Genomic DNA, 136407 nt, shown 5'->3' with positions numbered 1-136407 from the left:
TAATTTTAATTTTTATCATCTACAATACTGTCTTATTTATTTTATAGTACAGTACATTGTTTATTGCTTTCATTTTATGGATTCATGGTCTTGTTAGATAGTAAAATTCATGTTAAATTGATGTTTTAGGGGTTGTTTTTAAAAGTCTGGCACGGATTAATCCGTTTTGCATTACTTTCTATGGGAAAGCGTGCCTTGGCTTTGGGGACGCTTTGGTTTTCTAACAGACTTCCGGAACGGATTAAGTTTGAGAACCGAGGTACCACTGTAATGGGAAGCTTGATTTATTCATAAACAAAAGCAGAAGCTTTCAGTGGCCTCCTCTCACTCTCAGGAGGAAGAAGCGGCAAAAGGCACATCCAAGTCAAAGCTTTGTGCCCGTAACTTAAACTGAGGATCCAATCAATGCCAGTGCATACCAGGTCAATCACTTGCCAATACAGTAATGCCAACTGCAGTGCCGGATTTAGGGCAGCATGAACAATATCCCTGCACAGGGCACTGAGCCGAGGCGGTGCAAAATCATCATCATCATCGTCATCATCATAATGGAATACTGTGTCCAGTTCTGGGCACCACAGTTCAAGAAGGATACTGACAAGCTGGAACGTGTCCAGAAGAGGGCAACCAAAATGGTCAAAGGCCTGGAAACGATGCCTTATGAGGAATGGCTTAGGGAGCTGGGTATGTTTAGCCTGGAGAAGAGAAGGTTAAGGGGTGATATGATAGCCATGTTCAAATATATAAAAGGATGTCATATAGAGGAGGGAGAAGGGTTGTTTTCTGCTGCTCCAGAGAAGCGGACACGGGGCAATGGATTCAAACTACAAGAAAGAAGATTCCACCTAAACATTAGGAAGAACTTCCTGACAGTAAGAGCTGTTCAACAGTGGAATTTGCTGCCAAGGAGTGTGGTGGAGTCTCCTTCTTTGGAGGTCTTTAAGCGGAGGCTTGACAGCCATCTGTCAGGAATGCTTTGATGGTGTTTCCTGCTTGGCAGGGGGTTGGACTGGATGGCCCTTGTGGTCTTTTCCAACTCTATAATTCTATGATTCTATGATCATCATCATCATCATCAAACAAACCTATATAGGTTGTGTTTGTTTGTTTGTTTATCTTGACTGCGTTGCTATCTCTCAATACAGTATTGAGCGGAGATGGTATTGTCACACTTAGATTTAGACATGGAGACTCCTCTGCAACAAATAAATTGGAACAGCCCAATGATTGTCTGTTCTGTCTCACGAGCTCCATTATCTGTTGTATACCAAAGGGATAGGCTTACCTTGCTCCCCACCCCCAATATTTTGTTCCAGTTGGCATCCCCGCCCCCTTGGTCACCCTAACATGAGATCCAAATGTCGCCTCCCCTCTCCTTCCTGCCCTCACACATTAGACTGGTCCTGTTTGTCGGTAGCCCAGTGTTGCCAAGGTGAGAGAACTTTTGTTTGTCATGTGGAAGACTCTATGGCAGGTATTAGCAAGAGCGTCCGTGGGCCAGACATGCAAAGCATGATGCTGGAAATCCAAGTCCAAGCTACTACGCATGCCCAGATGCCGAAAATCGCACCTGCGCAGAAGCGATTTTCGGCGTCCGGACATGCGCAGACACGATTTTCGGCATCTGGACACGCGCAGATGTGATTTCTAGTATCTGTGCATGTGCAGACAAAATTTCCAGCATGGGGGGCTTGCCGAGCGGGCGGCTCGGTTGGCGGGCGGCTCATGGGCTGGTAAAACGGCGTTCGTGGGCCGCATCCGGCCCACGGGCCGGAGGTTGCTGACCTCTGCTCTATGGCATCAAGCTGGAATAGAGGATAAGTTACTTAGCAACCAAGGAAGCATTAGGACAATCTGATTTAACTAGGGTTAAATCACCCCACATGCTTGACATGAGTGCCCCCCACCAAAATTGTAATGATTTAGACCAGTGTTTCCCAAACTTGGGTCTCCAGCTGTTTTTGGACTACAACTCCCATCAATCCCTGACCACTGGTCCTGCTAGCTAGGGATGATGGGTGTTGTAGAGGCTTGCTGGTTTAGAGGTTTGTTGTGCGCTATACATAGCCACATGCCTACTATCCTCCAGAAATTTGTGGGGGTCTGGTTATCTTGCTTGGGCTGGATATGACTGCAGAATGAAGTACTGGAAGTGATCTGGACAAACATTTGTTCCAGGAAAGATGCCACCAAGGGGTTCTGCAACCTCCCATCTACAATAAACTAAAAAGCCCCCAGTGTTGTAACCTTTTCTCAAAGGGAAGTCGCTCCAATTCCTTGCTCATTTCTGATTCCCTCCCCACCCCCCAGCTCTGCAGTATGCTTTATACTGAGATTCCTGAAGGGGGTTGGACTAGATGGCTCTTGGGGTCCCTTCCAACTCTATGAGGTGAGGCAACCAGTACTGTACACGGTATTCGAAGTGTGCTTGTTGCAACACAAATTTGTATAACAATATTATGATATTGGCATTTATTTTTCATGCCCTTTCCTTAACGATCCACAACATGGAATTCTCCTGTTTCGCGGTTGTATCTAAGTATTCCAGAATGTCTTTGTTTTTTAAAAGACAAACACAAAAATCCCTTCCTGCAAACCGTAAGATTCTATTGTTCAGAGAAAAATAATAGGCCACCCCAATCTCCGAGTCTAGGGATCTTGGCATGCTTTACACGGGGTCTGTGCTCCCTTTTGGACACTTATTTATTTACGCATATGTGCAACCTGAGTCTACATTGGAGGGATTGCCAGCATTCACATATACACAATATCTACGTGTTGTTGATCTCTTTTGCTTTCGACATGGGTATTATTTCTTGTTTCTTCTTTTTTGCGTGTCTTAATCTGTGCACTTGTAATTAAAAACAAAAACAGTTTTCCTTCAGCCTATGTCACCCAAGCTGAAACCCTAAACCTTTTCTTTCCTTGCCAACTAACACACATATATTGAGGAGGAGCCTCACCCCCCCCCCCCCGTTTCACACAGGCTTAGCCCTTTGGACGACTTCCCTGATGAGTTGATCGCTGGACTTGACAGCTTTGTTGTTGTTGTTTAGTCCTTTATGTGGGATATGTCAGTCAAATACAACATTCTAAGAGAGGACTAACTGCCTCTATGTGACAGTCAGTTTGGTCCGTTGGTCGGTTAGGCTGCTGCTGATAGAAGTGTTAAGTAGTAAATGCTCTGATGGAGTCTTTTTAGGACTCACTAATATCTAATATATAGTTTATATCTTTTGTAACCTAAGTATGTACTCAATGAATCAGACAGTAAACTAGTTTATTTTGTTATCATTCAGATTCATGTGTATTTTACTTTTAAGAGGGACAAAAGGGATTAACAACCAAGAAGGCAGGAAGGTAGAAGACCTTTTACGCTCCATAAGCCGCACCTTTTCCCTCCTAAAGGGGAAATCCCTGTGCGCCTTATGGGGTGAAGGCCTTTTAACTGGTTTATTGTTATTAGCTTTCCATTGCTTACTGGTTTTTACTGGTTTTCTCTGCTGACTTACTGGTTTGTACTGGTTTCTGCTGATGCTTACTGGTTTTTACTGGTTTGTGCGGGTGCTTACTGGTTTATACTGGTTTCTAGTTTCTTGCTTTACATAGTTTTCTTTTTTTATATTGGTCACTGGTTTGTACTTGTTTGTACTGGTTTGCACTGGTATCTGCTGGTTTTTAATGGTTTGCTCTCCTAACTTACTGGTTTATACTGGTTTCTCGTTTTTTGCTTTACATTGCTTTACATACTTTTCTTTCTTTATATTGCTTACTGGTGTGTACTGGTTTGTGCTGTTGCTTACTGGTTTTTACTGGTTTGCTCTCCTAACTTACTAGTTTTAGTGGTTTCTTGTTTCTTGTTTTATATTGCTTACTGGTTTCTTGTTTTTTGCTTTACATTGCTTACTGGTTTTTACTGGTTTGCTCTCCTGACTTACTGGTTTGTGCTGGTGCTTACTGGTTTATACTGGTTTCTAGTTTCCTGCTTTATATTTCTCCTGGTATTTACTAGTTTGCTCTCCTGACTTACTGGTTTGTACTGGTTTGTGCTGGTGCTTACTGGTTTATACTGGTTTCTAGTTTCTTGCTTTACATTGCTTACTGGTTTCTGCTGGTGCTTACTGGTTTGTACTGGTTTGTGTTGGTGCTTACTGGTTTATACTGGTTTCTAGTTTTTTGCTTTACATTGCTTACTGGTTTTTACTGGTTTTCTCTCCTGACTTACTGGTTTGTACTGGGTTCTGCTGATGCTTACTGGTTTGTACTGGTTTGTGCGGGTGCTTACTGGTTTATACTGGTTTCTAGTTTTTTGCTTTACATTGCTTACTGGTTTTTACTGGTTTGCTCTCCTGACTTACTGGTTTGTGCTGGTGCTTACTGGTTTATACTGGTTTCTAGTTTCCTGCTTTATATTTCTCCTGGTATTTACTGGTTTGCTCTCCTGACTTATTCGTTTTTACTGGTTTCTAGTTTCTTGCTTTACATTGCTTACTGGTTTGTACTGGTGCTTACTGGTTTGTACTGGTTTCTGCTGGTGCTTACTGGTTTGTCCTTTTTTGTTCTGGTGCTTACTGGTTTTAACTGGTTTCTTGTTTTTTGCTTTACATTGCTTACTGGTTTTTACTGGTTTGCTCTCCTGACTTACTGGTTTGTACTGGTTTCTGCTGATGCTTACTGATTTGTACTGGTTTGTGCTGGTGCTTACTGGTTTATACTGGTTTCTAGTTTCCTGCTTTACATTTCTCCTGCTTTTTACTGGTTTGCTCTCCTGACTTATTCGCTTTTACTGGTTCCTTGTTTTTTGCTTTACATTGCTTACTGGTTTCTGCTGGTGCTTACTGGTTTGTACTGGTTTGTGCTGGTGCTTACTGGTTTATACTGGTTTCGAGTTTCCTGCTTTACATTTCTCCAGGTTTTTACTGGTTTGCTCTCCTGACTTACTGGTTTCTACTGGTTTCTAGTTTCTTGCTTTACATTGCTTTCTGGCTTGTACTGGTGCTTACTGGTTTCTACTGGTTTCTGCTGATGCTTACTGGTTTGTACTTGTTTGTGCTGGTGCTTACTGGTTTATACTGGTTTCTAGTTTTTTGCTTTACATTGCTTACTGGTTTTTACTGGTTTTCTCTGCTGACTTACTGTTTTGTACTGGTTTCTGCTGATGCTTACTTGTTTGTACTGGTTTGTGCTGGTGCTTACTGGTTTATACTGGTTTCTAGTTTTTTGCTTTACATTGCTTACTGGTTTTTACTGGTTTCTCTGCTGACTTACTGGTTTGTACTGGTTTCTGCTGATGCTTACTGGTTTTTAACTGTTTGTGCGGGTGCTTACTGGTTATACTGGTTTCTAGTTTCTTTACATTGCTTACTGGTTTGTACTGGTGCCTACTGGTTTGTACTGGTTTCTGCTGGTGCTTACTGGTTTGTACTTGTTTGTTCTGGTGCTTACTGGTTTGAACTGGTTTCTTGTTTTTTGCTTTACATTGCTTACTGGTTTTTACTGGTTTTCTCTCCTGACTTACTGGTTTGTACTGGTTTCTAGTTTCTTGATTTAGATTGCTTACTGGTTTTTACTGGTGCTTACTGGTTTGTACTGGTTTCTGCTGGTGCTAACTGGTTTGTACTGGTTTGTGCGGGTGCTTACTGGTTTATACTGGTTTCTAGTTTCTTGCTTTAGATTGCTTACTGGTTTTTACTGGTTTGCTCTCCTGACTTACTAGTTTTTACTGGTTTCTAGTTTCTTGCTAGAAACCTAGTCCATATAGTTAAAGCTATGGTTTTCCCAGTAGTAATGTACGGAAGTGAGAGCTGGACCATCAAGAAGGCTGATCGCCGAAGAATTGATGCTTTTGAATTCTGGTGCTGGAGGAGACTCTTGAGAGTCCCATGGACTGCAAGAACATCAAACCTATCCATTCTAAAAGAAATCGGCCCTGAGTGCTCACTAGAAGGACAGATCCTGAAGTTGAGGCTCCTGTACTTTGGCCACCTCATGAGAAGAGAAGACTCCCTAGAAAAGACCCTGATGTTGGGAAAGATGGAGGGCACAAGGAGAAGGGGACGACAGAGGATGAGATGGTTGGACAGTGTTCTCGAAGCGACTGGCATGAGTTTGGCCAAACTGCGAGAGACAGTGAAGGATAGGCGTGCCTGGCGTGCTCTGGTCCATGGGGTCACGAAGAGTCGGACACGACTGAACGACTGGTTTGTACTGGTTTGTAGTGGTTTGTGCTGGTGCTTACTGCTTTATACTGGTTTCTATTTTCTTGCTTTACATTGCTTACTGGTTTGTGCTTGTGATTACTGGATTATACTGGTTTGCTCTCCTACTCTCCTGGTTTATACTGGTTTGCAGTTTCTTGCTTTATATTACTTACTGGTTTGTTCTGTTTTGCTCTTCTGGTCTACTGGTTTATACTGGTTTATACATTGCTTACTGGTTTGTACTGGTGCTTACTGGTTTCATATGGAGTGGGTTGCACTGCGATGGGGAGGGGGCACCTTGCCGGCACTGTGTCTCGGCTTTTGCGGAGGGGCCGCAGCCACTCCACCGGGAAGGGCCCTTACCCGGGAGTGTCCATGACCGTGCTGCTAATGTGCCACCACCAAGCAGCTCAGAAGAGTCCTCCTCCTCTTCCTCCTCCTGGGAGATGTAGTCCAGGGGGGAAATTGCAAAAAAATGGCACTAAAAAAAGGGGTAATCACTATCCTGCTGATCCAAGCGGCAATTGCAGAACCGTTTGTAGGCCGGATCCAGCCCTCGGGCCGTAGTTTGCCGACCCCTGTTCCACCCCATCGTAAATTGATAATAATGCTACCTCTGGACTTTTGGTCAGCTTTAATCCAGTGATTTATGTTATCTTCTTAAACACCCTTTGCCAGGAAAATTGTACATATTTACACCCCCACCACATGTGAACATAATTCCCGGTTTCCTGTGTTATAGGAGTTCTAAGGACTTATTGTTGTTGTTCAGTCGTTCAGTCGTGTCCGACTCTTCGTGACCCCATGGACCAGAGCACGCCAGGCACGCCTATCCTCCACTGCCTCCCGCAGTCTGGCCAAACTCATGCCAGTAGCTTCGAGAATACTGTCCAACCATCTCATCCTTTGTCGTCCCCTTCTCCTTGTGCCCTCCATCTTTCCCAACATCAGGGTCTTTTCCAGGGAGTCTTCTCTTCTCATGAGGTGGCCGAAGTACTGGAGCCTCAACTTCAGGATCTGTCCTTCTAGTGAGCACTCAGGGCCGATTTCCTTGAGAATGGATAGGTTTGATCTTCTTGCAGTCCATGGGACTCTCAAGAGTCTCCTCCAGCACCATAATTCAAAAGCATCAATTCTTCGGCGAGCCTTCTTGATGGTCCAGCTCTCACTTCCGTACATTACTACTGGGAAAACCATAGCTTTAACTATACGGACCTTTGTTGGCAAGGTGATGTCTTTGCTTTTTAAGATGCTGTCTAGGTTTGTCATTGCTTTTCTCCCAAGAAGCAGGCGTCTTCTAATTTCGTGACTGCTGTCACCATCTGCAGTGATCATGGAACCCAAGAAAGTGAAATCTCTCACTGCCTCCATTTCTTCCCCTTCTATTTGCCAGGAGGTGATGGGACCAGTGGCCATGATCTTAGTTTTTTTGATGTTGAGCTTCAGACCATATTTTGCGCTTTCCTCTTTCACCCTCATTAAAAGGTTCTTCAATTCCTCCTCACTTTCTGCCATCAAGGTTGTATCATCAGCATATCTGAGGTTGTTGATATTTTTTCCGGCAATCTTAATTCCGGTTTTGGATTCATCCAGCTCAGCCTTTCGCATGATGAATTCTGCATATAAGTTAAATAAGCAGGGAGACAATATACAGCCTTGTCGTACTCCTTTCCCAATTTTGAACCAATCAGTTATTCCATATCCAGTTCTAACTGTAGCTTCTTGTCCCACATACAGATTTCTCAGGAGACGGATGAGGTGATCAGGCACTCCCATTTCTTTAAGAGCTTTCCATAGTTTGCTGTGGTCGACACAGTCAAATGCTTTTGCGTAGTCAATGAAGCAGAAGTAGATGTTTTTCTGGAACTCTCTAGCTTTCTCCATAATCCAGCGCATGTTTGCAATTGGTCTCTGGTTCCTCTGCCCCTTCGAAATCCAGCTTGCACTTCTGGGAGTTCTCGGTCCACGTACTGCTTAAGCCTGCCTTGTAGAATTTTAAGCATAACCTTGCTAGCGTGTGAAATGAGTGCAATTGTGCGGTAGTTAGAGCATTCTTTGGCACTGCCCTTCTTTGGGATTGGGATGTAAACTGATCTTCTCCAATCCTGTGGCCACTGCTGAGTTTTCCAAACTTGTTGGCATATTGAGTGTAGCACCTTAACAGCATCATCTTTTAGGATTTTAAATAGTTCAGCTGGAATATCATCACTTCCACTGGCCTTGTTGTTAGCAAGGCTTTCTAAGGCCCATTTGACTTCACTCTCCAGGATGTCTGGCTCAAGGTCAGCAACCACACTACCTGGGGTGTATGAGACCTCTATATCTTTCTGGTATAGTTCCTCTGTGTATTCTTGCCACCTCTTCTTGATGTCTTCTGCTTCTGTTAGGTCCTTTCCACTTTTGTCCTTAATTGTGGTAATCTTTGTACGAAATGTTCCTTTCATATCTCCAATTTTCTTGAACAGATCTCTGGTTTTTCCCATTCTGTTATTTTCCTCTATTTCTTGGCATTGCTAGTTTAGAAAGGCCCTCTTGTCTCTCCTTGCTATTCTTTGGAAATCTGCATTCAATTTCCTGTATCTTTCACTATCTCCCTCGCATTTTGCTTGCCTTCTCTCCCCCGCTATTTTTAAGGCCTCATTGGACAGCCACTTTGCTTTCTTGCATTTCTTTTTCATTGGGATGGTTTTCGTTGCTGCCTCCTGTATAATGTTACAAGCCTCCATCCACAGTTCTTCAGGCACTCTATCCACCAAATCTAAGTCCTTAAACCTGTTTTTCACTTCAACTGTGTATTCATAAGGAATTTGATTTAGATTGTATCTTACTGGCCCAGTGGTTTTTCCTACTTTCTTCAGTTTAAGCTGGAATTTTGCTATAAGAAGCTGATGATCATATATAAGGACTTATATATATATATAATTAATGTTCATAAATGTACAGGACAAACACATTCATGAGTATATAAACCATGTGTCTGAAATAGTACAGGACAACAATCCTGAAGCCATTTTGACTCTCCCAAATTGACCTCAAATATTTCTCCGCAAGGAGGAAGGCAATAAGGAAAAGCTTTCCAGTTGTCTTTGGACTGTAGGGGGCTTATACCTCCCTTTTCGAAAATAGTCTGGCAAGTATCTGTTAAGCTGGTCAACCTATCAATATGTGTAAGAAATTCAGGAACTGAAGCATTCTCAAAGGAATAGCCAGGCTACCCGGAAAATGCAACCAACTAAGGCATTATCAGGTACCCTGGCAGGCAGGAAAGAAGCAACACTCTCAAATTTCTGCCAGAGACTGCCTCCTTCTGTGATGTATGTATGATGTTTTGGGGGGTAGTCTTGGGCTACAGGGTGAGCAATTTCAAGTCTTTATATGGACTTGCACACCATGGTTCAGAGTTCTCCCTCCTGCGTGTGGTGAGTGGGGACCCTGTTGCAACAGTTTATTTCCTTTAATAAAGATCAGGTTTACATGCCGCTTTGCTTCTCATTATACTCTGGTTGGCCTATGTTATTTTCTCCTACCGATAGGGAACCTGCTTAAGGACTATACAGGCTCTAGAATACCCTATAAGGGAAAGGGAGCAGTTTTTTGTTTTTTTTTTGCTTATAACACAAGCATCTGTCAGAAGAGAAAGAGTGCACTTTACTGGAGCCTGAAGATGCAAGGATTCCCAGCCCAGACTGCTAACTCATTACCATGAGGTGTGAAAGCGATGCTAAATTGTAGCTCATATAGATGTATGTAGGTGCCTACTGTCCAGCTCTCGTGAGATGTGCTGTTCTGCAGAATGGAGAGAGATTGTGCAGTTACTGTATTTTTCGCTCCATAAGACACACTTTTTCCCTCCTAAAAAGTAAGGGGAAATATCTGTGCGTCTTATGGAGCGAATGGTGGTACCTGGAGCTGAATTGCCCAGGGGCCAAAAGAGGATCATGCCTTTTATTTTACAAAGAGAAAAGGGGATGTTGAAAGGACCCCACTCAGCAGCTGATCAGCAAGAGATCGGGAGAGAGATAAGAGTCCCGGCTCCCTTTCACCCGCACCCTTGCAAAGGCCTCCATTGTTGAATGTGCAGCAGAGGGAGGTTGTTTGTTTTCCCAGCTGATTAGATTATCTGTCTGGAAACTGCTCCCTTTCCTTTAGAAGCTGCAGAAATGTGAGTTGAACCCCATAAAAACGGGGCTTTTCCTCTTTGCTTTTCCCCCTTTGCAAAAGGAGCTTTGCTTTTCCCCCTTTGCAAAAAAAGCTGCAAAACTTTTAGCTGATCCTCAAAAAAACAGGGTTTTTCCCTTTGCAAAAAAGCTGCAAAACCTTTAGTTGATCCTCAAAAAAATCAGGGCTTTTCCCTTTGCAAAAAAAGCTGCAAAACTTTTAGCTGATCCTCAAAAAAACAGGGCTTTTCCCTTTGGAAAAAAAGCTACAAAACTTTTAGCTGATCCTCAAAAAAAACCCAGGGCTTTTAGAGGAGGAAAACCAGAAAAATATTTTTTTTTTCTTGTTTCCTCCTCTAAAAACGAGGTGCGCCCTATGGTCCGGTGCGCCCTATGGAGCAAAAAATACGGTAAATGAGGACCTGAAGCTTGAGATACAGAGAGATTTGTTCTTGCCTATGAGACAAGCTTTCTCAAGAACAACCAACCCCAGAGTCCCTAGTGCATAAAAGGCTGAATGGAGGAACCATCAGTGAAAGGCTGGTGAAATTGATCCCAGGGTCACAGTAGAAGACAGGGCTACCACATTACAGGCCCAAAATATATGTTAGAGGTCTACTTCACACCCACGCTGCCATGGCATGCTGTCAATGCAGTTCACAGCCGTTTCTGATGAGCTTTCTCAGCATTTTCCTCCCAAAAGGTTCATTTGGGTTCTTATTAACACAAATCAGCAACGTGTGTTATGGGTTTTTTTGGGCAACACCAATAACTGGCAGAAGCCAAAAGAAGTTTCAGTAAGTGAAAATGTTGGAGACTGACGGTTTCATTATATCCGTGACCTGGAACATATTCCCACCCGGAGTCTATTTTGGGCTGGCCTCAGGGTATACGAGAAACCTGGCAAGTGGCTCTTTTATATATTAAGAGCTAATAAAACACTTCCCAGATTGTTATCATCGTAATCACAGCTTTATTTTAGACACTACTTTTCTCCCACTTAGCGGCCCGCAAAGCAACTTACAATAAAGAAACACAAACAATACTAAAAAAAAAAAAACCAACAAGATATAAATATATAAATAAATCAGTTTAATAAAAATCGTAATAAAACAAAAGACATAGATTATATGAATTAAATAGGGAACAACAGGGTTTTTCTTACACAGGCATTTAAGTTTCCGGCCAAAATTATAAGACAAGTGAAAAGGGCATTCAGTCAAAAAAATCAAGTCTGTTCTTGGGATACCCAACATAGCTCCATGGGCGCTACAAGGTCATCAGGACCCCCCTGCCCCTACCAATTTTTAACGATGAACTAGGCTCTTTTGGCTTAGGGGAGGGTTGGCTGATATGTGCTGCCTGATTTCTAATGTTTTTTATTTGTTTTGTGGGGTGTAGGTGTTTTAGGGTTTGGGAGAGGTTCTGGGCATTCCCAGTTTTTCTTCTGTGAAGGGGTTCAGTGAATCCCACTTTGCTGGAGCATGACAAAATTTAGGACTTGTATAACGATACTTTAGTTACTTTTTCTGACTGCTATCCCCTGGTTTAGGATTCACCTTTTCAACCTTATCTCATCCTTCAAAGAGAACAGGGGATGGTTGTGTTAACGTGTTTATGGTGATTCATGTATAAATAATGCTGCGCTGTGTGTTGAAAACAGACAGTGTATGTGTGTGTGCATATATATTTAAATATATGAAAAAGCAACGGAAGATGGCAAATAAGTCTTTTGCATAACTGGCAACAACCCAAAGAGGCATGTCCTATGTGGAGTATGGCTTCCTACTGTGAAGGAAACTTCTACTGATCTGTTTTAAATTACTCTAAAGATGACCAGGCTGCATTTCAATCTAATGGAACAGGTGAACTCTCCATTGCCCTAGTGTAGGGTTTTGCAGACACAAAAATTGTTGAGTTTGTTTTTTTTGGTTGCCATATTTCAAGAGGTAAACATACAGAACTGCTTGCACAAAAAATGTACCGGGTATATATATATATATATATATAAAAACCAAATCCAGATTGCTTTAAAATGTAAAATCCCCCCTGGATGGGTATGTAGGACCCCCCCAAAAGAGGATATTTCCGGGGATTCCTGGACGTATGGCAACCCTGCGCCTAGTGCCACACCTGCGTGGCCGGAGGGTTGCTCTCTTCCAGTAGGTGAGGAGGTGGTTGTGATGATCTCAAAACTGAAGTTGTCAATTTGGCATATTAGTAGCACAGTGGTCAGTTCAGAGCAGGGCAAACAAGTTGCTATGGGCAGCTGCAGAGATTCTGTGGGGAGGAGAGCAGTGTGAATGGCAACGGACCCACACTGCACGATGAGCATGCTATGTGGGGCCAGCTCGCTTCTGAGGGCATAAATACAGATCTCGACAAGTACACATTCTCCCTTCTTCTCTGAGCCATCCTTCCCTTCCTCATCTCAATTTGTTGGCATGGATTTGTCCATTGTACAGGAACATGCCTGCATGTTGCCAGTCCTCTATGCCAACTTCTCCACAAGAGGCTGTGTGTCTGTTCACCTCCCTCCCTTTTAACTCTTGCAAGTCTGGTTCTGGTCCTGAAAGCCAGGCCAAATCTGCAGCAGCTCCTCTGGCCCGTAGTGATGCACCACCACCACCTTGGAGAACTGGCACTTGTCATACTTGACTTTGTACACGTTGAAGAGACCCCAGGGGCTGTCTGTCACGTTGATGCCCAGCTCATGCAGGCAGATTCCCATGAATGCATCTTCCATGTTAATGACCTTGATGGTCTTTGCTACCTGGTAGATCTTCTTGGCCAGATCCCCAGAGAACACATATCCTGGGCCTGCGCAGTAGGGCGGGTAGGTCTCATTGGGGTACACCTCCCGTGGCACATACCACTTGTAGACCTTGTCACGCAGTGGCTTTGTTTTCCAGTAGATGTACCCTGTCATGTAGTTCTTCTTGGGCGGCAGGTGAGGCTGCAGCAGCTGGGACACCATGTAGTTCACATTGAGAAAGATGTCACTGTCTGCCTTCACCACGTAGGTGACATTGGGGCAGAATTTGCTTATCCACTCCATGCCCATCAGAGTCTTCAGGGTAAGGTTGTTGTAGGTATCCAGGAAGTCCTGCTGAATAATGTCTCTGTGGATGGAACTCTCCTCTTCCAAAAGGGCCTGCAGCAGGTATCCAAATGTTGGGTGAACACCCGTCAGAAAGAGACGAAGAATGGAAACCCCAGGGACCGAGCTCTCGTTGCCCCATGTCTGCCGGATGGCCTGCCTTGTGGCAAAATGCTGGGGCTCAGTTATCACTAGCAGGATCAAGAAAGGGCTCCTCTGCCGGCATTTGTTTGGCTCATTGAGAAGGAACTTATAATCAGTGGAATAGACAACCTCCAAGGGATGCCGCATGGCCACTGGTGGTGGTGGTGGTGGTGGTGGGTAAATTAGAATAGAGGGCTTGGTCTTTGTCCTCTCCAGTGCAGATTCCCATTCAAATACCATGACACTTTTACGATCACCTGCCGAATTTGGGCCGCCCTTGAGCTTGATGTCGGGCGGAGAGGAAAGTATCTCGAGAGACTCCCATTCGTTCTTTGCAACAAGTAGGAAAAGGAAAGCAGAGCAGGAAACGAAGAGAACCATGGTGGGCAAATTATGCAGCTGGGTCATGAGCATCTTCCTTGTACCTTCCATACTTTTGCTGGGCAGGAGGAGGGCACTTGCAGGCTGTATGCGGGCGGGGGAGAGATCCTGGCCAGCTCTGTCCTGTTTCCAAAGACAACCTGCAAAAGAGAAGCTCAGTGAAAAGGGAGGTGAATTCTGTTCTCTCTCTCTCTCTCTCTCTCTCTCTCTCTCTCTCTCTCTCTCTCTCTGTGTGTGTGTGTGTGTGTGTAGGCACACGAGGGGAACTTTTGAGATAAGGCTGATCTATTTACAGATCCATTGGAATCCGAATAAAGTGTTATATGAGAATGACAAAGTCAAAGTTTTGGGGGCTGTGGTGTGAACTAGAGGAAAAGCTGCAGGCTGGGAAGGCACAGAGGCAGAGCATGATGTTTGATTTCTGCTGGGATCCACAGCTGTGGCTACGGGAGAAACAATAACTTCTTGCGGTGATTATGCTCCAGCCCTCTCCATCATAGGCTCCAGTTGTATATATGTGTGTGTAAATTAACCATATAAAGACCACACAGTCTCTACTATGCCTCACTTCCAAAAGGAAACACAAACTCTGGGTAAAGTGCCCAGATGGGTGTGTGCCAGGGTGTCTGGTAAGCTGAAAAGCTTGCACTGATGGAACAATTGCCATCGTGCTACATGGAATTCCTCCCTGAATTTCCAAATTAGGCCATGAAAAGGTTAGAATGCACCAAAAGAGCAGCAGCACAAACAAAAATTCAGCAGGTGCAGGAGGCAAATTGAGCAATACAGGTAGACTAAATCTCAACATGTTTAGAGCGCTAAGTTATTTATCCAAAACAGGAATAGCTTACATGTTGTACTTGTGTTGCTAAAATGGCAGGCTTTAAACAAGTTTTGTGGAAATGTTTAATTATTGCTAAATTCTATCTCGGAATCTTATGACAGCTATAGTCATTTTTGTGTCTCTCTCAGATGATGGGTTGGACCCAACCTTGGTAATACTCAGAGTAGACTCATTTAAATTAATGGACGTGACTAACTTAGGCCCATTCATTTCAGTGGGTATACTCTATGTTGAACTTGGTTGAACACAACCCTAATGTTGTTGAAACTTACAGGGAGAATAATAATAATAATAATAATTTTTTATTTCTACCCCGCCCTTCCCGATCCAAAAACTGGGCTCAGGGCGGCTAACAACAAATGTAAGACAATGATTAAAACAACTTAAAAAACAGCTAAAAAACAGCATAAAAAACAAACAACAATGGGATCCCCAGGTTAGTCATGCTAGGCCAGTAGGGAGACCAGGGAGGAATTTTAATGTGGGGACCCAGAAGGGTTTCTTCAGAAAAAAGGGAAGGCGAAAAGGAATAGGGGATCTCTGTTTTGGGTATGTTGTTGTTGGTTAAACTATAAACCGCGGCATGTTGCCCTTATGGAAAATTTGACTCACAAATGAAGGCTGGCAAGAATAAAGAACAAAGATACCTTTGTGGGAGACTAGTGGTGCTTTCATTTAAAAGTTTTCCAGAAAACCAAAGATCAGTTCCAAAGGTTTATACTAACGTAATAAGATCAAATAATAATAATAATAATAATAATAATAATAATAATAATAATAATAATAATAATGTTTTACAGATGTGTGTAAGTGGGATGTGTGGGTTGTTAGGGGAGGGGTAGTACCACGTCATGCGCCTTCTGGGATAGTTTGTCCACCTTTGGTCCCCACCCTGCATTCAGGGTGGGTTCCTAGAAGCTATCAGCATGTGACAGCAGCCACACCCTGGGAAAAGACGTTAACTGCTGGAAAAACCAGTGGTTAAGAGCGGTAGACTTGTTATCTGGGGAACCGGGTTCGTGTCTCCACTCCTCCACATGCAGCTGCTGGGTGACCTTGGGCTAGTCACACTTCTCTGAAGTCTCTCAGCCCCACTCACCTCACAGAGTGTTTGTTGTGGGGGAGGAAGGGAAAGGAGAATGTTAGCCGCTTTGAGACTCCTTCAGGTAGTGATAAAGCGGAATATCAAATCCAAACTCTTCTTCTTCTTCTTCTTCTTCTTCTTCTTCTTCTTCTTCTTCTTCTTCTTCTTCTTCAAACTCTCTGTTTCCTTGCATGTGAAGACAGGCAACCCATCTAGGAGAAGGAAAACTCTGATCTTAAACCTCCACTGCATTGTGGGATATCTTCAGTAGAAGAAAAGGCTAAGGAGTAAACCCTACACAAATCCCAAGTGGAGTCCCTAAGGTGGTTGGATGGTGCCTTGTATGTCTCCTTCTGGCAACTCCTGCCGCCAAGCTGGTGCCAAAGGTCTTGCTCTGCTTTCCTTTGGGCCACATCAGCGAGGCTGAGAGGAGGGTCTTGTTGTCTGGGCAGCTCAGGACCTCCATACACCATGCCCAGGGAGGTCATTTTGGTGCTGCTAACGCAGTGGTTTGACTTCACCCCCAGAGGTGCACTCCATTGTCTCTTGAGACAGACGGATGCCAACAACTGCTAGAAGTTGTGGTGTATGTATGTAGGGGAATACAGTGGTACCTCGGGTTACAGACGCTTCAGGTTACAGACTCCGCTAACCTGGAAGTAGTACCTCAGGTAAAGAACTTCACCTCAGGATGAGAACAGAAATCGCACGGCGGCAGCAGGAGGTCCCATTAGCTAAAGTGGTGCTTCAGGTTAAGAACGGTTTCAGGTTAAGAACGGACCTCCAGAACGAATTAAGTTCTTAACCCGAGGTACCACTGTACAGGTTTCCATAATGAATTTTTTTTTGGGGGGGGTTCTCTGGGGAATTTTTTTTAAAAGCAGAGGGGAACTATTAACTACAAAGCCCTGATAACAAAAGAATATGTCCTTTTACCCTTCAGTGGCTAATTAAAATATAGAGTATTTGCAAGCATAAGTAAATTAATTTACATGACAAAATTTACTGAAGGGCTCAACTAGTACAAATCTCAGATTTAACCTGGGCCTAGGTGGCTCTGGAATGCGAAAAGGAGTGTGTGTGTGCCAATATTAATATTTGTTCTCTTTGTTCTTTTATCATGTCCAGTACCTTTATCTCAGTAGTATAAGATAAATATAAAATGCCTGTTGCACTGCTAACATCACCTTTTCGCTAAACAGTACCATTAAGTGCAAATGTGCATAGTACAATGGCTGACTCAGCAACCACAGGATCCTGGAGTTCTGAGCCAGGATCCTGGAACACCAAAGATAGCTAAGGAAGCTGAAGCAGCTGCAGAATCTCTGACCTCTCCTGTCCTGCAGTTACAGGAAACAAAGAGTCCAACAGAAGGTCAGGTGGGGGACAGATCCTTTTCTTCTTCTTTTTGGTCACTTACTCAGTCTCCATTAAAAAGCACTTTGCCCGCCCATGGCAAGCTGCAATCACAATAGCAGCGGTCTGGTATTTGCTTGAGGAAAATTAATGACCCTCGAGGAAAGTGACCAGCCCAAGATAACATTGTCATAACTTCTGGGAAAAGATTTATAATGAGATGAAAAAGTGTTGAAAGACACTTTTATTTAAAAAAACCAGAAGCCTTTTTACTTGGAATAGTAGGGGGAGAAATCCGCAAGAAGGACATTACATTATTTCTGTATGCCACAACTGCAGCGAGGCTACTACTTGCCAAGAACTGGAAAACTCAAGATATACCAACTATAGACGATTGGCAGATCAAGATGATTGACTTGATGGAACTTGCCGAAGTGACTGGGAGGATCCGCGAACAGTCAGAAGAGACGATGGAAGAAGATTGCAAGAAATTTAAATTGTATTCGAAGAACTATCACAATATTTAATGCACCTTGGGGAAGTTAATATAGGCTTTCGGTGTAGACTTAGAATTTAGGTTAAGTTTTATAGAATGTATAAGTAAAATTATGTTAATTTTTTTAAAAAAAATCCTTTTAGAAACTGTCTAGGATGATTAGTAATGAAATTCAGGGGGGTGGGAGCAGGGGAAGTCACCCAACAATGTTAAGGAAGGTTATTATTATATAAGGAATATTTGTGTTTTACTTGTTTTTATGTTTTATGTTTCTTTTTTTCTTCTTATAAAAATGAATAAAAATTATTTTTTTAAAAAGGTAACATAGGTATTTACCCAAGGAGGAGAAAGACACCTGTGGAGTAAAGGTTTCGAATTTGGTGATGAAGAACTTAAGAATGAATGAAAGCCACAAATCAGTCATGGTTACGTAGAAATTGTGTACAGTGGATCATTGCCAATGTCACTTACAGGAGCCATATAAAAGTTCTACGTATGGCAGGCAGGGCAGGAGGAAAGGAAGCTCAGAGGATATTTTAAGCAAACTGGAACCGGTGCCTGTGGCGTTTGCCCATTCTCTGGGAACATGTAGAGATGGAGATAAAAAGGTTAATAAACTGACCAATAGGAAGGCCCAGGGGCGGAGCCTGTGTTTAAGGCTCAGCACATGGGTTTTGGCAGTTAGTTGAGTTGGTGGTTCAGTTAAGAGTAGCAGTTGGAGTTGGTGGTTGGTGGTGTGAGGGTTGGTGTGTGGAACTTGGTGGTGGGGAGGTAGAGGAGTTAGAGTGAGCTAAAGGCAGAAATGAGACTGACAGGATAAAGTGTAACAGTGTATTTAATATTGAAAGCTTGTTGGTGTGTGAAAATAAACTCTTGATATTCTTTGTTTAACTTAAATCTGACTGAGACTCAGTGTCTACCAGGGAGAACCTGGTTGGTGGCAGCGGTATAGTTGTGGCACAGGGTCAATAGTCCGTGGAATGACCGGGGCCCCTGTGTGATCGCCACAGTGCCTATCCGGATCTGTCCCGCTGCACAAACATGGAATGCCCTCCAAGCACAATTCAATGTGTTGGTGCTGACCTTTGGAGCCCTAAACAGCCTCAGCCCAGTATCCCTGAAGGAGTGTCTCCACCCCCCATTGATCGGCTCCAAGGGCCTTCTGGTGGTTCCCTCCCTGCGATAAGTGAAGCTACAGGGAACCAGGCAGAGGGCCTTCTTGGTAATGCCCCTTCCGCCCATAGGAAGGAGGGGGGGGGGGTTGCAGGCAACACGAGCTCTGCACGTGCGCAGGGGATGGGGTCGTCCCCTGGCACTAATTGACCGAGCCCTGGGTGCGGTGTCCAGCCGACCGGCCAACTGGCGTGGTCGGCTTGGGCGTGCCTGCTGCATTTAAGCAGGGCGCATCCAGGGCTCGGTCTCTCACCTTTTCCTGCTCCCTTTGGTCGCGATCTGACATTTAGAAGACATCTGAAGGCAGCCCTGTTTTTAGGGAAGTTTCTAATGTTTGCTGTTTTATCATGTTTTTAATATGCACGAGGTATAAATATATTATTATTATTATTATTATTATTATTATTATTATTATTATTATTATTATTATTATTATTATTATTATTATTGCCCCTGCTGGATGAAAGAGCCATCTGCAGATGGAGGGACACAACCCAAGATCTCTTCTTGTACAATCGTTATCTTGACATACACCTTCTGAGTGGGAACAGGACCATTCTTAATTCCACTTTCGCTGGCAGAGCCTGAAAATGTATTAGCGCAGTGGTTCTACCATCATTGTGCTGGTGGAACCCCTATGTCGGTGGCTCAAAGGGGTGGAGGTGGAGACATGGTGGAGTTGGCGCAGAGCTCAGACATGGAGTTACGCTTGCTCAGAGCTTGCTGCCTCCCCCTGCCTTGTTGGCGTAAAGCTACAAAAGGTCTGGTACCTGTCAGAACATTCCCTTTGAAATCAATGGACTGCTCTCCTCTCCATCCCCATTGGAGGACAGGAGTCTAACTAACGCGAGCACCAATTATGGCATAGCGCCAGGAATGTAGAAGACCAACCAAGGGACACAGGAATTGATGGCCTCGGGAGAGGGGAAGCTATGCCATTTTGCCGCAGAGCCCATGGGAACTCAAGTGGATGGGCACCTTGAAGAAGAGCCAAGGCAACAACAAAATAGGCAGGGGGGGGGGGATAACACTTGGCCTCTTCTTCTTTTTGGCTTCTCCAAACCACTGCAGCTCTGTTTAAGTATGTCGCAGGCAGAGATTCCCGCTAAGAACCTTGACCCCACTGCTGCAAATGAGGATTCCCACACATTTGTGACTCCTCCTAGAACTGCACCCAGGGAAGCACCATTGGAACCAAGCGACTGCTCTTCCCAGATTGGCTGATCACCAGAAGCACCAAGTGGGACTGTGCTGCACTGCCTGCCTGCCTGTGCAGCGGGGAGCCCAGCTAGTTGATGCAGCCCTTGATGGGCGAATTCCCCAGATGCCCGTGGAGAGGAGTGCCAGACCAGGCCACTCTGGGGTCACCCCTTGCCTGCCTCCCTATGTCCATGCCTGTGCCAGCTCACTGTCCAAGCGAGGAGTGAGCGAGCACTGACCAGGCAGCCATTCAGCGAGGGGGCCAGGGATGTGACAGCGAGACCAGGCTGGGATCAGGAGCCAAGAGACCCCCAGCAGCAGACAGGGCGAGACAGGGATCCCTGAATGGGGATGCCATGCCCCCCTCCCAGCCTCCCCCCACACTATACCCCTTTTTAGCTGACCAGGCTCTTAAAAGCTATGAGCATCGCCAGTTGCTACTGCTTTTTTTTATGCCCGAATCCTACACACCACCTGACCCTTCTTACTGCTTCCATTGTGTGGCATCACCACACCATAAGACACCTTCCTTTTGGGTCCTGCAGTTTGCACTGTTGTGCTTTACACATGAGAAGGAGAAGGAAGACACAACATTTAGCACTTCAGGGAATGAAAAAGGCTAGCTTGGTCCCCAGCTATTTTCAGCTTTCCCCTGTGCATACTTTTACACTGTGAGCTCCTTGAGGCAGATACCTTTGCATTTGCTTCTTATGCACCATGCATTAGTTAAGAGCCCCCCAAAAGTTACTAGGCCACATAATAAACACATAAATAAATTGCTAGGCTGGCTTTTTACTTGGAGGGGAGCGGGGCAGATGAAACATTTCATCCCATCTGTACCAAAACCCAAGTAAAAATGTGGTTAGCAACCAGAAGAGGGTTGCCATACATCCAGAATTTCTTAGGCATACCCAGAATACTGGAGTTGGAAGCAGTGTCCGGGCAGAAATTTAAAATTCAGATGTATGACAAGCCATGTCGGCAGTGTCGTTTTTGGCGATTTTGCTTTAAAAAAGCTCACAAACGTCATTTATTTATTTATTTATTGCAATTTTGCCAAAAAAAGCTCAACAAACAACTTCCCCTCAACAAAAACTTAACAACTTTGCCCTCCCCCAAAAATTCAACAACTGCCCCCCCCCCCAAAACCACTTCAGCAACTTTTGTGTCCTGAATTTCACTGTTTAAAAGATGGCAACCGTAGCCTAGGTCTCCTCCACAGTCAGTATAAAAACACAAGGGGCTGCCACATGAGAGGCAGAGTGCTCTGCCCCAAGCAGCCCCCAGCCCGCCCACCGTTGGTGACCAAGCAAATGGTTAAATAAATACAAGCCTGCTCTATGAAACACCTTTGCCATCATCTATTTCAAGGAAATCTCATTCAGTGCTCCAGGTATTTGCTCTCTCCCTCCTTGAGGGACCTCTTAGTGATGCCTTTCTACCCCTCTCCCATTCTCTTCTCTGAGGTGCCTCTTGCAGCATCTCAGGTGAGCACTTACCTGCCTGAGGTGCTGTTCACTCACGGTCGCCACCTGCCTTTGACAGAATACTCCAGCTGCATGTCAGCTGCAATTTACCTTTCCCCGGGGAGGGTGTGGCATAAGAGGAAGGGACAACGCCTACGTCATCCAGCTAAAACAGAGGGGAGGGAGCAGGGACTCTGCTTCCAGGAGAGTCTTTTTTCCAGGACCATTGAAGCACCTGGAAGGACTCACCACCTGCATGCCAATCCCATGCTGAAACACACACACACACACACACACGCAACATGCCCCTGAGAACCCAAAACCAAACACAAGAACAAGATGAAAGGGTTAAATGCTGGCCACATGACCCGGAAGCTGTCTGCGGACAAACGCCGGCTCCCTCGGCCTATAGAACGAGATGAGTGCGCAACCCCAGAGTCGTCCGTGACTGGACCTAATGGTCAGGAGTACCTTTATCTTTTTATTTTATATAAAGGGACGCGGGTAGCACTGTGCTCTAAACCACAGAGCCTAGGGCTTGCCGATCAGAAGGTCGGCGGTTCAAATCCCCGTGACGGGGTGAGCTCCCGTTGCTCGGTCCCAGCTCCTGCCCACCTAGCAGTTCGAAAGCACATCAAAGTGCAAGTAGATAAATAGGTACCGCTCCGGTGGGAAGGTAAATGGTGTTTGCACACCTTTCTCAATTTTTTTTTGAATCCGTACTTGTCTGCAAAACACTGCAGCATTCTTAGAGACCTTTGGAGAGTATTCCTCTAAGTCAGGCGTCACCAACCTAAGGCCCATGGGCCAGAAGCGGCCTGTGGAGGTCGTTTGTCTGGTCCAAAAGCTGCCCCCGAACCGAGCTGCCCGCTTGCACTCTGCGCTAAACCATTGCATTGCAGTGTGGGGACTTGCTTCCATGGCACCGAAAATCGTGTCTGCGCAGACCCAGTGCCGGAAATCGTGGACGCGCACACAATTGGCCCACGGAGGGATCGCCGAGGGACCGATCCAGCCCAGTCAAGATAAACCTTGCCAACCCCTGCTCTAAGTGCTCTGGCACCTCAGAGGTCGCTTGGTAAAAAAAAAGGGTTGGATGAGGGTTCAGCTGGAACCAACCCTACCTTGAAGCACACTAAAAATCAGTTTACCACCACTTTCCATAACAAACAGCTGTCCAACTTTTAAATATTGAGGATGAGAGACTGCATCAAGTGGAGAAACTGGAGGATCACCTGAGTTTCTCAGACCCTCCAAGTGTCCCTATTTTCGAGGGACGTCCCTGATTTAGAGAAGCCATCCCAGTTTCTGATTTCATCCTGGAATGTCCCACTTCTCCTCAGGATGTCCCTAGTTGGAGGGTATGGACTATGGAGTTATCCAACCCCCGAGCCATTTGAAGGCAATCCTGTATAGGGAAGGTTTTTTTTTTTTAAAAAAAAATGTTTACTGTATTATTATGTTTTTATATACATTGGAAGCTGTCCATAGTGGCTGGGGCAACCCAGTAAGATGTGTGGGGTATAAATAGTAAAATTATCGTTATGGAATGGGACGTCCCTATTTTCATCAGATAAATGTTGGAGGGTATGGTTTCTGCCAGTTTTCAATCTCTAGTCACCCCCACAAGAGTTAGGGTACACTTTCTCTGTGGCTTGGCTGAAAGAGTGAAGACACTACAGTGGTATCTTGGGTTAAGAACTTAATTCGTTCTGGAGGTCCGTTCTTAACCTGAAGCACCACTTTAGCTAATGGGACTTCCCGCTGCCGCTGCGCCGCCAGAGCACAATTTCTGTTCTTATCCTGAAGCAAAGTTCTTAACCTGAAGCGTTATTTCTGGGTTAGCGGAGTATGTAACCTGAAGCGTATGTAACCTGAGGTACCACTGTAATGTGAAATGAAGTAAGATGTGATTAGTTTAAACATAATCCTTTCAGACCAGGACACCAACGTGAGGTTTATTATGCAGTCACCACATTCAAGGTAATAAAAATGTAATAAAATATTTGTTCTTGCTTCCTGTACTTGCCCTAATTAGCAGGTTACATAGGCTATATTTGGCCACAGAATACCTTTAACACAAAAGGAAGCAATGATGACCTGCATCATAACGGGGTGAGAGTTCCATAGTTTGAAGTGAAGAAGTACAAACTTTATTTTATCTGTCCTAAACATTCAGCTTCATTGAACGTCTGAAAGAATAAAGACACTAACTAATGTGAAATGAAGTAAGATGTGATTAATTTAAACACATAACCCTTCCGGACCAGAACACATCGGTTTATTATGCAGATTCCACATTCAAGGCAATAATAAAGCATTTGTTCTTGCTTCCCGTTGTTGTTCAGTCATTCAGTTGTGTCTGACTCTTCATGACCCCATGGACCAGAGCACGCCAGGCACACCTATCTAACACTGCCTCCCACAGTTTGGACAAACTCATGCTAGTCACTTCGAGAACACTGTCCAACCATCTCATCCTCTGTCATCCCCTTCTCCTTGTGCCCTCCATCTTTCCCAACATCAGGGTCTTTTCTAGGGAGTCTTCTCTTCTCATGAGGTGGCCAAAGTACTGGAGCCTCAACTTCAGGATCTGTCCTTCCAGTGAGCACTCAGGGCTGATTTCTTTAAGGATGGAGAAGTTTGATCTTCTTGCAGTCCATGGGACTCTCAAGAGTCTCCTCCAGCACCATAATTCAAAAGCATCAATTCTTCGGCGATCAGTCTTCTTTATGGTCCAGCTCTCACTTCCATACATTACTACTGGGAAAACCATAGCTTTAACTATACGGACCTTTGTCGGCAAGGTGATGTCTCTGCTTTTTAAGATGCTGTCTAGGTTTGTCATTGCTTTCCTCCCAAGAAGCAGGCGTCTTTTAATTTTGTGACTGCTGTCACCATCTGCAGTGATCATGGAGCCCAAGAAAGTAAAATCTCTCACTGCCTCCATTTCTTCCCCTTCTCTTTGCCAGGAGGTGATGGGATCAGTGGCCATGATCTTAGTTTTTTTGATGTTGAGTTTCAGACCCTATTTTGCGCTCTCCTCTTTCACCCTCATTTACAGGTTCTTTAATTCCTCCTCACTTTCTGCCATCATGGTAGTATCATCAGCATATCTGAGGTTGTTGATATTTCTTCCAGCAATCTTAATTTTTTTTCCTTTTAGAAACTGTCTAGGATGATTAGTAATGAAATTCAGGTGGGTGGGAAGAAGAAGAAGAGTTTGGATTTGATACCCCGCTTTTCACTACCCGAAGGAGTCTCAAAGCGGCTAACATTCTCCTTTCCCTTCCTCCCCCACAACAAACACTCTGTGAGGTGAGTGGGGCTGAGAGACTTCGGAGAAGTGTGACTAGCCCAAGGTCACCCAGCAGCTGCATATGGAGGAGCGGAGACGCGAACCCGGTTCACCAGATTACGAATCTACCACTCTTAACCACTACACCACACTGGCTCCCACTGGGTGGGAGTGGGGGAAGTCACCCAACAATGTTAAGGAATGTTATTATTATATAAGAAATATTTGTGTTTTGTTTGTTTTTATGTTTTATGTTTCTTTTTTCTTCTTATAAAAATGAATATAAATTATTATTATTATTTTTTAAAAAGATAACATAGGTATTTACCCAAGGAGGAGAAAGACACCTGTGGGGTAAAGGTTTGGAATTTGGTGATGAATAACTTAAGAATGAATGAAAGCCACAAATCAGTCATGGTTACGCAGAAATTGTGTACAGTGGATCATTGCCAATGTCACTTACAGGAGCCATGTAAAAGTTCTACGTATGGAAGGCAGGGCAGGAGGAAAGGAAGCTCAGAGGAGATTTTAAGCAAACTGGAACCGGTGCCTGTGGCGTTTGCCCACTCTTTGGGAACATGTAGAGATGGAGATAAAAAGGTTAATAAACTGACCAATAGGAAGGCCCGGGGGCGGAGCCTGTGTTTAAGGCTCAGCACAGGGGTTTTGGCAGTTAGTTGAGTTGGTAGTTCAGTTAAGAGTAGCAGTTGGAGTTGGTGGTTGTGAGGGTTGGTGTGTGGAACTTGGTGGTGGGGAGGTAGAGGAGTTAGAGTGAGCTAAAGGCAGAAATGAGACTGAGAGGATAACGTGTAACAGTGTATTTAATATTGAAAGCTTGTTGGTGTGTGAAAATAAACTCTTGATATTCTTTGTTTAACTTAAATCTGACTGAGACTCAGTGTTTCACTTTCTGCCATCTTAATTCCGGCTTGGGATTCATCCAGTCCAGCCTTTCGCATGATGAATTCTGCATATAAGTTAAATAACCAGGAAGACAATATACAGCCTTGTCGTACTCCTTTCCCAATTTTGAACCAATCAGTTGTTCCATATCCAGTTCTAACTGTAGCTTCTTGTCCCACATAGAGATTTCTCAGGAGACAAATGAGGTGATCAGGCACTCCCATTTCTTTAAGAACTTGCCATAGTTTGCTGTGGTTGACACAGTCAAATGCTTTTGCGTAGTCAATGAAGCAGAAGTAGATGTTTTTCTGGAACTCTCTAGCTTTCTCCATAATCCAGCTCATGTTCGCAATTTGGTCTCTGGTTCCTCTGCTCCTTCTGGGAGTTTTTGGTCCACATACTGCTTAAGCCTGCCTTGTAGAATTTTAAGCATAACCTTGCTAGCGTGTGAAATGAGTGCAATTGTGCGGTAGTTGGAGCATTCTTTGGCATTGCCCTTCTTTGGGATTGGGATGTAGACTGATCTTCTCCAGTCCTGGCTCCCGGGGGCGAGGGGTCTGCAAATGGGCATGCAAAGCGGTGAGCTAGAGAGAGAGAGTGAGAGCAATGTTTGATTTCTGTTTGAATCCAAGGTTGCTGCCATGGGAGAAACAAGACCTTTTGGGGGTATTAATACTGTGAACCCGTCGATCGCATGCTCAGGTTGTATGTATGTGTAAATAAATAATATATCCCAAAGAAACCAGTCTCCTCTGTGCCTCTTTTCCACAAGGAAAGATGAACCCTAGGTAAGCACACCTGGAATCCCTGGACTCTCGCACTGCTCAGAGACTGGGGTGGCATGCAACAATATAGAATTGTAGAGTTGAAAGGGACCCCAAGAGTCTTCTTGTCCAACCCCCTGCAATGCAGGAATCTCAACTGACTTCAACACATGGGACACCCAACCTCTGCTTAAAAACCTCCAACGAAAGAGAGTCCACAACCTTTCCACTGTCGAACAGCTCTCACTGACAGGAAGTTATTTCGGATGTTCCATTGTAATCCCCTTTCTTGTAACTTGAAGCCATGGATTCGGGTCCTGCCCTCCAGAGGAGAAGAAAACAAGCTTGCTCCACCCTCCATGTGACATCCTTTTAAATATTTGAAGGTGACTATCAGCTGTCCTCTCAGTCTCCTGTTTTTCAGGCTAAACATACCCAGATCCTTCAACCGTTCCTCATAAGGCTTGGTTTCCAGACCCTTGATCATCTTGGTTGCCCTCCTCTGCACACGTTCCAGCTTGTCAACATCCTTCTTAAATTGTAGTGCTCAGAATTGAGCACAGTATTCCAGACGCAGAATAGAGTGCTATTATTACTTGATTTGATTGGGACCCTATACATCTGTTGATGCAGATTTTTATTTGTTTGTTTGTTTGTTTGCTGTTGCATCACACTATTGACTCATGTTAAGCCATAGCTGTCAACTTTCCCCCCTTTTTAAGGGAAATTCCCTTATTCTGAATAGGATTCCTCGCAAGAAAAGGGAAAAGTTGACCGCTATGTGTTAAGCTTGTAGCCCACTAAGACCCCTAGATACTTTTCCTATGTACTGCTAGTAAGCCAGGTGTCCCCCATCTTATATTTGTGCATCTGGTTCCTCCTGCCTAAGTGCAGAACTTTACTTGAACTGTAGTAATTGAAGTGCTGCTGAACAAAAGTATTTTATATGAGTACTGCGGCATTCCAAATGTTTGCCCAGTAGTAGCAGTGCTACGTCACCTGAGAACGTGATTTTGTAGACTTTACCCCATTATCTCAAAACCATTGACATTCTTCAATGATATGAATAAGCAAACAGCACAGGGTGTAAGAGTTGGGAAAGTGATTGACGTTCCGTGTTTGATTTAAAATAAACCTGAACCTATGCCAGGTTATTTCAGAGAAGAAGCCAGCCCAAAATGACTGCTTAACCAAGGAACAGCTTTCTTGTAAAAAATAAGTTTGGTACAGCAGCATGACTCACTGCCTCAGTTGGTGACACTGCCACAGTAGAACAGTTAACTTTACATCAAATCTCTCCCCCCCCCCTTACTTTCAGTCCTTACTATAGTGCTACCGGTTGTGGGGGGGGGGGAGTGGGCTATATGCCAAGACCCTTCTAACTCTTGGGTCCAGCAAGGGTGAAAATTTAAGGAAGGATTCAAATTCCTGGAATAACCAAACTAGGTTCCTGGTGTGATAATGGTTATCTAAAGATGGGCTATTAAGGTAAATAAAGGAAGTGGCTTGGCACCAGAAGGCAGATGGGTGCCCCCCACCTCAATTTGTTGGTAGTGAGAAAGACAAGAGACAGAGTTGAGAGTTGTGTGTCTGTGAGCAAGAAGTTGGAAGCAAAGCTGCAGTCTGGGGAGCCAGATTCAGGTAGGTGGCAGTGTTGGTCTGACGCAGTCGAAATAAGTAAAAAAATTAAAAAATTGTCCAGTAGCACCTTAAAAGGTAAAGGTAAAGGGACCACTGACCATTAGGTCCAGTCGTGACCGACTCTGGGGTTGCGGCGCTCATCTCGCGTTACTGGCCGAGGGAGCCGGGGTACAGCTTCCGGGTCATGTGGCCAGCATGACTAAGCCGCTTCTGGCAAACCAGAGCAGCGCATGGAAACGCCATTTACCTTCCCACTGGAGTGGTACCTATTTATCTACTTGCACTTTGACGTGCTTTTGAACTGCTAGGTGGGCAGGAGCTGGGACCGAGCAACAGGAGCTCACCCCATCGCGGGGATTTTGTGTGCATGCACACTTCTTCAGAAGCCAGAGAGAGAGAGAGAGAGAGCTAGGCCCAATTTCTGTTGGAATCCAAGGCTGCAATTTCCCATTATGTTGCTGAAGTTACCGGAACTGATGAATATGGGGACTTCATTGTAAAATTTCTAAAACATGTTCTGTCCAAAGTGAATGACCAGCCCAAGTTCACTCCCTCTTCTGAACCAGAAGCTTTGATTCCTTTTGAGGATATAGTAAAATTGTTGCCTAAACCACTCTGCTTCGGAGGAACTGCCCATGCTTCTAAGATGGTAACATTTCCATGTTTACTTAATGAGTACAAGTTGAAGTGATGCTGACTTTTAAAAACTTTGAGATATTTTTGAAACTCTTTTGGAAGTTTATACTGCGTAGTAAAAATGCCTTCTTCGCTCTTAAATTGGAATGGCTCAATGTGCCCCAAATGAAGGATCAATGTGCCCCACTACTGGGGCACATTGATCCATTATTTTGAAAAACTTAAATGTTATTTTTTTTTGTCATTTTATTCCATCAAATGTGAAACATTAACCCTTTGATTTTGTTTGGAATAGTACCTAATAAATATTAAATGCAAAAGTTTTCTGTTATGTGCATTATTTTGAGGTGTGTAGAGCTTAAAGTAAAAAATGGCTCAACGTGCCCCACTTTCCCCTATTCTTTGCAGTTCTTGGTTCACCTTAACCACTTCTTTGTCCATTGCTCCAGTTGTATACAGTTAAACAGACGCAGCGGCTCAGTGCTCTCCGTTTCTTTTTCTTTTAACGTTTTGTATGGCTTTTATTGTTGTTATTGTTGTTACTTGTGTGAGTACATTAGGCTGGTGAGCAAATGTTTAAATGAAAAATGAATAGATTTGTCACTTTAAGAGGGTAATAGCTCATTCCTGAAGGAATAGTGGCAGTTATTAAGATCTAAGATGGCGGCGCGTAAGATCATCTACAGCCAGCAGGAACTCCCAAGGGTTGGGTTACAGTGCGAACAAGCTGTTAAGAGCCAATTATTTTTGCCCAGACAACATTACGGTGGAAGTAGGTAAAATATCAAGCTCTCCATGGATTACTATTCCCTTAGGGAGGAGTGGAAGGTGACGCAGAGAGAGGAAGCAAAGGCAGGGCTGTCGGGCTCTATCAGCAGCCAGCAAGACTACTGTGAACATCATTGCTGGAGATTTCAACCATGCTGAACTTAAAACTGTGCTCTGAACTAGACCGACCATGGGTCTCTTTTCCTTGTACCAACATACACCCCCTCAGGAAACGGGCTCTCACTTAAAATCTGGCATGAATGTGCTACTCACCAGCTGAAGGACTGTTTCAAGAGATATTTTTGACATCTACTGGTATGCTATATCAATCGCTGCACAAGTACTGTTTTTTTTTTTTAACGGGAAAGCATCCAATTTCATTGTATTTGTACAATGACAATAAAGAAATCTTATCTTAAACCAAGTTATTTTACTTCCTGTTAGAGCTTCCCTTATTTGTTCTTGGCTTCTCATTCTCTCCACCCAATCCTTTAAGTATTTTCTTCTCTTTCGCTTCTTTTTCAATTTCCTTTTTTCAATTTACTGGGAAATCTTCTATCATCACCATTAGTGGGGAATTTGCTGGTCCACCTGTTTTCTGGGGTTTATACCATCTTCTTTTATTAATTGTAGGTTTCTTGTTGTTTTGGTTTTTAAGGTTGCACAAGAAGACTCTTTTATGTTGAAATAAAGTTACTATTATTTGACAAGGTGCCCCATGATATTCTTGTAAAGAAGCTGGTAAAATGTGGGCTAGACAATGCTACCATTCAGTGGATTTGTAACTGGCTGACTGACCGAACCCAAAGGGTGCTCATCAATGGCTCCTCTTCATCCTGGAGAGAAGTGACTAGTGGGGTGCCACAGGGTTCTGTCTTGGGCCCAGTCTTCTTCAACATCTTTATCAATGACTTAGATGATGGGCTTGAGGGAATCCTGATCAAGTTTGCAGATGACACCAAATTGGGAGGGATGGCTAATACCCCAGAGGACGGGATCACACTTCAAAATGACATTAACGGATTAGAGAACTGGGCCAAAGCAAACAAGATTAATTTTAACAGGGAGAAATGTAAAGTACTACACTTGGGCAAAAAAAATGAAAGGCACAGATACAGGATGGGTGACACCTGGCCTGAGAGCAGTACATGTGAAAAGGATCTAGGAGTCTTGGTAGACCACAAACTTGACATGAGTCAACAGTGTGATGCAGCAGCTAAAAAAGCCAATGCAATTCTGGGCTGCATCAATAGGAGTATAGCGTCTAGATCAAGGGAAGTAATAGTACCACTATATTCTGCTCTGGTCAGACTTCCCCTGGAATACTGTGTCCAGTTCTGGGCACCACAGTTCAAGGATACTGACAAGCTGGAACGTGTCCAGAAGAGGGCAACCAAAATGGACAAAGGCCTGGAAACAATGCCTTATGAGGAACGGCTTAGGGAACTGGGTATGTTCAGCCTGGAGAAGAGGTTAAGGGGTGATATGATAGACATGTTCAAATATATAAAAGGATGTCATATAGAGGAGGGTGAAAGGTTGTTTTCTGCTGCTCCAGAGAAGCGGACACGGAGCAACGGATTCAAACTACAAGAAAGAAGATTCTACCTAAACATTAGGAAGAACTTCCTGGCAGTGAGAGCTGTTCGGCAGTGGAATTTGCTACCAAGGAGTGTGGTGGAGTCTACTTCTTTGGAGGTCTTTAAGCAGAGGCTTGACAGCCATCTGTCAGGAATGCTTTGTTGGTCTTTCCTGCTTGGCAGGGGGTTGGACTGGATGGCCCTTGTGGTCTCTTCCAACTCTATGATTCTATGATTAAATGTTTATAGGATTATAATTACCCAAGCTTGGTTTCCTTTCACATCTCCCCATCCTATTATAAATAAACCCATTTTTTTTTTTAAAAAAAAAACTAGCTTCAGATTATATCTTTTTGTTATGGACCCAAACCCACCACTAACCGTTAAGGTACCTCCTATCTAGAATTTGTTGCAGAGGTCATAGCCACCCTCGGCTTCAATGAACACACAATTCAGCATCTACTGACCTCTGCTGGCATGCAAAGGAAGGCATCTGCCAAGGCCAGTGACCATGGCATCATCTCCATTGCAATTTGGACATTCCCATTCACCTAACGTTTAGGGTCCAGAAAAAAATGCCCAGCAGAACTCCCAAGAATGAACTCTGTCAGTTCCCCTGGGATCTTCTCCACACTCACTTATAAGCCAAGCAATGGAGCTGCTCCAAAAGGTAGCTTGGCTGGATGTCCCGGGAGTACCGTTATTTGGTGGCTAAGCAGGAAATGCAAATGGTGTTTTACTTCCCACCCATGTGGTAAGCCAATACTCCCCCCTTGCCAATAATTAGCTATTTGCTATCCTAGAACAGCACGCCAAAAATATACTGTCCAATGCAGGCTGTCTCACCATGCAGGCTGACAAGGGACTGCATCAACCTCCTGGTATAGACAAAATGTTAATCACTACAATTAAATGGGGGATAACCTGATTGTTAAGGTCTCATTTGTACATAAGTCACCCTGCTGTTATATTTGTGGCAAGTAACATTCAAGATTTGAGGTTGCTGCCCCAAAACTGAGAAGAACGTTCATTAAAGATAATTTGGTGGACTGTAAAGAGGTGGTTGGCGATGAAATAAGGAAACTGATGTGTTTCCGTTTGTATTTTAAGATATATATGTATAAATTGGTTAACACTGTTTTTTAAAGGTGTATCTATGCACTTTCTGTATAGTATGGATAGGTCTATATATATAGTTATGGTCGAAATGACGATTGTCACAACAATAACAAAAAATGAGTTTAATTAACACAAATCATCCAGCTGCCTTCAGTTTTCAAAACAGGGAGACCCGGATTTTGGGGTTGTACAAAAACGGGGAAGGGACAAACGAAGAATGATCAAGCTTCTGGCACAATTAAGGCCCCAAAGCACAGCTGATGGCAGAGAATGTCCCCAGGTAAAGCAGTTTTAAATAATAGCATGGCCTAAATCACCTGTGATTAGAATTTGACTTGAGAGATGAAACACTGGGGGCAGGGTATCAATACCGCCACACTTGGCCTTTCAGAAGTTCCTGCACAAGCAAGGCTAGCCAATCTTGTCAAGTTCCAGCTCCATCAGTCCAGGAAGAGGAGATAATACCTGAAACTGAGGAACTTATGAGAAATCCCAGCCCTGATGACTTGATTGTGACTGGCCCAAGGTAACCCAGTGAGCATCATGGCTGAGTGAGGATATAAACCCTGGTGTCCCAGGCCCAGCCTGACTTTCTAACCACTACACCACACTAGACTTATTTATGCTCCTCCCCTTTTGCCCCACGCATCCTTTCCTCTGATTCTGTACTGTTCCTTGTCAAACAAGCAAGCAAGCACCTACAGAGAATAAAAACTTTAAGGATGCACACAGTTTTCAGCTGAAGACTTTTATTTGGGCACAGAACAGGAACTGCTTCTCCAAGAATCTGCATAACATGGACAGCTCTGCTCAATCTGACAGCTCCACAAACATACCGGTATTTTCTCAATTCAGAGGAATCATGTAAAAATGCAAATAAAAAAATAGGATTTTTCACATACTAAAAATATAAAAATAAGGAACTTTCAAGGTAGCTCCAGTTTAACCATGAAGACTCTGCATTGAAGAATGACCATTGCAATAAAAACCGTCAGCTCCTCCGATTCTTCCCATGCACTCCTTGAATAGAAAGAGGTATTCAGTGCTGCAAACACCTAGACCACTGTTCTGGAAAGAAAACTGGCACAGCTATGAAAGTAAGGCAACCAATCATTGAGAGACCTGGATCCAGGGGATACATGCTGGTTCACAGGTGCTGGGCTCCAAGTTGGATTTTGCTTGCTCGGTGATGCTGGCAGCACAATTGTACCCCTCTCACTCCAGGGTAATTCCAACAGAGGACAGGGCATCTATGGCCCACTGTGGGTAGCTGCTGAAGTTGCCATACATGGTCTTCATGAAGTCCTGAACAAACTGTGGGAACCTCTGTTCAATGATACTCTCCCGGATTGAATGCATCAGGTTCAGCTGAGAAGGGGGAAGGGGAGAGAGAGAGAGAGCCACCATCTCTTTAGCAGATGTGCTTCAAACACCATGCATGTAAACGTGGGCACAACTAGTCCCATGGAAGGCCCAACCACAATAAACAGGGGAAAACATACAACAACAACAACAACAACGATGACATCTTAAACTCAGAGACTGAAGACTGAAGAGCTACCCCACACAAAGCTGTCAAACTTCCTTTTTCTTGCATTGGGAAACGGCGCTCGAATAAGGGAATTTCCCGCAAAAAAAGGAAAAGTTGACAGCTATGACCCCACAGCCCAATTCATCAGTTTTCCCAGCATCTTAGAGAATCTTTCCTACCACCTACAAATGGTGCCAGGCTTTACTGCCTAATAGAAGAGAGCCTTGAGGCTACAAAAGGTTCAAAAGGTGGACCAACCTGGTATGCAATATTATGCACAGTAACATGGTGCATGGCAGCTGTGTCACTCCTGAAGAGAGCATTCAAGTACGCTCGGCTGTACCTGTCAAGAGACAAAATAAGGAACAAGAAAATGCTCGTGTGAGCCAAGGTCTAAGGAAGGTAATCTGCACACCAATGGTAGGAAGAATAAGAGGAAATCACCATGTCTTTCCTACCAAAGTAAAAGCTAAGGTGTCACTAGCTAACAGCTACACACTTTGCCACAGGACAACAAAAGCAGCACTGGGAATTTCTCTCTGAACACCAATTTTTTGGAAATAGCTGCCAGAATTGTTCTGCTAGGGAGATACGTTTTCCTAGGTCCCACAACCCCCTGTTCCAGAAAAGCCTTGATGTCTACAAGGGAGATTGTTGAGCAGTACAGTGGTACCTCTGGTTACGTACTTAATTCGTTCCAGAGGTCCGTTCTTAACCTGAAATTGTTCTTAACCTGAAGCTCCACTTTAGCTAATGGGACCTCCCGCTGCCGCTGCGCCGCCAGAGCACGATTTCTGTTCTTATCCTGAAGCAAAGTTCTTAACCTGAAGTGTTATTTCTGGGTTAGCAGAGTATGTAACCTGAAGCGTATGTAACCTGAAGCATATGTAACCCGAGGTACCACTGTACTTCTGGATTCAGCAACTCATCAGAAGTAGGGGCATGTAAATATTGGAGTAGGCCAGGGAGAAATCAAAGAAACACTCAGGTAGAGAACAATAAAAGTCCTACGGTACTTTAAAGAAATACAAATACATGTAGCATGAAGTTTATGGGCAAGGGCCTTGATGTGAGAAGCCTTCTGGACAATGTTAGCTCAGCCTTGCTAAGAGGCAAGGGAGCAGTTCACACTTCCCGACAACCTTCACCTCCCTGAGAAAAATCAGAGCCTCCCTGTCTCCTGAAAGTGTATCTAGCTCATCAGCTTTTCTATGGTGACTTCTGCAATAATTCTAACATAGTAACTAATAGAAATTAGGCTGCCTCTGCATTCTACCATACAGACAAATTATGCCCAATTATCTATTCAGTCTCCTTCAGGAATGGTCTACCCAATTTTCTCCAGGCCATTTTATCCTCCCTGTGAGGTGGCCTAAGAAACACAATTAACGTATCCTAGCTCAGTGAGGATCTGAACTTATTATTATTATTATTATTATTATTATTAAAAGCTTTATTTTATTATTCATCAATACAACTATTAATACATTCACATGTTACAAACAAAATAGACTAACACTCATTCATTGTTACAAACAAAATAAACTAACATTCATTCATTTAAAGAAAAACAACAACAACAAAGACAACAAATAAAGAACAAAAACGAAAAATCTCAGCCGGTCTTTCCTTGCATCCTTACATCTGTTTTCCCCACCACCTTTCAACACCCCCCCCCCACCCTGTGCTTGACTTCCAATCAACTCAGCTGCAATTCATTTCCACTTATCCCTTTTCTTTCCTTTAACACACTATTATTCCCATTTCTTATTTCTTTACAATTCTCCTTTGTTATTAAACGTTTATTATCTAATATTTATAACGGAACCTGTTTGTTATAATAGGAGATGAGTGAGGATCTGAACTTAAGTTGCCCTGGAACTAATCTGATCCGCTGACTACTGTACTATGATACAGGAACTGTTCAGGAATGAGCGTGGAATAAAACTACTGCTTCTCTTTCTTTCCATAGTTCAGTAGCACTGAAGTGGACAAAGATATCATACTCAAATATTTTCTTCTTTGAAAGCACTAAAATGTGGTTAAGGTGTGCCCAGAGGTCATTGATCCATGCTATTATCTTGGGTATATGCTATGGAAGGGATCTGACATAAACTTCTTAAAATGTATCAGAGGAGGTATCTTCTTATTCTTTGGCGAGTAAGATTGTCTTCCATAAACACGGTTTTAACAGTGAGTCCGTGCAGGTCAATTCTGGATCCACACATCCTTCCACAGTGGGGACATAGGTTTCCGGGCAGGAGTTGATCATAATGAGGGCTTGCCAAGCATGCCTTCCTCTTAGCACATTTCTCCCTTTTGTCCCGAGTTCGAACGTCTTCAAAGCCCATGACGCCTTTGGTAAAGGCGGTTCTTTAATTGGAGCACTCACAGGCCAGTGTTTCCCAGTTGTCTGTGTTTATATTACATTTTTAAAGATGTGCCTTGATGTGTCTTTAAACCTCTTTTGTTGACCACCAGCATTACGCTTTCCAGTGTTAAATTTGGAATAGAGCAGTTGCTTTTGGAAGACGATAATCAGGCATCTGCACAACATGATCAGTCCATTGAAGTTGATGTTGAAGAATCATTGTTTTGACACTGGTGATCTTTGCTTCTTCCAGTACACTGGCATTAGTTTGCCTGTCTTCCCAAGTGATATAATCTTATACTGGCTGTACTGGTTTACTTACACAACTGGTCGTGGGCCAATATATTGTGACCCCCACACCCATTCCTCCCATCCCTGTCAACCCAATGCCTAAGGATGACTGCTCTGCTCAGAGTTGCACTGACAAAACTCAGCAAGATAAGAAAGCTGCAGCACAGATATATTTTCTACGACTCTGCTTCCCTGACTCCACCTTTAAAAGTATACCTCAGGCCCTCAGCAATAGATGAAAAATGGCCTGCCTTCCAACTAAGGAATCTGTCTTTGCAAAGGGCAAATCTGTGAGTTAAAAAAAAAAAACAACCACCATCCCCAAAGTTCACCAACCTCTGGCATGTGGGGCAATCACAGTTCTCATCAATGGGCCGAAAATCCTTGGCATATTGCTTGTTCTTCAGTTGCAGGGAGCCCCAGGGGACCAAGGCTGAACCAAAGCGCTGGAAGTTGAAAGTGCAAAGATGTCAGCAGCCAGGAGACTCAGGGGAACACAAACAGCACCCATCAGTCTTTCCAGGTTTAGTGGGGGTTTCAAAACACTTCACTGCTTTGAATAGTGCTCCCACTCCAGGTTACATGTTCTTCCACCATGTGGTGAAGTGGCCCTCCTCCTCCCCCACCCCCTCACCAGTAGGCCCACTAGCAGTTTCCCCACAGCCGACACAGCTACTTACTGCAGTCCTCGTAGGGAAGACACAGTCAAACATATCGCAGCCCAGAGCCACACACACCACCAGGTCCGTAGCATAACTTCATGAGAAATGGAGAGAGACACATCAGGTGATGAAGATTCTGGAAGAGTACCCACCCACTGTCTATGACACAGCCTGGCCCAATCAAGAATGCTTGGCCTTCTAATGGCAGAGATGGGAACAATTTAGTGGTAAGCTTGTGCCCAGAAATTGTCAGGGTGAGCACAACCGCCAAGGGGACTGACTTGAAACAGTCAAGTCATTCTGGTTGAAGGAGGAGAAAGAGGGATGGTTGTAATGGTCTGAGAATATAGTACAGGCAATGACCATTTTGCAAAGGGGATCGGTTCCCAGCACGTTGGCAGAGCACGTATAAGCACCCCTGTCCCCATTCCACCCTTTTAGTGACGTGTTTAGTGATGTTTGCTGATCACTTTCAGGTTTGGAGCCAAGCATGCAATTGTGCATCATTCAGACGCATGTTAATTGGTCATTTCCTGTAGTCATTTCCATTTTGACATGTTCCTGCTGGAGTCTAAAGGTCAATGATGTCTCAGGCACCAATATGCTTTGCCTGAAGTGTGGCATTTGCTCCTACCCCACTCCCATGAGATAGCGAGGCTTGTTCCTGGGGAGATGATTCGTACTGAGATCTACCATCCTCCAGAAGTGATCTTTGGCCTCACCACCACTCAGGCCCCCAATGGCAAAGCCCGGCACGTCTCGTTTAGTCATTTCTAGCCGAGAGGAAGGGAAACAAGAGAAACAGAGAGAGGGGAAAGGAAGATAGCTGTAAGAACTGTGAACTTCTACTTCTAGGGAAGCATCATCCTAAGGAAACTCAGACAAGAATGCCAACAGACCACCCCTCTCTGCAGTTGTTGGTGTAAATGTTTGAAGTATTATTTATTTACTAGCAACCTCAAACCCAGTGCTGCTCAGGGATTCTGTACCGTTTTGAAAAGTTTAATCCACCATCTTGCTTCAAAATGGTCTCAAATTGTATCAAAACATAGACAAAAACCTGTTCCTTGATCTCAAGACCATGATGCAAAATCAAGTTACAATGTCTGAAAAGGTACCCAAATGTACAGTGAACAGACAAACAACTTTCCAAAATATATAGTAGATTCTCGGCTTGGGAAATAAGCCACAAATCCACTATCTTTTTCCTTTTCCAAATGCATGACAAAAGTATATACCGGTAAGCGGTTCTTGGAATTGTTGTATTTGTAGAAAATTATCCTAGTCTGAGGCTCCTAGAACACTACATAAGTTATAATAGGAGTAAGAAATACTACATAAGAACCCTTCTGCAATTCCTCTGGTGTCTTTTTATGCTTTTATAAACAAAGCAACTGATCATTCTTTGGAGGAAATATTTCCTCTTCCATTTCTTACTGTTAACACCACACCAGAACAAAAATAGCCTAAACAAGCATGTGAGCAATTTTGTCATGAATTTACAATTTCTCTGGGTAAGATTGTTCACCACTGCGAGTGAAACTTTACCCAATTAACCTATCAATTAATGACTGCAACTCTGGTTGGCAACTTTAGCAATTGGTGACTGAAGCTTTGCAAATTGCATTGGTAGAGTTGTGGCCAGAAACTGAAAAACGTCAGGGCTGGGAAACTGAGATCAACAGAAGGTGACTGCCTGAGGCTCCCAAGGATATGAATTTCAGCAAAACTCTCTTTGGTCTTGCCCTCAAATATGAGTACCTTCAAACTGGTGCCAGAAGTTGCTTGTAGACAAAGCCCATACAAAAGAATAAGAATAAGAATTTACCTTCCAGACACTTAGATCGGAGGGAAGGATCCAGTCCACCCTGGATAATAGCAAATAAATTCTGCTGGTCAGGCTTGGTATGTGCTGCAATACATCTGTCCAGCCAGCGAATGGACCTGCAACAGACAGATCCCCTGGTCAGTTAAGAAAAGGTAGCATTTGTCATATCACTCTACAGTCAGACATTACGTTACTCGGGGAGTTGCAAATGTAGGTGCATCAAACTTCCAGCATTAGTCATTCCAGAGGAGGCACCACAGCTCATTGTTTCTTACCACCCCTCAAGCATTGCACTCCAAGCTGGCAGCTCAGCAGAGAGGCAATGAGCCATGCTGACTTGAAATCCCAGAATTTGGACTTGTAGTCTTATCCTTGGATAAGTGCAGTAGTTGATTTTGTTTGGGGGGGGGGAATACAGGACTTAACCTAGCACAAATTTGGCATTAACTCAGATGACTTCTACCTGCGCAGAATGAAGTCTGTGTTTAAAACAAATCAAGAGGAGCTTTTACAGTCATATGACATTTGTATATTATCATCTGCTCATGCTAAACATACAGAATTGAAATGCTTCACTGGTAGTAAACAATGATTCCATGCCTAGAAAAGCAAGGCAGGCCAAAAGACTGTGTGTGTAAGCATCACAGAAGTCAATGGCACAGAGAAGCCGAGCTGGGATCAAAAGGCAGATCGACACAACACACAAAGCAAACCTGAACATGGCTTCTTCTACCCGGGGGCCGCTAACTGTGCTGCTGACCACATCATCTAACTGCATCATGATGTCAGAGCCTAAGGAAGAAAAATGCAATGTATGTCAGCAAAAGCAGAAGAGATCAGTCCACACCACATATTTCAAATTTATTTATTTAAAAAAAGATAAGTCTCTCAATTTTTGCCCTAAAATATGTAATGCAAAAGTAGCATAGAGCAAATTGACCAGCCGGCGGTCCCACTGTACTTTTACTAAAAATAAGCAAGCTCACCTCAGTTAACACTGGCAGAGGCAGGCATCTCTAAGATATTAGTGAAAATTTCATAATATTGTAAACTTGAACACTTCTTAATACTCAAAGAAACTAATTTACTTTTTTTAAAGAAAAGACAATTGTATACAAATTGGGTTTCTAAATTTCAATGAATTTAAAAATAATTCAGGAATTTAGGATCTTTATTCATCTACTTCTATTTCAGAAAAGTCTTAAGTAGATGTTAAAATTCTGAAAATCAATGAAAGCTGCTCTACATTTTGCTAACTGAAAAGCCTGCCTGCCTCTCTCTCTCCCACCAGGGTTTTAAAAACCCTCTGTATGGTATGGTGCTGTTCTATAGAACTGGGATGAAGTTAACCATAATAGTTTTTTCCAGATCCCTGCTCCACTTTCTGACCTCCACCCAGTAGTAAATGCCAGGTTGGAGCTAAAGAAGGTGCTCAGAATCATCTCATTATTTACAAATTACGGATTTCTGATTTCTGGGCTCTTTAGGTGAATTTTAATAGCCCATTGTGGATTATTCCCCAAAGTTATTCAGGTCACAAAATGCTTTTATCTCATTGGTGCCTCATTTGAGATCTTCAGTGAAGATTCACCATTAAAACAGAAGGGTCACCACCAGAGTAACTGGTTGCCTCACTCTGAAGTTTTATGTCTATGTGGAATTTCAAAGCTGGGAAACAGCTGTGGCAAGAGAAGAATGTCCATTGTATGAAGCACCAGTCAATTCAGCAGTTGGCATTATGCAAGACAGAATAGTTACCAAGAGCATTTTGTATTTCAATGGATTTCTCTGGAGTCAGCAGAATCTCCTTGCCATCATAAGGAGAACGGAAGCACACTCCCTCCTCTGTCACCTTAGACAGCTCCACCAGAGAGACCATCTGGAATCCACCGCTGTCCTGCCGGAAAATAGTGACACCATGAACAGAGCTGAAATAAGCAAAATTATTCTGTTCTGGTGCTCTGCTCCCATAATTGCCAGAAGAACGAAGCTTTCATTTGACTACAAAGGCCTGAGAAGAACTGGGATGGATTAAAGAAAAAACCCTTTGTACTTCAGCTATAGTTATTTAGTGTTCTGAACTTCTGTGTTTGAACACATCCTTTCAACACTCCAGCAGCAACTCACTTCTATTCCTGGTGAGGTGAACAGTTCAAACCAATTTGTGAAAAACCACACAGAGAATCTGTGGCAGAAAAAGAGTCATTGCTTTCTCCCAAGAAGCTCAGGCAGTAGCATATATTGCTCACTAGAAGAATGAATAAGTGAAGAACATTCCTTTTCTCTCAATCTCTCCAGTTATGGAAAATTTTAAAAATGAAAGTGTATCTGCTTTGCTGTAGAACACAGCAACTAATATTCAACTGAGCAGCGAGACTCTCCCATGTGCTTTAAGTGTTTCTGTAACACAGGTACCCCAGCTCCTACAATACCTAGATTCCTGCCATCTCTCGTAAGCCATGGCTTCTTATTTTTGCCAACAGCTGATGGTTGGTTTTCCAGTGGCAAGTGCTTTAATTAGTCGCTTCAATACTCACCGTGAGCAGGTTTCGTGACCAGTTCATAAAGCCATGGAGCCCATTGGCTTTTTGGATAAGCTCTGGTCCCTAGAGCAGGATAAAAGGTTATAATCAGTGCCTAACATAGCATGGTAGTGCCAAAGAACCCCACCACTGATGCCAGGCATTGAAACTTTCCTCTCATAATCTGGCGTATGACCAAGCTAAAAACAGCAACAGCAGAAGGTCAGACCCTTAACATTCAGACAATGTGCCTGCAGCAATATTCAGAGCGGGATGCTCCCAACAAAAGGGCACATAGGGAGGACAATGCTCATGCATTACTGCAAGGCTGTGGGGAGTTGAAGTTCAACAGTTCACAACAACCCTGAAATATAGTCCCATGTTTATATCAATATTGCAAATCAAAGCTGGGAATGTACAAGGCTGGTTTGGATTCTGAAGCCAAAAACTTCCCAAATAAAAAACACCTCTCAGGCTTTAGGAACGGCCAACCTACTTAAAACTTCCAGGCTCCTCTGTTCAGTCTGGTGGGAATTTGCAGACTTAAAAACATTTGCAGATTTAAAAACATCCACCTCCCCCTCTGGGCGCCACAGTTCAAGAACGATATTGACAAGCTGGAATGTATGCAAAGGAGGGCAACCTAGATGATAAATAGGGTGTAGAAACCAAGCCTTATGGGGATCAGTTGAAGGAGCTGGGTATGTTTAGCAGAGACCAAGTGGAGTTATGAAAACCACCTTCAACTGCCTAAAGGGCTGTCCTATGGAAGATAGAGCAAGCTTATTTTCTTCTGCTCTGGAGGCTAGAACCTGAACCAATGGTTTCAAATTATAAGAAAGGAGATTCTGACTGAACATCAGAAAGAACTTTCTGACAGTCAAGAGACTGCGGAACGGACTCCCATAGGGGGTAGTGGACTCTCATTCTTTGGAGGTTTTTAAGCAGACTGGATGGGCACCTGTCTTGTATGATTGAGCTAAGATTCCTGCGTTGCAGGGGGTTGAACTAGAGGACCCTTACGAGTCTCTTCCAACTCTATAATTCCACGATTCTCTGTTATCAGCAACTGTTATGGTCTTGTGTTTGTCTTTCTGTTGATACACTTAGAAAATATTTCTTTTGAAACTCTTAATTCTAATAAATGGCTCAGGACCGCAATATCTGAAGGACTGCCTCTTTCCATATGAACCTACCCGGACCCTGAGATCATCTTCTGAGGCCCTCCTTCGTGTGCCTCCTCCTTGAGAGGTCTGTAGGGTGGCAACAAGAGAACGGGCCTTCTCTGCAGTGGCTCCCCGTCTGTGGAATGCTCTCCCCAGGGAAGTTCGCCTGACGCTTTCATTATACACCAGGGGTAGGCATCCTAAGGCCCATGGGCCGGATACGGCCCAATCGCCTTCTCAATCCGGCCCACAGATGGTCCAGAAATCGGTGTGTTTTTACATGAGTAGAATGTGTCCTTTTATTTAAAATGCATCTCTGGGTTATTTGTGGGGCATAGGAATTCGTTCACTCCCTCCCCCCCCCCCCCAAAATATAGTCTGGCCCACCACACGGGTCTGAGGGGACGATGGACTGGGAAAAAGGTTGCTGACCCGTTATACACCTTTAGGCACCAGACAAAAACGTTCCTTTTTAACCAGGCCTTTGGTTGACCTGATGGACATCCTATACCCTTTTAAAATGTGGCTCTTTTGGGGGGGGGTTGTTATTTATTGTTTTTATTTTTATTTTATATACTGTATTGTGATATTTTCTGTGAACTGCCCTGAGACCTCTAGGTAGAGGGCGGTATATAAATTCAATAAATAATAATAATAATAATAAGTATTTATTTTTTAAATTAAAAAACCCCAAATATTGCAATCACTATAATTGAACTGATTACAGTATTGGGTTTCTTCCGCCCTGAAAATAGAGTGGGGTGGGGGGAGAATTCCACTGAGAGTAGGAAACGTCCCTGCCGTCTTTAGTAGAAATAAATGGCAAGTCCAACAAGGTTTGGGAAGGGGGGATGTTGGGGGGGGGGTGTCGTCTTACTCACGGGACGCATGCCCAGATGATAGGTGTTCCCCAGGCACAGGCGGCATCCGAGCGCGTCCAGCTGCGTAGCGGTGAGGCCTTTCATGGTTCCCTGAGTACCGACTGGCATGAAGACTGGGCAGTTGACGGAGCCGTGCGGCAGCCGCAGCTCGCACGCACGGGCCTTGCTTCGCCCGCATTCCGCCACCACGCGCAGCGACAGGGCCGGCACCGCCGCCATAGCAACGGAGCCCCCCCCCCGCGCAAACGCGGTCTGTCACGTGACGTGACGTTGTGAGGGGCAGGGCCAAAGGATTTTTTTTTTTTTCCCCGACGTCTACCTATAGAGATACAAAGGGTCTCGGGTTTCTGAGGAGTCCGACGCTGTTCATTGGACTCGTTGCAGCGCCCGCCCCTTGACGCCGGATCGTTATTGGCCGCGCCTGCATTAGTGCCCATAGAGATACGAAATACAGTGTGTAGAGGTGGATAACTGCGGAGGCAAGTCTGAATGAACTTGTGGCAGCAAAAAACAACAACGAACAGGCCCGAGTGATATCTTTAGATTGGCAAAGATTTTTGGTATATAAACATATAAATAAGAGGAACAAAAATAAGAACCGCTAAAAACATAGCGTGTGTGTCTCATTATCGTTATAATCGCTTAAAACATACAGTATAATATCTCTATAATCTGTTAAATATAGTATTAGATAATTTATTTTATTAATTATATTAAATGTTAAATAATATATGCATAATCAATAATAATAATAAATTTATTAAAACACAACGGCACCAGCCCTTTCAAAGATGACAAAAGAGGATGCAAATTTGTAAGCCGGTTTGTGATTCATTTGCACGAAAAGCGGCACAGAAATAGAATTAATCAATCAATTTGCATAAAATTTGCTTATTTATACATATTGATGCATTACTATAATTTACATGGAAATACCCTACATCTCACAAACGCGGAGGTAGATTTGAACAGCAAGAAAGAGGACACACTTGCCGACTTCTACTTTTAAATATGGATCGCTATGACAACTCTCATTTTATATACCCATGAAAAAGAGGACATGTCCTGGAAAAAGAGGACATATGGCAAGCCTAAATGCCTGCTCAGTCTGCCATCTAGCTGCTGGTGATGGGCAATTTCAAGGCCTCTGCTCTTCTTGTTTAAGCTTCTTTACCTTTAAACCAAACTGAGATTGAACAGCTCTTCAAACAGAGGGTTGTTCTTTGGCAGCTCTTCAAAGAGAGAACTGGAAAATAGAGCACACAAGCCACCCGACTAAGAGTGTGCCCCTAATAATAATAATAATAATAATTTATTATCATGTTCTGTATGCACAGTTTTTCATCTAAGCAAGCAAGAGGCACTCAGAGTTACATTTCAGACAGGAGGGAAATCACTTGAGAAGAGTGTAAAGCAGGACTGAGGAGAGGTGTGACTGGGAAGAGTCCCGAGGGCCAAGTAGAGGCATGGAGGGCCACCTTCCCCACTCACCAGCCCTGAGGTCACCGCCCCTGATTTATATGAATTCAACCATCTGAGTGACCTTGTGAAAGTGACATGTAGAATTGGGCCTCCCAAACTTTCCTGAACAGTGGGAACATCTGAAATATTGAGGAAAGTACTGTATTGTAGGCAGCGCCACAACATTGCTGCTATGCAGGCAACAGTAGTCACAAAATGGCTGCTGTGGGGCTGTGGCCAATTACAAAATTTACTGCTGTGACAGAGCGCTTATTCCACACAAGAGAGACAGGTGAGGCTGAAAGGCAAGTCATTTTTCCATGAAACTGAATATCAGACAGAGGCTGGCTAAGCCCAAATAACAAAACATCCATTTCATGGAAAGTGAACTGCTCTGCTATCCATTTCTTCTGCAGAACGATTTGCTTGTTTCTACTGTGCTATGACACTATCATTATTCACATTATTGGCAGAGTTGTGCCATTAGTTGACTGTATGTTTTAAGTATCTCCAGGCTTTGATATGCACGTTGCACTTTATTTTGCTTAATTAAATAAATTTGTCCTTTATATTTGCAAGCCGGTTTCGTGTTTCGGTTTTGTTGTATTGTAGCCATGTATTAGATGTCAAACTTTTAGAAACAAACCAACAATCAATCAAAGAAACAAAAACACATTGCCTCATGATATTTACAAAAGATTGTCACAGAAACTGGGAATGGAGTTGTCTGAATTTAAAGAGAAATATTCTTCTTGTGGTTGATTATGATAAATGATATATGTGAATGCTTTTGTCTCAGGTTGTTACAAGTAAATCAGTAACTGAACACAGTGAAACTATATTTATATGGGTTTTTTTTACAAGAGAGCGAGTAACCGCACCCTTTCATCTGCTCATTAAATTTCAGAATGCTTGCAAAGAAATGGACTTTGCTTGCACTGTATCAGGTCCATTCTTTTCTCAGTTCATAATATGTTATACTGTAAAGAGGAGTCTGAATAAATCTCCTCTCCTCTATATTGCCCTGCGAAAAAGTGTTATCCTGGGGATAGAAGCAGCCCCAGTGTAATTGCATTTGTCCCTGGACCCCTAACTGGGAACCACTGGTCTAGAGAAACGACAGAGATCTGTAGAATGGTAAAAGATGTATGAAAAAAACCTAAGAATGCTGATATGCCTACAGCAGGTGCAGACAGAATAAATTAAACTACTGTAGTGAGAATTCAGAGGTTGTGGATAATTGGATTCTTGTGACTATATGAAGGCAGAGTGATAAGACAACTTATTAGGTAATGTAACTTTTTTTAAAAGAACAAGTTTTTGTATCAGGGAGAAATGTAAAATAACAGCAAAAAATCGAAACAGTTTAGTAGTAATTTTGAGATAGCTTGTAGTAAGAAATTACAGTTTTAAACTGACTTTTAATATGTTACAAAATTTGCGGCAGCAAATATAACAAATTATGTCAGTGGCAAGTTGTATAGGAACACATATGGGTTAAAGTGCAACTGGATGGGAATGCTTTCCTGGTTCTGAACCTGTGACTACTCATGAGGACTAGAAGCACTGCACTTATTTGGAACTCTTGATCTTATCCCCCATCCCTGCTGCCATCAAGTATTGATCACAGTACTCACTTCCTGGTGAGTGTGCCTATAGCACTTGAGTGTGACAGTACAATCCTATGCACACTAACATGGGAGTAAGGTCTACTCCCTGGTGCCACATTGTTTTTATTTTAATAATCTGCATGTTTTAAAATAGGTGTTAGGGTATATATCAGTCATGTCCAACCGGTCGATCATGATCTACTGGTCGACCGCGGGGCATCCGTGGTCGATCCCTGTCAATCACGTGATCATGGTTGATCCACCCCCGAAAGCTCAACAACTCTAGCTCCCCCCAAAAAACTCAACAACTTTGGGTAGATCACCGCCAGTTTTTTAATAGTGGGAGTAGATTGCAGTCTCTTGGGTGTTGGACTTGCCTGGTATACATAGAATAAAAAATTGTAGAGTTGGAAGGAAGCCTGGGGGGTCATCTAGTCCAACCCCCTGCAATGCAGGAATCCTTTGCCCAACATGGGGCAAATAAATATGTAGCAATAGCAACACAGTAGAATTTACTACCAAGTAAGTAAGAATAGAATTGCACTGAATCTGATTATTCTCTTGTAAGGTTCTACAATGTTGCAGCCTTTAATGCTCATAGTTGAGTGGCCTTACAATATTTCTGAATCATCGGATATTTTGAATTGACAAGAATACTTTTTTTAAAAAAGAAAAGAAAATCTGGAAAATTCTGGTTTTGTTTATTAAAAAGGATTGCAAGTGAGCTGCAACCACCAGAAAGGTAGGATAATGTCTGCCAGGTAAAATCATTTCCCCCTGGAAGGTGTGAAAAAGATTTGTGGATCTGCGATTTCTGTAGAGGTAAGAGAAATCTGTGATAACTTTCGATCTGTTTTAGTATTTTAATTTTTCAATGTTTTAAAGTCTGGCTGTAATGTAAAACATTTCCCCACTGTCTTTATTGTTTTATCCGCTTTTGAGATACAGTATATACATTTTACGAAATGAATGAATGAATATGAGCAGGTACCAATAATTGTTTAGCGGCATAAGACGGACCGAGGCAGAAAAATACACATTTCATCTCGTTGTTCATGTCCCTTAAAAAGGAAGAAGAAAAGTTCTCTTTACTGGAGCGATTGGCTTATTCACCGAGCGTGACGCAAACACTGGCCAATAAAAAGCGAATGTAATGTGGCGGGTGGTCCGCTTCTTTTGACAGCTTATTCGTTTCTTTAAGTGATGGACAGGAAAAACGACCAGTAAAAAGAAAAGAAAAGAAGCAACTAATGAGCTGCGGGGCGGGGACCGAGCTCCTCAGATCGCCATTGGTTGTGAGGAGAGCAGAGGCGGGCACCGAATGACAGGGAAGGCTACCCAGTTAGAACGCCGACCGGAAATGGGCGGAGCGGGCCGACGCTGCCCCTACCACTGCCCCACGGGCGACGGGTTCGCTTTGCTTATTGGTCCTGACCGACGAGTGACAGGCCCTCCGAGCAATAGCCGGCAAGGGCCGGCAGAAATAGGGCGGGGCGGGGCGTCGCCTCGCCGAGGCCGGATGAGGAGAATCTGAGGGGGGAAGTTTTGGTGGTTGTTGCCTGGGGTTGTGAGAGAAAGCGGGGAGGTGCGCGCGCGGGGGGGAGGAGGAGGAGGGGATCTGTCCCCCTCCCACCTTAGGCCGTTGCTATGGGCAACCGAGGAATGGAGGAGCTCATCCCGCTGGTGAACAAGCTGCAGGACGCCTTCAGCTCTATCGGGCAGAGCTGCCACCTCGACCTGCCGCAGATCGCCGTAGTGGGCGGCCAGAGCGCGGGCAAGAGCTCCGTCCTCGAGAACTTCGTCGGCCGGTCAGTCAGTGAATCGTGCGTCGGGGGGGGGGGTGCGTTGCGGGGAGGAAGAGAGGGAAACGCAAACTGCGTAAGGGAGGCTGCCTCAGGCAGACTCGCGGCGCGCGGCGCAGTTTGCGGAAATGAGTTCCGAGAATGCCGGGCTCGCGCTCTCCTCAGCGCTCTTCTGCCGTAGAGGCGGCCTCGGCCCGGGAAGAGCCGCCGCCGCCGCCTGCCCGCCCGCCAAAAAAACAGCCCCTCTCCGCGGGTGAGGCGAAGAAGGAAAGGGCCTCTTCCCCGCTCCGCGACCCCTCTTTGCCTCATGGAGCCGAAAGGGGTCGCGCGCGGGGCTGGCCCTCGTGAAAGGTGGCTTTGCGACTGGGGCCATGGCCGCTCTGCTGGGCGAGTGTGGGGAGGGGTCGTACACGGGAGTCCTCGCGCTGCCCTCCCCCCCCCACCTTTCCGGGTTGTCCCGGGTAAACTCTGTCGCCTGTGCTCCGGTGACCTCTATGGGGGAGCTTGCCTGCTCTTGATGGGGTTACTCTGAAGGAGCAGGTACACAGCTCGGGGGTATTTCTGGATCTTTTGCTGTGGCTTGCCTCAGTGCCTTCCATCAGCTTCAGCTGGTGGCTTAGCTGTGCCCCTGGATTTGCACAGGGATAGCCTAACTTTTGTCGTCTATGCTCTGGTAACCTCCAGGTTAGTTTACTGCAATGCATCACATGTAGGGCTGCCAATGAAGACTGTCTGGAAACTTCAGCTGGTGCAGAATTCGGTGGCCAGGTTGCTCCTCTGCGCAAGACTGTTTGAGCATATTACATCGATCCTGGCCCAACTGCACTGGCTGCCAATTAGTTTCCCAATTCAAAGTGCTGGTTTTGAACTATAAAGCCTTAAACAATTCAGGAATGCAATACCCCAAGGACCACCTCTCCCCACATGAACCTACCTGGACTCTGCAATCATATGAGGCCATTCCAATCATAGTGTGCCTCCCAACACTAGAATGGACCTTTTTTGCAGTGGCTCCCCATTTATGGAATGATCTCTCCAGGGAAGCTTGCCTGGCACAATTGTTACATATTTTAGGTGCTGGGCAAAAACTTTCTTCTACCAAGCCTCTGGCTAATTAAACAATCTATGGGCTTTTAAACTGTGGGTGGGAGGTATTGCTTTTGTTTGTTACTATGTGATATATATATATATATATATATATATATATATATAAAAACACACACTCCCATGTGATCTTTGGATGAAGGGTGCTATATAAATTTAATAAATAAAACAATAAAATAAACTGCAGGGTGGTACTTGAAATGGGCTGAACAATCTTGGTGATTCTGCTCTTGTTGCCATTATAATTATTATTATTGTTTACCTGCCCTTCATAGGGTCGGAGGGCTGGTTACATAAATACAAGATAATAAAATAAGTTTTAAAAACAATAGCAACAAATTTACAATTTAGCATCTTTCCTAGGAGATCTTTGCCTGGTTTGTAACATCCATCAGCCCCTGTTGCATGAAAACCCATCAGATTCCAGGTTTCTTTGGGGGTATTGCTAAATGTAAAAAATCTCAAGCTGCTAGACAGCTTATGACTTGCAAAGGTGGGGGAGGTTACACCTGTCTTTCTGCTTTCTGTGTAATGGTCTAACAGATAAGGGTGTAAAACAATATTATGTCGGCCTTCCACCTGTGCACTTTTGTGCCATAAAGTTAGCAATAAGTCTCGCAGACCACACCATTGCTTTCTGCTGTTGCTTAGTTTTACACATAGCTAACAAGTTTCCCTCTTTTGCTATTGCATAATACATTTGGAATTCAGAACATGAATGCTGTTCCATATTTTTGTGTGCAAGATACAATTTAAGAATTAAACGCACAATATCTTATTAACCACCAGCTAAGCTATTACAAAGGGATGTGGGTGGCGCTGTGGGTTAAACCACAGAGCCTAGGGCTTGCTTGCCGATCAGAAGGCCAGCGGTTCAAATCGCTGCAACGGGGTGAGCTCCTGTTGCTCGGTCCCAGCTCCTGCGCACCTAGCAATTCAAAAGCACATCAAAGTGCAAGTAGATAAATAGGTACCGCTTCGGTGGGAAGGTAAACGGTGTTTCCGTGCGCTGCTCTGGTTCGCCAGAAGCGGCTTAGTCGTGCTGGCCACATGACCCAGAAGCTGTATGCCGGCTCCCTCAGCCAGTAAAGCGAGATGAGTGCTGCAACCCCAGAGTCGTCCGCAACTGGACCTAATGGTCAGGGGTCCCTTTACCTTTACCTAAGCCATTATATAGTAGGCCTGCTATGGACTGGGATGTAATGGATATATTTTAGCAAAGCCATATACTCTGTACCTTAGGTTGCACTGAGCCGTGCCATTTGGGTTAAATGTTCTGACCTGCCCTCTGTCTCACAGCTGTCTTGATAGGATAGTTATTTGAAGAACAGAATTGCTTTGTTCAATGTGCCACTTTTTCTTAAAGGCTCAGAGTAATCTGTAACAAAAAATATAAAATGAAATATGGAAAATAAAACATGTCATCAAAAACCACTACGTATTTGACAGCTGATTCCTCCTTCCATGTCCCTGAGCATTTATTAATCCAGTGCAGATTGCACACCCTCTGGATGTGGCATGGCATGATGCAGTCAAATAGACTACTGTGCCAGACAGTCTGTTACACAAAATGATCTAAGCAAAATCACCTCTAAGCAATAGACTTGTTAGTCTGTTGCAGCAAGCAACACCGTTTCAATGTACCACAAAACACAAACAGGTCTATTGTGATGTAATATTCTACTCCAGACATTTTTACCTATCCTTGAAGCATGTTTCCATGGTATTTGAGGATTAGCAATGACAATGACAGTCTGCTTTTAACCCCTGATAAGGAGCAGAGCAGCCTATGCTAAGAAATAGTTTTTTATGCTTGTCTTTGCTACCCCGCCCAACATATAATGGGTGTTTTGCTTGCATTAAATATTACTGACTGATAGCTCCATGTACAAATTCATAGTGTATATTTTTGCTCAATAGCATTTCTGTAACAAATAAGATGAGATATATCTTCTCATATGATGATACCAATAGTAATGACTGATTTGTTTTGTCCTTCAAGTAATTTTAATGTGCAATATCTACCTGAGGACCCAGAAATAACCCTCCTCACACCTTGGAGGATTCTAACTTTGAATCTTTATGCTAAAAAAATTTCTGCCTTGGGGGTTCTTAACTGCTTTTCATCTGCTTTGTCTTCACAGTTTGCCATTTAGGAATTGGTTTGAATTGTGATTAGGGAGCTATATCTCAGGGATTGTTTTCCCCTCACTCCCATTCATATGTAGAAAATAATAATAATAATAAAATGTCCAGTAGCACCTTAGAGACCAACTAAGTATGTTCTGGGTATAAGCTTTGGTGCGCATGCACACTTTCTCAGATACCTGCATGCACACTTCTTAGTTGGACAGTGTTCTTGAAGCGACTAGCATGAGTTTGGCCAAACTGCGGGAGGCAGTGAAAGATAGGCGTGCCTGGCGTGCTCTGGTCCATGGGGTCACGAAGAGTCGGACACAACTGAACGACTGAACAACAACGTGCTACTGGACAATTTTTTTTTGTTTTTTTATTTATTTTGACTGCATCAGACCAACATGGCTACCTACCTGAATATGTAGGAAATGTTACCGAAATGTGATTGTGACGGAAAGGGAGCACACATTGGTCTGGATATGCTTGGTGAATACTGATTTGAACAGCCTTAAGTGGTGGTGGGGAACTTCTGCCCAGGGCGTCCAGGCTTCTCTAGCCAGATTGAACTCTCCCTCCTAGGACATCTCTCTCCCCAATCCATGTCTCCAGTCCCCTCACTAATGCTGTTATGCATTTTCCTTGAGTGTTTTGCTTGTCTAGAATGTGTCCTTGAAATATGATAATTACTCTTGTTTGTCTTGATGTAGGTGCATGTGTAGAAACCTGGCTTTAGTATGGATGGAGTGTAGCATACTGTAAAAATTACATGCATTGCCCTCCTACTTTTGCATTTTGCCCATGAGGAAATGCAGTGATCAAACTATTTTAAACATTTTTCAGTGGAATTGGTGTTTTAATATACTGTACATCAATCACTACCAATAACTAAACAGCTATAATCCTGGGTGTATATTTTGATCCAGTAGTGAATTCCTTGCCATAATCATTGCACGTAACACATTTTATTGGGACGCGGGTGGCACTGTGGGTTGAACCACAGAGCCTAGGGCTTGCCGATCAGAAGGTCGGCGGTTCAAATCCCCGCAATGGGGGAGCTCCCGTTGCTCAGTCCCTGCTCCTGCCAACCTAGCAGTTTGAAAGCACATCAAAGTGCAAGTAGATAAATAGCTACCGCTCCAGTGGGAAGGTAAACGGTGTGCTGCTCTGGTTAGCCAGAAGTGGCTTAATCATGCTGGCCACATGACCTGGAAGCTGTATGCTGGCTCCCTCGGCCAGTAAAGTGAGATGAGCGCTGCAACCCCAGAGGTCGTCCACGACTGGACCTAATGGTCAGGGGTCTCTTTACCTTTACCTTAAACACATTTTATATTGACAGACCAGTATCTGGTTTTCTGGAAGATGTGGAGCAAGCATCTGAACCTACCTGGGTCTTTAGAAAACCAGCTTGGTGTGAATTTTTATCACAGAGTTCACCACATGTACTCTTCTGTGAACAGTTGTGAGGGAAAACAAAATAAAATAAAACCTTAGAGACCAACTAAGTTTGTTCTTGGTATGAGCTTTTGTGTGCATGCACACTTTTTCAGTTGTGAGGGATGCAGCCTAATGAGTGAGATTGCATTTATTAATGCTGTATTTCAACAGTGATGCTAAAAACTGCAATAACTAAACTGCAGTCAGACTCATGAAGGTGGAGCATGGAGTCAAAGAAGTAGAACAAAGCCTCAAATCTCCACCTGCTTTTGAAAAAGTACATCGAATCAGATATGTCTTCCCTCTCCTGCAATAAAACATTTCAGTTTACTAAAGTCATTTCAGTTTACTAAAGCTATTGTATGTGCTAGCTTAGGTTATCCTTTACCCAAGCATTATAACACGTGTTGTATCTATGGAAATTTCTGATGATTGCAGGCTTGGGTTGTCTTGATGTTTCCATGAATAGAGTGCATATTGATGCTGGTGAACAGGAGAGCCTCTTCTGTTTTCAGTTGATCTGATGCAACACAGAGATCTGGGAAAATGTATTGCAAAAAGGGACTATTACATGGTACGGGATACTTTGGGGGCCTCTGTAGTGCTTTCCCCATACGTATCTGAATCCAAATTTTAAGTGTGTGCTAAATTTACATAACGTTTTCTTGTCTGTACTCTTGCCGCAGAAGTTCTTATTCCTATTACTCCTTGCTAGTTACCATTGTGCTGGAGGTTTTCCCAAAAGTTCAATACAGCTTGTGACACACAAATTTAAAACAATGGGAAAACACAATAAAACAATTGAATAGGATCAACAAGAATATCTTATTCTAGGAAGCAGATCATTACTAGTAAGTAGCATTGTTGATACAACTGTCAACAATGGAAAATCATTCTTTTGTATTTTAAGTGCCCTGCTGTTCTGTGGTTGGCTGTTTAAAGTAAAACGGTAGCCAGGAGGGTGGGAAGCCTTGTGGACTAGCTGGCTTTTAGCCTCCATGAAGTTTTCCCATTTTGTAGAATGTAATTTGTGTTGTTGGATGCTGAACGCATTGGACAACAAATACATAGCAAATTTTTGAATTTTCAAAGAGAATGTCTTCGCAGAATCTTCATCTTAAAAGTGTCAGACCTCTTTTTTCCAGCAGGTTTTGTCTGGAAGCTACTGCTGACAAGTGTTTCATCACTTCCTTTCTTTTTGTCTTATCATGTAGAAAATTGTTCCTTGATAACAGTCTGATGTTGTTGGTTTGCTTTTTTTACTTAACTGACTGGGTAAGAAATATAAATCATTATGTGGTTGTACCTTAGGACTTGGCGGAACCCTTTTCTGCCCAGGGCCATATTCCCTGCTGGGCAGCCTTCCAAGGGCCATGTACTGATGGTGGCAGGCCAAAGTAGACAAAACAACAAATGTGAATCATTTTTACACTAGGCTTCTTCACACTCTCCTCCTAACATTTCATCCAGACAAGAGGCATTTTCAGAGTTCAAGGACACATTCCAGCCAATGATGGATGTGATTTGGGGAGACTTTTGAGAGAGGCCTGGAGGGCCACATGTGACCCTTACATCTGAGGTCCTCCACCCCTCCTGTAGATAGTAGATTTTATGGTGTGTTCTCGGTGGAAGTGGGAAGCATGTGTAGTGATGTGTAGCAGTCCATAGATTTCTAATGTGAACCAGTATCATTATATATCTACATAACAGTGTTCAGAAAGTGCCCCTGTTGCATGTGCCAGTGATGAATCATTGAACCAATGATGCTTTCAGAGGCTGTAACTAGCGGCTGGGGCATAAGATTAATGGTACCATTATGGTAATTGCCATTTTGAGACAGTGCACATTTTCTTTAAACCGGGGTGGCAAATCTACAACTGCTTCCATTGACTCACCAGCCCCTTCCCTAATAAGATATCCCTTTCTTTCCCTCTCAACTTACCATGCAAAAACCATGTTGTCATTTTCTGACATGGTGGCATTGCATGAAGGTCTTTGTGCTCTACTAGCAGTGGTGCCATGCCTGAGGAAGAAGAGGTGATTTTGAAGCATAAGTTGAGAGATTTGCTTTTTATTTTCAGTGCTGCACTTGGTCACATCTACCACTGCTATGCAGCTTTTAGAGGGTTAGCTAAACTTCACTGTGACTTCGAGCTGAAAACAGTGAACCACTCGTGCTGTACACAGTCAGCAGTGCTATTACTTGATAACGCTTTAGCAGATGATTACTGCTTACCGGTACTACTTGGCACCTTCATTTGTAATCTTTTAAGAGCCTAGTTGCTACAGATAAAACTTGTAAATCGTGTTTGTGTTCATGCTTTGGTGACTATATCAGAGCTGTTAGTATTTCACGTTTCTTAGGTCGTAGATACACCATTGGTATGACTCTGCATAAGGCAGCTTTGTATGTTCAATTTCCTGAAAGTCTGCTTTTCTTAAGAGGATTGGTCACTTCCTCTAGGAAGTGGAACTGCATAATAAGCAATAATGGTGGGTGATAGGGTGGCAAGTGCTTCTAGGGCACACTAGTCGGGAATTCTTAGGGCTGAGAAAAACTGTTCATTGTTCTTCAGAACATTTTTGCCAGTGCCAGATGTTCCCTTTTGTCTATTTGTATGAGAAAGTTCACCTATTTACATTGCCACTCTTGCTGTGTTCTTTCAATTAGTGTGCCAGCTCTCATAACATCAAAATGTACCTACACCTGATAGGCTCCAGAGTGTTGTGATATCATCCTATAAAAACTATTCTGTGATTTGGCTAGGATTGCCAGATAGCTAAACTTAGAGGGAAGAAGCAGTAACCAGGTGAGAGAGAAAGAAACTTGTGGTAAAGCATCAGCAGTTACAGAATAATGGTTCCACTGGGCCAAAAAAGATGAATATTTCAGTTTTTGGCAAACATTACTGTACTTCCCAGAATGACTTTACTGTGGCTAGTGACTGCCTGCTGAGCACAATGCTGCACAGCCCACCAGCAGAGACCTCTACAGCACATTTGTGCTCAAAAAGAACATTTGTGCACCACAAGAAGATGCCTCTGCCCATCCTTGGATAGGAACAGACAGTGGGCCACGTCCAAGGGTTTTGAGTCAGAGCTTTGGCTAACTTTTGAAGAAGCTTACCTAGGTCAATATAAGTAGGGATAACCTAAGTTTCAATTTCAGTCAATTTGGCTCTTCATGGTTCTTTTGTATTACTTTATTCCATGGGTAGGCAAACTAAGGCCTGGGGGCCAGATCCAGCCCAATCGGCTTCTAAATCTGGCCCGCAGACGGTCCAGGAATCAGCGTGTTTTTACATGAGTAGAATGTGTCATTTTATTTAAAATGCATCTCTGGGTTATTTGTGGGGCATAGGAATTTGTTCATCCCCCCCAAAAAAAATTCTGGCCCCCCACAAGGTCTGAGGGACATTGGACCGGCCCCCTGCTGAAAAGGTTTACTGACCCCTGCATTCCCTTCTTCATCACGTTGTATGGTGGAGCTCAGCCCTCTTGTACAGTATCTAGTATGCTTGATGTCAGGATAGAACTGGTGATGAGAAATGCCGGGCAGGTGTTTAGCCTGTGTGCCACCATCTAGCTCTGGCTGAAGAAAAGGATAGCTAGGAGACCAGGTCTTGCTGGCTATAGGCTGTCTCTTCCACTGTTTTGTCTTACCACCTTTCCAGGAGCCAGGTCTGACACCTGAGCCCAAGTTCTGCTTGCATCACAATAAAAATAAAAAATAAAATAAAATGAAATAAGCTGTAATCTTTCAACCAAACTGCAGCTAGTGGTATTAGCTTATACATGGTCACACGGAGGGCTACTGCTTCCCTGGTCTGTATTCTTGTCTAGGAAGGGTACAAATCCCCACCAAGGATCCCTGAAGTAGTGAATTCCCAAAAGTCTACAAATCATGCCTGCATTGGACTAGATGTCCCCTGGGATCCCTTCCAATTTTATGATTTGTGGTGGGTGGGTGGTACATCTAGAATCTCTCTGACTTTTGTACCCAGGTTCTGGTAGTGACTAAGGATACTTTGCTGGGTTGAGGCTGGGATGCCAACTATGTTGGTTCCTGGAGGCATCAGATCATGGCACGTACACCGTGGGTTCATCTCATTTGGATCACTGCAACACAGATTATGTGGGGCTTGCCTTTGTATTTGGAACCTGCAGCTGATTAAGAATGCTGCAGAAAGGCTTATGGCTAGGGCCAGTTATGGGGAGCATGTGAATGAATCCTTGGCAACAACAGCTAGATTAGCTGGTGGTCCTAATTATTTTGAAATGTGCCACTACAAATATTGAGTTGCTTTGTATGTGCTTGCCTCATGGAGCCATTTCAGTAGTGGAACTTTGGGTGAGGAAATTGACCTTTTGACAAGTTTGCTCAACTGAAGTTTTCTAGGGATAAGTGGAACCTGCAATGAATTGCAAACACATTTAGGAGGCCAGCCAACTATGCCCTCTTCCACTGCACCTCTTCTGTTTTTCATTTCTCCCCCCTCCCCCCAAAATGCCCATCACTAGTCAGTAAGCATTCTGTGCCCACTGAGTATATTACATCCTTGTTGGGCCTACTATTGTTTTTCCTCCCCCATCAATACTTTTGTTTTTCTCCCCCAAGTTTCTTTTATGCTTTTGAGAGTCTTGGGGTTTCTTAAGCCTGTTAAGTGTATTGAAACCTTCCTTATCTGCATGGATGGTGACAGTTTTGGCTATGTAAGGTGCCAGGCTCAAAGAATGAGTTTGTTATAGGATAACACTCCTGTTTGGTGCTCTGGGTGAGATATGAGTGCCTGGACTGAAGCAATGGTAGAAACGCCCTTGGCTTGTCAACACTGCCATTTGTGTTTACTGTAGGGACAGCCTGGCTTCAGTGCTACATACAGCTTTGTTTATTTCTTATTTGCAGCGTGCTTCCTTCTATATCCATGAAATAGCCACTTGTTAAAGCCACTGCATAATGTGCTTTGAAGCTTTGTTTAATACATATGTATTTCAGCATTCTCCTTCATGACCAAACCAAGTTAACCTTTGACCTCCATTGAAGTTGTCTGTCAGTAATATTGTAAGGCTCAATTGTTTCGGCATTATGCAACAGAGGACTCTGGGCCTCTTCCTCTGACTCACTGTGGTTGTACTTCCTGTCTTGTAATGTATGCCCTTTGGTGTCCGCTTGCTGAAAGCTTGTCTCTCTTTATCAAATGGTTTCCAGTAGGACTGCAAGTTTTAATTAGCAGATCAATCAATTAAAGTTGATAGGGGAAGGAAGAACAGGTATTTGTGAGTATGAGTGGAGTATGTATGTGTTTAAGTGTGTAGAGTGGAAGGGGGATGCTTGTCCTGATCCCACCTTCCACAGGTTTTGTCCCTCCCATGGGCCTAGTCCAACCCTCTGCAATGAAGGAATCTTTTTGCCCAGCGTGGGGCTCAAACCCACAACCCTGATACTAAGAGAGTCGTGCTGTACCAACGGAGCCTGTTCTTGTTTTAAATAGACGCAGCTTTTACCAGAAGGACTGTGAACTGTTGTGGAAATCATGTTTTTAGGACAGCAACAACTACTTTGGGTTTTTTCCCCCCGGAGGAGCTTGGTACAAGGGATGTATGTGTCCTAGGCTGTCAAAGATGGCTTTAAAAAGAACCGCTTCTGCTGTTGTGGCAGATGCTCTCTTGGATGCTTTTCAGTATGGCACCTGGTCCATGGCCTCCACTGTGGTTGCTCAGAAAAACATCTCGTTGAGACAGTGGCTCATTGATTCTAGTTTGGAAACACATTTGGCCAGTCTCCTTTTCTCAGGGGCAATGATAGTAGTAGTAGTAGTAGTAGTAGTATATGCCTCTCATCTGACTAGGTTGCCCTAGCCACTCTAAGTGGCTTCCAACAAAATATTAAAAACACAATAAAACATCAAACATTAAAAACTTCCCCTACACTTTTTGGGAGTCTCTGCAGGTTCACTTGGTGGAAATAAGAAATAAAACCAAGGTACTGCCTTCTGCTAAAATAGATGAATGCAAGGGATGACAGTCTTCCTTTTTTCATCCCCCCATGCAGCTTTCCCAATCTACTGTACCTAAATGAGAGCCTTGGTTGAGAGTTTCCAAATGACTGGAGAAGACTACTGTTGTGACTGAAGCAACTAAGATGTTTTTCCTTGTACATAATGTTGAAATAATTGATTTCTATACAGACTGCAGTTAAGTATGTAGTCGTTCTCATAGAGAAGACTTGTATAAAACTGCTCTAAAGTTTTATATTTTGATAATGGGGTGGCTCGTTGGAGGGTCTGCTTGGTACTAGTTCTTCAGACTGCAGATATGGTGTCCTGTTGTGCCAGAAGCAGCTTAGTCATGCTGGCCACATGACCTGGAAAGCTATCTGTGGACAAATGCTGGCTCCCTCAGCCTGAAAGCGGAGATGAGCGCCGCACCCCATAGTTGAATTCGACTGGACTTAACCATCCAGTGACCCTTTACCTTACTAAGCTACCAGTAACAACTTTGAAGGATAATTGGGATGAGGATAACATAAAAAAATTAAAGTAATATAATAAAGTATCAACAAAATATTATTTGTTTATTATTAATAATAATAGCCAGAAACCAAGCGGCATAATCTGTCTACATAGATATGTTTTTGGTTGCCTCTTGAAACCCAACACAACTGATGCATTCCTACAAAGCACCAGATTTGCTAACCCACATCAGATCACAGAGAAACATATTTGTATCTACAAGCCACCTTTTACAACTAGCTGTTAGCCATCTCTGCTTTTATGTTTCTCGGTCTCTGTTGCAAAATTCCCATTTCTTACCTATCCACACCATCAGCCCCCTCCCCTTAGGTGGCAGAGGTATACCATCTTTTCCATTCTTTGATGGGTTTCTCCTTCCAGACATCCCAGAGAGATCTCTGTATATTTCCCAACCATTTGTCACCTTTAAATAAAACATTGCCAGACATTCCTGGCCACCAATAAGCATTTTTCTTTTAACTTGAATGAAACCAAGAATTATCAGAACATTCCACAGAAACCTAAATTAAGTCTGGATTATTTGGGGTTTCCTGACAAAGGAACATTGCTCAGTCAGTGTAATAGTACTGTGGTTTGCACCTTGTGGCAAACCAGGCTGTGGTTTATCTTGAACAAACACAAATGCTAACTAATATTGTGCCCACCCTGTCCCTTTTTCCCCCCAGGTGGGGAGAAAATGAACTGGGGTGCCAGCTTAACGTTATAAACTTGTGGTTTGTTTTTTTTCCAAGAAGATGATTTACCACAGCCTTCACCAACTTGGTTATGTTGGATTTCTGGAAGAAGAAGAAAAGAATTGGAAACATTTCTGTAGCTGCAAAACAATTGAGATCTGATTTACCAAGTTTGTTGAATTACTGTTTACTTGTAAATGTTTAAAGATTTATTTTGATTAGTGTAAAATTTATACAGTGGTGCCCCGCTAGACGAAAATAATTCGTCCCGCGAAAATTTTCGTCTAGCGGGGTTTTCGTCTTGCGGAGCGGCAATGGGAGCCGCGCTCCGCAAAACGAAAAAAAAAAGACGAAATTTTTTCGTCTTGCGAGGCAGCCCCATAGACTTTTTCGTCTAGCGGGGCAGCCTCCCGCTAGACGAATGCTTTCGTCTAGCGAGTTTTTCGTCTAGCGAAGCATTCGTCTAGCGGGGTACCACTGTACATTGCTTGATTGAAAAAAACAGCAACCTCAAAGCAGCTTACAAAAGATAAAATAGTAAAACAGAGAAAAATTCACAGCCATACTTAACATACAAAAGTTAAAATATTAAAATAAAACACTTAGTAAAGAAAGCTAAAATATATTTAGAGGGGAAATTAGTGAGGTGTACTTAGTATGATTTAAATGTTATATTCAAACATGCAGCTTTACTTAGAATTTTTTATTGGATTCCTTGAAAATATTTGGAGAAATGACAACTCTGTAGCATCTACTTCCTTTGCTTTTAGATTTACCGGTAAATATAATTTTAGGATGCCTGAATTGCTATGCGCATAAAAAATCAGCTTCCTGGGGATAGCCATCTGAGAAATTAATTACAGCCTTGATTTAAACTGTTATTATTGTATCCATTCTAGTTCACCAGTTTGATGGTGGCTATGCTTTCATGTCTCAGTAAACCTTAATTACCATGAATATGTAAATGGAGCAAAAAACAACAACCACAACCCATGACTAGTGTTGCATCTGGGGATCGCAGTTTGTTTTGCTACAAACAAACCATGATTGTTAGTGGGTTTCCAATTGTGTTTTGTTTGAAATGAAACAAACCATGATCCTTAGTTCAGAAGTAATGCTAAGCCAAGGCTCATGGTTTGTTGCACCCACTCATGGGAGTGATTTGTGCATTTATTTTGCACTTACTTTGATGTGCAGACTGAGCAAATTTATATCCATTTATTCATTGCTGCCATGTGATTTTAGGAAATGATGCATTTTAAAAAGTGCCTTCACTATCTAGGATCCCATGCTCATGGTCAAACGAAGATCATACATCATAGAACCTTTTCAGTCTTTGTTCCTGTTTCCTATGAATACGGTAGTCTCGTCAGCATGACTAGAAAGCAACAGGAACATGTCTTTCTAGGTAACAAAGTCTCTCACAATGGATCTGCATAGGACACTATGCACTCAGTGGGAGAGGACTGGGAGTGATTCAAGGCAAGTTGCCAAGTGCTTTGTTCTTGTTTTTGTAATTGAAGATTCTATTCTCTAGGGGAAATGTCTCAAAACACTGGGGTTTAGAGCAAAATATGCTTTCATGGGGCCTTACCAGGTTCTGTGTTCTGAATTCATGGGTGTAACAACAACAAGGAAACTACACTGGTCCATTCAGCATTCATTTATTTGTACAGGGCTATTATAGCCTATGTTTTCTCCAGTCTGGAGTGCAAGGTGACTAACAGATGCAACATAATTTAAAAACACTGCTTTATTAGGAAACGAAAGACCAGCAGGGAATAATAACTAAATTCAAATGTTTTTTATTTCTTTATTTTGCATTTTTAAAAACCTCTTCTGATTTGAGTGTGTGTAGATTTTGGGAGGCTTCAACAAACTGAGCTGCAGTTACCCAAAAAGCAAGAGGTTTTAAGACTGAGAAATGGTGGGAATGGGAGATTGAATGCAGCCCACATGTTTTCAAAGCATTGTGAAAGTAGCGTTCTGCTAGCTAGGAAGACAAGCATTTCCAGAGCTTTGGGGCATGTACTTCTTGATAAACACATAAATTCTTAGTCTCTCCCCCCACTCCAAGAGTATCAAATCTATTTTATTAACATATTAAGAGCTTTATTTCAGTGTAGAAAAAAAGATGGATTTATGATAATGTTTTAATAGCATCACAGGTGTTTGGGGAGTATTTCTGTGACTCCCGTACAGTGGTACCTCTGGTTGTGCACACTTCGGCTAACGAGCTCCGCTAACCTGGAAGCACGCGCTCCTGGAAGCAAACTTTGCCCCTGGATGTGAGCGGAAATTGCATGGTGGAGGCGCGTGCAGCGGGAAACACCATTATCGAAAGCACGCCTCAGGTTGAGAACAGTTTCCGGTTACGAACAGACCTCCAGAATGGATTAAGTTCGTGACCGGAGGTACCAGTGTGGTGTAGTGGTTAAGAGTGGTAGACTCGTAATCTGGTGAACTGGGTTCGCGTCTCTGCTCCTCCACATGCAGCTGCTGGGTGACCTTGGGCTAGTCCCACTTCTTTGAAGTCTCTCAGCCCCACTCACCTCACAGAGTGTTTGTTGTGGGGGAGGAAGGGAAAGGAGAATGTTAGCCACTTTGAGACTCCTTCGGGTAGTGATAAAGCGGGATATCAAATCCAAACTCTTCTTCTACCACTGTATATAGGGGCAGCTGTTGGCTGAGGTGGCAGGAGAAAATTGAGTTTGCATACCACAAAAGGAAGGCAGGAAATAGAAAGCCTGATGTTTGTACACTGGTGCCTTTTTGTATGTTTACAAATGATTGAGGGATTGTCCAAAATTCTGTACTAGCATGCATTTAGAAATCTGTATGTATCTAATTTGGTAAAGTTGCTAGGAATTCTCATTTGCTACCAGAGACCTCTGAACGTCTTTCCATGTGTATCAGATATCTCAAGGTCTCACTTAGACCTTCCAGATCCACTTGCTTCATCCAAGAAAGCTCTTTATGCTTCTGAGCCTCCATGTGTACTAGCTATATAGTTAAGGAAGCAGCAGCAATTGCACCAACTCTTAATATTTGCTAATTTAAAATATAAATCTTAGCACACTCTGTCATTGACAGTGAAAACCATGAGCACCATGTTGAACTGCATTTATCATTATCATTCCCATACATCGGGGTGACCATCTTGATGTTCTTGAGATACTTTTAGACTCCACCTCCCATCGACCCCAGCCAGCATGATTGATAGTCAAGGATTATGGGGCTTGTAATTTACCAACATCTGGAGGACACCACATTGACTACTTCATAAAACTGTCATTGTCTTCCTTTCTATGCTGTTACAAAATGTGCCAGCTTTCTCATGAAGGTGGCTATTAGATCCTATGGACATAATTTTGGAACAGTGCGCTGTTCCAGAATAGGATTTTAAAAGTATTGTTTGTCAGTCCTCATAATTGCAGCATCTTTTTTATGCCATTGAAGTAACATTATCTTGTAAAAATACTCTGCAGAGATTTCCTGCCCCGTGGATCTGGAATTGTTACCAGGCGTCCCCTCATTCTTCAGCTTATCTTTTCTAAAACAGGTATGTAGTTCTTTCATTGTATTTGAAGAATGACCCAAGTCCTTGCGTGAATACTGATATGTCCATGTGTGGTTTCTTCTTTGATTGTTACTACTCTAGAATGCAGAAATCTTTATTTGCTCTCGTTAACTAGAATTGTTTATGTCCTCGTGGGACTATATTTCAATGTTCTTAACAGTGTTCCAAGCCAGTGTCTTTATTAAGTAATTTATTATGCTTTGGTAAAAAAAAATGGACATGCTTTTTCTGAATACGTTGACTTGACTTGTAAAACAAATGTGGATAATGAATCAATCAATTTTGTAAAGTATTAGAATTGTATTCTTAAGTCTGAGTGAGGAGAGGCTGTGTACAAGCTGAACCAGTGCCCGGCTGCACTTGTGGGCCAATAAGCTGAAACTGAATCCTCCTAAGACAGAAATTGCGAGTGAGTAGTTTCCAGGTCTAAGAATTAGGAACTTTGCCTATTCTAGATGGGATTGCACTTCCTCTGAATGAATATTGGGGGGGGGGGCAATGGGGTGATGAAGTAACCTGGGGATGTCATGCAGCAGTCAAGACTAAGCTGCTGCCTGGGCCACCCTGTTCAAAGGGATTGACCCAAAACAAACAGCAGCTACTTGGGTCAGTGTGCCCAGCAAACAGTGCATAGCATGACTATGATAGCATCTCTCCTCACACTGCCCAGGGTTGGCTGCTCAGTTCATCATTCGCAGGAACTGCACTGAACACCTTGGCACCACCTACCTGAGCCAGTGTGCTAAGCAAAAACCAACTTGCAGCACAGCTGTAGCAGCCTCCCCTTTCTGCTCTTTCTTGTGCACTGTGCACTGACTGCCTAGTTTGGTGGAGGTGCACAGGAGTAACTCTGGCGGTCTATTGAAGGTTTTCTGTGGGGTTTTTAAAGAGCTTTCTTATAGTTATGGCTGGCAGACACATTGGATAGTGTCATGGGGTGGTGATAGGCTCTCCTGAGAGTATGATCCTTCAGCAGCTGACCAACCATCCGGGAGCTGCCAACCATTTGGGGCTTTGGGGCACACATTTGCAAACTGGGCAAATTGTTGTGGGCATCTTGCACATCCCACAAGCAAGCACACTCCACAGCCTATTGTACTGGCTTCTGTAGAATGCTTCTTTCGAGCCCAATTTCAGTAGGGAAAGGATAAGGGGAGGGGACTATGTGGGCACCATGGAAGGCATTCCTTGGGACCAAAGCAGCAGCACAATGGTAACATAACACAGTAAACGGGCAATGAATATTTGCATAATTTAGGAAATATAGTGTGTCTCCCCCCCTCTCATATTTTCATCTCACAAAATGAAACTGCTGAGCATGCAATGCAGCTCTACTAAATTAGGCATGCAATATAAAGCATTTGGTATAGCTAAAAGTGGTTTTCGGTGACAGCTCCTGAGTGAGCCCTCAAAAACTTTTCTAAAGGTGTGAATTCCAATCTGACAAAGTGTTTTCTCTCTTTCAGAATATGCAGAATTTTTGCACTGCAAGTCTAAGAAGTTTACAGATTTTGATGAAGTCCGACAGGAGATTGAAGCGGAGACAGACAGGGTTACAGGAACAAATAAAGGCATCTCTCCTGTTCCCATTAACCTGAGGGTGTATTCACCACATGGTAGGTGTGGTTTTGTGCTCTGGTTGAACCTTTTAAAAGCAGATATTACTGGACTGAATACATATATTTGAGGGCTACTGGACTACTAAAGTATCCTGGACTGGAAATATCCAGTAAAAAGGAAAGTTATGGCTTTATGTGGTACTTAGGGAGTAAGAGTCTGTATATAGCTTAAGCTGTAGGAGGATATGAAGGCATTAGATGCATTATCATGGTTAAAAAAGGCTTTGGGGTCTTACAGTTGTGAGGATAACTAGCTAGATCTCCCTAATGGCTTCCCTCTATCCTTGTATGAAAAAACTTTAGCAAAATTCCTTGAGGTCACAAAGCAAAACTTGATGATCTTCTCAAAAGGAAGTTCTTAACATTGTGCTCATTTTTCTTTTCAGTATTGAATCTGACTTTGATTGACCTTCCGGGTATCACTAAGGTGCCAGTGGGTGACCAACCCCAGGACATTGAGTACCAGATAAAAGATATGATTTTGCAATTCATCAGCAGAGACAGTAGTCTGATTCTTGCTGTGACTCCAGCCAACATGGATTTGGCCAATTCAGATGCTCTCAAAATGGCCAAAGAAGTTGACCCACAAGGTAAAAAAAACCCTCATTTTTTTCTCTTTCACCTGTTGCACTGATAAATTCCACACAATTCCATGGCATAATACTGTAGGGTATCCAAAATTTCACTCTGAGCTTCTCAGCTGAAATAATTGGGAAGCCCCAAATCATTCTAGGTAGAATAGTCCAGTGCCAATGTGCTTTTTCTATGGTTCTGTGCTAGATACCTTTCTCTGCTAAAATGCTGATCTTTAAAAGGAATTTTCTAGAGAATCCTGGGAACTGAATGATAGTAGCAGAAACCATAAGGTTAGGACAGTTGGAACTTAAAATTGCAGGGCAGAACAAGATGGAATAATTCATGCCCTTGGTGGCAATAATTAGTTCTGTGCATTATGAAGTAAAATAAAGAAATCAAGAGCTGTACGAAAGCCCTAATCACACTGATGTGCAAAGTTGCTGTGCTAAAAGCTTATCATTTATTATGATATGTATTATAGTTCCCAAGAACTTGTTTGATCTCTCACCTGAATATTTGGATCATCCGTTGATCAGCCATTCTGTTTCCCCCCCTCAGGCTTACGGACAATTGGGGTAATAACCAAACTAGACCTGATGGATGAAGGCACTGATGCAAGAGATGTTCTGGAGAACAAACTTTTACCTCTGCGGAGAGGTAGAAAGCTATTAAAACTTACAAATGACGGATATTTGTGTGAATGAACTCAAGTACTGTAGCATTGGTCAGATTCATAGACTTGAATAAAATGAGTGTTTGCTAATCAGGCTTGAAGGAAGGAAGTACCTGGGCTCCAAACCATCGTGCAGTGTGCATTTAATGTGCACTCTGGGTAAGAAGGAGCAAATGAAAGTAGCTAGTTTTGAAGTCTGCTTGCTGTTTGTCTTGTCCCTTTGTCATCCAGAGAATTCCTAAAGCACTCAGATGTACAGAGCTACTGGCAATCAGCTTTCTTTTATTCCTAGCATCTTTGGGTGCAAAATGTCAGCAGGATGCATATGGGACGTGATCTGCAACCAAGCTTCATGACGAAGCCCAATATATTTGACATTAACTCATCAGATTCTTTCTTCCACCCCCTCTTTTGGCAGGAAGCAGTCAGTGGTTGGAGCCATATATTTTCGTATACCTTTTGGAAACTTCCAATTTGCACAGTAGAAAGGACTTTGGTGATGATCCTAGCTGAGTGTTGTGCATTTAGAGCCAGTTTTTGACCCTGATGAATTGTGATCCTGTAGCTTTTAACTTGATTAGCTTTGTCCAGATTTGATCTCTGTATAGGTCTGTATAGTAAAGTAGGAGATGAGCTCAGATTCTGACAACCATGAGCTCAGATTCTGACAAGAGTGGGTTCTTGATTACCCCTTCAATGAATGTGCTTGCTATACTGCTCAATATCACAGTTCTGCATTTGAAATAAATAGTGCAAAATAGGCACATTTTCATCTTTTTTATTTGGGCTGTACCACTTGGATTTCTGTAAATTTCTGAGTCACAGTGCTTTCATGTACTAAGGAAGACAACTTGTGACATCAGGGTGTGAGGCCAAGTTCCATGGGAAAGAACTATGCCGAGTGTAAAAATTCCAGCCAACGGCTGTTGAACGTCCCACTTCATCTCTGCATGGCTTCTTGTCCTTTCAATTAAAATAGGAGCAATAGGCCCTTCTTAATTTTAAGAGTGGATTGTTGTAGAAGCTAGGATTCCCCACTTCTTTTGTACCATTGCAACTATGTGGCTTTCTGCAGTGGTTACCCTGTTGTGTCCTAGCTGCTTTCTCTGCAATTGTACTGGGGCCCTGTGCAAAACTATAAGGCAAAAACTAATATATGGAGCTGTCCACTCATAGGCTACATTGGAGTTGTGAACCGGAGCCAGAAGGATATTGATGGTAAGAAGGACATCAGAGCAGCATTGGCAGCTGAGCGCAAGTTCTTCCTTTCCCATCCTGCTTACAGACACATGGCAGACCGCATGGGAACACCCCACTTGCAGAAGCTGCTCAACCAGGTAGGCTGTTCCTGTGGCATCCTGGCTCTTTTGCCTGGCTCTTTAAAGTTGGCTGAACACCGCTGTTTTCCCTTAAACCTTGCAGGGATGTTACATTATAGAGGAAGGTGGCTGGCACCTCTCACCCCTCACCTTTTCTTACTGAAAAAATAATAATCTGCTATTCTTCATTTTATAGCTGGTTTAAACATTTCAAAGAAACAGGGGAGAGCAGAAATAAGGGTCTTTGGTTTTTAGCTTATTTCTTTTTCAGGTATCAGCTTGTTGTTGACATGAAATAACTATGTGGTCGTGCTAATCTTCCATCATATACAGTTCTCTCCGTGGAATTGTTCCAAATGAATATGGATTAAACTTGTTGAAGCAGGAAAAGGCCTGTAGATGGTTTCCATAAGCCAGTGCCTGTTTTGTAAGGGTTGAAAGGGCTATGCTGGGAGCAGCCAAGTTTTCTTTTAACTTTGTTCATCCCCAGCAAGGGCAACAAGGAAAGGATTTTGGTGCTAGAAAGAAGGATAAGGTGTTCACCTAGGTGGTGGGCCTGCAGCTTTGTTAGGCTGAGATGGGGATTTAGGCATTCTTGGGTCATATACCAAAGAATCACAGCCTACTGCAGTTTAGAGTTCCATCACACCACAAAGGGGCAGCTGTTGGATAAGAATTTTGGTAAATACTGGAGGATGTTAACTAGAGATTAATTGAGAACAAAAAGCAATAGGGATTCATCTTTGACATATCACATATGGAGAATGGGAAGCAGGTTTTGGAAAAGTGTATTAAATTGAATTAATTTGGCAATGATTTGGAAAATCAATAAAAATAATTGGCAAAAAACAACAACAGTTCCATCACACCATAACTCACCCCTGATCAAGAGCTAAAGAGACAGCCCTCGACCTAGCTGACTTGAAAGGGAAAGCTGCTTTTATTCAGCACTAAGCAACACTACTTATAATGATGTTGATATATAATGATTGCTCTCTTTTTTCCATAGCAATTGACAAACCATATCCGGGAGACTCTGCCATCACTGCGTAGCAAACTCCAGAGCCAGCTTTTGTCCCTTGAAAAAGAAGTGGAGGAATACAAGAACTTCCGCCCTGATGACCCTACACGGAAAACTAAAGCGTTGCTTCAGTAGGTCAAATCTAAATTGAGCTGTACCTCTCACATGGGGAGCTTCCTTCCTTTGTTGTGTTGTGCTTTCAGAGGCTAGCTTTGCTCTTGAGAAGCATGAAAACATAGGGTGGTATCCACTAAGTTTTACTCAGAGCAGACCTGTTGAAATTAATGGACCTAACTAGTCATGCTTATTAATTTCAGCGAGTTTACCCTGGGTAAAACTTAGTTGAATATCTGTGTTGTGGCAAACATCCAGTGTGCTTCCTCTGTTCATTTTTTACTTATGCGGCATCATTTATGTGTAAGTTGCAGTTCACAATGTTGCATAAGGAAAAAAAGTATGCATACTAGAGAGCATCCTTTTGGATGTATAGGATGCACAAATTACATGTGACTTTTGCATTCTTCTACATTCCACATTTGGTCGTAAAGTGTGTGTGGAGCGGTATTTTTGTGTAGCATGGTTGTGGGGCAGCAAATCCTTTTTGAAACATTGTCCGTAGTTTGAACTTGATCATCTTGACAAGATTGGTGGCCAACGTTTGAGTATTTTTTTATAATGGAATATATTATGATCAATTCTATTGTTTTTCAGCCTAATTGCATGTTTTGATTTTTCTAAGCAGTTTTCAGATGGCAGCATAAAAAGTTTTACTGTTGTGATAATGGTAGTGTAGTGTGTGCCGAAGTAGTGTACCAAATAAAGTCATCTCCTACTATGTATTTTTAAAAAGCTTCCTGGCAAAGAATTAGATTTCATACGTACATGCCAAAAGAAGTTGATCTAGTCAAAAGTTTTACCTTTCACTCTACATTCCCGATTGACTGATAATGGCTTCTGCTCACTCAACAGACTGTGGCATTATATAAACTTATATATAAAATTGGTTTTAATTTATATCTGTGTAGGATGGTCCAACAATTTGCTGTGGACTTTGAGAAGCGGATTGAAGGCTCTGGGGACCAAGTAGACACGTTAGAACTATCAGGCGGAGCCCGAATAAACCGCATCTTCCACGAAAGGTTCCCTTTTGAACTTGTCAAGGTAAAAGACATGGGATTTTACCTCCTGGGGTGATTTGCGAGCTGCTGCTGGAGGACATTCCTGATAGGGACAATGCCCCCTACTGGAAGGATCAGGCAGGTTCCTCTTAAGACTTTTGCTACCTCTCCTGGGGGAAGAGTCATCCCTCTCTCGAGACTGACTGATTGCTGTTGGTGACAGTTGGGTCTTTCTTTTCTTTGAAAAAAGGTATTCTCATCTGTGGCCTTTTTAGTGTTTACTTTGTGCTAGTTTGTGAGTTTGGTGATTAAGTATTGTGTTTATGCAGGCTATAGCTGTGCATATGAGAGTACTGCTGTATTTTCAACCCACTGTTGGCAATCAGTAAGACACATTTCCCCCTCTTAGCAGTGTTCTATTGCTTGCTGGGAAAGAGCAAAGCCATGTGTGTCTGCTTTCAGCTGATGATCCAGACCCCTTTGGAAGATCTTATCTAATCACCCAAAGTTAAAGAGGCACAATTGGGGTCCCATCCCATAGAAGCAGTTTTATCCTTACGGGACCATATGAAAGAAGGCCATACACCATGCACCTGCAGACCTAATTTCATTCAAGTGTAGGACACATAATGGGGCTTACTGAACATGTCTTTATGGCAAAAGGCAGTCCTTAAGGTTAAAATCTCTTAACTTTGCACTCACATTTGCACTTTTGTTAGCTAACCATTTGGTACTGACCTTGAGGTACTAAGGCAGGGGTTGGCAACCTAAGGCCCATGGGCCACAAGCAGCCCATGGGGTTTGTTTAACTGGCCCATGGACCCCGCTGCCTGCTCGGGGACCCCCGCCTCCCATTCCGTCGGCTCCCGTGTGCTGCGCTAAATCGGCACAGAGCAGAGCAGGGACTGCCTTCTGCGACGCTGGCTGGCTTCCCATTGGCTGCAGGAAGCTGCGCACACCTCCTCTGCTCTGGAACGAGCACTGGAAATAGCGTTTGTGCATGCGTGCACGCGCACACTCCGGCCCATCACAGCATCTGTATTGTGTTACATCTCTATTACCAGCTCTGATGTCAGCACATTTCTGCTGAAGAACTGATGTTTTAGTTGGCATCTTACTTGGCATCCAAAAATATCAAAGCAATACAATGTGAACAACAAAGTAAAACAGCACAAAATACAGTTCATGCTTCACAGTGAAAACTGCCATTGCAAACAGGAGAGGGTTTCAAGAACTGTTGCTTAGCTGGCGGTCACCACTGTTGTGTGTTAAATGGCCTTGTCTTGTCTGTAGGTTTCAGGTCTGGAGAACTGTTGACTACTCCCTGTAGTAGGAAAAATGTAGCAACAGACACTAGCAGGAATAGCAATCTTAAGGTTAAAAAACAGTTATGTTCCTGGGAAAGTTAAGTACCCCACCCACCCACTCCATCAATCGACAAAGTGTTCCGTTTACCAGTGAGTAGTCAACTGACATTTCACATAGATGTCAGTTTTGTCCCAGGGTGAAATTCAGGGGCTCTACTCGCAGTAGACCAAGACAGAGCTTGCCCTTGGGGTTGGATCACAGGAGATGCAGGATCCAGGATGCACTCCTTCTACTGAGAATGGTCCTCGGCAAGTACGCTGTTCTTGGCTACTATATAATTTGTATCCTGGATCTTTGCATAAGTTCTCTCTAAGGTGTTTGGTAAGTATGGCTTCTCTAAGGTGCAAGCGTCTGAAGAAGAAAAGAGGGCCCCTCTTTGTGATCAACCAGCAATTTGTTTCTCCTGTTTCAACCAGCTTTAGCATTTGGGGCTTTTTGTCTTCTAGATGGAGTTTGATGAGAAGGATTTGAGACGAGAAATCAGCTATGCAATCAAAAACATCCATGGTGTAAGGCAAGTATAGGAACAGTAGCTGATTCAATGCAGCACAGTGTTATCTTGTTCTCCACTGATAAACTGTATGTAACGATAACTATCTGGGACGCTAAGGCAAGCTGGGAGTTGGTCTGAGGTGCCTTCTACTGATGGTGGTTCCTGTTCTGCCCAAGTCAAAAGGAAGAATGTCACTGAGAAGATGAAAGGAAACAGAATGATGATGACCCTGTCACTGTGCCTGGTACTTTACCAAGCCTAAAGGGAGGACCCTTCTTCTGCTTGGAGGAATTTGAGTGAGAGGCAATGAAAGAGAAAGTCCAGGGCTGTACATCCATTTGCAAATACTTCTAGCACAGCTCATCTATCGGACAATACAGCACAGCGTTTCTGATTGTTGGCTTTTGCTTCCCCTCCCCTCCAGTTTCAGCACCCTTTATTTCATTTTGTTTATAGATGCAGCAATAGGAGACATGTTTTTGAAATACCTTGGGCTTCTTCTGTGCATAGCTGAACTTGAACTCTTGTTAAGACTAAAGGCTTTTAATGCCCATATGAAATGGGCTCAGGATAGGATGTATAGGCCATGAGTTTCTGTAGTTCTGTTGAAGAATGAACAGTTCCATTTAGACACTATCCTTTTGGGGCAATAGCACACAAGATCCATTGCTTCAAGTACAACCAACTTCTATTTATCTTCTCCCCCCTCCCACTATCCTGCGTCTGTAATGTCTTGGCCCTGGCCAGCTTTTATTCCATCCTTTTTCTTGTCAAGGCCCTTAGTTTCTTAATTATTATCTGGGTGGGTGGGGGTCTTCTTTTCTCTAAAACCCATATCCTCGCAATTTCCTTTCTTGCCTATCTGCCTCCTGTCTCATATTTTGATCTAGAATAAAAAGCTTAGAAAGAAGAAACCCTCTGTAAACACCTAGAGTTTAGAATTCAGTTTGCAAAAACGTCTTTCTGTAGCAAAGACTAGAGTTCATTCCCCTCTTTTGTCTCATAACATTTTTTCTTTCATTTTCTGATGCCCTTATTTCACCTTTTGAACTTTATTATTTAAATGGGAGAGGGCTTGATGCAGTGGAAGGTTTTAACAGTTGTGGGATGGAATTGTGTCTAGAATGTTGCCAGTCTTTAAACCTGTTCTCTTTCCCCTCCTTGTTTTTCTTCTCTGCCATGTCTTGCCTTCCTTTCTCCTGCGTGTGGATGACTAGGACGGGGCTGTTCACACCAGACTTGGCATTTGAGGCCATTGTGAAAAAACAGTTGGTGAAGCTGAAAGAGCCTTGTCTGAAATGTGTCGACCTGGTTATTCAGGAGTTAATCAATACATTTAGACAGTGTACCAGTAAGGTATTGAACTAGCTGGAGGCAGCCTAGCCCTTACTGAGTGGGCTGGGAAAACCTGCCAAAACTGCACTGTTCTAATCTGCTCAACTTGCCTAACACAACCTCCAGGAAGAGCTACAAGCATCTTCTAAAATCCTGATTGGCTGATGTTAAGATGGGATTGGGGTTTATTCTGCAGGGGAGACTATCAAGTTTCATAGGCTTTTACAAAAATGTTAAACTGTCTTACAACATGGTCCAGATTGCAGTCTTGAAATTGTGGCTCACTGCAAGCAGGATTGGTCTGTGCTTTAAGCTTCTCCTGCTTTTATCCTCTGCCTGCAAACAGAAGCTGCTGTTAGCTCTCTGGAGGTTGCCTAGGTCTGTGGGTAGATTCTTCTTGGATCTTGGCCCTTCTCTAAGTGCACGGCTTCTTGATCTGCCATTTAAACCGCTCCCTCAGGTTTTTTTGCAAAGTCATGGCTGTTAGAAGGTCATGCTGCTGTTTGGGCAAATTAGCTTCAAATGCACTGATTGGCATAATGAACCATTTACAGCCTAAAGGCCATCTGTTGGGAATTCATTTCACTGTTTCAGTGTGGTTGTCCCATCTACATGTATATTGAAAAACTGACCTGTCAAGGAGCTAGCTTCTCCCCTGCTTAATTTGCTGAAATTGACAGCAGGGTGTACAAACTGAGGCTCCAGGATCATGCTGCCTAATTGTGTGCCCTCTGGTCAAGAACTTTGATCTTCAGCAGAGTAGCGAAGATGCTGCCCTTAAGAGCGGTTTACATTGCTTGCTTGTTACAGTGGTGTATGCTGTAGGACTCCGGGTCCATTTCTGACAAAGGAGTTGTGTGCTTTTGTTGTTATGTGAAGAAGCCAGCACTTGCTCTCCAAGGTCCTTCAAATCCCCACTATCCTGATGCAGCAGAATCTGCATCTCTCTTCTGCCCCACAAGGTATCTGAGTAGAGTTTGGGCGGCTTTCTTGAATTCAGATTCCAAAGGATTTTGTACAGGAGTCATTCCCCAAAGAAGTGCTCCTAGTCTGAACAGCAACTGAGGAAGCGGGGGGCAGGGAAGTGGAAGAACTGTGAAACTGGGAACAATTTTGGACACCATCACAAGAGAGGATTGACTCTAAATCCAGGTTTTTTCAAGACCTGAGGGTCACTTGCAAGGGGAAATGTCATTCCTTGCAGGCGAAATGAGCCAGTGAAACAGAAATGAACGGTTAAATGCTGATTGCTGAGGCAGGCCTCATTCTTGTGGATATGATCAGTCTCTGTTGACTGTACCACTTCAGATGATGGAATGCTCCTTATTACAGAACGTTTTCCCCTTAAAGAGAAGTAGCATGCTAAAGAGAAGGGTGCTAGGCTTTCAGTTTTCCTGACACGTTAGTAGAGATACTGTTTTTATGTATGGAGGAACATTGATTCACATGAGCGCCATTCCTAGTATAGCCCAGGCACAAGTTGACTGCAACAGTCACAGTGTGGAATTCTAGCATCTTAGGCTCAAAGCTTCAGTAGAGGTGCTAATTATATCAGGTTGCAAGGTTAATAACGTGTTAATTGAAAATAGCAACCATCACCAAATACTGTAAGTATACTTCTCTTCTCCCTCCTTCCATCTGCTAACAGATGCCTGCCAAGTACTGTTTCGGAACATGGAAGACTCTAGTGCAATGGTAGCCAACCTTTTTGCCAAGTTTGCCACAAATGGGATCACTCCAGTTGTGTTCTGTAGCCCCCCAAACCCATGCCCGAGAGAGTTTTGATTGTAGTCAAACATGATGGCAAGCAGGCTGCAGAGTAGCACTAGAGGTGGGCAGAGCATGCCTGACTTGACATAGCCTGACCCTGAGGCCTTTCTGCCTCACTTTAGGAGTGCCACAAATTACTTGTGGCATCCTTGCCATAGATTAGCCATTCATACTCTAGAATCAAACAGGGCACAGTAAGAAGCAAGCGTGACCTGTTTTTTCAGTCTTGGGGAGCCATCCACTTTGCCAAGCACACTCATACTGCGAGGGGCAGGCAGGATCCCTTTGTAGAAGTACTTGAAGCTAATTTTAACCCTGCTGGGCAGCTCAGCTCCTGGAAGGGAGTAGTTCCTTGTCAAGAGTTTGGCAATGCAAGAAGGATCTTCCTGAGGAAGTGCTGCTGCTTTTTCCTTTGCACACTACTAACCTTTTGAATCTCTTTCTCCCCTCTCTGTCACTTTTTTATTTTCCTGCTTTTCTTCGGAATCTCTCCTTTCTGTTCGCGCTTTCTGCATGGTGCAGGACGGGGCTCTTCACACCTGACATGGCTTTTGAAGCTATAGTGAAAAAACAGATTATAAAGCTCAAAGAGCCCAGTTTGAAGTGTGTTGATCTGGTGGTCTCAGAGCTGGCCATGGTCATTAAAAAGTGTGCAGAGAAGGTAATGAGTCTCTACTCTTTTATTTCCCCTCTCCATCTCCCTGTCACCTGGAATATGGCTACTTGCGGTGCCCAGCTAAAAGGAAGTTTGAATGCTTTCAGGCAGTCTGTGCCTGAGCAGAGCCAGAGCCACAGCAGCTGCCATTCTTTTTTCATTATTTGAATACTGCTTTTATGTTTCAAGAAATCTCAAAGCAGTTTACATCTCAGTTTGAAATCACTTAATTGTATAAAAATACAAAAAAAAAAAATTGGGGGGGGGGGACTGCATCCTCTCTGAGGATATACATCAGACTGTTGAGTTGTCCAGTTTGGATTCACAGCAGGGTCCCACAGAGACAATGCACTGGTGTTGCTTGGACCATAGCAGCTATAGTCGAGCATGCTTTGAAAAGTGGCTAAATCTCAGGAGCACTTCCTGTAATACAAGGCTACGCTTTTCAGCTGCTCTGTGTCAAAAGAAGCTTGTTTCAGCGCTGAAGCAAGAGAAGATCTCTGACATTTATCTGTTCTAAGAGTATCTTGGTAATCTGTAATCACCACCTTCCACAATGACTTGTGGGTAGCCCTATCATTTAATAAAAAAGAAAGCAGCTCTCATTCTTTTTCCTGTGGCACTAAGAAGCCAGTCTCGTGTGTTCCTTCTGCTAAACTCCATAGAGGTCTTGGGCTGTTTCCCAGACAAAAGCCATGGGGAGCATAGGGTGCACATCAAACACCCAGAAAAACGATTTGTATCTTTATTGAACAGGCAAAAGAAAACCCACCCCAAACCCCTCTTTGTGCTTTAGCCCTGTCCCAGTGGTAAAATTGAGAGATAGCCCAGCCTCTTCTCTTCAGTTCTCTATATGTGTGTCTATAATTGATGCTTAAGACTGCAGTGATCTGATCTCTTCTCTGCTTGTTCTCAGCTTGGTTCTTACCCTAGGCTTCGAGAAGAAACAGAGAGAATTGTTACGACATACATCAGAGAACGAGAAGGGAAAACTAAGGACCAGGTGAGCAGGTTTTTTGTTTACTTGCCAAATAACCTCTTGGCTGACTGAGAATAGCAGAATCAGAATCTGAATCTACAATGACTTTCTCAACTGACAGTCACAGCAAAGTGAACCCCTTCTTTGCTCAGCTTTCTCGGGGTTTCCATTGAGCTGGAATTGCTTGTTATAGCAGTGCAGAAAGTACTGAGCTCTTGGGTGGCTATGCATAAGAAGATGATCAAGGCAAGGTCCTTTTCACAGGCTAAGTGTGCAGAAGAGTAGTCTAAATGGGCTCTTTCTCATGATGTCGTCATGCAGCTCAGCTGGTTTTGTCTTCTCTCCAGATTCTCCTGCTGATTGACATAGAGCTGTCCTACATCAACACTAACCACGAAGACTTCATTGGATTTGCCAAGTGAGTATCTGCTACCAAATAAACACCAAGAGATGCTTGGCTCACATGTCACAGTAAACTGCAGTTAAATGTTTAACTATGGTCTAATGTGAGTGGGCAGTGTGGAGTTACATACTATTCTAAGTTGCCACTCAGTGAATAGCAAGCCAGTGCTTGTAGTTTGTTGTTCCTAGCATTGAGTCCAGAAGAAGCAAAGCAGCATGCGTTAGTACACTGCTCATTCATTGCAAATCATAGTTAACTAGAGTTGTCCTCACCCCTTACACAGGTTCTGTTCTGAGTCTCTACGTGCATAAGGGGAAATCACGTAACTGGGGAGCACCCTCTAAACACCCTTCAAGGCTCCCTCTCTGCTGCTCTCTCTCCTATCCTTATGAAAATTACTATATCCAAAAACATCCACAACTAGAATTGAAGCTGTGGGGCTGGCTGGAGGATGTGCAGGAAATTGGCTGCTTCTGTGCTTCTACTCACACCAGCTGTTAGGCAGGGAAGCTGAGCAGCATAAACAAAGCCCTGCTGTGCCTCCAATCTCTTTGGGGCTTCCTCCGCTCTCACTGACTTTGGGCTCTCGGGAGGGTCTCCTCATGAGCTATGAGGACTCTTTAGCTCTCTCCCGGCAGGGTTTGAATTGAATTATTTATTTCCCGGTGCTGTGCATATACAGTTGCACGTAAATCTGTTGTTGGGAGTGGGCTCTCCTGTATTAATTATGGTTTAACACTGCATGTGAATCAGGCCACTGGGAAACATTATATGGCCCAAATAGTACTGCTGATGTAGGAAATGAGGAGATTATTTTTTGGCCAAGCAGAAAAGAGCATCTTGTGATTAGATGACTGCCTGGTAGTACAGATCTTGTGACTTGGGTTAACTGAAATAAAATAACTAGAAGCTGAAGCTAGTCATATGTGGTTGAGATCAAACTTGCATTTTGGAGAAGTTAATGAACTTTAATCTCAAATGCTTGAGTGAAAAGGTAACAGTGAGTGAGATGTGTGTGTGTGAGAGAGAGGGAGGGACAAAACATATGTTTGGCTTTCCTTTGTGACCTATCCTATTTTCAAGGCTCGGATCAAGCAACTCGGGTGCTTTTTTTAAAGCCAGTTAAATGAAAACTATTAAATCTTTATCACTTACAATGACTTTACCCTGCCCTATCACAAAGACATGTCTAACTAGCAAAAGCCAGCCAAAATAGGAAGGTCTTATGCCACTTCAGAAATACTATTTGGCAAGTCTCCCAGGAAAGTGCACAATGCAGCCTATGGGAATGCCTCTGTGTATTGAGTAGCCTGATATTCTGCACTAATAATATTGAGGGTAACCTCATGTGAGCTATTGTAAGTTGTGTTGGGACATAGGAAAGGAGAATTGCTTGTAGGCATGTAGGGCTCCAGGGCTTTGTAGGATAAAAACACTTTGCATGGTGCCCTGAGGGACATAGGGAGTTATGGAAGATGATGGAGGACTGATGCATTGTTTTCACGGTGCCTGCCATCACTGCTGTGATGCATTTTGAAGTAAGCAATTGCAGTCCCTTGGTATAGCACGTTACAGTAATCTTATCTTAGACTTTCAAATTCAAAAAATAATGGTTGCAGGATCTAAATATGGCAAAAAGAAGTGCATATTTTTCCCCATGTGGAAAGCACGCTTGACTTAGAAGTACAATCTGGACTTCAACATGCAGCAGCCAATTCAGAAGCCCCTTGGGTTCTGGTGATTACTTTTTAAAAATTTCATCTTTTCACTTCTGATGCATACAGATCTTTAGATAAAGGACTCAAGGGTGGGTACCCTTCAACACTGGTGACAATATATACCGGTATCAGTTGTCTGCAGTTACCCTGACTTTCCCTGGTACTATTTTTATCCAGCTGTTGCACACCCTTTCTAGTTAGCTTTCTGTTACTGCATTCCCCCCCATTAGATCTTACTTGTTTCTTCATGGCTTGCCTCATTGTACATTTACATTTGGTTCCCCTGAGTATCTGCCTCCTTTTCCTCTGTGATTGGACAGACACTTCCAGTTTTTTAAGGAAGTGTCTTGCTTTTTCTACCCTCCTTGACTCTTTAGACATGTTGGCATCTAGTTTTGACAGGTTTACAGTATGTGCTTTCTAATATACGCGATGTTTGGATTCATCCTGTTTAAAGCAATTATAAACTCCAGCTTCCCAAAGAATCAGACCTTCCTAGTGATACATTTTAGTCTTAAATTCTCATTCATAACTTTCCCACTAGTTGAGAACGTAAGTGTGTTGATAGCATTACGTCTAATAAATGAATCATCCCAAATCAAAATGCCAGTAACCATTGCGAACATTACTTTACGACCATTTTGTTGTCAAATGAGCCTCACCAACTAGGGAAATGACCAAAATGTTCCTGCAGATTATCTCACCTGCAGATGATTAGTAGTCTCTTCCTATAGTTCTACTTGTCTTGGATGTGGCAATGTTTCTTAAAAAGCAATTTTGGTGGCCATGAACTTACTGCTTACCTAAATCCTAGGATCCAGTATCTTGTTTCCCAGTGCCATTCTTCTAGCTGACTCCTGGTTTCTCTATAGTGGTCTGTCTAGATACTGTACTTTATATTCACAGCCTTCATAACAAAACAGAGCACATACTGTTCACAAATTTGTATGTATATGTGTATCAGTTTATTGTGAGGACCATGCCTTTACTGTTCACAAATTATGTATACGTTTAATGATGTACTTGTAAATGATCAGATCGTCCATGAGTGACTCCCAAGAAATATCCTAGGGTTACACAAAGCAATGACTACATTTATGTGGGATGGTGTTTAATTTCTTCAGTGTGGTGTCCTTGTGCCTTCGGGTTATAATTTCCCACACCATTACAGGAACAGCCATCATGGGATTGAGACCTTTTCCCCTGTATTCCTAGAAATCTCCACTAGGTGCCTTTGTCAGTCTTTTCCTGTTCCTCAAGCTCACCACTAGCTGCTAAAAAAAACCTGCTTGTTCTTTAAGATTCAGAAGCCTATTGCAGTGTGCAAATCCCACAGCCTCTGCCCAGAATGGACACTTCTGTATATGATGCTTAGTGCAAAAATTAGGACAATCTGTACTCACTTGCCAGCTTTCAAGAATGTGTATTAAACACATTTGTAACATTAATATGAATGTTAGATAAAATACTTTTCGCATAAAACCTTTGATAAGTTCATTTTATAAATGCAATATATGAACTACCACTGATTTTTTTTAGGGGCCTGTAAGCAGAATTTTCAGGACACCAAGATCAAATGATCTTAGTAGGAGGTCCCTGAACCCTTACCACTTGTTTCCCTTTCATTCTGTAATGCTGTTCCTAGAACTTCTGTTATTGGATGACTTAGAAATACTGTACATGCATTTTAAGAAATGCTGTTTGGCATCAGCCCAGCAAGCAGCTCGGGCATAGTGTCCTGTTCACATACTCCTTCCATTCCCCATCTCTCTCTCTCCCCCTCTCATGTAATTTGTGTGCAGTCTATTTATGTATCCTTTCACACTTAATTTACAGTTCCTTCTTTTTCCTTCATCTCACGTTTTTCTCTCTCTTTGACTCACCTTGCTCTTCCCTCTGGATGCCTCAAACCTCTCCCAAATCTCCCCAGCTGTTACACTGAGCAGCGCATGGTGGCTGGGTGCGTATCTGCCTGTGAGAGTTTATCCTTATTAGGTCTAGAGTGTAGCTTGTCTAACCCTTTGGAGAACTTGTTGAAGGGGCTGTATGAAGACTCTGGTGAGGTTTGGTCAGTGGAGACGTGTTCCCATAAATCTGCTCTCCAATGGCAAGCGCCCCTCACCCTCTGGCAAGCAGAGTGGCCGGTAGTGTGTAGGTCCTCTCACTTGAAATTTCATTTGTGCTGCAGATTAGGCAAAGTAAGCAACAGCAGGAATTTCTTTTGAGAAGAAATTCAAAAGAGTGGAAGAGATCCTTTCCTTTTTCTGGGTGGCACAATCCAGAAATAGCCTTTCCCTTTCCTAAGCCTTTTCCATGTCTGAGTCAACTAGGGAGAAGAGAGAGGCATAGTGGTAAGCATAGTAATGGTTGGCTAGTAAGATATATCAACATTATGGAGCCCTGAGTGGCTAGCCTTGGAACACATAGTAAATGTGCATGTTCTGTGTACATGTGCATGTAACTGGTAGGAGGCAAGCTGCATCCAGCCAGCAGAGGACCCCAGAATTATTCCACTAATTAGTTGTGAAAATTGACAATCCTATCTAACATCTCATTGATTGAAACACTAGGGTGTTCTCTCCATATGCTACCAGGCAGATTCTTTCAAGAAAAGATTCACTGGGGCCTGGAGTAGACAGTGTCTTCCGCCTCCTCCCTAAAGTCTTTTGCCTCTGTAGTGTGCAGTCACATGTTCAAGGCCCTGTCTCCCTCTGGTTTAGATCTGAAGTGGGATGTTTCAGAACCGCTGTGAATGTGTAGAGTGTCTTTGTGGTGGAAAAATCTGTTGTATGGCATGTATCACTTCAGCTCCATTGCTGGTGAGCTTCCTCCTTCAAGGGTCGGCATTTCCCTATCTGCATCTCTAATTTTGCTTGACTTGAACAGGAATGGATGTATTGGTGATTCTGTGTATCTAACATGCAAGTTTACCTTTTTTTCACACCCAGTAGGGATGTTTAATGTAAAACAATCTCTTTTCTTTCAGTGCACAGCAAAGGAGCACCCAAGCAAATAAGAAAAGAGCAATCCCAAATCAGGTACTGATGCATGTCTCCTTCCTTTAGCCAAGTAGAACATAGTGTCAGCATACTAAGTCCAGCCTGTTGGGCACACTGTGTAGTTGTGCAGAGTTGAACAGGCTTGTGAGCATGGCATAGTTTTAAAAGAAGAGGTGCCACCCTTGCCTTATGTCATTTGAAGACAGAAAATGACTTGGAGCTGGCCACAAGGTGCAGAAAGTACAGTGCCTCCACCAAAATAAATCATTTATCCTTCAGTTGTGACCACAAATCTATGCCAATATGAACACAAGTAGAAGAGAGAAACTTCAAGGCAGAAGAATGAAACAATAAAGGAACATTTTCAGTCTTGAGTGCCTTCTGTTTCTAAGCAGCAAGACTTGAGCAAAGGACTGGAAAAAATTGGTGCATAAAGTTAGTCTCTATATAATGTATCTGCGTATGTTAATTCTTGTTTGGAAAGACTGTAATGGAACATTAACACTGAACAATTATAATTAATTGCATGTAACTTTTTTCTTTTACTGTTTTTTTCTGCTTTCCCTTTTTTCCAACCATTTTTGTGCTTCCTGCTTCTCCCTTCCCCTTCTACTCTCATTATTTGATTTTCTTCACTGTTCTGTCCCCTCATCCTGCTTTTCCTTATTTTACCTGCACCACTAATTTTGCCAACCTGTAAAGGGTGAGATACTGGTAAGTACCTGTATAATGTGCTAGTGACTGATATGTAAAATTTGGTGATGGAGACTTCCTTGCCCAGCAAAAGTAAAGGTCCCCAAGTTGGGTAACCTCTTTGCCTCAAACAAAGTGCACTTAATTGTACAGAAAAGCAAGCAACTTCAAATGGCATTCCAGGAGATCCAGGCATGGGAATCATCTTTCTAAATTTAGTTGCTACTGTTGAATTCTTGGGCTTATCAAGTGGGCAATGAATGAAACTGTAAGTAGAAAAGGTAGTTTTCTGAACCCTTCATTTTAGCCTGAGGAGGTTTGATTTTAGCCCCAACTCTCCTTGAATCAGAAATCAGGCGAGACATTGTCCTTATTTAATATCTCATCTTCATACCTTTTGTTCAAGCTGACATATACGGCTGAAGGGAGATCCACTTAGCTGGAGTCCAGTGACACTCAAGCAACTGAGACTTGTGAGTCTTAGCTATAAAAGTAAGCATGAAGCTGCCATACTTGGGTATGACACCCCACCATACCAACAGAGTGTAATGGGAGAATAAAGGTGCCAGTGAACCTTGGCTGGTAACTGCAGCATTCTGAGCTCCTGCTCTGTCTGCTAGCATCCTGGTTAATTTCTCCCTTGAGACCTTGTGTTCTTCCTACCTGGTGAGACTCAAGTGGCCAACATTGTATATTGCACCATGTTCTACACCCATATGCCTAGGTTGGTCGGCAATTGTCACAAACATATTCCATGTTGGTTTTCATCTTGATGTGTTCATATCTCCATCTAAAATCTCAGCTGCTGCTGCTGCTGCTGCCTTCTCTATAATTACTGAGGCACAGAGAGATTTGTTTGCCCCATCCTTACTTTGTGGCCCTTTCCCTTGTCTGGTGAGACCAATGTTGCTCTATGCTTTTCCTTTAAGTGCACTAGATTCTAAGAAATGTGGGTGGATTGGTTGCTCCATGATTAAACAAACTGATACTGCCCTTTGAACTCATAGTCCCTGAAGTATGTGTTGTGGATGGGAATCTTGGAGTTGGAAGTCAAATGGTTACATTGCTTACTCTACAAGAAAATGGAATCGCCAGAAACTTTTGGATGTAAGGGAGAAGAACAATTCTTAATAAAACAGATGTAGAGGTGCTCCTCCGCTCATTCTGTCCTGGAAATAATTTTCACATGTACTTTGTGCAAGAATATTGCACTATGTACTATTGTACATATGTGACATATATGCTAGCTTTGATGCATATGTGTTCATTTTGCTCAGATTGGAGGTGTGGGAGGTTTCCTATTCAAGTGCTATTTCTACTGGGCAAGGAATCTCCTCTCAATTCCATATTCTGATCCAGTGGACTAGAATGCTGAGAGAGTTTAAAATCAGTGGCATAGCATTCCCCTGGAATCCCAGGCATCCTGTCAGTTCTCATCATTATATCCTGTGTTTCAAAGAGTCTGAAAGTGCTGACGCATCCATTTTCATGATATTCTAAGGATAACTCTGCAGACCTCAGAGCAGTAATTCTCAAATAGTGTGCTGCAAGTAATTAGAGGTTCACATGAACGCAAATCAGCCTTCCATGGAGAATGCTGCCCATGTGCCTGCATGAGCTACAGTTTCTGACCAGGAAACAACCTGTGAACAGTAACTCATTCTAGATGGACTCCTTTGAAGGCAGTTAATTCTTACTCTTACACTCCAAATTTTAATTTGGCAAACCTATCAAGAGTTTGAGAAACACTGCCATAATACCTTCTGAGGGCCTGCCTATTTGCCGTGTCTCCAATTCCAATGCAATCCCTGGTCTTCAATTCCCACTCTTCAATCCCTGGCTTTGAAAATGTGGTTTGTGCTTCAGTAAGAAGAAGGTGGAGATCTGACTGGCTGGGCTGTGTTTGATTTTACTATAAGTAGAAGATGAAACTTACTTTTCAGGCAACACTTTGGATCCAACTCATCCTCCTGCGTTTGGGAGTCAGTTTGGAGCTTTAAATGAACATTATGTTCTTCTTTCCTCGGCTTCTTGTAGGCCTGTCTGGGTGGTGGTGGTAAAATAGCAGGCTAAAGAATAAGGAGATGGATTCTCAGGAACATATTTTTTGTCCATACTGCCCAAAACTTGCCTTTTGCACACTTTTTGACCCCAACTTGTCCTCTAACTCAACATAGCTCTTTAAAAACACCAATTTAGACAAGTCTCTTTTCTCAAGCAGAATTGGCTTCCCTTGGGCTGGTGTCCCTTGACTGGGCTCCTCAAACTCAGTTACAGCCCTGTGTGTCTTTTTCGGGCTCTGGTTTCTTCTTCCACATCTATGTCAAGGTCTCTCCCTCTCTACTGCCTTCTGGCCACTCTTTGCCTCCATTCTTTTCAAAGTTAATTACTGTATATTTAAAATATGACCGACTTCTGATCCTGAATCTTTTTGATTAGGAGAAATGCTTCACAGAGAGGAAAATCTGACCTGGCTCCCTTTCCTATGTCTGGACTTGACAACACCTTCCATTCCTCTGCTGCCAAGTTAATTTGAATTAAAATAATAGTTTGCAACAGCCCATGCCCACCAGTGCTCCACTCCTTCTGTGTGTCTGCCACCTTGGTATTTATGTTGGCAAGAAGCTGAGCAGGTCTGAAAAGATGAGGATGCCTAATTGATATTTATTTCTTCACCCTCATGCTTTTTCAGTGCTGGTTTTGAAAGCTTAAGCACAGGCCAAGCAAAATTCTCTGTCCCTTTCCAGAGCTGCTCAGCAATCCTGCCTCTAACACCTGTAGCTTTCGTATCTTAACAGTTGAATCATCACCATTAGGTTTTCTCTCTTTCTCCAAAGTATACTTTAGCCTGGCTATATTTAAATGACTTAACATATAGACTACTCCCTTTCCAGTCTGCTCATTACTAATATTTATGGTGGTACTAATTTGGGTAGAAAACGTTTTACATGTTTTGCTGTTTGGGCTTCCTTCTGGAAGGAAAAGTATAGCACAGACATAAAAACGAATAAATGAATGAAACTCTTGATTGATGAACAACCTTGTCAGAGCAAAGTATGTTTGTTGCTGTGTCTTTCCTCCAAAGGCCCACAGGAGGTGGGATGTTGATCAGGTATCCTAAAGAGATACTTTTCATCCTAGCAGAGAGAGAAATTAAAACTCATCTGTTTTGAGTTGGGTTTAAATTAAAGCAGCTTAAATTAAAGTATCTAGCACCCTCAAGGTTATTGCAGGATATTCCCAGCAGCCCATCGACCACCATAAAAATCTACAGGTCTTGGCTATTTCCCCATGAAATTAAGAGCAGTTCTGTCTAGTTGCTTGGCTGTAAATGATTGTTCTTTGCTTAAATGCACACAACTACCTAGATGTTCAAAGCATAGTTCTTGAGGGCAAGTGGTTCATCCTTAATACTTTGCAAGCCCTATGAAGTGAATTGATCCTGGTGATTCTTAGTGAACAGAGGTGTAGAAACTTGGGGCTGAACAGGGGGCTAGATCCCGGACCTAGGATTGACTCGCCAATTGCTTTGCTGGCTTTTATTCCAATAAATTTATAATGAGCTCAATGACTTGGCACCAACATATTCAGTGGAAGGGGTAAAATCCTTCCAACATTGGGGATTTGGTTGTTCGGCAGATTTTGGGATGCCTTACAGGCAATGTTAGGTGTTGCTTTTGGCTTGTGCCAGGCAATTAGAATTCCTAGCGTGGCACGGTGGCTAGACTAGTACATTCCAATGTGGAAGTACTCGCTCAAGTTAACACAACTGTTTAAAATATGGTGCTCATTGGGCAAATATTGACTTAATCTGTTTGCAGGATACTTTTATTTTGAGCTCTTTGGAGCAGTGGTTTTCAGACTTCCTTTCTCCAGGGCATCCTTTCCACATCATTTGTCTGAGGAGATCCAGTGTGCTATGGAAGATTCTAGGGTACATACTAGGCAAGGGTGGACTTGTGGGATCTACTCTTTTTTTTTTACTGAAACCCAGTAGTCTGCCAGTCAGAGCTCAAGTGCAGAGTAGCAGCTAGTGAGCAGTTGGAGTTTGATACATAATAGTGACTCAGTGGGTGAAGCAAATTGTCTACTACACCCTGTGAGTCATTCACTGGGATAGCTTGCATTGTCTGCCTCTGAGTTACAACAGATCAGGGGTTCTGACACACTACTCTAATACAGTACTGTCCTAGCAGAGCTGCACAAAGACTTATTTAAAAGCAACCAGTTAATACATGTATGTTGTATTATTATTTATTTGATTTCTTACATTCCCTTCACTATAAGGTCCCAGTGCAGATCACAGCAATGTAAAAATATAGTATTAAAGCCAGTTCAAGCAGCTCTAGGTAAAAGAACATAGAGGCTGAGAGAGATTTCCAGCCATGCCAATGATACTTTTACTTGCAGTTTTGCTGACTATAGTTGTTGTTGTTGTTGTTGATGATGATGATATTAAAATGCTGGGCGGCATTCAACAAATGAAAACACAGTAAGACATCAAACATTAAAAACTTTCCTATACATGGCTGCCTTCAGATGTCTTCTAAAAGTTTGTTGTTTATTATAGTGAAAACTATTGGAATTCAGAAACAACTGCTGATGTACCGTAAATGGTTCAGATATACTAGTAGACACCTAGCTACGTGTTTGCACAGAGTACTAATCATAGGCCTATTGGGTGTCCTCGTTGCTGTTGAAGCATGCTTTGTCTGGCTGTCCGTTGCAGGAAAGACTGGAAGTGATGGGCAAGCTGCCTTTCAAAGTAGCTTGTCTACCACTGTTCATCACTTTTCATCAAGGAAAGCTTCTGAAAAACTCCAGAACTCCCTGCAACGCTCCCTGCAACACTAAATGAAAACGACTACTTTAGAGAGAGGATAGGATGCAAATGTAACTAATTAACATAAACATTTTTTGTTGTTGCCTGATTTGAAAAGCCAAGCCTTGGAGCTTCCTTCAGGGTAAAGGAATGCCGTCATCCTAGAGCCAAATGTCTTGAGGACAAATTATCCCACCAAGAGGCAGACAAGTATCAGTACTGACATTTCAACCGTTAACCTCGTTTACGTTTTCATTATGTGACATGGTTAGCCAGGCTGTAGCAAAGAACTGGCTCCAAAACATTTTGCTCGTAGCTCTGGCGGAGTCACCTGTGAGACTGGTGTGACTTCATCAGGTTGGGAGCTGCCCCTTCAGGCAAACTGAGAGTGTGTCATTAGTGTGAAATGCAAGACAAACTGAGTGGTTGTTTGCAAATAGGAGTAAAGGTGGTTGGAAACAACTTGCTGCATGCAGAGTTGTGGCCTGCACAAATCAGTTCAGCTTTGTTCAGGAGACTCCTTTTTCATCCTAGTTTCACTAGATCTGCGGCTGCTTTGTAAGTTGCAGACATGGAGACTTGAGGGTTGCCACCAACGTACTCTGGCTCCTGCCTGCATCTTTTCAGGGGGTTCTTGTGAATGCTATAACCGGCTATAAGCTGATGGGTTTCACTGCCATGTACTATATCATTATTTATTTATGAGGGACCTCATAGACATCTATAAGCAATGTTTTTTTTTTGCTGTAAAGAGAAGGAACACCTGTCCTGTTTTTATTTCTGGCAATACCCGTTCATCTGTCAGTGAGTATTGGACTGCTACACAGAGTTCCTTTCCTGATTTTACCTGCTGCTGCAGAGCGCTAGTCATGAAATGTTTAAAATTATGCTTTACAGGTTTATCACTTGTATCTAGCATTCTCTAGATTTAATTTTGGGTACACTAAGTGTCAATGGGTGCTTTTTGGTTGCTTATTGGTGAGAATGGTTCATTGCTTAACATTGATCACACGGTGGAATTTTGCAATCATGAGCCAGGCTGCTATTTCAGAGGCAATCAAAGTCCGTGTGTAACAGTAATGCTGTAGCTGGGAATCTTCAAAGGGCTTTGGGTCTTGCCAGCAACACCCTGGTGCTGTAAACTGAAGGTTTAATGCTTTCCCTGTTCAGTGTCACAGAGTCATAGAATGGTATAGGTGGAAGTGACCCCTGAGGGTCATCTAGTACAACTCCCTGCAATACAGAAATCACAGCTAAAAAATCCCAGATGGATGGCCATCCAACTTCTGCTTAAAAACCTCCCACTCCCTCCGGCTGCGACTTTCTTCCTCCAGTGTCCTTCTTTTCATGAGACATGGGATCCCATCATCCTCCACTGGGCCCTCCAAGCTGCTGACTTTGGAAGCAGGCCTTTCCTCCACTGCTGATTTCCATGAGGGCTAGAATCTTAAGCCATTGCACCAAATCTCTTGAACATAAAGCAATCCCACCCATCTTATGTTCCCCAAGATAGCCTGTAACCTGTTCTTCCTTCCTCACCTACTCCTTGATTTCCTCCAGGTCATCCGGCGAGGCTGGCTGACTATCAACAACATTAGCATCATGAAAGGTGGCTCCAAGGAGTACTGGTTCGTCCTGACGGCAGAAAGTTTGTCTTGGTACAAGGATGAAGAGGTGGGTAATTATGCATGCCATATTGTCACAGTGAGAAGTCACCTGGGTGGCGTTGTAGATACTCAGATTGAGTCTTTGAAATCACACACATGGAAATATGGGGTATTGTCTACACCTCTTGCCAGCAAGGATGCCATGTAAAAGTAAATTTGTAAAAAGTCCCCACGTGCACAAGCTTTGTTCTGTTAACAACCTGACAGCAAACTGCCTTGCAGCAGTCCATATTTATGGCATGAGCTGCTGTGGGCAAGGGTTTGTGTGGACCAGGATAATAAATCGAGGGTGTGATCATAGAAACAAAGGAGGAGCTGCAATGCATTGTAATGGTGGTGAGGAGGAAAATATTTTGTCCTTCCCTTTCCGCCCCTGTCCCTTCCTTCCCACCTGCCCATTTGCCTCCTCTGCCCTCTTCCCCATCCCAACACTCTGCTAACTTTCCTTTCACCTCCTTTACCTTCTCCACTGAGCTCAGGGCAAAGGTTGGCTGAATAGGGGGAGACTGATGAAAATGAAGTTATCATTAACTGATAATTATTAAATTAATTAAACTGATGATCGTTACATTATCATTATCTAATATATGTGAATTACATTGCCAAAAGGACACCCAGTGAGAAGGTATTGGCAGGCTTGGGGAAATTCCAAAGTTAGAAGTAAAAAACAGAAAAGAAAAAGTATTCAGGAAGAAACGGGGCGGGGGGGGTTCCCCAGCCCAATGAGGACTAAGCATGTTCAGTGGCCAGCGCATACCAATTGACTGGGGAATGTGGGTGGTTGAAATGTAGTACAGCATTGTGAAAGAGGATGTGACTGGCTGGCATTTGTTTCCTATCCGTTTAGGAGAACCAATTTTGAAACAGGGGAGTGTCTTCCTTGATGCTGGCAATAAGTTCCAGGAGTCTTGGCTCCAAGTTTATCACAACCAGATTCCATATAGGACTGGCTTCTGTGTTATGACTTGTGCAGAAGGGAGAATCTCTAGCAAGTGATCCTTTTTTCTCGTGCTGGTGGTTCTACTGCCAGTTTTTCCTCCCACATAGCTATTTAGTGGCTGGCAAGCCTTGTTCTGTAAGAAGTGGCAACTGGATACGCTTTCTGGAATTCCCTACCCAGACTGGAGTGCCGCAGACTGCAGGAAGGAATGCTTTGCCTCCCCTTGTCCCTGCTTAGTTTTGGTGCGGGGAAAGAGGTTGTGCATTTCATGACTATTTCCTTCATCTAGGGTTGCCATATTTCAAAAAGTAAAATTCCTGACACTTGCAAAGTTGTTGAACTTTTCTTAGGAAGACCCCATAATTCCTGACATATGGCAAGCCTAACTTCATCTTTCTTAGCTTTTGGGACAGTGGGAGACAGTATATTTTTTGTTGCTTTTCCATCTACCATCCCCCAGACTCAGATTCAGGGAATGCTTTCCTTTTTGTTTCTTTCTACCAATGCTAGATCCCAAGTAAGGAAGAAGGGATGCATTCAAGCTTGGGGAAAACTTCCTGGTTTTCAGCAGAAGGTGGAATTGCACAGTGCTGGTTGTCTGGTCCATATGTCAGTCACAAAACCACCTTCGCTAGTAAATTATTGGAGTTGATAAACAGGCAGAGTGCTTTTGCAAATAAAAACCAGGTGCCCTACCCATTTGAGCCATGGAAGCAGGCTCAAACAGGACAAAACACTCAGAATTCAGAATGGAGGCTGTTCATTTGTCATTAAAGAAGCAAAAGAGGGAAGGGAGTCACTTCACTCAGAAAAGCCCACACCAACTCCTGTTTCAGATACATATGTATGCATGTTGAGGTGCACTGCCCCCCATACTTGCCCCCCTCAGTTGTGTGTGCCTCACAATTTGGTTTCTTGGAAACAAAACAACACCGGGTGTTGCAAATTGGAATTATGCTTTATGAACGGGAGGTGACTCGAGTAGAGAGTAGGGGCTATCCCATATTCCAAAGGTATCCCCGAGTGCATCTCTCACCTTTCCCTAGTGTCATATTACAGAAAGCAAAATAGTTGCAATTTGGGATATCTTGGAAGCCTCAGTAAGGCCTGCCTTCCATCCCTGACACTGGGTGGCCTGGAGTTTGCTGGCAGGGATAATCCTGTGCACTCCGTCTCCATGCCAGGTCTTTTCAATATTTAAACTCTACATCTACATATTCCTTGCATATCTTGATGACAGACCTTCCATTTTACTTAATATAAACAATGAGTGCACCAGGCAAGCCTGTAGGGAGAGAGCACCCCATAATTAGGGCTCTGTCAGGTACTTCTTGTGTGCAGTTGGATCCAGAGTCAGGTAAGTCACATTGCAGGCTCTGGGCTCTGGTGGGAGTCAATTTAGTAGGCCAGGTTGATGCAAATACAGTTGTACCTCGGCTCCCGAACGCCTTGGGAGTCAAATGTTCCAGTTTTCAAACGTTCTTTTGGTAGCCGAATGTCTGATGGGGCTTCCGTGGCTTCCGATTGGCTGCAGGAGCTTCCTGCAGCCAATCGGAAGCCACATTTTGGATGTCAAACGGACTTCCGGAACAGATTCTGTTCGACTTCTGAGGTACAACTGTACTGGGATTGGGGGATCTATACCATGGGAGGCATGATGTTTGACTTCAAGGAATCTTGGACTGCATTATATCACCTTTGTAAATAACTCTCGGGCAGCTTCTTGCTGCACCCTCTTTCAACCTTCTGTGGCCTGAGATGGAGAAGAAGTATCTTGTTGCACTCTAAAGAGTAAAACATGGTATATGCTTTTGTGAGCTACAGTTCACTTCAACAGATGCTTGAAGTGTTATATTGAGTTCCAGGTGTATATACATATATGATGTAGGGGAATTCTAAACATTGAGGTGAGATGGAAATGAAATGTAGAAAAATACAGGCAGCGACTTAGCCTCTACCTGAGAAGAAATGGACAAAGAGCACTTTGTTCTTTCTTCTTGCTACAATAGACAGACATGGCTACCTCTCTCCAAATCCTGTAGAACAGAGTAGTGCAGTTAAACAAAGGTTGATTTTTTAAAAAATAATAATAATAATTGCTGGGTAGCTACGTTTTTGCTTTTTCTTCTGCATCTTGGTTATTGTAGATTACCACTGATGTGCTGGCTTTAAAATGTTATTGCTTTTGGCAATTGGGTTAAGCAGGAGTTCTCCTTCCCCCCACCCAGTCTATCTGCCTTGGTGGTATGTTTTCCTTTTCCTAACTACTGAACTCTCTGATTTGCTTTTAAACGGTTCGTGTCCTGCTCTTGGTGCATACATGAGCCTTTGTAGTTTGGAAATTCCCTGCTAGATTGCTTGCTTCAGCTGGGGACATAGAAGCCCAAAGTATCATTCTGTAATTTTTTCAAACTTCATGTCAGCTTCAACTATCAGCAAATGTACTGCAACATCCAGCATAGCTGCCCTTCTGAGTACCTAGTTGGAGAAATGCAGACTCTGGAGGCATGAAAGAAACAGATAGCTACCCCACTATTAAGAGGGAAGGAGCTTGCCTGAAAATGTATTTGTTTATGTGTTGTGCGGGGGTTTTCTTAGACCTTCTGTGTCATTGCTTGGAAATTTGAAGTTAGAGCACTCGCCTTATCTTCTGTGCCATGTAAATAGCGAACATATTCTACAGTCTCGCATACAGTGTTGTGCTTTCACCCACTTCCCTTTGGTCTTTTTTGGTCTTTCAGCCCCAATCCTTTTCTTCTTCTTCTGCAGATTGGGGCAGCAATGGAGATGGGCTCAGTGGTATGTCCGTGTTTGGAAGCGCTAAACTTTTAATTCTGACTGCCAGCCTCTGTGCTCTAAAGCTTAAGGAAATATTTGCAAATCTTATGCATGTTTAACCAAAAGTAAAATCAACAAGTGGAGCTTAACCTTCTCCTTTTGCTTGCTGGCTTGTGTGCCTTCTCATGATACAGATATTTGTCCCAATAGCCTCCTTCACCCAATTTTAGGTCCCTCTCCACGTGTTCTTCATCTCCCTTGTGACCCCACCCCTCCCATTTGCAGCCGTCCACTGCTAACATGTACCAATCTTCCCCCTTGTCACCATTCAGTGGCCCAGAACTCTGGTGGTGTGCTCTGCAACAGGGCATAAGCTATTGTTCCGCAAGAAACATGGGCACAGGCTGCTTCCCTTGCATTGTGGCATGCCGTGTCAGGAATAGGCATGTGAACTAATTGGGGTCTCTGGCATGATATGTGTATGTTAGACTTATTTTGCTGACCCATACTTATTTTCCCCACTCTGGGTCTCTCCTGTGGCTGTTGCTACACTCAGGTTGGCAGCAGCCCACATTCTCCTTTCTCCGATTGCCTAGAGCCACCTGCCCCATCGGATCCTGAGATGTGGCTATGCTTTTTGTTCTCTTTCTGGGAAGAGAAGCCTTAGTCTGCCATGTGGGCACTTTTTTGCCTGCAGATTGCCCTGGGGACTGACCAGTGATTCATTAGGAGACTCTTCTGTCATCCTGGTGTCTTGCTTCACATCCACCCCACCCCATGCTGTGACATCACAACTAACATAGACAATTTCCTGGAACTCAAATGAATACTTAGAAGGAATGCAGGTGCTTTTGTGCAGTTCAGTGGCCATGGCCCCCATGGTATCATGAGCTTTGGTGTTCCCTGGACCTGCAGAGGAAAAGATTGGGGCTGAAAAACCAAAGGAAAGTGTGGGTGCATGGAAGATAAGTTGTGAGCTAGCACAATAGGTGAGAGAGTGGGACATATTTACAGCTTACGTGGCGCAGAAGTTAAGGTGGACACCTTAACTTAGAATTTATGTGTGTTTTGATGCATGAGTGAATTTGTAAACATCTCAACTTTTCTTTTCAAACCAGAGGTTTCTCAATCCTGGAAAATGAATTAATAGTCTGACTGCTTAGGTGTGACATCAAAAGTATTCAATGGTGCATCTTCTGGAATGAAGATTGATGAATGGGACCTATTGTGGTATTGCCACATAAAAATATGAAAGAATTCATTTACACACTTTAACTATAAAGCATTTTTAATACACTTATTAAATACAAGGTTTGCTTTGGCTCTCTCTTGTCGGTGATCTTAAACAATGCCAATGTGGGCACTGATCACTGACAGGCAAGCTATATATGGAAAACAGCCAACAGTGAGTTCAGCTACATTCAGCAAATCTCAGCAAAAGTTGGTGTGTTTGGATTACCCCCCCCCCCCAATCTTTCCCTGAGAACAATAAACCTCATGAGTTTGTGTAGAGCTGGCTCCATCTTAAGGCAGACATTACAGGGAGAATGTGGCGGTCTTTTGTTTTGGTGCCCATACTTACCTTTTGTTTAACTGCATCTGGTGTACATGCAGTCTTTAGAAATGGACTCTCGTTTGGAAGCAAGTCAGTACTTCCACCCCTGCAATTTTGTTCTTTTCTGCTATTTAATCCTACCCTTGGGGAGAATATTTCAAGTTTTAAAGACCGCTTGCCTGGTAGAACTTGGTGCTTTTGAATACCTGATGGCAGCAGGCTCAGTTGAACTACTGCAGTACAAAACAGACATGTATTTCTTGAGCCGTTTTGTTCCCCTGCCAAGGTATTCTTTTGTGCTCACAGTCCACAGCCACCCACGCCTCAAAGCTAGCCAGACCCATATCTCATTTAACTTCCAAGCAAGGCTGCAGGCAGATATTACCTTCAACAGGGGTGCTGCACAAGCAGAGGCTGTTTCCCTAAAATAAAAAGTAAAACAGGTTGAGCAAATAAAAATAATAATAAAGTAAAAAAAAAAAAACCCTCTTCCAAATCACTGGCAAACCATTTACTGGGTGAGAAGCCTCTCTGGGAGAGTTCTTGTCTGGAAGGTGACAACCGGCAGGCCCAGCATGAACAAAGCTCTCCAGCAGAGACAAAGCCTGGGAAACTAAACTGCTCGTTGAATTTATATCTATCCACTTCCCTAGAAAATTCGTCTTGAAAGCACACATTTCTGAAATAAGCAGGGGATTAAGAAGTTTGTTTAGTTATCAACGCAAGCTGCAATTAATGCCCGACTATCAAGTCATCCTGCCTTGTGACTGTCGAAGGAGGGCATAAACCCTTATGCACGATTAGCCAACTAATCTCAGTAGCAGCAAAACTCAGAATAAAGTCTCTTCCCCAAAGCAGAAGCTTACCTGAACAGCCAACACCCCTGAAGTGATGCTTATCCAAACCCAGTCTAACCAATGTGCAGACTACTGTACACCTTTATAGCTTCCTGAACAGGTAGTCTGAACACTGGGCAGGCGGGGCTGGAATCCAGAAGCTTCTCTTCCATGTAATCCCGTTTTGTTCTCCTTTTGTAGGGTTTGTTAAGTAGAGCAGTTCCAGGGGAAAAAACCTACTTTGTCTCCTCTGACGTGGCAAAGTCTGCGGCTGAATCCAGTCTGGAAAATGGTTGGGACTGTTCAGGAAATCATAGAGGGGGGGGCGGGTGTGAGGTTTGTGGCCTCTGTATAAAGGAAAACGTCACTTTTGGGATTCTGCGTGTGCATGGAGGGAGGGAGGCAAGCAGGCAGGCAGGCAGCATCTGGAGTTATAAACAATTCCAGATGTGGGGTTTTTGCAGAGAGGCTGCTCTGTGTGACTCATATGGGGGGCCCCTCACCAGTGCTAGCCTGCAACTTGTTAAAGAAAGCAGGGTTCTACAGCAAAAAGATTGAGGGAGCCTCCTTTTTGCTTTTTCAAGTCTATTCTATGCTACCTCTTCCTTCCCAAAGTCCTGTATGGTGGATGTGGGGTTGCAATAGATTTCCACTGTCAAAGCCCTGTCCTTTTTCTAGTAAATGTTTGAACAACAGTACTCTTAACATTTATACACTCAAAACAAGCAAGTACTGATTGCAGTAAGTGGCAGTAGCAAGAGCCTTATAAAAAAGAGACTAGCTCTGACTTTTAAATAACATTTCTAATGTTATTTAATGATGGAATGAAGCATGCTGGGTTAACATAATTGTGGATGGAATCCCTTATTAAGGGTCTATATGAGCAAAGTGTGTGAACTTTGAACCAGACTCTTTAGGCGTCAATTAGAAGCTTGAAGCCTCGTGTGGGCATGCCAAATCTAAAACAGTTTACATTTAATCATCATTTTGGATGTCAAGCAAATATTGTAAGATCAGATTTTCTTACTGGACGATTGAATGCCAGAACAAACCAACACATATGACGTTTTGGGCTTTTCACCCTTCTTTATCCTCATAGGAAAAGGAGAAGAAATACATGCTCCCTCTGGACAACCTAAAAATTAGAGATGTGGAAAAAGGCTTCATGTCCAACAAGCACGTATTTGGTATCTTTAACACAGAACAAAGGTAAGAGAAGTATGTCTCAGTGCTTTCTGATTCATGGGAAGCCATTTTAGGACCTTAGGCTGAATTCAAATCTGGTAAAATTGCTGTGGTGATCTGTCCTAAACCCCTAGCCTGCCTGGCTGCAAGTCAGTATGTCAAGTCTGAAGTTCAATCCATGCAGGCAAAGTCCGAGGTCCAAAGGTCAGGAAACACAGTCCAGGGTCAATCCAAGTAGACCAAGTCTGAAGCCCAGCAATCAGCATACAGTCCAGGGTCAAACCCAAAGCACAGTTCAGGAGCATCCAAGCCAAGGTCTACCAACACAGGCAGTTGAGCAGACACAGCACCTCAGCTCTGCTTCCCTTTTGTTCTTTGCATGCTGATTGCAGCTTGATGAGGCATGTGATCCTCACCTGTTCTAAGCCTACTCCAGCTGAGGAATCACACACCTCCTCCCAGAGCTAGCGAGCCTCACCTGGCCAGCTAGTGAGCTGGGCTGTGAGCCCTTGGCTGCCTCAGCCTCCTAGAGTGCCCCTCCTACTGCTCCCTATGCCTCAGAGCCCGTCGTGTTCAGGGAAACAGGGGCCCCTCTGGCTCTGGTGATGGGTCCTGCTGCTCGGGTTTCTGTGCACTGACCCCCACCCCCTTGCCATCCTTCGTCACTCTATAAGTACTTTCTTCCCCATCCCCTGCTTGCCCTGGTGTGTCGCAGTCCTGGCTACACCCCTCACTGGGATCCTCTTCCTCCTCCCTATCATCCTGCCAGTTCATGACATGATCTCACAGAAGGAGAGAGACTTTGTATGTTTCTTAAAACTCTCTCTCTCTCTCTCTCTCTCACACACACACACACACACACACACACACACACACACACACACGAAGTGTGCTGCATGTTCTGTCCAGGCTTAGCAAGCCCTGAGGTCACATGTGCACCAGAGGTTGATGGTACTTGGGTGAATTGCTTGTTGCACACGTCCTATTCAGAAAGACTTAATCTTGACACAGAAAGTATTGACTGACACTTTCTGCACTGTTGTCAGTTACCTTTAACATCTTTGCTCATTGCCTGCTGAGTATTCAAGCTTAAAGAGTTTGACTTTACTCTCCTGTTCACATTATGTGATGGGGTTGGAGCTGCCTGAGCTAGGATTTTTCAAGGGACTGGATTGCGGTGGAAAGACTTGGCTCTTTAAAAGACGATATTGTAAAGTATCTTCCTTCTCTTGGCTCAGTGTGTGATTCACCAAAAAATCTCATTAAGAAAAGATATGGCAGGCATCTCTTACTAGGTCCAGCAGAAAGTAAAACCAAGGGAGGTGAGGAGTAGCAAAGTGATGAAGGTCTTGAGCACAGTTAAGGAATCCTGGGCCCACAGACAACAATAGGCCTGTTGGTCCTCCTAATTTGACCAGCAAGGTTGTTTCTTCCCAGGCACACCCACCTGCCACTCACTTGGTGTCATGTGTAGGATAGTAAAGCCATGCTTGCAAAGGAATAGGCAGTCTTAGAGTGCCCTCTTGAGTGTTCTGTTTTCAAGCACAGCATGCATGTGGTGTTGCTGAAACTTTGTGCTGCCCACGGCTCAGAACTGCAACTGTCAAATGTCACTAGTAGAGGGTTGGCCACAATTGCATCTGGCCTGCTAGCCAAAGTGGTTCCCCATGTCTGCTTCAGAGTGTATGCCAAGACATTTAAGTGGAAGCAAAATTCCAATGGAGACCATGCTTCACTCAGTACAAGCAACTATTATGGCACCATTTGCCTAAGTAGAGCAGTACAGTCATACCTCGGGTTACGGCCACATCAGGTTGCACGATTTCAGGTTGCACACCACGCCAAACCCAGAAGTAACGGAATGGGTTACTTCTGGGTTTCGGTGCTCGTGCATGCGCAAAAGTGCTAAATCACACTTTGCGCATGCACAGAAGTGCCGAATTGTGTCATGTGCAGATGCAGCAGTGCGGGTTGCAAACGTGCCTCCTGCACGGATCACGTTCACAACCTGAGCGTCCACTGTACTCTATTCCATCTGTTGTCTCACATTCTATTGTGGCAATAGAGATTAGAACTTCAAAGTACTTAGAAAATAAAGGAATATATATATAACCTTCCTATTACAGGATTCCTGTTGCCTGATGTGGACTTTCTTTCACTAGCCCAATGACATTTGTCCTTCTTCCACTCCTCTCTTTTCTCCTGCACCCCTAAACTAGGAATGTGTACAAAGACCTGCGTCAGATTGAGCTTGCGTGTGACTCCCAGGAAGACGTGGACAGCTGGAAGGCCTCCTTCCTCCGTGCTGGTGTTTACCCTGAGAAAGACCAAGTAAACATTTTTTCCCCTCAGTCCTTCAGCAGGAAAGGGTGGGTGTGTGCGCTGAAGGCCCAGTAGTGGTACTGTTGTACCAAGGATCTCCTAGCAGCTGCTGTTGCCTCTGGCTGGGAGCTACTCTCACCAGTTAGAGGTTCCATCAAGTTGGGCACCGTACCTTTGACCGGCGGTAGTTTGCTGTCCAAAATCTTGGTAGGGTTTCCTTAGAAAGAGAGAAAATTGGTAGAAACTTCAGCTGTCTTCCACCCATAACCACCTCCTGAAGTTGTGTGGATAAGACAGTGCCATGTGGAAAGTAGTATCTATGTAAGAGCTGTGAAGGATTCAAGAGAATGAGCCCAAAGCCCAATGAGCAAAGCAGGAATCCCTTTGTGCTTCTCCCAAAGCTATACAGGAAACGGTCATCTCCAAAGACATGTGAGGGAAGCTGGGCATGCTCAGCCTAGGGAAGAGAAAGCTGGTGCAAAGCACAGATTTTGAGGTTCTGGGTCAGGTGCACAAGCGGCTGCTGTGATTTTAGCTGTATCAGCAAGAGCAAACCATAATAGTATACAGTGCAAGAATATAATAATAATATAACCCAATAATAAGGAAATAATTGTCCATTGCCAGTGGAGGGTAGGGAGAGAACACTTCGAATTCTCATTAAATTGCCAGTCAGCTAATAAGCACTGCAGATCTGGGTTAGTCCAAACTAAACCCATGCTATGATTACTGGGATATTTGGGAAAGCAGAGATCAAATTATGACTTGAGGGCCCGATTCTTCCATAGGTCTCCTAATGCTGTCCAATTTTCTTCTGTGCAGGTGGAGAATGAAGAGGGATCCCAGGAAAACACCTTTTCCATGGATCCTCAGCTAGAGCGCCAAGTGGAAACTATCCGCAATCTTGTTGACTCATATGTTGGGATCATCAACAAGTCAATCCGGGATCTTATGCCAAAGACAATAATGCACCTAATGATAAACAATGTAAGTCGTAGTTGGATATTTATTTGTTTATTGTCAGGGGCTAAGCAGACATTGTTCCACCATTCTGCTGGTGCACTCCTCCTCCTCCTCCTTCTTCTTCTTCTTCTTCTTCTTCTTCTTCTTCTTATTATTATTATTATTATTATATTTTGCAAATTTAACAGAGAATGTAAGGGGAAGGAAGATCAGGGGAGAAGAATTGTTTAAAAAATAAAATAATAAATATAAAGTAAAAATAATACTGATAGTTATAGAAAAACACCATCAGGTCACATAATGGATATATTTGCCAGCAAGGCATGCATCTTAAGTTAAACATATAAGTTAATATAAGCCCTCTAGATGTCCAAAATAGCTATCCACATAAAATTGACATCTATATGAAATATCTTCAAATGTAGTCAGAGTCGTGTAATAAATGGTGGGGATTTATCCTTCCAGACTGAGTCTAAGTCTCTTAGCAAACATAGGGGTTTCAAAGTCCACTTGCTCTGCTGTTAATCCCCATGCTGTAACACTTTAACAAGCTGTTCTTAGCAGTATACCGCCAACATCTGTCAGTATTAGACAATGCCTTCCCATAAAAACATTGTGGAGTCCAGTAGAATACAGTAGTGGCAGAGGCAAGGGTGTTCTCCCCCCCCCCCCCCGCGCAGGTAAAACTCATGACGAGGGTTAAGAAACTAGCCTGGCTCATGGTGTTACTCCAGCCTGAATATACCATTTCCAGCCCTGTCACATTTGGACAGCATCACCTCTTCTTTGTGCTTTTCTTCCCCCATCCTCACAGACCAAGGATTTCATCCACTCGGAGCTGCTGGCCTACCTGTACTCCTCCGCAGACCAAAACAGCTTGATGGAGGAGTCTGCAGACCAGGCGCAGCGCAGGGACGACATGCTGCGAATGTACCATGCCCTGAAGGAGGCATTGAACATAATTGGAGACATTAGTACCAGCACCATTTCCACACCGGTTCCTCCTCCTGTGGATGACACATGGCTGCAGTCAGGGGCTAGTGGGCATAGGTGAGTTGGGATGGTGGTTTATCTGCTTCTGGTGTGCTTTATTTTTTTGTTAGGCACGTGGGATGGAGGCATAGAAACCAGGAAGACCAGAAGTTTCAAGTGACCTACTGCAAGTGTTACACGTCCAGAGCATTTTCCTTTCCAGAACTCCAGGAAGAGCCCAGCTGCAGTTGGCCCACCTACCATGTGATTTCAATACTTAACTACAAACTTGAATCTTGATTTACACTTGTTGGTAGCCTTAAATCTTCAGTTGTCATTCTGCAGGGTATTCATATAACATAGTTTGGTTCTGGGGCTGGTTGTACAAAATAACTATTGTGCAAAACGTGAAGCGGGCCGTTCATACTTTAGCATATGGGGTTTGGGGTTGAACCTGATTGCATTGGCTTCACTTTGCTGTCTTGAACGACACTAACTTACCTTCCCTGTCCTGATGGTTTCTTTTTCTCTCTTTGGCAGCCCAACACCACAGCGCAGGCCTGCTTCGACTGTGTTGCCACCAGGGAGACCGCCAGCGGTGAGGGGCCCTATGCCAGGCCCCCCCTTGATCCCAATGCCAGCCGCAGGCCCTTCCTCTTTTGTGGCACCACCCATTCCATCACGCCCTGGACCGCAAGGTGCATTTGTTGCTAATAATGACCCTTTCTCAGCCCCTCCTCTGATTCCTTCACGACCAGCACGTGTTCCACCCGGCATCCCTCCAGGTGTGCCCAGGTAAGGCATCCTTCAGGTTCTCCTCTGTTTGCTGCTAGAGCAGACGCTATAGCAGCCGCTCTAGAGCTGGGATGATGAACCTGTTGCTGCCTAGTTGTTGGGCTTTAGATCCCATCATCCCTGATCATTTGCCATGATGGCAGGGACTGATGGGAACTGGAGTCCAGCAGCATGTAGACTCTAGAGCTTATTATGAGTCTTAATTTCTTTAACCCTGTAAAACAATTTCTCTATTATCAAAATGGAATGGGAGAATTCAGAACTGAAAACTGGAACATGGACCATGCAATACGTTAGCGTGGTACAAGTGCCTTCAAACAACTGCCTTAGAACAGAGGAAATATATGAAAACAGGATCAAGTGCAACCTTTCCGTTTGAGACCAAAGAGCTGCTTCTGCATTTTTCTCTCCCCTTTTTATTATATGCTTCATTGAGTTTAAAAAGAAGTAACAAACAGAAGGGTTATCCAGAAAAGAGAAATAGAAATGGTAATATTTGTTACATCACATCACATTCTTCTTGAGTTTCTAGCGACTTCCCATCTCCCCATTATGTATCTACCACTTAGTCTCTCTAGCGCACTGGTTATTTTTGTTTTATTTTGTTAATTTTCATCTATATAATATTCTCTTATAATTATCTATCATACCACAGAAGTCATTCTAGGCCTGCCACTGGCTTCATATTATTACAGTAATCCTTGATATATTTTTTGTACATGTCCCATTTCCTAGTAAATGTTTTATCAGTATGACCCCTCAGTTCTTCTGTCATTGTTGCCAACTTGGCATATTCCAACAGTTTACTTTGCCACTCCAGCTTTGACAGAATTTTCTGTCCTTTCCAATTCATAGCGATTAATATTCTTGCAGCTACCATGGCATACAAGAATATTTCTCTCGCATTTTTAGGGATGTCTGGGCCTAGTATCGCCAGTAGGAAAGCCTCTGGGGTATTTTTTCATGAAGGATACCTTAATCATTCTTTTGAGCTCATTATAAATTACCTCCCCAAATTCCTTTATTCTCTTACATGTCCATCACATATGTAACATTGAGCCTTCCACTTCCCCACATCTCCAGCATTTACTTGAAATGTCCTTGTACATTTTAGATAGCTTTAGTGGTGTCAAATACCAGCGGAATTGCATCTTCATAAAATTTTCTTTCAAGGTGTAGCATGCGGTGAATTTCGTGTTAACCTTCCATAGATTTTCCAGGCACCCATTGGGATGCTATAGCCAAAATCTTGGGCCCAATTGACCATTACAGATTTCTCCTCCTCCTCGCTATATTTTGGAGAGAGTTTTCACGTTAGAGTTCATCAGTTCTTTTTCTAATCTGGAGGGTTCCGTCACAAAGCCATTTCTTTTGTCTAATTTAAATACCTCATGAGGTTCGTGATACTGTACCCAACCTGACAAATGTTCTCTAATTTCTTTGATTATTTTTTTGTTTCAACTAGTTTTCTTCCTCTTTTAATAATACTTTGTATATTGGCCAATTCCCTTTCATATTTTTCTTCTTCACTGCTAACGCTTCAAGGGGAGATATCCACCATGGAGTTTTAGGTTCGAGCAGATCTTTATACAGTGGTACCCTGGGTTATGCACCCCCCCATGTTGCGGACGTTCGAGTTGCGAATGCCCGCAACCCGGAAGTGTTTCCGGAACTTGTGCGACCCGCACATGACCCCCAGATGTGCAGAAGCGCTCAAATTGTGCTTCTTCCGGGGGTTTTGGGTTTTTTTTGTGCGTTTGTGATACACGCGCCCGCGTTATGTACCGCGACCCGGAACAGATTGCGTACATAACACGGGTACCACTGTATTTTGCCCAAACCATGTAGAGAAATTTCCTTATAATATGATTAATTTTTTGTGGATCTTAACTTTATCATAACCTAAGTAGGCATGCCAGCCATACCTCATGTCCTTCCAGGTCTAGAGGGCCTGTGTTCTGTAGTATACACCATTCCCCGATCCAGGAGAGACAGGCTGCCTTGTAATATAATTTCAAATCTGGCAGGGGAAATCCCCCTCTTTTCTTTGATATCAATTAATAGTTTATGTAAATCAAGAAATCTTTAATAAAAATACTTCAAAATTTTTTAATAGTTTATGCTTAATCCTGGGCTTTCCCCCCTGCCAAATATATTTAGAGATGTCTTGTTGCCAGTTTTTGAGGCAGCCTGTCACTCCAATCACAGGGGTTGTCTGAAATAGGAAAAACATTTTTGGTAAGACATTCATTTTAATGGTGGTTATTCTCCCCCCAAAAGATAAATTTAATCTGCTCCATACTTCTAAATTTATTTTAATCTCAATTCAGGTCTTACCATAATTATCTTGGAATAAATTGATGTTTTTCGGCGTAATCCATATTCCCAGATATTTTGTTTTTTGGCAGATCTTCAAGTTTGAGGCTTTTTCTAATTCATCTCTGTCCTGTGTTGTCGGATTCTTGACCAAGAGCTTTGTTTTGGAACTGTTTAATTTGAATCCCACTATCTGCCCAAAGTTCTTAATTATTTCCAATACTTTTAATAAACTTTCTTTTGGATTCTCTGTCATAATAGTAATATCATTGGCAAAAGTCTTTAGTTTATAAGCTTTCTCTCCTAGTGTTATTCCTTTTATGTTTTTGCCGTCCCTTATTTTTTTATTCAACACTTCCATTACCAAAATAAATATTAGCGGGGATAGCGGACATCCTTGCCTTGTCCCTTTTCTTATTACACAGTCTTCTGTAATGTTGCCATTTATGATGCTCTTGGCCCGTTGATCAGAGTATATAGCCTCAATTCCTTTACAAAACTGTTCACCGAACTCCATTCGTTGCATCATTCTTTTCATAAATCTCCACGAGATGTTGTCAAAGGCTTTCTCTGCGTCCACCAGCATTAGTACTGCTGGTTTGTCAATTCTGATTTCTAAATATTCCAACACGTTAATGACATTTCTGATGTTATTTTGCATTAGGCGTCCAGGGAGAAAGCCGGCCTGGTCTTCGTGAATGATGTCTTTAAGAATCGTCTTTAATCTTTTCGAAAGTATGTCGGCAAATAATTTATAATCATTGTTTAAAAGGGAGATTGGCCGATAATTTGAAAAAATTGCTAAATCAGTTCCCTGGTTGGGAATTAAGGTTATAAAGCTTTCTGTCCATGATTCCGGTAGTTTCCCAATCTTTACTATGTCATTCATTGTGTCCTTCAGTGGTTCAAATAGCGGTTCTTCTAACTTTTTATAATACTTTGCGGGTAGGCCATCTGGGCCCAGGGCCTTCCTTGATTTCGCTTTTTTGATTGCCTGTTGAACTTCCAATGCAGTAATAGGAGAATTTAAGAGACTGAGTCTCTCCTTTGAGATCTTTGATAAATTGTTCTGCTCTAAGTTTTCTTTGATTTTATCATGATTTTCTGTTCCTTCTCTGTATAGTTGTCTATAAAAATTTACAAAGCTTCTATTAATTTCCTTGGGTCATCAGTTATCTTTTCTCCGATTTTAATTTTATTTGTTATCCTGTCATTCTGGGTTTTTTTAACTGCCAAGCTAAGAGTTTGCCAGGATTATTTTTTGTTTTAACATCTTAATTTTCCATTCAATCTCTTGGTTAATAATCATTGAAAATTGTGTCTGGAGCATTTTAATATTCTCTGGTTTCACCTCAGATCGTATAAATATTTCGCCATTTTTTCCTCTCCTTTGGTGCTCAAGAGTCGTCCTGTTTCTTGAAACTGCATGCAGTATTCTTCCTTGAGTGGAATTTCTTTTCTTTCACTGTTGCAGGCTTTGCAGAGGAGGAGGCATACTCCGTTTCAAAGCTCATAGGAGATTTATGGGTGTATTATGGGAATATGTCTAGTTTTGAATTAGAGACTCATCTAAGACAGCAGTGCTAGCAAGCAGATTGGTTTCTGTAGCCAGTGCTGTGTTTATTTCTCAAAACAACAGAAAAGATGCAGAATTTAGCTGCTTGAGAATTTCAAGTTTCATCTTGAAACTGCTAGCTCTTATGACTTCAGAGATAAGTATGTGTGTAAAAAATAAAGAGATAAAAGAAGGGGGAAAGCCTTGTAGTCACCTGTGTAGCCAGCCACCTCCACAAAGTTAGCAGAAGCAGAATAAACTCTGCAAAATTGTAGAAATCACACACATTTATCTAATCTACACACTCTGCAGAAATTAGTGTTTCTTGTTGCAGAATGTGGTTTATCTTCCCACAGGATTTTTTAATATAGAAATAGATTACACCGTGATTATTTTATTTTATTTTATTGTGCAGTCTCAACATCATATGGTGTTTGGGGGGTGGGGCAGGGACAGACAGAATACAGTGCCCTGGCACCAGTCATTGTGCTATTGAGCTAGCCTGTTCTCCAAAGGAGTTGTACAATCCAATCTCTCGCATACCCTGCATAATGTTCACCCAGAACCACACCTACAGAGTCAAGCGAACTGGATTTTGGTGTCTATCAAAGTCACCCCTACTAGTCATACCAAAGGCAGACTTTTTTCCCCAGACAGGTGAAATATTGGGAGGTTGAGTGGTTCTAAGCTGTCTAAAGAATAGTGATAAATGATGGCTTCTACCACTTCTATTTGTTGGCTAAATGTGCCACAAAATGTACTATTCTGGGCATAGAATTTCCCAGCTTAAGTGGGATAGTGGAGTGGGTATGAGACTTGTGGGCACTAGCTTCACTTAACAATATTTCACAGTGATGTCTGTCCAGTTCTCCCTTTTCAGGTGTTCATTTCTCTCCATCTGTTTTGTTCTCTCTACAGCAGAAGACCCCCTGCAGCACCGAACCGGCCCACCATTATCAGGCCTGCTGAGCCCTCCTTATTAGATTAACTACAACCACTACCAGGGAGAGCTGTTGCTTGTTAACTATCTTGTGGAGAGAACTCATGCCTAATCTCTTGTGTAAAAGAGCTCTTTGCAATTGTGATCAACTGTAGCCAAGGCCCGCTTCCCGCTTCCTTCCTATCTCCTTCCCTCCAGTAGCAGCCACCATGGGATGGGTGCTGTGGGTTGATTACTTGTAAATAGCTCTGAGAGGCCAAGCATTCCTTGTAGTAGTTCCCTCTCTGTCCTTGGGTCTTGGCTGGGGAGGGATTTGGTGACCTGAATCTTCTCTGGAAAATTGCAGGGGAGGGATAGTTTCTTCACCCTCCTCTTGGTGGCCACACCAGACCCATTCCACATGGGAACATGGAGTATTCTGTTTTGAGGAGTTGTTTTGCACTTTGTTGAAAATACAGAAAGGATCCCCTAGTTGAGGGATTGGCAAGGGATTGCCTGTGAAAGTGGCAAGTTTGCATTTCCACCACCACTTGTGCATTCAGCACGTAGAATCTCCCTTCGCCATTCACATGAATTGGGTTTGTCCAACGCCTCAACCTCCCCATCTGGCTATGGATTTATTTGTATTATAATATATATATATAAATATATATAATCTCCCCCCCATCCCACTTTGATTGCCTTTCCTTTCTCCCTATAAATTTCAATGCAAGATTTGATCAATTTCCATTTTATAACTTTGAAGGGGTAAAAAACAAAACAAAATGATGGGACTGCAGATAGCAAATTGCTTATAAAATCAATTCACTGAACTAGAGCAAGATTTTGCCAAGCAGAATAATTGGAAAGCAGGTGGCACTGGTTTGCTTTTAAGCCTCAGGTATAGAGTTGATTTGAATGCCATGCCACGCTCTGCACAACCAGTGTTCATGCTTAAACAGAGGCAGCTCAGCTGTAACCTAGATAAGCATGATTGGTGGTCCCTCCTGATTTGCACCAAGGAGGCATCCAGGTGGCCAACTGCAGGGATGTCTTAGTCACTTGGCGCTGTAATACCAACTGGCTGTTCCCCAATTGGCTATGACCATTTGTTACCTGCCCAGCTCATATGGAGAAGTGTTTGTGTGTGTGTGTGTACAAGGGTTTTGAAGTGTTTTATCAGGATTGTGATCCTCTGCACGGATTGTGGTCTCTGTTGGAAAGCCTTTCCCTCCCTAATCAGAAGAGTGACTTTGTCCCATGAAAGAAACGCCCTGTGCTTGAGATCAGCTGTACTGCAGCTTACCTCTGTGCCTCCAGGCCGAGGCAGATTCTTCATGGCAAACTGTGTCCATAATAGAACTCACGACACTTGTGCCGCAAGGTCCCACAGAAGCTTCTGTTAGCATCTGTGGTCTTTCAGAGAGGGGCGTTTGTGTGCTTGGGTTGGCTGCTGCATCTGTGGAGCCTCAGAGTTTGGAGTAACACTGGAGCCTTCTCAACAGCAGTAGTAAAGCACTCTGCCCTCCCTGGGCTGTGGTTGTATATATTTCTTACGAAAGAGACTGTATTAATACTTGTATAAATTCTAGATTTTTTTTTTAAAGAGAAATCAGCAGTTAAGCCCAACCTTCATTATACAAGGCTATCAGGGATACCTCAGCCCTTCCTGAGATAAGATAAAAGGAACAGCCACACATACACCACCTGCCTTAAATGTTTATTCCCTTTCTGCCTACCTGCAGCAGTAGTTCCTTGCTTCGTGTCCTGGAGGATATGACACTTCCATAGACGGTGCTAACTTTGTGCCTTTACTGCTTGAATTACATGCCGACTGTCCTAATAACCAGTGTTGCCTTCCTATAAATGTCCCTCTACTTCCAACATCACTATCATGGACTTTTGACCCTCTCTTGCAGTGCATTTCATAACCTCCTGCCACCTCCTGCCCACTGGTCACTTCTCCAAAAGCTGGCATTTGCTTGGTAGCATGGACCTCTACTTTGAATTCATTGTGTTCATATTTGCTTCCTCTTGACTCTTCCTGTTACCATGTGTGAAGGGGCTGTGGGACCTTCTCTCCCTCTTCTTTAGATGGAAAAAAAAGATCCCAACAGTTTGAGATAAGTGCCTCCATTATGTATCCTATTAATAAACTAAAATAAAGGGAAATTTTGCTGGTGGAAAATCTCTGGCAGTCAGTGGTGTTGGGGTTTGTGTGTGAGCGTGTGTTGTCTTTCATTGGTTCTCAAAATTTCTACACTCAGGAGGTAGTGAGCAGAAGAAACTAAAGCTCAAATCGAGTTTCCTTGAGGAGCTTCTGTGCATCAGCCTCCATTCCAAATGGCTGATTGTTTGGCCCTGCTCAGATTGACTTTTGAATGGGAGGCAGTCGTACAATATCTCAATAAAACAAGCTAAATGTGACCCCAGTTAATAAGGCTTAAGGACATTTAGCTATGGCTAATATATTAAAGACAAAGAGACCCCTGACCGTTAGGTCCAGTCACGGACGACTATGGGGTTGCAGCGAACCAGAGCAGCGCACGGAAACGCCGTTTACCTTCCCGCCGGAGCGGTGCATATTTATCTACTTGCACTTTGACGTGCTTTCGAACTGCTAGGTTGGCAGGAGCAGGGACTGAACAATGGGAGCTCACCCTGTCGCGGGGATTCAAACTGCCGACCTTCTGATCAGCAAGCCCTAGGCTCCGTGGTTTAACCCACAGCCACTGATTCCCTTACATTTAGGTGCTGTTTAAGTGCCATTTCCTGCCCCTTTCTCAAGTGATCATGCTCAATTTGATAACACAGTGCTTCATACTCGGGCAGATCTGGCTGTGTGCTGGTATCACAAAGGGCAAATGAAGTCTATTTACAGTAGGGGCAATGCTTTCTATTACCGGTCATACAGGGTGTCCTACCATGAGGGATCATATACCAATTGAACAGCATTCACAGAAAAGGATTGACCCAGTTGCTTTTTTAAAGTGCCTCCTCACCCAGAGGACAGGTACCCCTATAGCTCTCCTCCCTCTCAAATTAAAATAAGTGGTCATGGAACAACCAAATACAAATGAGCAAGCTTTTGCAGACAGCCTTTGCAGGGCACATTGGGACATCTTTTTGCAGCTGCTGCCTGCTATAGTAGTTTCATCATGGCCAGTCCCTGTAGAAAAATGTACCTTGTGGACAGGGGTGATCAAGCACTCAGAAGGGCTGTTACATGCTCAGCAATTGCACCTACCTGGGGAGGTCTCAATACAAACAGTGTACCAGTTGGCTAGCAATGAAGAATGCGTTCATACTGAAATACTTGCAAGGAGATCCATGCTGTCAGTCTTGTGACGACTTCAGTTCTTGAGGAAAGGTACATACGCCATACTTTATAAAGCACCTAAATAGCATGACCTATATGATTTGACCAAAATGCATAGTATATGCATATAATTATAATAATATATTTATTCCCCAGCCACTCTAGGTGGCTTCCAGCAAAATATTAAAATACAATGATTCATCCAATATTAAAAGCTTCCCTAAACAGGGCTGCCTTTAGATGTCTTCTAAAAGTTCGATAGTTGTTTACTTCTTTTGACATCTGACGGGAGGGTGTTCCACAGGGCAGGCGCCACTACCGAGAAGGCCCTCTGCCTGGTTCCCTGTAACTTCGCTTCTTGCAGGGAGGGAACTGCCAGAAGGCCCTTGGCACTGGATCTCGGTGTCCAGGATTACATTACATAAACAACGAAGAATAACTACAAGTATGTTCACATTTTTCACTATACTTATTTTAAAAAATTAAAGCTTGCAGTTTATTATAATGCTGAAGTTATCTATTGCAAAGATGAAGAGCAGAATAATGAAGGATGAACAACCATCAGTCCACCTTAAGAATGATGTTCAAAGCTACCTGCTAGCTACAAAGTTATGTTCAACCTTCACTGTTGCAAGCAGCATGTCTCAGACTTCCCATAAGCATCTGGTTGGCCACTGTGAGTGTAGAATGCAGGGACCCAGCAGCTCCTCTTAAGTAGCATATTTTTGTTTTACAACAAATGTGTTTTTCAATTCCATGTCTTAAAAGTTATTTACACTTTTTGTGGATTGTTTTGTGTGCATCTGTCTAGTTAGTGTCGCTAATGTGGCTGTAAATCACATCATAGCATTCTTATTACTATACAAGTCCATTTAGAAACAATTCAATTTTTTGGTTCTGAAAATAGTTTAGTCAGCTAATTGTAAATTTGATTATTTAAAAAAAAAAAACCTGCTTTAAGATGAGAGTTAAGGCTCTTATATGCTGGCTCATGCTCCACAAAGTTCAAATACTAGAAGTAGAGACTGATACCCTGTGGTCAGGAAAGGGTCACAAATTGTGCTTGCTTGCACCTTTCCATCCATGCCTCATTTTTCCTTGGTCTTTCAGCTCCAAATCAAGATATATTTTTTTGGGGGGGGGGGTGCCTGGGACCAGCAGAAGTGTCCCACCTTCTTGTTTTGTTTTGACTTGTGAAGTATCTGGGCCCAACTCTATTGCTAGAGGGATCATCTTGTGATCTTGCTCATGCCTCTTTGAGGCTTACATCAATAACTGGTCGGATTCATTAAAAGAGTTGGAGACAGGGGCCCTCTTTAAGCACCTTTCATAATCCTGCTGGTGCTCCTCAGAGGAGGTTTTAGTTTCACTAAGTGACACGAGGGTTCAAATTTCGTGCTATGGATTTTGTATTGCAACCTGAAGGATGAGAGAAAAATAATACATTCGCTCCTGTAGTGACGTTCCCACCAGTAGGTGTGCTGCAAGACATCAAAATGCTTTGGGATCGGAGATAGTTGGGGCAGGAGAATAAAATGGGCTGAGTTGTTTGGCATCACAGTTTAAATGAAATGAAAAGTGGGAAGGGTTCAGGGCCATCTTCCTGTGCTTACTGCCTCTAGACAAGAAGCACTCTCAAAAGGAAAAGTATGTTACCGATCTTGTAACCCAAGACCAATGACAGATTCAGGAGAGGACAAGCTCCAATTCAAAGACCATTTATTGAACCACAAGACAATGGCCTACACAATCTTAGAAAAGGGGTGAACACTGGCAGCCTCCCATTGTTATGCCAGGCATTCTCTGACATCAGGAAGCCCAAACAGAGTCTTTTTATAGTGTGAGCGTACACACAGCTGTTTCTTGCCGCCAGGAACCAGCTGATCTGGGATGCAGCTATGGGAACTGGCAGCATCCTGCCCTGAAGAGCAGCCAATGGAGTACCATTGAACAGTTAGCTCGGGCGAATGCACTGCCATGTCCAGGGAAATGTTAACATACTAAGAATGTCAAGTGAAATGCAACAGCCCATCTGAAAGGCTGTTTTGGAGTTGGGGGGGGGGGTATCAACTACTCTTGAACGTTCAACTTTAATCTCCAGTGAAAGTACCAGGAGTGTATTTCAGAAGTCCCTCAATAATGTCTATAAGTGAGGGCACAAAGTAAACTGCCAGGGCAGTGCTAAATTCTTCCTTTGCCCACTTGTTCTGCACAGCCCTCTCCCAGCCTGTCTCGCTACTGATATCAGAGCTGGGCAGTCTGCTGGCGTACCTGTGGCAGAAGAAGATGCACCACCCGTGCCCATTTTAAATGCAAATGTGCTTTGATCACGGCATGTAACAACGCTAATCTGCCACCACTGTGTAATTCAGGCCCAAGTTATACTTGTGAAATTTCTCATATCCTAAATCCAGTAAGGAATTCCCAAGGAGCAGAAAATAAACAGAGAAGTATTCAAGAGCTCATGTGCTCTGCAGGTCAGCCTTCTATATATCAGGAATTTACTTGTTCACAGTTCCTAACATTTAAAGATACCTGAAGAGTTGGGTCTTGGAAAGGCAATGATTTCCTCCCAAGGGAATAAACTCATCACATTCTGCTTGCTTTCTGCTGAAAATCGGAATGCTAGATCGGGACACGCTAGCACCACATGAGTGCAAAACCAGGCCTTTTCACCCTTTGCAGATTGCTGACCACGGGAGTCTTTTTAGCAGTGCCAATACTCCTCATGTAGTCATGCCTGAGGAAAAACAAACACAGAAGCCAGGGTGGTAAAGATTACCAATGCCACTAGGAGAGTTTCCTTAATGCCCTTAAGTATTGGGCTTCTTGGGGCAGGGAGATTCCATAGAAAGAGCAGAGGCTAGGAGCCTCTCAACAATAAAAGTGGCCGGGGCGTTGCTGTTTCCAGCCAGGCCAGCGACTTTTGCTAAGGCACATGTTGATGAAGTCTGATGCAGAATATCGAAAGTTTTAAGGCCAAGAGGCAAACTCTGCTGCAAGCTGTAATACATTGAGAAGCACCTGCCCTTCACTGTAAACAGAGGAGCTATTGAAATGTATGAAGAACAGCTGTTTTTGCTTGTTGTGTACTGCCTAACAACTCCAATTCTTGCACTCCCTCACCCTGCTCTCAATTTCGACAGGTTGCCACCATCACACAAGATGTGGGGGTGTTCAATCCCCACCCCAAATCCCTCCCTTACCTTGGCTGTGATATTTTAACCCCTTCTGTAAAGAGACTGATGGCAGAAATGGCAGCTACACTTGAGACAGTACTGAGCTTTGGCAATATGGGAGCTGGCATTTTTCTGGACACCTGCCCCGCCTAGGTAAAAAGGGGGTGCCATTTCTCCTCCTGCTACGTCCAGACTCTCCTCTTGTCCTCAAAGAGGCTTTTCAACATGTACACCTGGAGAAATGACACCACCAGGAGCACAGTGAGATTGACAGCTGACCAGAAGTTGACTCGGCTCAGGTTGCTTTCCTGTAAATTGCGGTCTCGAGCTTCAAAGGCTCGCAGCAGGGCCTGCATCTGAATACTTCTCTCCAAGCGGCTCTTCATGGTTTCAATAGATTCCTACAATGGTGAGAAAAAAAGGAGAATAGATGGGTTTGGGGCAAAGCTATGTTTTGGGGCAAAGGAAACCATTGTAGCCAATCAAATTCAAATCACATGGAGTCAGATTCTTCACCCAACAAATGATCAGGCACCATGTCTATTATTGTTAACCAAAAAAATTTCAGCGTGACCATCTGAACTCAAGCACAAGTATTTCAACATCCATTAAAGGCCATGAGGAATCAATGTGCATTCATGTACCACAACCCCAGAGATATTCCTTACAGATCCGTACCTTCTCTTTATGCTGAAACAAATAATTTATCTGTTAAGATATTGAAAAACCTTTCCTGGCTGGATTAAAATATTACTCTTTCTGTTGCCTTTGCTGGCTCCCCCGTATGCACTGTTCCAAAGCAGTGAAAATGCAGGTTTGCAATGATTGCCAAAACCTATTAAGAGTAACAGCTAGTTTCATTTTCTTCTTTAACTGGAGTACTAAGCCACAAAGGCGGTGACAAGAATACATCTGCTGTCTGCATTTCTGGTCTCAAAGTCCACGTGTACCAAAGTGCCTGGCAAGTACTGCCACAATGAGACCCAGAGCTGCTTAGCTTCAGCAAGGTGATTGCACATTATGTGCCTTCGGACCACACCCTGTGCACAATGAGTTGGACAGAGCATTTCCTCCTGATGTGCAGCTGAGGAGGAATTGTCAGACCTTTTTTAAAAAAAAACAACCAACAACCAAGATTTCTGGTTTAAACAAATACTGCTCAGTTAAACAACTCAGTTTTGTAACTTTATGACTTGAAATTGGCTAGTTGACCAACTTTCACTGTTAATTTTAACCAGGAGTCTTTCTTTAGCACTACCCTTGAACGAAGTCACCCTCTGTTTTTTTATCTTGGGGAGCTGAAAAGATTTCTGTCATATAGGTAATGTTGTAAAATACTGTAAAATAAATGGGTCTTGAAACAACAGGGAGCTGCTTTCTGAACACAATTTCTGGAACACAACGGAAGGGATTTGATTAACAACTACCTCTAATATTAACCCAAAATTACTTATGAGTCTATTTCATGTACCTATGTAGTTGATTGATTATTTAATTTCTATACTGCTTAATATATCAAAAATGTATCTGTGGTGTACAAAAAACTGAAGCCGCAACAGATTTTTAAAAAAAGATCACGAAACTACGGTGTTACATATAAAAATGCTACATAAATACAAAGTTACACACAGAAACAGACACTAATCCACACAGTGTGTCAATTACCATGTTCACCTCTTCAGCAAAGCCTAAATGGTAGGTCACTTTGGGGCAAAGCCACGAATGTGAACAACGTCCTAATTTATTAAGCCACTAGCCACATATTGACAGTAATGATGGGAAGATCCATTCCACCCATAGAACTTGGGTTGATTTGCAGGGCTTTGGCCAGCGCTTCAGAAATGCAGGGGCTCTTTCCCACCCATCCCCATCAGGAATGGGGCATTTGGAAAAGGGTAGTGAAGATCCAGGAAAGGAACTAATTGTTAGGCTCCCATTGTGGAGCATTTCTCCTGCATCAGCCACCGTATTTTTCGCTCCATAGGACGCACTGGACCATAGGGCACACCTCATTTTTAGAGGAGGAAACAAGAAAAAAAATATTTTTCTGGTTTTCCTCTAAAAGCCCTGGTTTTTTTGTTTTTGTTTTTTTGTTTTGAGGATCAGCTAAAAGTTTTGCAGCTTTTTTGCAAAGGGAAAAGCCCTGGCTTTTTTGAGGATCAGCTAAAAGTTTTGCAGCTGTTTTTGCAAAGGCAAAAGGCCTTTTTTTAGGATCAGCTAAAAGTTTTGCAGCTTTTTTGCAAAGGGAAAAGCCCTGGCTTTTTTGAGGATCAGCTAAAAGTTTTGCAGCTGTTTTTGCAAAGGCAAAATGCCTTTTTTTAGGATCAGCTAAAAGTTTTGCAGCTTTTTTGCAAAGGGGGAAAAGCAAAGCTCCTTTTGCAAAGGGGGAAAAGCAAAGAGGAAAAGCCCCATTTTTATGGGGTTTAACTCACATTTCTGAAAAATCTTAAGGAAAGGGAGCCATTTCTACTGTTTCCAGATAGATAATCTAATCAGCCAGTCACATGTCGCTGGGGAAACAAACAACCTCCCTCTGCAGCACATTCAACAAAGGAGGGCGGGGCTGAAAGGGAGCTGGGACTCTTATCTCTCTCAGGATCTCTTGCTGATCAGCTGCTGAGTGGGGTCCTTTCAACACTCCCTTTTCTCTTTGTAAAATAAAAAGCACAATCTGCTTTTGGCCCCTGGGCAATTCAGCTCCAGGGACCACCATTTGCTCCATAAGACGCACAGGTATTCCCCCTTACTTTTTAGGAGGAAAAAGGTGCGTCTTATGGAGTGAAAAATACGGTAAATACCTGGAAGCCCAGGCAGCAGCTGATCCCATCTGCTATTGGCTGACCCCATCTGCTTTGTCTGGCAATGTTACTCTGTGCACGGTTGCAGGAGACTGGAGCTATCCTGGTCTCTTTCCCATCAAATGCCACTGTTATTCTGCCTAACTCCACCATGTCTCAGCACTAGGCATTTCTCCTGCAGCCTCTTTGCCCACCTTAATGTCTTCTATCTTTATGTCAAGCATCTCTTCTGGTTCTGCCATTTCTGCCCAATTGTTCAAGTCCTCATCCTCCTGGGCGCTGTCAAAGATCAGTTCAAAGAACACCAACTTCTCCGATATAGTGCTGAAGGAGTTGTCAAAGCACAGCTTGTAATCCCCTCCCTCCGTAGGCTCAATGCTGAAAGATATCAACAAAGTCCGTGTGATGAAGCGAAAGTCTGTGTGATGAAGGCAGATATATCCTGCAAAGCTGGACTAGCCAAAGTGCATTAAAAAAAAAAAATCAGATATACAAACTCTTAATACTTTTGCTACTTGTAAAAGCACCTGGACCATGGGCAAGCAATGGATTTCTCGGGAGTATCCCAGTGGGTATGCATTGGGGGCGGGGGCGTGGAGGGTGAAGAGCCCACTTCCAACCCTTGCCACATGCTGCTGGATTGACCGCCCACCGCCCACCACAGCCAAACAGCCGTGCAGGACTGGCAGGGAGCAAAATGCACCCCCGAAAAAAACACACCCAGAGCTATTGCCCCCCTCGCCCTCCCCACTCGGTGCCACTGAAGTATCCTTCACTCCAAAGCATAAAAGCAGCATGACTCACGTGTGAACCCCATCGGATCTCCGGTATTCATCAACCAGCAATTTGCCTGAAGGACTTTCCAAGGAGAAGTCAACGTCCAGACCCGCTCCACCAATAACCTAAATGGTAATAGTAAGAGCTGGATGATGGAAAGAGCCACTATGCCCAGGAAAGCCACAAGAGAAGTGGCAAATGGCTACAAATCTTTATTTGAATATCAGACAACCTGTTGGGGCTGAGCGACTTTCTTAAAACCCAGCCCGCTTTGCAAGACTGTTGTGAGGATAACTAGGAAGGAAACAATAAAAACTTGGCAAGGCAATGGCAAAGGGCTTTTAAGAGGGATCTGTCAGATACATTGGCTGCTCAAACTGTCTCGAAAAGCTACAGGGTTTTGTTTTACTGAGTACCATTTCCCCTCTGAACAACAAACATGCGAGTCATCTGGCTGCTGATAAATCCACACAGAACGCAAATACTAAAGGCTCCATGGCTCTGCCGGCTTAAAACGCGGCCAGGTCATTCTTTCCCACCCAATTCGGATCAAAGCTGGTTTGGTGGTGGTGCGGGGGGCGTGTAGGGCAAGTGCATAAAAATGCAGCGTTTCCTAAGAAAGAGATACGGATCGCGACTAACGTCCTCCTGGATGCGGAGCAAAGGGCAGCGCTGTGCGCGCACAGCCTCCGTCACCGTAGCCAAGGGGGAACTCCACCTTCAGGGGCAGTCTACCCCTCGCTCCCCTCTGCCACCACCACCAGGGGCTGAGCAGGGAGAGGAAGGCCGATTGCCCCCCCCCCCAATCCCCATGCGCCTGGTTTTGGGGCCGGATTGTGGACCCCTACCCAACCTCACCTGATACTCCAGCTCCATGGAGCCGTTGCCCGGCGCACCCTGGTAGAAGCACTCCTTGCGCCCGGCCGGCAGCAGGAAGGTGAACTCGGCGTCCTGCGGAGCGGGCGGCGGCGGCGGGTGGCCCTGGCCGAGGACCCCTCGGGGGCCCCCTAGGAGCAGCAGCGGCAGCCCGAGCGCAAGGGCCGCGGCCGCCGCCATCGTCGGGGTCCTTCCTGGCGCCGGAAGGAGAGCGGGGCCGGGCCGCCTCCTTGGAGAGGAAGAGGCGGCCGCGCTCGGGCGGGACGCCGGCGCCGAAGGGCGCGCACAGAGCAGCTGCAGCCTCGCGCTCCGACGGGGTCCGGGGGCTCATTTTTCCTTCTACGTATTCGTTCGTTATTCGATTTGTCCGTCGCTTTGTCTTGCTCAGGGCAACCCGAAGCGGCTGACCAGACAAACTGACGAGCAGGAAGCCGCGCGTAAAGGAGGCAGCGTGGCTCTTGTTACCCGCTGCATGGAGCCCATCCTCTTACAAAAATATTTCCGGGCTCCTTGGCCCATTGCAGAGTTGGTTCCCCTGACTGGCCGCGGGGTCAATCGACCCGACAAAGGTCCTTGTCCTCAGACGTATCCTCCATCATTGAATAGGGACGTTCTTTTCTTTATTTCTTTCTTTCATTTAAACAACCTTAAAGGCTACAGCTTTTAAAGAAATAATAGGAAGATGAGCAGATAGAAGATATGATAAGAAAAATAGATTCAAGATATATAATGATTAGTTAGATATGATGATTGCTTAATGTTAAGAAATTACTAATGATGATATTCAGTGAACGCAGAAGGTGAGGATGTGAGGAAGTCACCCAAAAGATGTTAAGGGTGTTTTATGTCGAGTACTATATTGGTATTTTTGTATTTTTATTGTTGTTTATAGTGTTTTATTGTTTGTAGTGTTTTTATGTTTATGTTTCTTTTTATGTTTGAAAAAATAAAAACTTTTATAAAATAAATAAAATAAACAACCTTAAATCAATGACTTCCCTTCTCTTTCCGTGGTTCAATTTACATAGCATAAATCCCTGTATATTTTACATAAGCTAAACCACTCAGTATTCCATTATTACAACCATCAAAACTTATCTACACTGTTGAATTTATCTTAATACAGTACTGCCAGCGTTTTTAAATGTACACAATTTTCACCCATATATTCAGTAAACATTTTCCAATCTTCTTTAAATGTATGTTCTTCTCTTACTCTATACATTGTTGTTGTTATACCCTGACCATCTGACTGGCCCGCCCCAGCAATTCTATAAGTGGCAGGGGCGTCTTACCCATAGATGTTAGTGGTGCGGGGCGCCGGGGCGCCAGATTTTGGAGGGCGCCACAGGCTGAGTGTCCAGGAAGGAGAGTCAGGGCACGCTCCCTTCCTCGCTCTGGGGCAGCCTGCTCCTCTCCTCTCAGCCACCCATCAAAGCTTGTTGTGTCCAGCTCAGTGAAGCCCCTTCACATTCCCTCCCGCAAGGGCTGGGTGCCTGCCGGGTGCAATGGGGGGAGGGCGCGGGGTGCCCCTCTCTGGCCGCGTCGCTGCCTGTGGAGTCTGCGAGCGGAGCAGGGAAGCGCCCTGTGTGATCCCGGCGCTGAGCGAGGATGGCACAGCCGGCAAGCCACCTGATCTGCTTGGTGGCCCTCCTGTGGCGCAGACATGCCTGGATGGGGGCAAGTAAGGGGCACCGGACGCTCAGAGGGAGGCTTCATGGGAGGCCATCTGGGCGCCTCTTACGTGCAGCACCGAGCACACATCGGACTACACGACGTAAACGAGCAGGACCGAAGGTTGACAACTCTGGAAAATGCCCCCCCCCCCCGTTGGAGAGATATTTGCACCACGGCGCCATATAAGCTTAAGACGGCCCTGATGAGTGGCTTCCAACATATATAAAGACATAACAAAACAAGAAAACAACTTCCCTGTACAGGGCTGCCTTCAGATGGTTACCTCTCGTACCGGTGTTACAAGAATTCAAAGGTCTCAAATATAGACTAAGTATTCATAAATGCACACATCTCCCGATGACCTTAAATATTCCTCTGCAGTAAGGGAGGCAAATGGGGAAAGCCTTCCCATTGTCTTTTTGCTTACAAATCCTGCCATTAATGCCACATGGGAGGTATAGTTGTGGATTCTAACCAGTGCTGGATCTCTGCCCATGTCACTCTATCTTATCGTCCACCCTGTTTCATTGTCGCAGGGAGCACTCTGGGTTCTGCAGGGCTAGACAGGACACCCGTTACGATGGGGTAGCTATTACAGTCGTTACAAAGCAACCAAGGATTGTGCATTTGTTGTGGCAATGGATTTGAGAGGGAAACAATACTGTAAAGTCGTATTTGCAACAGGAAGTTGAAAGGTCTTGTAACTCTGGACAGATTGCAATTTCCTCCTTAGGTGGCGAAACTCCACATTAAGCAAATTGTCTTCTCTTTTTTTGTTCTTTCACATCTTGCAAGGAATTTGCAATGAACAGTTGGCTTTTTCCATCTCTGTTTACAAAAGATACAAAGTGCTCCACAAAAGCATGGATCTGAAAATTCTCTTTCTTCTGCTAACTGGTATGTTTTCTGCTATTTTTTTACGCCTTCTTTTGTGCAAGGACTTTCTGATGGCTACCCCAAAGGGGCAGGAAAAAAAATGAAGGGAGGGAAAACTAACCGGGTGTTAGTTTCAGTTACAGGTAGGTAGCCGTGTTGGTCTGCCATAGTCAAAACAAAATAAAAAATAAAAAAATTCCTTCCAGTAGCACCTTAGAGACCAACTAAATTTGTTCTTGGTATGAGCTTTCGTGTGCATGCACACTTCTGAAGAAACAAAATAAAATAAAATTTCTTCAGAAGCGTGCATGCACACGAAAGCTCATACCAAGAACAAACTTAGTTGGTCTCTAAGGTGCTACTGGAAGGAATTTTTAATTTTAGGTGTTAGTTTGTACGGTAGGCAACTTACTGTCAATGTTACACTGAGATGTTGACTTTTGGAGTAGGCTTTGGCCTTACTAAACCATTGGATAGGATTCTAAGAAGACCTGTTACAAAGAGGAGGGCTGAAGGTGAGGAAACATTACTTGATGTTAAACAGCCTGAAATGCTCATTTTTTATTTTATTTTTAATATAGATTAGAAGAGGGAACAGGGCTAAGCGAAGACATGGGTAGTCACAAATGTGGCCTAAATTACAAATTCATATCTGATAAGGAAAGAGGTCATAAGTAAACAAACCAGGCTATAATTTTTGATAGTGTTCTATAATATTCAATTTTGGATAGTACCCTGTTGCACACTTTCAGGGAATTTTTTAAGGCACAAAACCAAGCATTGCCACCTCTAGTTATCATGTTTCATATGATTCTTGTTTATATATTACAGCTGATTCCTGTTTATATCATTTTGATGATAATGATGATGATGATGTTTTGCCCAAGCATTAATGCAAAACATCAGTACTTTTTCTTTTATTTTTTGAAAAAAGCTTTCTAAATAACTAAAGCGTTTTATAAATATTAAAAAGCCTTAGGGAAGGCTTTTCCCTGAGGACAAATTTGGATAGGTTCTTAAAACTATGTTAGAAGCACAAGAAGGGCAGAGTAGGTTCACTGCTCATTTCAGAAGCTGAGAAGCTTGCAAGCATAGTGTGAATTTTGCTCTGCGGCATTCGCAACGTCAGGGGAAGAAATATGAATTGGCCCCCGGGGGCCCAACAACATCATACATAGCCAATTTTGTGGCGGAGCTGAACAGATTCCGCTGTGCAGTTACATTATATAATGGTTAGAATCATATAATTGTAAGGGAAAAGAAAATATAAATACAATGTGAAGAATTGGAAGCTGCTGTTTTCTCTTATTTATATATGATTGTAGGATGTTGCTTTGTACAACGAAATATCTTTTTCTTGATAGTTTAAAGCGTTTCATTTTTTCCTTTTTGTTTATTTTCTTCTTTATTCCTCTTCTTTCGCTTTTTGACACAAAATATGTATATTTATTTGTTTTTTTAACTTAATATTTTTTTTATAAAAAAGAATCATATAATTGTAGAATTGGAAGGGAACCTAGGGGTCATCTATTCCAACCTCCTGTAATCTCAGCTAAAGTATCCCTGACAGATGGCCATCCAACCTGTCCTTAAAAACCTCCAATGAAGGAGAGCCCACCACCGTCCACTGTCGAACAGCTCTTACCGCCAGAAAGTTCTTCCTGATGTTTGGTCAGAATCTCCTTTCTTGTAATTTGAAGTCATTGGTTCCAGTCTTACCATCCAGAGCAGGAGAAAACAAACTTGCTCCATCCTCCACATGACAGCCCTTGAAGATGATGGCTATCCTATTTTCTCTCAGTCTCTGCATCAATAGGAGTATAGCATCTAGATCAAGGGAAGTAATAGTACCACTATATTCTGCTCTGGTCAGACCTCACCTGGAATACTGTGTCCAGTTCTGGGCACCACAGTTCAAGAAGGATACTGACAAGCTGGAACGTGGCCAGAAGAGGGCAACCAAAATGGTCAAAGGCCTGGAAATGATGCCTTATGAGAAACGGCTTAGGGAGCTGGGTATGTTTAGCCTGGAGAAGAGAAGGTTAAGGGGTGATATGATAGCCATGTTCAAATATATAAAAGGATGTCATATAGAGGAGGGTAAAAGGTTGTTTTCTGCTGCTCCAGAGAAGCGGACACGGAGCAATGGATTCAAACTACAAGAAAGAAGATTCCACCTAAACATTAGGAAGAACTTCCTGACAGTGAGAGCTGTTCGGCAGTGGAATTTGCTACCAAGGAGTGTGGTGGAGTCTCCTTCTTTGGAGGTCTTTAAGCAGAGGCTTGACAGTCATCTGTCAGGAATGCTTTGATGGTGTTTCCTGCTTGGCAGGGGGTTGGACTGGATGGCCCTTGTGGTCTCTTCCAACTCTATGATTCTATGATTCTCTTGTCCAGGCTAAACATACCCACTCCCTCAACCGTTTCTCATAAAGCTTGGTTTCCAGGCCCTTCATCATCTTGGTCGCCCTCCTCTGCACACATTCCAGCATGACAATATCCTGCTTAAATTGTGGTGCCCAGAACTGGACGTAGGGACCCCAGGTGGGGTCTATTGGTTTGCTGCACTGCTTCTCTAACTTGAAGACCTGAGCAGAGAAGGAGGGCAAGCACAGGCCTCTCTGATGTAGTAATTGTTGGAAAGGAGAAGTTGCAGCATTCAGAGCAAAGGGTAGGAGAAAGGCAATTCAGTTCCAAACATTTATATTTTATTGGAAATTTTCAGTGGACAGATAAAGTGAAAGAATTTGAAAAAGAAGGGAAAAGAAAGAGGTTTTTATCGATACATGAAAGTTGGGTTTTCTGAGCTTGGAGGCAGGGTGACAACAGAAGCTGATTCAGATGATGCCTGGCCCAGATCGATAGGCACCGAGCTGGAGCCCTTGTACAATTCCATCGAGCAACATATCTTTCACAATGTCCTAATTAGACTTAAGGGTGTTGAGAGACAAAATATTGTGGCAGCTGTAAATAAAATTTGCTCTCCCATATTCTATGATTTAAATATCTTAGATAGCAGGGTCAACTATGTTACTAAACTAATAATACCAGCCCAACGTAGGGCATTTATGCTGGCCCGACTGAATAACTTTCCCTCAGCATTTGTCAGGGGTAGATACCAGAATATTCCCAGAAACAAGAGATACTGCAGGTGTTCCCTGAATGTCCCGGACACTGTAGAGCATATTCTCTTTTATTGTCCACTACACAATACGATGTGTGAACGTGTGTTGTCCCCCCTTTTGGGTGGTTTGAAACCGCAGCATGGTGGAAGTGCTGGATTTTGTCTCTCTGACATTGACCAAGGGGTGACTGCAGGGGTACCCGAGTTTTTGGCGGCAGTGCTTCAAGGAGTACCTTAACAGGAGGAAATTTTAGATTTTACATATATACGCATATAATCAGCCTATGAGTTTAATTGTTGTTTCTGTGTGTGTGTGTGTGTGTGTGTGTGTGTGTGTGTGTGTGTATACCGTATATATATAATGCCTAATAAAGGTTTGATAAGTAAGTAAGTAAGACAACAGAAGCCTGACAGAAAACAATTGGGGGCAGAATGTTTTGATCATTATGTTATGTCCTCAAAAAGGCTGGTTATTCCACAATAAATGCCCAAGATGGAAACAGCCTTAACTAGACAGCAAGTCTGAAAGCACCCAAAGAACATCCCACCCTACCCACCCAATCTAAGAACACCAACTCTGAATTTTCTGAAAATTTGACCACAATGCTGATTCCCCCGCCCGCCCTCCTGCCCCCATGATTTGAGAGCTCACAAAAACTGATCAAGACAAGGTAGACATCTATACCACATCTGATGTAGAAAAGACTAACATTGCTTCAGCAGATTCCTACTCGTACAATCACTTGGCTGTGCCTTTTGAAAGTACAACCTGGTTACTGATAAAATTGCATTATTGTTTTCTTTGAAACTTCACTCTTTCCATTGTGCTGTTTCAGGCTCTTTGGTGGCTTCCAGCCTTCCTCCTGCTCCACTTATTTTTCTGGATGTGCTTTCCGACACACTCAACGAAGGAGACTCCATTAAGATTGCTTGTTTGGCACCCAGGCAGTACAAGGATGCCTTGTTTTATTTGTTCAAGGTGAGCCATGGGGAGCCGCTGCAGGTTGTGCATGCCGCAGAAGCACAGCACCAAGTTACTTTCCTTCTGGAGAACATCACTCGCAGTGATGGAGGGCGGTACAAGTGCCAGTTTGGCGTCTACAATGGAAGTGCCTTGAAACCGTCTGAGTTTAGCAACCTCCTTGAGATTACAGTGGAAGGTGAGTGCTACCAAAGTTAGATGAGCTCGTTTTGGGCAATTGGTTGTACCCACACTGCTTGCAAGCCATGACCCACATCATACCCCATTGTAGAGGCTACGCAAGAGCTTTCCAAACTGTGTGTCGTGACACGTTAGTGTGCCAGCTGCAGTGTTTAGGTGCGTTGTGTGAACGCTCCCTGTGCTCCTCCCAGGGCTGGAAAGGGGTTAGTTTAACCTCCGGTTTGCTAGGAAAACTGAATGATGCATGTCTAAAAAGTGTCATCGGCATGAATAGGTTGGAAAGCCCTTGTCTACATAGTATGGTGAGAGTCTTGACCTTTGGATTCTAGGGCAGAGGTTCCCAAACTTTTCCCCACTCTGGGTCACACTTTCACAATAAAAATTTGCTTGCACCACAACAAATATATATATGAATGAAATACACTGGGGGGGGGCATTTCCTAGCAATGCTTGATTTATAACGTAGAACACAACTTAAATAATTAAAAATATGTTCCAGTGGTGTCCAAATTTTTTTCAAAGAAGGCCAGATTTGATGAAGTGAAGGGCTGTGAGGGCTGATCAAAGGGCCAAGTTGTTTTTTAGGATTTAAGTTGTTGGCCTTTTTTAAGATTTTACCCCAAAGTTGTTGAGCTTTTTTTAGGATTGAAGTTGTTGAGGTTTTTACCCCAGAAAATAAACTGCCACAGGGGCTGGATTAAACCAACCGGCGGGCCGAATTAGGCCCCCAAAACGGGCTTTGGACATGCCTGGTTACTATACTGCACTGAAATGTTAAAATGCTTCTTTCATTATCCTTTAATCTTCCCCACACTTCCCATCCTCTTCTGCCACATCAGTGTTGCGTGCCACAACCTTGGAGAACCACTGCTATAGGGAAAAGGCTGGGAATATGTGCACATAATCTCAGACTCATGGAGTTGGAAGGGACCATAAGGGTCATCTAGTCCAACCCCCTGCAATGCAGGAATCTTTCACTCAACATGGGTCTCAAACCCATGACCCTGAGATTGAGAGTCTCATGCTCTACCAACTGAGCTATCCCTTGGTAGGGATATCCCTTGCTCTGGCAGGGTTTCCACAATATTGGTCAGGGCCTGCAATTAGCACCTGACAAACTTGGAAACCTGTTGAAAAGGGACCACCACTGATTCATTTCCTAAGCCCTCCACTTAAAATAAAATCCCTGGCCTGGTATTCTTAGAAGTGCCAGGCAATCTAGATAGTATGATGAGGATCATGATTTCTCTCCCTGGAAGGTGGTGGGACAGAAAGGAAACACAAACAAGCTATAAAGAAAGATTAAAATAATCTATGAAACCCAGTGAGCTTTGTGGCTGAATGGGTCCTAGATCAACACTTTAACCGTTGCACCACAACAGTGTATGTATAAATTTTAATTGGTAATGCAGGTCTAGGGTGGAGTGACTTTGGGGATGGATAGGGAAACACAACCTGGAGACAATCTGTCAAGCTCTGGCCACTGGTGTGACTCACGAGCAGTGGAATAGCAATCAATACCCACGTCAGGAACGTGGCTCACCAGAGCGCAGGAGAAGAGTCAGACTCAGAAATTGAGCTAAGTAAGAGAGACTCTGCAGATAAGAACTGGCTGACAGAGCCAAGAAGGGGCAGTTTGAGCCCCGCTTCCCAAAGAATACACTGTTAGCTCTCAAGAAGCAGGAGAGTTAGGAGGCAGCAAGAGTGTTGCTAGGCAATCAGCAGCAAGCAGCGTGTGTCAAGTGAAAGTGGGGAGGGGGAAGGCCAGCCTCTCAGTCCCTGTTCTAGGAGACTGGATAAAATCAGAGGACAACAGAAGGGCAAGAGGGGAAGAGCGGGAGTTTGGCGTCCTTCCTGCTGTGGGAGGGACGAAGATTCAGACTGACCAACCATCATCAATGCGAGCCGTGTTCTGGATGTGGTTATTTTTGTAAATAAACATACATAAAACTGTCGGAGAGTCATTACTTCTTATGGGGGCTTGCTTGCCTGCCTGAGATCATTACAACCCATGACTGAAAAAAATGCCAGAATATGTGGGAGCTGATGTACCAAATGTGACCACAGAAAAACTGGATCTTTTAATTATAGGGAAGCACCCTTTTTTCTGTTCCTGGAGACCATGTTTGGCTCTTGTAGGGGTGGGGAGATGACTGGTTTTTAGCCAACCACTTTTCTTTTACATTTATACATTCCTCTCAAAAAGGAAAAGCTGCCTGGTCATCTCTTCTTTTTCTTTTTGTTCCAGCATCCAGCTTGACCACTTTCCCTCCAACAGCTCAGCCGAGATCCGATTCAAAAGGTAGGCGCTAAAGGGAAGATAAGCAGTGAGCGTTTGGGGAACGTGTCAGAGGGCCACTGGGCAAATGTTTGGGGAAAGATGCACAGAAGTGCAGCCGAAAGGCCTTTAGGAGCCTACCTGGGGCGGGATAGTGGAGATAAAGAGGACAAATACATAGACACTGCTCCACACTCCATAAAAGTAGATTTGTATTTTCTTGCTTTGTTCTCTTGCATTAATTGCAGCTGACTTGCTGCCTCCATTTCCAGGTCCATTCTGGGTTCTCCCCGTTGTCCTGAGTGTGGTTGGAATACTGCTTCTGGCTGTGATCCTGCTGGTGGCCGCGGTTGCATTGAGACGCTGTATGTGGAATTCAGAAAATGAATATGTCTAATCTTCCTGTTTAAGGGCACTGGCCAATAAGGATGACGCCTAGCCTAGGTTGGAGACCTCTAGGACTTTCTTACAGACCCTGTTTCAGTTTGTGGCCTCTTGGTATATTACTTGACGACAAAGATTTTGCCAAAACAGTCCCTAACCGTGAGTGCATGATACGCGACAGTGATGGAAAACTGGATGAGGGTTTATACTACTAGACAAGCTTTAGCTGTAAAATATCTGAAAGATTTATATTCTCTCTGCTCTGAAAGGTAATTACTTGGAGGTAATTAAATGGAGAATCCAGATGACATCTTTATCAGCTCATTGCAGACCAATGTTTTTCTTTAGTAATAATATACAATATGAGCAGAAACAGCACTATTATGGCTTTCTAGGGCAGGGGTAGGCAAGCTAAGGCCTGTGGGCCAGATGCGGCCCAATTGCCTTCTCAATCTGGCCCACGGACGGTCCAGGAATCAGCGTGTTTTGACATGAATAGAATGTGTGCTTTTATTTAAAATGCACCTCTGGGTTATTTGTGGGGTATAGGAATTTGTTCATTTCCCCCCCCAAATATAGTCCGGCCCCCCACATGGTCTGAGGGGCAGTGGACCGGCCCATGGCTGAAAAAGGTTGCTGACCCCTGTTCTAGGGCTACTGTGTCTTTAATTAGAAGTTTCCTCCTTGTAACCTCTGTAATTATTTCCTTCCCATTTACTGTGAGATTGGCCTTGAATTAATCATTTACTGTTTTTATGCAGAGAGGCAGAATATTTTAATTACTGGTTTCCTCTTTGCAGCCAAATAAATAACTCAATTTCTTAAAGCACTGTTTCATCTAATTGCAACTGTGTGTTTAAAAAGAAAATGAATATTAGTATCCTCCTCCTCATCCCTTGCTTCCTGTAACATCTCTCCTGATTAAAAGCTTGCCACAAGATTGTGACATTTTGGTTGGTCCTAATAAAGATATCATCCAACTATAGATTTCTGAGGGTTTTTTTTCCCCTTATGGACCAACACTGTTACCTTGTCTGTGTATGCGTGTAGAATATGTGAATGCTTATTTTTACATCTTTTTTTCCTTTATTCTGTATTTTCCCCATATTTGTTTCAATTAAAAACAAATTTAAATTTAAAAAAAAATTTAGCTGCAGAGCGGAGACCAGTAATTAGCCGCCACTCCAGCAGTGAACAGGAACTGACTAATTAAGGAACAATTTTGCAATGCCATGGTTCCACTGGACGGAAGCTATTATAGGGACCGAAGATGCAAAGAGGAAGCTTCTAGTTAAAGGGGAAATGGAAGAGGACCTTTGCTGAATGGGACTTACTTCTGAGTAAATATTATAGCAGTGTTCTGGCCATGGGGCTAAGCATTACTAGATAATAAAGTTCTATTATTAATTGCCATGTAGAATTGCCATGTGTTTCCGAGCACAATTCAAAGTGTTGGTGCTGAACGTCTCCACCCCCATTGTTTCTGCCCGGACACTGAGATCCAGCGCCGAGGGCCTTCTGGCGGTTCCTCACTGCGAGAAGCAAAGCTACAGGGAACCAGGCAGAGGGCCTTCTCGGTAGTGGCGCCCGCCCTGTGGAACGCCCTCCCATCACAGGTCAAGGAAATAAACAACTACCTGACATTCAGAAAATACCTGAAGGCAGCCCTTTTTAGGGAAGTTTTTAATGTGCGATATTTTTGTATTTGATTTATGTTGGAAGCCGCCCAGAGTGGGCTGGGAAATCCAGCCATATGGGCAGGTACAAATAATAATAATAATAATAATAATAATAATAATAATAATAATAGAAACACCATTTTAAATTCACTTCTAGGCCGATTATGGAAAGCAATGCCTCAGAAATGCTAAAGGGTCCTATAGTGTAGCAGGAAACACTAGGTACAGCTTCTTACTAGTGGTGATGTGCAGTCGGTGGACATGGCAGACTAGGCCAGTCCCCAAATGTTCCTGGTAAATTAGAGTATTTAAGTCTTAGAGTCTGGTGCCTCCTTCCCAAAGCCGGGAAGCTTCTACCTTGCTTAGGGAGGGAGGTACAATGCTCATGTGTGTGACATTTCTCCACCCCGCCCCCATTGCCCTCGCAAGCTGGTGGCCCTGAGGCCCTATCTGTTCCCCTATGAAAAAATTCACCACACGCCACCTCTGAGTAGTTTCACCTTAGTATTCACATTGCTGACACAGTTCGGTTAGTAAATCCTTGTCAAGGTAAAAATGCCCCCATCCCCACACTATTGCCATCCCCACACATCTGGCCAGTGTGTGAAGTGGATTGCCAAAGCGTGTGCAGATGGCAGGTAAGCATGGCTGCTGCACACATCAGCAACCCCTCTCGTTGGGTGCATGCACTTGAAACTCCCAAATTTCTGTTGGGAATAAGGCCTAGAGCTGGCAATGAAGGGGACCGTAAGGACAGAGCAATGTATGCCTAGGTATCTGCAGGGCGGTAAGAGAAGCCATTGGGGGTAAAAGGCAGGAAATTTATAATTCCTAGAAGGGTCACAAGCTGTGTGACGTATGCCATAAGTACGGCATTTATTTCCATCAACATCGTCTAGCCCGGACACTGAGGTCCAGATCCGAGGGCCTTCTGATGGTTCCCTCATGGCGAGAAGCGGAGTTACAGGGAACCAGGCAGAGGGCCTTTTGGTGGTGGCGCCCACCCTGTGGAATGCCCTCTTAGCAGATGTCAAACAGATAACAGCTAGGTGATTTTTAAAAGACATCTGAAGGCAGCCCTGTTTAGGGAAGCTTTTAGTGTGTGGTGTTGTATTGTGCTTTTAGTATTTCTTGATTGGAGCTGCCCAGAGTGGCTGGGGCAACCCAGTCAGATGGGGGGGGGGTACATAAAATTGTTGTTGTTGTTGTTGTTGTTGTTGTTGTTGTTGTTGTTGTTGTTGAAATTGCAGCCCTCAACTGGACACAAGCAGTAAGGACTTTGTACCCTCAGAGAACCTAATAATGCCAGGACTGCATTTCCTTTTCTGATATGTCCCTTTTGTTTCTTCCCATTTTACTAGTTAAAGAGAGAAGAAAGAAGCAAAGGTGAGAGAAGCTCACCCCCACTTATGGACTTTCAAAAAAACTCTGGTTAAGGTGGAACATATCCGATGTGTCCTGAAACTCGGGGTTGCAGCGGGGCAGACCTGTGCCTGGCTGGAGTAGGGAATTATCGGGGCAGAGGCAGAGAGTAGCTTTCCCCCTGTTTCTCCTGAGGGGCTTGCTTTGAATAAAGTTTCCCCCAGCTAAGGGGTGACTATCAAAGAATTGTAGAGTTGGAAGGGACCCTGAGGATCGTATAGTCCAACCCACTGCAATGCAGGAATATGCAGCTGTCCAGGGATCGAACCTGCAGGCTTGGCATTATCAGCACCATGCTCTAACCAACTGAGCTATCCAGGCACAATGGAAAAGCAAGATGGAACACAAAGGGGTTATATTAAATGCTTGTCCTAGAAAGAGTGAAGGGCGAACAAGCAGCCTTGCTTGTAGCGATCAGCACACTCCATGCAGCAGAGGGCAGAGCTTGCTCTAGTTGAAAACCACTTGTCTCTACAACGGACCCAGGAAATGGGGTCTTGTCCTTGGGCCTGAAAGGACAAATAAAACCTGATAAAGTAGGATAAATTAGCCTGGCGGGAAACTAATGTAGGCAGTAACTCTCAGCAGCTTTCTTTGGGAGAGCTAACAAGTACTGCAGAATTGCAAAATATTCCCGTTAGTTATATATTTTTTTATTTGCTTAGGGTACTGGACTCCTGCTGGACAGAAACAAGCTACCCCACTACAGGTATGTTAAATGTAAGTGCCAAGGACATGTGCCTGCACATTTCCCGTGGCTTCTTCTGACTGCATTTGTGTATCAGAGGCAGGTGAAGCATTAGCCTAGAGTAGGGTTACCAGACGTCCCCGTTCCCTGGGGACAGTCCCCGGATTTGCGAATAAGTCCCTGGACAAATTCCATCCCTGGAATGTCCCCGGGTTTCATCTAATGTCCCCGGGAAACGCAGCAGCGACAGTCTCAGCAGCCGGGAGCAGTTGGCTCTGGCTGGCTTCAGGAGCTGCTCGGAGGTCCCCATATGATGGTGGTGCAGGGGCTCTAAGATGCAGCTTCCGGGCTGCCTCCACCTTCCCTGACCCCAGCAACTAAGCTGTGAAGGGAGGCTTCCTGCTGCCTATTGGAGCAGCCTCCCAACTCCTACTTGCGTGCAAGCAGGAGGGGGCAGGGATCTCACAGTTAGGCAATGGGAAGTCTCTCTTCCCAGCTGAGGGATCCCCACCCCCTCCTGCTTGCACACAAGTAGGAATGGGATTGGGGCTACTCCGATCCTTCCCTGCCTTCCATGCCTGACCCATCAAGCACCGCTTCCCCACCACCTCCACCACCACCAAAGAACCAACAACTCAGGGGCTGACCGGGCTCATTGAGAAAGGAGATAGAAGCCTGGGGGAAAGGGAAACGTGAACATGTAGTATTTATTTATTAATTTATTTAGTCAGTCAGTCAGTCCCCGGATTCATTGAAAAAAAATCTGGTAACCGAAGCCTAGAGAGATCAGTGGTCACAAATACCACCTGAATGCTGAGCTTGGGACAAGACCCAGCAATGGGGTCAAGGATATCGGTTGTGCTCTTATTCCTGAGCAGGGCTCTGCAACTTTATATTCATTGGCACGCAAAAGAGAGGAGCCCATTCACTTAGCATCACAACCCAGATTTTGCAAGTGATGGTTTGCTTATCACTGGCAACCTATTATTTGCGCCAGGAACTGAAGAAACGCAGGTGAAAAATGAGTCTGGCCCAATTAAAAGCAGACAAAGCCAGGAACAGAGGAGGAAAGGACTACTGCTCATGTTGGTGGCCCAATGCCCAGAAAAAGAAAGATTTGCCTTAGCAAAACAAGTTTTCTCCAGCCCAAAGCCATACTCTACAAACAGGGGGAGATGCAGGCATATTACATACTGTGTTCCATTCCTAATATTGGCATCTTTAGTCTACTGTAAGAGAAACCGTGTTCCTATGTTATGTTGCTGTGCTGACAGTGAGTGGAAAGGTCCAGGGAGAAGGGAGGGACAGAAAGTAAAGAAGCAGAATAACTTTTTAATTCATTTGTATTGAATGCTTTCCATCCCATTTCCTTTTTTTCCACTGAAAGAACAAACAAGATTACACCCATCAGTTCACCGAAGAAGAACTGGTGTTGATAATCTTACCACTGTATGTCATAACTTCCTTTATTCTGTGTGATCCCACATGATCGATGAAAAGACTGCTGTTTGGTTGCTTTTAGATGTTAAGACAATTGTGTAACTAAAATTTATTCAGTTATCAAGTAACCTTGTTCATGCTGCTTCTTCCGCAGAGACATCCTTTGATAACTCCATGTACACTAACAATGGTAAGTTGTTATCATGGGAGCCAGAAGTTGGAATCTAGTTGCTTTTAGGAATTGAGAGCAGAGAGTCTGTGGGCTATTATAAAGCAGTCTCTCCATGGCTAGGAATAGCCCTAAGGCGGTCACAAAAAGATCTGGGTAGCAAGGGTATGTTATGGCATCCAATGTATCACGAGAGAGAGAGAGAAATTTAATGGTGATTTGGCTGTTATGTAGAGCTCATCCCCATGGTCTAGCTCCCCCCATTCTAGCCTTTTTTGTCTCCTTAATTTATCTCCATCTTGGCATTTTTATCTCGCAAGAAAACGGACCAGGAAGCTATAGAGAACCACGGTGCTTCGTCAGCCACAAGTACAAGACTTTCATGCCGCTGCTCTGTGGAAAAGCCAGAATTTTGTACTTTTAGAGGTTCAGAGTGACCTTTCGCTTGATCACACGACCCAGGGTCTCTCTGATAATCTTCCTCCCTTACATCAACACCCTGCAAGTTGTTGCTCTCAGATCATCAACAGAAACAGAGTTCATCGAGGGTTTTTGGTCAGAGTCTCCTCGTCCCTGCCATCACCAAGTTCCATCTTCAGCTTTCTAAGTACTCTTCCACCGCCAATCAAACATTCGGAACTTGGTTCATGTGGAGGCGGGGAAGATGTTGCTGATTTCATCCATTTCTAGAATTCCTGATTTGGGAAAAGTAGGAGCAGTAAGGATGAATACCTGCCATCACCAAGTTCCATCTTCAGCTTTCTAAGTACTCTTCCACCGCCAATCAAACATTCGGAACTTGGTTCATGTGGAGGCGGGGAAGATGTTGCTGATTTCATCCATTTCTAGAATTCCTGATTTGGGAAAAGTAGGAGCAGTAAGGATGACTATAGCTTTGAGAGTTCTTCAGCTCTGGGACTGTGGCAAGACTGGAAGGAGATGAATAAAAACTGGGTGACTTAACCTTCAAAAATAATGCCATTGCCTGCACATTTGCATGTTTGAGACAAAAAGAACAGTTTTTGTTTTTGTGTTTATTCTGCTGAAAGCAGCAGCATTTGGATCGCATATCCTCAGACTTCCTTTAAGTGCCTGCAACCAAGTGTTTTGCTCTGCCTTCCAAAAACACTGGGAAATTCAGAATAAGTTTCCTGGATCAAAAGCAATAGTGCATTCTGGGGCACCTTAAAGACTAATGAACCTATCTGTTGTGGCATAAGCTCTTCCTGAGAAGAAACTGGTATCTGCAGTGGCTTGCATAATATTTTCCAACTGTTCCTCTGCCAGGCCAGGCAAACTGGTCCATCAGGCAGGCTGCTTTCGGTCCAGCTAAGATGGTTACTACTGATCTTTCACTTGCATACATGTAAATTAGTCAGTTGCCTTTCCTCAACAGGCAACAACATGAACAACGCTGTGGGGTGGGGTGACTGCAGCAGTTGGGGGCGGTGGCAGGGGGTATGCTCTGGATTTGGGTGAGAAAACGTTGGAGGGTCTGCTTCCCCCTACTGCCAATCCACTGCAATACCCTATTGTAGCCTTTCTCAACCTTGGGTCCCCAGATGTTGTTGGACTACAACTCCCATCATCCCTAGTCCTGGTATCTAGGGATGATGGAGGTTGTAGTCCAGCAGCCCCTGGGGACCCAAGGCCGCCCTGCTGCCTCGCTGCGCCCTGCGCACAGGGAATGCCAGCAGTGGCTAAGGAACTCTGGGGACAAATTTGTGGAAGGTGTGGCTATCAATTGCTCCTGCCAACCTAGCAGCTTGAAAGCACACCAGTGCAAGTAGATAAATAGGCACTGCTGTGGCGGGAAGGTAAACGGCGTTTCCGTGCACTCTGGTTTCCGTCATGGTGTCCCGTCGCACCAGAAGCGGTTTAGTTATGCTGGCCACATGACCCGGAAAGCTGTCTGTGGACAAACGCTGGCTCCCTCGGTCTGAAAGTCGCCTTTGGCTTGGTCCTCACATGTATACCTACCAAACCTTAAAGAGAGCACCCTCATGAATCTCCCGTTCCCATAAAAATGTGGGAGTAAGACTGCCAGGCATATCTTGTATTTGGCTGGTAAATTTCTATTGTTGTTCAGAGCAAACCCATTTCCCCATCTATGCAACAGATAGTTCATGGTCAGCATCTCTGTAAAGGTTTTCTGTTTTCATTTTTTAACAGAAACATTTTAAATTGCTTTTCACTCTTAAAGGTAAAGGGACCCCTGACCATTAGGTCCAGTCGTGTCCGACTCTGGGGTTGCGGTGCTCATCTCGCTTTATTGGCCGAGGGAGCCGGCATACAGCTTTCGGGTCATGTGGCCAGCATGACTAAGCCACTTCTGCCGAACCAGAGCAGCGCACGGAAATGCCGTTTACCTTCCCGTTAGAGTGGTACCTATTTGTCTACTTGCACTTTGACGTTCTTTCGAACTGCTAGGTGGGCAGGAGCTGGGACCGAGCAACGGGAGCTCACCCCGTCGCGGGGATTCGAACTGCCGACCTTCTGATTAGCAAGCCCTAGGCTCTGTGGTTTAACCCACAGTGTCACCCGCGTCCCACCTTTCACTCTTACTGCTTTATTAATCAGTTTTTTTTTCTGTTCTGCTGTTGCTTGCTTTAGTAATAATCACTTTATTTTCAAAACCGGCTGGCTTTAAAAGACCCATTTTGTTTGTACGCATGAGGCCAGAAGCTGGAGATAACCAGAACCAGGAGATTAGACAGGGCAGGGAAGAACCGCACAGCTCACTTATAAAGATGTAGCAAGGAGCTACATGGCTTTGCTTCCCCATCTATAGAGCTGTGAGTCTTCCGGAGGGGAAATGAGCAAGCACGACAGGTAACACTTGCCCAAGCAGCAATCACCCACCATTCAAGTACAGCACTCTTCTAGAGATGTCTTAGATCTCTGTCCTCAAATCTCCCACAAGTATCCTGCCTCAGGACTTTGGACACGGACACCACAACAGAGGGGCGAAGCAAAAAGGAGCTGTTTGTGGCCTTCCTTGCCCATGAGTCAAAGCCCAACATCCTGCAAACTCCATTCAGACACCCCTCTTCAGTCAGAAAAGCTCCCTGAGGGGCTTACGAATCGATGAAAATAACTCAAGTCTCTGCCCAGAAAGACATGTCATAGAGGGGGAAAGGATGCAGAGGGAGGAGGAAACCAAGGAGGCACAGACACTGAAGTCTTAGTATTCTACTTCTTCTTCTTTGGCGACCACTCATAGCCGAGTAAGATTGTCTTCCATGAACATGGTTTTAACAGTGAGCCCATAAGTGGCTGTGGAATCCAATTCTGGATCCACACATCCTTCCACAGTGGGGACATAGTTTTCCGGGCGGGAGTTGATCACGGTGTGGATTTGCCAAGTGTGCCCTCCTCTTAGCACGTTTCTTCCTTTTGTCCCGAGTTCGACCGTCTTCAAAGCCCATGGCACCTTTGGTAAAGGCTGTTCTCCAATTGGAGAGCTCGCAAGCCAAGATTCTGGCCCAGCGAAAGACATTTGGCACCTGAGGCGAACCACAAAATGGCGGCCCTCACCCCGCAGGAAGAAGGGGTGGGTGAAGATCTACAACAGGAACAAGGGGGGAATAAAGGACTATATCTCAAACAAGGGTGGGTGAAGATTGGCAGTGCCATCTATATGCCAAGAGGCTGCTCTAGAGGCAGGATTGTTGGGGGGGGGGTGCCCAGGGGCGAAACTAAGCTTTATTTCACCCAGGTCAAAGACCCCCCCCCCACATTTGTGTACTAACACACACAGGCTGGGAGCATGGGCGTAGCCAAGGGGGTTGCAAGGAGGAGGAGCTGCCCCCCAAATAAAAAATATATAGCTAACTGAGGTTCTGCCCCCCCTAACAAAATGCCCCCCAAAGGCCTGCCTCCTAACAAAAATACTGGCTACACCCATGGCTGGGTGCCTGAATGTTGCTCTTCTGGAGGCCTCACCTGGGGCAAAAAACCTGACTAGCCCCCACCATAGCCATGGCTCTGGGCGCTGCCCAAAAGGAGTCTCATCCAGCTTCCAAGGAGCATGCCACAGCCGTTGCTGTCAGTGGGGTAGCAGCCGGTGATGCATTCCTTGGAACCCGGATCTGCTGTCCCTGTGGATCCTGCTGCCCAAGGCAGTCGCCTCACCTTGCCTCATGGGTGGGCCGGCCTTGACAAGGTTCTTATAGCAACCAGCTTGGACGGAAGTGGAGTTGCTTCCCACACAACACTTTCAGCTTTTGCTGAAAGAGATGCCAAAAAAAATTCGGGATGCAGCGCAACATTGCAGCATCCTGAAGGAAGGGACTCCAC

General features: G+C 43.7%; 5 protein-coding genes across 15 annotated transcripts; 2 read left to right on the top strand and 3 right to left on the bottom strand.

The window, feature by feature from the left end:
• Positions 1-12760: 12760 nt before the first annotated feature.
• On the bottom strand, positions 12761-14015 carry LOC117061264 (beta-1,3-galactosyltransferase 1-like). The gene has a single exon (XM_033173986.1). The coding sequence runs from the start codon at positions 14013-14015 to the stop codon at positions 12900-12902; it is 1116 nt and encodes a 371-aa protein (XP_033029877.1). The 3' UTR covers positions 12761-12899.
• Positions 14016-33206: 19191 nt separating this feature from the next.
• QTRT1 (queuine tRNA-ribosyltransferase catalytic subunit 1) lies at positions 33207-43812 on the bottom strand. 2 transcript variants are annotated; one of them, XM_033173377.1, is made up of 10 exons: positions 43563-43809; positions 41531-41599; positions 40752-40890; positions 39707-39785; positions 38994-39109; positions 37800-37938; positions 37184-37259; positions 36840-36949; positions 34100-34184; positions 33207-33678 (listed from the first exon to the last, which is right to left on the bottom strand). In XM_033173377.1, the coding sequence occupies exons 1-10, from the start codon at positions 43779-43781 to the stop codon at positions 33526-33528; spliced, it is 1185 nt and encodes a 394-aa protein (XP_033029268.1). In that variant the 5' UTR covers positions 43782-43809; the 3' UTR covers positions 33207-33525. The 2 variants fall into 2 exon arrangements, with proteins under 2 accessions (XP_033029268.1, XP_033029270.1); XM_033173379.1 differs by lacking the exons at positions 36840-36949; positions 37184-37259 and having other exon boundaries at positions 43563-43812.
• Positions 43813-48168: 4356 nt separating this feature from the next.
• Positions 48169-106382, top strand: DNM2 (dynamin 2). 9 transcript variants are annotated; one of them, XM_033172903.1, is made up of 22 exons: positions 48169-48441; positions 63805-63878; positions 65363-65512; positions 65902-66105; positions 66650-66748; positions 67941-68101; positions 69093-69235; positions 70130-70265; positions 72037-72104; positions 73301-73439; positions 76760-76846; positions 77170-77240; positions 81930-81981; positions 82645-82656; positions 89018-89131; positions 96333-96442; positions 98638-98749; positions 99563-99727; positions 100518-100753; positions 101216-101470; positions 104451-104521; positions 106260-106382. In XM_033172903.1, exons 1-21 carry the CDS (start codon positions 48281-48283, stop codon positions 104482-104484), a joined length of 2583 nt encoding a protein of 860 aa, XP_033028794.1. In that variant the 5' UTR covers positions 48169-48280; the 3' UTR covers positions 104485-104521; positions 106260-106382. The 9 variants fall into 9 exon arrangements, with proteins under 9 accessions (XP_033028794.1, XP_033028788.1, XP_033028786.1 ...); XM_033172897.1 differs by lacking the exons at positions 73301-73439; positions 104451-104521 and adding an exon at positions 75711-75849 and having other exon boundaries at positions 106263-106382; XM_033172895.1 differs by lacking the exons at positions 73301-73439; positions 104451-104521 and adding an exon at positions 75711-75849.
• A 4899-nt stretch (positions 106383-111281) lies between these two features.
• On the bottom strand, positions 111282-117480 carry TMED1 (transmembrane p24 trafficking protein 1). Its single transcript, XM_033173358.1, has 4 exons — positions 117192-117480; positions 116361-116458; positions 115751-115934; positions 111282-113159 (listed from the first exon to the last, which is right to left on the bottom strand). Exons 1-4 carry the CDS (start codon positions 117387-117389, stop codon positions 112941-112943), a joined length of 699 nt encoding a protein of 232 aa, XP_033029249.1. The 5' UTR covers positions 117390-117480; the 3' UTR covers positions 111282-112940.
• A 2116-nt stretch (positions 117481-119596) lies between these two features.
• C16H19orf38 (chromosome 16 C19orf38 homolog) lies at positions 119597-132797 on the top strand. Of its 2 annotated transcripts, none has more exons than XM_033173915.1 (7): positions 119597-119783; positions 123723-124046; positions 126297-126350; positions 126599-126691; positions 129751-129775; positions 130477-130520; positions 132429-132797. In XM_033173915.1, the coding sequence occupies exons 1-7, from the start codon at positions 119750-119752 to the stop codon at positions 132530-132532; spliced, it is 678 nt and encodes a 225-aa protein (XP_033029806.1). In that variant the 5' UTR covers positions 119597-119749; the 3' UTR covers positions 132533-132797. The 2 variants fall into 2 exon arrangements, with proteins under 2 accessions (XP_033029806.1, XP_033029807.1); XM_033173916.1 differs by lacking the exon at positions 132429-132797 and adding an exon at positions 132094-132285 and having other exon boundaries at positions 119600-119783.
• Positions 132798-136407: the final 3610 nt, after the last annotated feature.

This window comes from Lacerta agilis, chromosome 16 (genome assembly GCF_009819535.1).
Source record: "Lacerta agilis isolate rLacAgi1 chromosome 16, rLacAgi1.pri, whole genome shotgun sequence".
Taxonomy (NCBI): Eukaryota; Metazoa; Chordata; class Lepidosauria; order Squamata; family Lacertidae; genus Lacerta; species Lacerta agilis.
This window is presented reverse-complemented; position numbering and strand designations above follow the sequence as displayed.

Bases quoted from the DNA above. Each gene is read 5' to 3' on its own strand.
- TMED1 (XM_033173358.1), bottom strand. From the start codon at position 117,389: ATGGCGGCGGCCGCGGCCCTTGCGCTCGGGCTGCCGCTGCTGCTCCTA. The intron at 115,935-116,360 runs GTGAGTCATGCT...GATATCTTTCAG, and splicing joins AGATCCGATGGGGTTCACAC to CATTGAGCCTACGGAGGGAG. The intron at 113,160-115,750 runs GTGGGCAAAGAG...TCACCATTGTAG, and splicing joins TAAAGATAGAAGACATTAAG to GAATCTATTGAAACCATGAA.
- C16H19orf38 (XM_033173915.1), top strand. From the start codon at position 119,750: ATGGATCTGAAAATTCTCTTTCTTCTGCTAACTG. The intron at 126,692-129,750 runs GTATGTGGAATT...CCATTTTACTAG, and splicing joins CGCGGTTGCATTGAGACGCT to TTAAAGAGAGAAGAAAGAAG. The intron at 129,776-130,476 runs GTGAGAGAAGCT...TTATTTGCTTAG, and splicing joins GAGAGAAGAAAGAAGCAAAG to GGTACTGGACTCCTGCTGGA.
- QTRT1 (XM_033173377.1), bottom strand. From the start codon at position 43,781: ATGGCGGCGGTGCCGGCCCTGTCGCTGCGCGTGGTGGCGGAATGCGGG. The intron at 40,891-41,530 runs GTGAGTATTGAA...ATTTTCCGGCAG, and splicing joins GGTCACGAAACCTGCTCACG to GACAGCGGTGGATTCCAGAT. The intron at 33,679-34,099 runs GTTGGTCCACCT...CCCCCTTCTCAG, and splicing joins TGCATAATATTGCATACCAG to CTGAACCTGATGCATTCAAT.
- LOC117061264 (XM_033173986.1), bottom strand. From the start codon at position 14,015: ATGCTCATGACCCAGCTGCATAATTTGCCCACCATGGTTCTCTTCGTT.
- DNM2 (XM_033172895.1), top strand. From the start codon at position 48,281: ATGGGCAACCGAGGAATGGAGGAGCTCATCCCGCTGGTGAACAAGCTG. The intron at 72,105-75,710 runs GCAAGTATAGGA...TGCATGGTGCAG, and splicing joins AAAAACATCCATGGTGTAAG to GACGGGGCTCTTCACACCTG. The intron at 89,132-96,332 runs GTGGGTAATTAT...TTATCCTCATAG, and splicing joins CTTGGTACAAGGATGAAGAG to GAAAAGGAGAAGAAATACAT.